At 38.6% G+C, this 144,179-nt stretch overlaps 2 protein-coding genes across 4 annotated transcripts; one reads left to right on the top strand and one right to left on the bottom strand.

Moving 5' to 3' along the window:
• Positions 1 to 21,291: 21,291 nt before the first annotated feature.
• On the bottom strand, positions 21,292 to 22,517 carry LOC128860292 (fibrinogen C domain-containing protein 1-like). Its single transcript, XM_054097723.1, has 3 exons — positions 22,219 to 22,517; positions 21,602 to 22,129; positions 21,292 to 21,523 (listed from the first exon to the last, which is right to left on the bottom strand). Exons 1-3 carry the CDS (start codon positions 22,440 to 22,442, stop codon positions 21,358 to 21,360), a joined length of 918 nt encoding a protein of 305 aa, XP_053953698.1. The 5' UTR covers positions 22,443 to 22,517; the 3' UTR covers positions 21,292 to 21,357.
• Positions 22,518 to 65,980: 43,463 nt separating this feature from the next.
• Positions 65,981 to 132,842, top strand: LOC128861494 (general transcriptional corepressor trfA-like). Of its 3 annotated transcripts, XM_054099665.1 has the most exons (4): positions 65,981 to 66,777; positions 67,132 to 67,198; positions 130,863 to 132,338; positions 132,549 to 132,842. In XM_054099665.1, exons 2-4 carry the CDS (start codon positions 67,142 to 67,144, stop codon positions 132,825 to 132,827), a joined length of 1,812 nt encoding a protein of 603 aa, XP_053955640.1. In that variant the 5' UTR covers positions 65,981 to 66,777; positions 67,132 to 67,141; the 3' UTR covers positions 132,828 to 132,842. The 3 variants fall into 3 exon arrangements, with proteins under 3 accessions (XP_053955640.1, XP_053955638.1, XP_053955639.1); XM_054099663.1 differs by having other exon boundaries at positions 65,981 to 67,198; XM_054099664.1 differs by lacking the exons at positions 65,981 to 66,777; positions 67,132 to 67,198 and adding an exon at positions 99,599 to 100,080.
• The last annotated feature ends 11,337 nt before the right edge of the window (positions 132,843 to 144,179 follow it).

The raw sequence follows: 144,179 nt of genomic DNA, 5'->3' as shown, positions 1-144,179 counted from the left end.
CGTTAAGATCAATAATATAAGCATCCCCCAAACTAACGCCACAAAATATCTTGGCGTGCATCTTGATAGCAAACTCATATGGCAAACTCATGTTTTCACCAAACGGAAGGCTCTAGGAATAGAACTCAGTGGCCTATATTGATTTTTTTTCCTTGTTCACTCCTGTCAGGAGTTTAGGACTTCGACAAAATTCAGTCTTGCGTTGGTTTCGTAAATCTATTTTGATTTCTTACAGGGTAGGCGATTAGCCTGCCGCTGCCCGTCTGCCCACTAGTCGTTGCTTAGGAACAACGCCTTTTTACTGCTTGGAGCGCCATCTGTGTTTCACATTTTTCTGGCAGAAAGATCGCAAATAATGCGCTGACTATTGTGCGGGAGTAAAGATGGAAAGGATAAGTTTTCGGGGTTGAGTAATGAATTGTTTTTTTCTTTTTTTAAAAACAGATATTGTATGTAAATTTAAAAAAGTGCGTCCTCTGGGATGGTAGGCTATTGCACTTATGCTAGACTACCGAGGCCGGAGCCTATATTGATTAGTACATCAAAATTTCCAAGTTTTTCTCGGAAATAAAGTCTCACTTTACTGAGCTATCTTGATATGGCATTCAACTTTGGGGCACTGCAGCTAACTCTCATATGGAAATACTACAAAGATTCCAGTCGAAAACCCTCAGAATGATCCCGAACGTCCCTTCTTATATCACAAATGCACAAATTCATTGTGATCCAACGTACCCACAATAATTGAAAAAAATAAGAAAACATGGCACATCACGCAACGCACGACTCCAGTCGCACTCAAACTCAATTGCCACAGAAATAATTGCAAATCCCATAACTTTCACCAGACTTAGGAGAAAGTTTACAAAAGACTTCATACGATAGTATTTTAGTCTAAGTTATTATTTGTCATAAAATGAGTAAACTGGGTGCAGTCCGTAAATGTTTGTTTCTTAAATGAATTAAATAGCTTTACGTAAAAATGTTGCTGAATGCTCAAAAAACAGATCGCAATAATGAAATAGACTTAAAAAAAGGAAAATGGGAAGGAACTGACGTTGCGGTGAGTCGCGAGCGCTATCGAGCCAGGCTAACTGAATTTATGTTTCCAAAAGCTAATCATCAAGTTCGACATTACGAGCTCTTAAAAATAACACCTGATACCTACATTCAGAATTATGCCAAAAAGTCATGGACATTGTGATTGTGCTAGAGTAGATGTGCTAGACGTTTAACGGATTTTGCATATCATGCAAACATAAATGGCTAAGACTAAAATCATGATAAAATAAAAAAATAATAAAAATCAATTTGTAATAGGACTATGAATAAGTTCGTGCGGTTTTGAAATTTGAAACTTTATTGACGTAAAATGGTTAAAATATTCAAAATATTGTCCATCGCTTACTACTACTTTTTCCCATCTTTCTGGCAATTCACGGATTCCCTTTGTGAAAAATTCGGTCGGTTTTGCCGCAATCCACGAATCGATCCATTTTTTGACTTCATCGTAATTACGGAAGTGCTGGTCAGCCAGGCCATGTTGCATCGATCGGAAGAGATAGTAATCGGATGGCGCAAGGTCTGGACTATACGGCGGGTGGGGTAGGACATCCCATTTGAGCGTTTCTAAGTATGTTTTGACCACTTGTGCAACATGTGGCCGAGCATTGTCATGTTGCAAAATAACTTTGTCGTGTCTATCGGCGTATTGCGGCCGTTTTTCTCGCAGTGCTCGGCTCAAACGCATCAATTGTCGTCGGTAGACATCCCCCGTAATCGTTTCATTCGGTTTCAGTAGCTCATAATACACAACACCCAGCTGGTCCCACCAGATACACAGCATAACCTTCAGGCCATGAATATTCTGCGCCGACGTCGATGTTGAAGCATGGCCAGGGTATCCATACGTTGCCCGACGTTTTGGATTGTCGTAATGGACCCACTTTTCATCGCCAGTCACAATTCGATGCAAAAAACCCTTTCTTTTGTGCCGTTGAAGCAGTTGTTCGCATGCCATAAAACGGCGTTCAACGTCTCTTGGCTTCAATTCATACGGCACCCAATGGCCTACCTTTCGGATCATTCCCATGGCTTTTAAACGTTTGGAAATGGTTGATTGATCAACTCCCAAAGTTTTTGCAACCTCTTCTTGCGTTTGAGCCGGATCTTGATCGAGCAATTCCTCCAATTCGGTATCCATGAACTTTGGCGGCGCACCCTCGCGTTCTTCGTCTTCCAAGCCAAAATCACCACTTTTAAAGCGTGCAAACCACTTCTGGCACGTTCGCTCAGATAGAGCATGCTCACCATAAACTTCCACCAAGATACGATGACTTTCGGCTGCTTTTTTCTTCATATTAAAATAATGAAGAAGAATTCCCCGCAAAAACACATTATTTGGCACGAAATTCGACATTTTCAAGTGTGGTAAAAATATTGTTGTTTACGCTTCAAATAAAAAACTTATACTGACGTTTGTGCCTTACGACAGTAGCTCTCCAATGAATGTTTGGAAATGTGGATCGATGGAATAATAATCAAGTTACGCCATCTGTTGTAAAACCTCCCCTGAATAGCCAAACTATTTCATATTTTTATAACGCGTTTTTCAATAGGTGCGCTTCAACTTTTTTCCGATAGGGAGGGCGAACGACGCAATATTTTTTATTTTTCGCTTGTCATTTGTAAACTTCATTAGTATACATTTCATCACGCTACACACTTGAGCAACGATTGCAAATCGTTCAAATTTTTTATGAAAATAATCGTTCTGTTGCTGCTACTTTAATCCAGATTTTTTCCAAAAAATCATCTTCAGTGATGAAGCTCACCTTTGGCTCAATGGCTTTGTCAACAAGCAAAATATGCGTTACTGGGCAGAAAGCAATCCACACGTGATTCATGAGGCACCGTTGCATCCCGAAAAAATCACTGTTTGGTGCGGTTTACATGCCGGCGGCGTAATTGGCCCATATTTTTTCATTGACGAGAACGATCGCCACGTTACTGTGAATGGAAATCGATACCGCGACATGATAAACGATTATTTTTGGCCGCAATTGAATGGTATGGACTTAGACGACATGTGGTTTCAACAGGACGGGGCCACAAGCCACACAGCACACGCTACAATTGATTTGTTGAAGAGTAAGTTCGATGAGCGCATTATTTCCAGAAATGGACCGGTCGAATGGCCGCCGCGCTCGTGTGATTTGACGCCTCTAGACTATTTTCTTTGGGGTTATGTGAAGTCATTGGTCTACAGTAACAAGCCGGCGACGATTTGTGAGCTCAGAGCCAATATTGCACGCGAAATTGCTGGAATTTCGGCCGATTTATGCAAAAGAGTGGTCGAAAATTGGGTTCAACGATTGGACTTCGTAAAACGTGCACGCGGTGGTCATGCAAAAGAAATCGAATTTCATACTTAAATGTAACGGGTGATCAATCATGAGGTGCTTTTTTCAATAGTTAAAAAAAAACAAAAATGTAAATTATGTTCAAAACCTTTATTTATCATTTGAAAGGACATTCTTTGACATTTACTTTTTGAATATGACTTCATTCAAATGTTGGCCGCAACTACGCTTAAGGTGGTCCATTCTGAAGGTCCAATTTTCAATCACTCGTTCGAGCATTTCGACTTGTATGTCGTGAATAACACGCGTAATGTTGGCTTCCAGAGCTTCAATCGTAGCTGGTTTATCAGCATAGACCTTGGACTTCACGAATCCCCAAAGAAAAAAGTCCAAAGGTGTGATATCACAAGATCTTGGTGGCTCACTCACAGGTCCTAAACGTGAAATCAGCTGCTCTCCGAAATGACTTCTCAATAAAGTCATTGTTTCACGAGCTGTATGGCAAGTGGCTCCGTCTTGTTGAAACCAAATGTCGTAGAGATCATTAGATTCAATTTCAGGTAGTAAAAAGTCCGATATCATGGTACGGTAGCGAGCACCATTCACAGTTACGTTGCGGCCATCATCATTTTTGAAAAAATATGGACCGATGATTCCACCAGCCCCTAAACCACACCAGACCGTTGTTTTCTCTGGGTGTAAAGGTAGCTCTTGAACCTGTTCTGGTTGCTCTTCATCCCAAATACGGCAATTTTGCTTATTGACGTAACCATTGAGCCAGAAATGCGCCTCATCGCTGAACAAAATTTTGCTCGAAAACAGCGGATCTTCTTCAATCTTTTCAAGAGCCCAATCAGCAAAACGGTGACGTGCAGGAAGGTCATTTGGCTTTAGTTCTTGTACGAGCTGTATTTTGTATGCTTTTAAATGAAGATCCTTCCGTAAAATTGACCAAGTTGTTCCATACGACAGTCCAAGTTGCTGAGAACGGTGCCGAATCGATTCATCGCGGTTTTCACGTACACTCTCTGCTACTACCGCTATATTCTCAATGCTTCTTGCTGGACGTGGTCTATTCGGTCGAGAATTATCCACCAATGAATATTCGGATTCAAATTTGTTGATGGTATGTCGAATAGTGTTTAAGGCAGGCCGATTATGTTGACCATAATGCGGTCTAAGCGAAACGAAAAACATTTGTCACAGAACGCTGATTTTCATAATACAGTTGAACAATTTGTAGACGTTGTTGCGGTGTGAGTCTTTCCATGATGAAATGCCAAACGCTGTTCAACAAATCCACGATGACAGTTTGTCACAACTCGCGCGCGATCTGTAAAAAAAACGCAAATGAAAAAACTCCTCTTAATTGATCACCCGTTATATGTTCAAACTCGATAATAAAAAAAAACTAGTTAAAAGAGTCAAACCGTTTGTGTTTTATTCAAAAAAAAAGTTGAAACGCTCTTACTGAAAAACGCTTTATATTGCCGTTTATATAAACTTTATTTTATAATACGTATGAGACAGAGTGTTGGCAGATTCTTCTCACTATAAAAAAAAATGTTTTGAATGAAATATTTTGAAGAAATCTAAAAGAAAGAAAATATTTATGGATAGTAACAATTTGTCTCTGAATTGCATGAAGTACAGCTACCTGGAAAGCCATCCCAGATACTTATGAATATTATTATCTACGTCCTTCCTTATTTTGGCTATATGATATGACCAAAATTTAACCATTATCGAGAAGTTTGATTTTGAAAAATTATCTGAAAAGTAATTTTTGTTTATCTTGTACGTCCCACTTTTTTAAATGATAGTTGAAAGGTCCGATTAGTCCAATCAGTTTTTAAGAAAATCAGATAATTAAAAAAATCATCAATTTTAATCAAGCCCTGATAGTTAAAAATGGCTGTTTGATACAAATTTCCAATTTACGATTTTTCATTAATTTACGATTTTCTAGTTCATATCATAAAAAAATTTGTTTATGAAATAGGACAGCCATTTGATACTCATAAACTAGATAGCGCCAGTGTACAAACCGTACAAATAAGTAATGGAGTGCATAACGGTCAAAATTAAGATTTCCAGCACTCAAAATCACCCAAAAATATATCTTCGTCCGAGTCGATGGCGATCCCAATCAGAGTCCGATATATATTTACTCTTGTATCCGTTGCCGTAGCGATATCCTCAACTATTTTCTGTTGGTTTGGTTTTTTTTACGTTTTTGTATCAATAGAATTTTCGGTCCCACGACACGGCAGGGGTTGATCACTCGTCCGCAGAGCCAGTTTATGGAGAGAGAAGGCACTTAGTACAACCGACCTTGGCAAGGCAACGGAGAGGACCGTATGCGATTAGTTTTTTAGGCACTACTATACAGCTCCTCTCGGCATGGGTTCCTCAACACCTTAGCTTAGAATGATTTACCAATGATAGTTTTGTACCTCAAAATTAGCTTGTTCGACACGGGTGACCCTGCAAGAATGAATGCTGTCCATTCCGTAGGCATAGCCCAACTCTTCATTGATGCGCGCAAGCCCTTACACCACGGCGACGTTTTGGGACCCAAAAGGGCAGTTTAATCTAATATTGGAAAAATACATTGACAGGATTCTGTGATCTTACTTAAATTTTCGAGTTTTAAAGGAAAAAATTCTTAAGTTATTGGCACCCCTGCTTTTATTGTTTTACTTATGAGAGAAAATATGAGGTCTTATTGAATCACCTTGTACCTACATGTATTAAAAACATCAAAAATAAATATTCCGAGAGTGAAACCGCTTGCTATTTTCAAATCAACATCGACCGTCTAGTAGGTCCCGAAGTACCATACACATCACTATTTGTTCCATCAACGAACAAATTAGTGTGTGAAAGCAAAAGACTTAAGACACAAACTCGCTTTTCCTATTCCAATACACAACCGCTGCGATCGTAATGAAGATGCAATTTGTAAGTGTTAATACAACTGCAGTAGCAGCAACATTGGTGGCGGTATCAACAGCCTTGAAATAATTTATTTTCGGTTGCAGCAATTACCTCGTAAAAGGTGTTGAAGTATTTCAAGTAGCAACAACAAATGGAGCATAGACTCTGCGACATGGCAATTATAAAACAGAGGATGTCAAAAATTTAAGCAGAAGAGATAAAGGAAAAAACCACAAGTAAAGTGGTAACAATGCAAACTAGGTACACACACACCCACACATGCACATGTACACGCTTACAAAATTGGAAACTGAAAGAGTACAAAAACAATACAGACTCACGATTAATTGTACAAGTAGTTGAGTAATATTTGTGCAGGGAAGTAATTGAATTGCATTTCTTACAATTGTCGTGCAACAACAATAACAACACATTCACATTGCACATTACGGGCTACAAGCTTCATGCTCCATGCATATTAAGTTTTGCACAATAAGTGAACAATTGAAAGGTGTTGACAATGCATTACCCGAAAATTTCAATTGTTTTTTACACTCAGTAATGTGAAAAGTAAATAATGGAATGTGCAACAACAAGTGGTCAGTAGCTGTGTGTGCGAAATATTCGATTGTTTTTAGGTGTTTTTGGAAGTGTTATTACTTGTTTTTGTGTAGGCGTTTAAGAGGCGGAGATTTTGGAGGTCGTAGGATTTTTAGGTCGAGGATTTAATTTACATACATAGATTTGAGTGGAGTATTTGAGTAAGCAATTAAAATGTATTCAATGTAAATGAAATTTCGATTGAACGGCTAGAAAATCGAACTTTACATGCTTTTCGCGGTGGGAGTATACATTTTTAATAAAACTGAGTATTTAATTATACCTCCCATTCGTTCCCTTCTGTGATAGCTGTGTGAAAATTACCGCCTTACCACTTTGATAAAAAAAATTTCCGGAATATATCAAGAAAATTTAAAATAATATACAAGTTCATTGCTCAAAAGTGATATTATCGTCTTCAAAGTACTCCCTAAATCTATTTTTGGTATAGCCATCAGAGCCGTCTTCGACTTTCCCCTTACTTCCTTTCGGCTGTTAAACGGGTTTTCGGTAACGGTAATTGTTTTTGGCGAATTGCTTCACATAACACCTAACACCCAGAAAATTTGTGAAGTAAAAGAGAAATGACGTGTTTGAAGTTTTACAAAAAAATCTGGAAAGTAGGGTATAATAAGAAGTTGAAAAGAAACTTATTGAATTCAAGAGACTGCCTTATTTCAAAAACAGTAGAGAAAAATACGGAATGATCTCAAAATGGTTCCTTATAGGCAACGCATTTATTTGCAAAGTAGAGTTATACCTCAGATCTGTTTTGTATTGCTTACGTATTTTTTCGAGAATTGTTCTCTTCCTTCCTTCTATCCTTATCCTTATCCTTATCCTTATCCTTATCCTTATCCTTATTCTTATCCTTATCCATATCCATATCCATATCCTTATCCTTATCCTTATCCTTATCCTTATCCTTATCCTTATCCTTATCCTTATCCTTATCCTTATCCTTATCCTTATCCTTATCCTTATCCTTATCCTTATCCTTATCCTTATCCTTATCCTTATCCTTATCCTTCTTCTTATCCTTATCCTTATCCTTATCCTTATCCTTATCCTTATCCTTATCCTTATCCTTATCCTTATCCTTATCCTTATCCTTATCCTTATCCTTATCCTTATCCTTATCCTTATCCTTATCCTTATCCTTATCCTTATCCTTATCCTTATCTTTATTTCTGTATATTTGCATTTCTCATGAGTTCTAATACAAATAATATAATACATACATATGTATATCGAACGTTTCATTTCACGCATACCCAATTGAAACCACATCAATACCTCAATACCAATGCAAAGATCTAAACAATAATGCCCTCAAGGGCGACTTTTCCGGTATCCCTGTATGCATTATAACATTTTTTTATACAAAATACATAGAAAGCTTTGCGTAATATTGGATACCCCCGAATAGTATTCAGTTGTAAGAGGTGGCAACACTATTCAAAAATATATTCCAAATAACGATATTTTATAAATCTTTCGTTTTACTCTTTTATATTAGTATTTCAATTAACTTATTCAGTAAATTGAATTTACCCTTTCAAACAGGTGGCAGTCATCTCCAAAAATGTTTCCTCAAATAAACATTTTTAAATTTCTTTCATTTGATGGCCATACTGTATTATTTGAATACACAATGCTTTAAGCAAGTGGCAACACTGTGCAAATATAGGGTTGTTCAATAGGTGCGCTTCAACTTTTTTCCGATAGGGAGGGCGAACGACGCAATATTTTTTATTTTTCGCTTGTCATTTGTAAACTTCATTAGTATACATTTCATCATGGAACGCTACACACTTGAGCAACGATTGCAAATCGTGCAAATTTTTTATGAAAATAATCGTTCTGTTGCTGCTACTTTAAGAGCATTACGGCCATTTTAAGGTCCATTTAACAAGCCGTCCCGTTTTGGGGTTATGTGAAGTCATTGGTCTACAGTAACAAGCCGGCGACGATTTGTGAGCTCAGAGCCAATATTGAACGCGAAATTGCTGGAATTTCGGCCGATTTATGCAAAAGAGTGGTCGAAAATTAGGTTCAACGATTGGACTTCGTAAAACGTGCACGCGATGGTCATGCAAAAGAAATCGAATTTCATACTTAAATGTATATGTTCAAACTCGATAATAAAAAAAAAATAGTTAAAAAGTCAAACCGATTGTGTTTTATTCAAAAAAGTTCAATAGTTGAAGCGCTCTTACTGAAAAACCCTATATATATTCGAAATTCAAATGTTTCAAGCCTCTTTCATTTCACATCCATATTATTAAATTATCTTCATATTATTATTTTTGCTTAAATTTGTAATTTCATAGAGGTAGCAACTCTCCGAAAAAATAGCCTAGTTTTGAGTCCAGGTCATAAAGTATCTGTGTGTTACTTTCACATTTACTTATAATATTGGTGGGATATAAATAATTATTACTTATTTCGAATTTGAGAAGGAAATTTATGTGGAAAACCTTGTATTTTTCTTGAATGTTAAACTCCAAACTATGTTCCCAAATTATTCTCCTACATTTCGCTACTCTCGCTACCTCTGGATTTTATGTTCAATTTCATCACTAAATTCACTTTTCCATTGTCTACTTAAACATGCAACTTTATTTTTTCCTTTTATCAATTGGCTGCATCCGTCAATTGTTAAGCAATGTGCCAACATCATCACAAATCCACTCAACATTTGACACCCGGTGTAGCTACCACTTACGCCACCAACGCAGACATTTTGCTGAAAACTTTTGACAACAACAGCAAACAACGCAGCAGCAGCACCACTCGGTGTAACCTTCCAAAATAACATGGGAGCTCGTTACTCGTGCTCGTACTAATCCATGTATAGGCAAATCGTATGTTAGGATTTTTATCATGATGACAGGCCGGCAATCAGGCAGGCGAACTGTCAGTCAGACAGATAGGCAGAAAGGAGTCGTCGTGATTTGTTGAAAGTCGTAATTTTTAGCATTTTCTTCTTTCAGCTTTGCCTTCGTGCAGAAAGCAAGAAATATTCGAAACTTAGCAAGGCCCAAGATAGCGGTGCATTCACCCACAGGCGCATATCCCACTTGCAACGTAGGCAAGTATTTAGTATACTCGTACGAGTATTTGTATGCAGACCCATAAGTGTATTTAGTAATCATCTGAAGTTTAGTGACTAAACGTTTCTTCTGACACCTCACCCGCGAAGTTCATTGGTCTATAATAACTGGTGTTCGTGTTTTTTTTGTTTTCTTCTTTCCCACTAAAAAATCATCAAACAGTAGCGATTAGCACACATCACATCGCAACATCACTTAAGTAATAGGACTTAAGGCATTCAAATTGCACTTGAACCACAGGAAAACCTTCGCCTATCCACCACAGCAGTGGCAGCGGCGTTTCTCGTCCAGCCAAGGAAAGTGAAAATGGTCTTCCATTGGTATTGCATTTTTCTTTGTGTCTATTTTTGTGTGTACTACATATATGTACAAGTACTCGTATTGTGGCAGAATAACCAGCGGCAAACAAAACTTCTTGTTCATATTGTAAGCTGTAAAAAGGTGGAAAAGCGCTGCTGCAATAATTTATAGTTTCACAATTTAATTTTAATTGCAGGAAGTAAACATTTTGTAGCAAAACATAAACTTTTGAGAAAAAATATTTAAATGCATATTTCGGAAAATAACAAAAAATAAAATAGCTTTTGCTTGCATACATGAAAAATAAGCGAAGTGGCTAAAAGCTAAAGCGAAAACAGCTCGTTTGGTAGTTTGAATTTTGAACGCCTACTTTGTTATTAAGTAAAACAAGTGGAAGATCAAGTGACAAAGGAATTCTTAAGTTTGAATATGTGTACGCAAACATGTATGTATATATGAGTATTCAGTGCAAAGAGCACCGGCTGCCGATAATTATATGTAATACGTCCACAGGCTGTCATGCGAGAAATAAAACTTCCAAGGTCTCGCTCCTACATTATCGCATTGAGTTCAGCAATCTCGACCCGATTGTTGTGTTTAAGCTCTAAAATCATTGCTGGCTTATTCACATAGACTTGACTTTTCAAAAAACCACACAAAAAATAGTCTAGTGTAGTTAGATCGGACGATTTAAGTGGTCAGTTTACGTCACCATTACGTGAAATTAATCGACCCGGGCACTTAGACCGCAACAATGCAATTTTGCCCCATATTTGGATTGGAGTGGCATCCTGCTGAAAATAAAGATTCAAGCTATGATCTATTCCATCTAGTTCAGGCCACAAAAAATCTTCAATCAGTTTTCTATAGCGATGTCCAATGAGGTCTTTCATTTACAACTTGGGAGAAAAACGGCCAGCCCATAAAACACACCAAGCAGTACATTTTAGTGGATGTAATGGTTTTTCCGAATGGATACAAATGTTGGTGGTAGCAGAGAAAGAGGAAGGCCTCTTCTGTGTCGGAAAGATCAGGTGGAGAAGGACTTGGCTTCACTTGGTGTGCCCAACTGGCTCAGGTTAGCACGAGAAAGAAACGACTGGCGTGCTTTGTTAAACTCGACCAAAATCGAGTAAGCAGTTATCACGCTAATCAAGAAGGAGAAGAGGAAGTCGATAGATTTTAATTCGTGACATTTATTTTCTATGAAAAAGAACTCCTTGGATCTCTAATAAAATATTTAGACTCTTGAAATTTAATTATATGAAATAATTAGTACCACAGTCATTTGCATTTATTACTTTCGATAAAATTGTAAATTGGCCATCCGCCATTTGGTATCAATTAGCCTAAAGAGGCCTTTCTCAGTTTTGAGAAACTGGTGGTAGTGGTCAACGTCATTTTAAAAGCCGCATTGGTTTCGGACGTGACGGCTTATAGCAAACTCCTTTTCAGCCTGCCAAAGGCGCCCTTAAAATTAAGATTTATTTTTTGACGAGTCGCTTCCAAGGCTTCAAGACTTAGTATATTGTGAATATCTAGTCGATAGTGGCTGTATCAGATCTAAAGCCACAACGGAAGGGTCCATTTATTTTGCTATAAGGGAGCGCTTTAGATGTTCACACAACACGTCCAATATACCCTTATATTATGTTATATAATCGAGTATTTCTTTATAATTAGATAGAACCTTATCTGGCCTTGACCCGCTTTTTGGGTATGAAAATTTAAGCATAAGTTATATGGAAGAAAACACCCAATAAAAAATAGAAAAAATCAACCGATTTTGAGCCACTTCAAACTTGCACTTTCTTATACTAAAATTGAATGATCTACAAAACTTCTAACTTGAAATTTTTTTAAAAATTCTGATTAAAAAGTTGGAAATGTCAATAAAATTTTTGAGATTTTTATAAGAGAATTAATGAAAACAGAAACTATGTTTTTACAAAAAAATTATTCAAATTAAATAAGAAATTCATAAATTGTTCAACAACTTGGCAATAAGTTCCTGTGCTATAGTTATGAAAGAGAGTTGAGGTGAGGCTGGTTTACGTGAGGCAAGCTAAGGTTAAGTGAATTGACGTGAGTTTAGGCATTGAGTAAGTAATATTATATAACAAGACTTTCCTATTAACTATAAATGCATGAAATATGCACTATAGACGTGAAGTTACAAACAAGACTGCTGCTTTATTTTTTTGCTCTAGTAAACATATAGATTTTTTCTTCTAACAACGATTGTGAATCTTGAGAATTTTTAGCTATTTTTCTGTGCACACGTCACGGAATTTATTTACTGATTTATTTTGTCTTTGAATGGATACGTTCTTACAGACTATGTTAAGCTAATGTACAATAGTTTAGTAATTAATATACTATGAAAAAAACGATTTAAGATGGTTGACTAAGATGACATACGGCCATGTAAAACCAGCACCAGAAGAATGGAAAAACATATTTAAATCTGCACATGCCCTAGGAATCGGAGCATTCATTCCGTAATTGGTTCTCGGTACTGTACTGTTTTCAGAGCGGTCATAAATCAAATATTCTGTTGTTCGAAATATAGACGTACTTGGTATTGTGGAAATGCTTCAGGAAAAAAAATTTAGTCCTCATTTTCGATGTTATTTTATAGAAAATATCAAAACTATTAAAAACCAAAAAAAAAAAAAAAATATTGTAATATTGTATAAGTCCGAATGTCAACGATTCAGACCACTAAGGAACACATTTTTGCAAAATTCATCCTTTTGTTCATTTTTTACATTAAGCCGCAGCACTCTGCGTCGTTTCCTCTTTGTGTATACGAGCAAAGCCAACATTGGCGCTTTTATAATTCGTCACGATGATTTGACTATCCTGTTCTTTGAGTAGAAATGGGGTGCCTGCAGTGGTTAGGTGAGGTTCGGTTGAATGGCTATCCTAGCTTGGGGCCCACTTGCACAAATATTAAAAATTCGTCCGTTGTGATGCCATACAGGGGAAGGAGAAAGGAGGAGGGAAGGAAGAAAGAGCATTGAGATTAGAGGAAGATGACCATGCATTTACGAAGACGTCAACGTTGGCTGATTTACGTTCGTAATTAGCCGCAGCAAGCTACTGATGAACTTCACCAGATGTATGATATTTAAACCCGCTATATCCGCAGGCGTAGCGAAAAAATGAGAGCCCAGATGTCGAAATCTTTGCCAGACGAAAGCAGGGCAGTTGAGAAAAGGTGTTGATATGATTCCACCCCGTTCTCAAGACCTTTCAGCAGAAGGGACATGAGGCAATCCCAAGTCTCATCTAACGGATAATGCCCGTCCATCAAATTCGAGAGCTACGGCTTTGTTAGCCTTAGGGGTTCCCTCAAGCGTCCCCGATCTACCCGTGGCCAGAAGGATTTCGCTACCTTGACGTTTTTGCACTATCGCATCGCTCGCTGAGTTGACTCGAAGCCAATCTTTCCAGAAGTAGACCACAGGTTCTTAAGGGAACCCTAGTTCTCTCATTTCCGTCTCCAAAGTTCCCTGTCTAGCCAGCTTATCAGCCCAGCAGTTTCACTCTATGCCGCAGTGACCGGGAACCCAAATGAGCATAATATTGAAGTATTCGGATGGAATCGAAAGTCAGACATTCCCTGACCAATCTCGAACGCACTAACAAGAGCCCAAGGCCTTAATTGCCGCTTGGCTATCGGAGTAGATATTATCCTTATATCCTTAACGATAATTACCGAAGTAAGCAACCAATCCACTGCTTCCTTAATTGCGACTACCTCCGCTTGGAAAACACTACAGTGGTCCGGAAGCCGGAATTTGAGCTTTATGGAGAGCTCCTTACAGAATACAGATTTTTCAATTTTAAGTCTGTGAGAATACATACCTGCTACAAAATCACTTTCTATTTTGGAGCCATCTGTATAGACTCTAGTGTCGAAGTTTTTAGTGAGAATCCCTTATTCCATTCCTCCTTAGATGGAAAGCGAGTGACAAAATTCCTATTGAATATTACCGTGGGAACGATGTAGTCAGTCCTCTTCGAGGTATACTGAGTTTGTCACAGTAATACATTGGCACGGCCATAAGCTTTCTCTTCCAGCGCCCCACTTCGTTTAACCTAAATGCACCAATGGCTGTCATCTTCTTGATATGTAAATCTACCGGACGTGTGTCAGTGCGTTTAGAGCCTCCCTAGGACATTATCTGAATGCACCAACTGTTATTGTACAGGCCGATCTTAGTATTCTGCCAAGTAATTTGATATTGTATTCTCTCCCTAGAGTTTTCTACCTAGCCACCGAGTGATACGATAAAATTGGTCGTATGACCACCTTATACAACTATAATGTATACTTGGGTTGAAAACCCCATCTTCCGTGGCGACAGGGAAGTACGAAAATTTAATTCCACAATACAAAAATTTCCTTATTAATTTTCAATTTTCTTCTAAATATAAAATATTTTCTTGAAAATTTTAAAATGTTTTATATTTGGAATAAATATTTTTTTTTTAAATATGTACGTACCACCTTCCCACTTTCACACCATAGAAGTTTTTAAACAAATTTGTGAATTGATCACTTCCGCATTTCCACACTTGCCGCAATGCAAAACAAGCGAAGCTATCAGCCTGAAAATGTTAAATGTTAACAGCTAATTACCGACAACGAAACAATGCAGCAAAGAAGCATATGCAACAATAACAACTAAACACATGCACAAATAATAAATGCAATAACCGATGTGCCTGCAAATACTCACAAACGATAGCTGGCGTCCTATTGAAGTTATCTGGCGATGAAATCACTGCCTTGTGTGTGTGTGTCGCTAATTGCGAACAGCAAAATGTTACGAAAACCAAGCAATGGTTAGTGCTGACAGTCAAGGCACACGGCCAATGCTAACATCGACAATGGCCGTACATACACACACACATTTTGTTGGCGATGTTTGTTGGCTGTTTCTCTGGCTGGTTGGTTGGCTGGTGTACTTGGGATATGTAAAATATTTTTCGACGGCGTCGCCTAACGTCTAAAGTAATTAAGTTGCTTCTACTAACAAGCCTTAGTTTTTGTTTTTGTTGGTAGTTGTTGTTATTGTAGTTCTTCTTCTTTTTATTTATTTTTTTTTCTCCTTGTCCTCATGCTACATACTTTGTTAAATTTGCTGATGCAGCTATTGAAAGTGAAAGAGCTATTGAAGTGCAATAAGGATAAGCACACGCACACACGAACATACGTACTTCGGTACTGCCAGATTACGTGTCATTTTGCCTATTTAGGTCATTATGTAATGCACTCTGTTGGTAACTTTGAATGTATGATGTGACGAATCCAAACAAAAAAGCAGAAAGAGCAGCAGCAGCAACACAACTTAACAGTGGCCTCAATAAAGAATTGAAACCATAAATAAATTTATGTAAGTATTGTAGTTTCCGGGACCTTTTTTATGTCAGTTTTTTAATTTGTCAAGTAGACAGGTGCACAGTTTTAGAGCAACCGTTAGAGCAACGCGTTAAAATTATTCAAATTTATTTTGAAAATGTTTATTCATGGATAAAGGACCTCACTAAACACAAGATGGCGTTCTATCGCCACTTTTCTGGTTACTCGCAGCCAATGAGCTATTAACGAAATTTGAAAGTAGTAACAGGCAAATACATTAACACCTTGAGAGAAATAAGGGGGCGTCCATAAATTACGTGAGATGTTTAAGGGGGGGAGGGGGGTCGAGTCAAATCTCATCTAATCTTACGTTGGAGAGAGGGGGGGTCTCGGCAAATATCACGCAATTTTTTTTCTGATTGAAACAAAAAAATTGTACATGCTTAAGATTTAATCTCAAGCGTAATCGTAGTATGATTAAGATCATTCACTAATTCGTTCGAAAGAAAATAATTTCATTCATACTTCGACGTTATACATTACTACTGTCAAACCACCATATTTGTTTTATACCAAATAGCTCAATTTAATCTGAATTTGCGGTACAGTGTAGCCCGTCGGTTGTTTTCGCGCCACTATGAGCCGAACGCCCTATCACTCAGGTTGACGTTTGACAATTCCGGACTTTAAAGAACATGACGGAAAATCATTTGCTCCATTTCTAATACGCGTACCGATTCAACCGCTGAATGCCTTCATCAGCACGCCTATTGATCTCTATTGCCCAAGTATACGTGATGATTTAGAGAAAATATGCTGCAGTACATGCGGTGTTTACTTCGCATCTATCACAAGAGCTGCAGAGCACAGGAGAGCAGCTCACATTGCACCAGCTAAGAAAGCGCGTATGTTCCGCAAATCGCGACCCTCACGGATTATCACAAGACGAGCTAATGAGTTACTGTGCGCAAGCGTCAACGGCTTAGAGTGGCTAGATTAGAACGAAGTTGAAGGAGCACATGATTTTACTGAAAATCATATGAACATGTTGGTCCCAATAGTCTCTCTTGAAACCGCCCATGATTATCCATGGACTGAATTAGAGTGGATATTCTTTTTTTAATCGCAGTAGTTACGATTTAAGTCTTCTATTGTTAAATTTTTATTACACTTATAACTCTTAGCAATATTGATTACTAGTCTTAACTAGTCGTAAATAAAAGCACGAAGCAAATTGTTTTTCTTTTTACAATAACAATCCAACGCGTTTACATAAGAAACCCACATTTTGAAAAATCTCACGTGAGATTGGGGGATGGGGGAGGGGGTTGAATAAAATCTCACGACATCTCACCAGGGGGGGAGGGAGGGTCAGAAAATTGAAAAAAACACCTCACGTAATTTATGGACGCCCCCTAATGAATAGTACACTCGCAACAGTGCATCAATGGGCAACTCAGACATGCTTGGGAATAAACGCCGATAAAACGGATATGATAGAGGTGGTGATAGATAGAAGGTACAAGGTCCCCAATTGGCACCCACCGAAGCTAAACGGCGTAGAATTGACTTTTAAAGACCACGCAAAGTACCTTGGAATAATTTTGTATAGTAAACTATGATGGCCAGTAACGCAATATATGCATGCAAAAGAATGCTGGGAATTACATGGGATCTATCTCCTTCAATAATGTATTGGTGCTACTCAGCCGTACTAAAATATTACTCTATGGTGCTCTAGTGTGGTGAACTGCATTGAGAAAAACAAAACACAAAATACTTATGGAAAGTATTTCACGTCTTGGTGCACTCTGCACTACAGGGGCAATTAAAACTAGACATATGGCAGCACTTGAAAAATAGTCAACCTACCACCGATGGGCAATGCGACAGAAGGTCTAGCAACTAGATCTGCCACAAGACTTTACGCAATGGGTGAATTTACCTGTAAAATATTCTGACATAGCTCAATAAGTATGAGTTATCGGACCAATATGAATTACATGACTGCTAAATACAATTGGTTGAAGAGATTCCGAACAAAAATAGAAGAAGAGGGGTGGAAAAGACGTATGAAACCTAGCCCCAATACGCTTAATATATTTACTGACGGCTCGAAAATGATGGACGGAGTAGGTGCAGCAATTTATTGCGCAGAGCTGAACATCAGGCAGCCAATTAAGCTTCCTGACCACTGCAGTATTTTTCTTTCCGGTAGGAAGGGCTGCAGAAATAGCGCTAGCAAAGCAACTCAACATATACGGTGACAGTCAAGCGGCAATAAAGGCAATAAACTCATATGAAATTTCATCTTAAAACGACGAGACTAGCCGCAGTCAGACGGTTACACATTTATTAAGTACCCGGACATAAGGGAATTGCAGAAAACGAAATTGTAGTTGAGATTGCCAAAAGCGCTGTTTCGAACAGGAAAGTGACGTACTGAAGCCTTTAAATACGATATACAATGGCATCGTTGGGGACATGAAAAGACGGACAGATAGGAAGTGTAATAATCTGGCCGCTTGCAAAACCGCAAAAATCATATGTACACAGACTGCAGATAAATATGTCAGATTCGTACTATTTCTGTCTAGAAAGGAAAGCAGAGCTATCATAGGTATACTGACAGGCCACAATTTGTTAGTGGCACACTATGAGTGAAAATGGAAATTGCAAACAATGATAGATGCAGATTTTTCAATAAACTAGAAAAGAGGGAAACTCTCGAACATCTTCTATGTTCTTGCCCTTCATTAGCTAGAACCCTAATGCTAGAACTTAGATTAAAAAAGGACGCAGGCTTATTATAAGAAGCCTACTACAAGGAAACGTAAGGGTCAAGCTCTCTCTATTACCACTAAGAACCAATAGGTATGATGGCTTTCAGCCTTTTAATGGACACGACGAACTCGATTCTCTTATACGGATGCGAAATATGGGCAGATTCGCTAAGCGTGCAATGCCGGCGGAAAACTCTGCAATCTTTGCAACGCACCTCCGTTCTCAGAGTGGCTCCGTCATACAGAACAGTATCTGAAGCAGCGGTTTTAGTTCTCAGGGGAACCATCCCTATAGATATACTAGCACAAGAGCGCAAACGGAGATGGGAGGCAAAAAACATAGGAATCCCAGTACCACGCTTCTCCGATATTAGAGTTCAAACGCTCACACTTTGACAGGTAACTCTCAACGGTAGGGTAGATGGACAGCGAGACTAATACCCGATCTATAAAAGAGGGTAGAAGGAAAGCACGGTGAGGTTAACTATTACCTCACACAGTTTTTGTTTTTGTCCGGACATGGGTCCTTTCGCAAGTATTTGTGGCAAATGGGAAAAGTGAGCCTACCCAACTGCATATATGGAGATACAGAGTATGATGATGCGCGAGGTCGAGAAAATGATGATAGACGAAGAAAAATGGAATGCCGTCGCAAATGTTGTGGAGGATATTATCCGAAAAAAGAAGCGCGAAATGCAAAGTTATGCTGAAGAGCATTGAGCATAGGTTTCTCAAAACAGACGACCCTGGACGCAGGAACTTGACCTTCATCGAGTGGTAGAAGACATTAGCCTTTCTTTAAACGAACTGTACACTGCCATGGACTTGAGCGTAATCGCAAAAACCAATAGAAGGTAGTCTCTGACTCCAAACTGCCGGACCTCCAAAGCGTTCTGGTCAACTGAATCTTAAAAATACAAAATGTCTGCTTGGATTCAAAAGATAAACTACCGACGTCCTCACAGGTGTTATAACAGGTCACTGCACTATTGGCACCCTAGCCAGTAGAATGGGCCTACCTTACAATGACTTCTGCAGTAGGTGCGGAGGTAAAGAAGAAACTGAGTTGGTACAACATCTCCTCTGTGAATAACCTGCGCTTCAAAGAAGCTGTGTCAAATATCTTGGCGATTATTTCTTTGAAAACTTGGGAGATTTGCAAAATGTCTCACTTAAGGTACTATTTAGTTACCTTGTTAAAAAGGTCTAAGTGGTTTAAATAACACAGTTAGGGACAATAATAAGCTACACGTACCGTAATCAAACTGAGGGGCTCGGGCTATAAGCTCAACCTCACTTACGGGCACTCAAGCAGCCTTAGAAACCTGTCAACAGATCAGTGTATACCCTCGCTTAGCCCAACCGGAACCTTCTCCACTCATATTCCACTCAAGCAGCCTTAGAAACCTGTCAACAGATCAGTGTATACCCTCGCTTAGCCCAACCGGAACCTTCTCCACTCATATTCCATCAAGGGAAGAGTGGACGGGGGGCTACACTTGGGGGCAGGGCCTGGTGAACTTGCTTACGGATGGATCGAAGTTGGAAGGAAAGATTGGCGGAGAAGTTTTTTGCGAGGAGCTCCCCATCAGCTGATTGATTGCTCACATGCGTACCAACAGTCAAGAAAGTAAATAATTACTTTGACAACCAAGCAGCAATAAGGACCCTCGGGTCAGTGACGGTGCATTCAAAACTGGTCAAGGAATGCTTGACTTCACTTTCGACTGCGCCCGAATTCTTTGACATAAGCCTCGTCTGAGTTCGACATTGCGAGAAACTGTGAGCCGGATTAGCTGGCCAGACAAGGGACATGTGAGGTGATTTCCCCGCGAAGGCAGAGAATTGGGATCCCCCTGACTACCTGCGGTCTGCTCCTGGAAAGATGGGCATGGCGCCAATTCAGCGAGCGTTGGGCAAGTACACAAACTTGTAAGGTCGCGAAATCCTTCTGACCACGTGTTTACCGAGGGCTGTCGAGCGAGCTTCTGAGGTTTTCTCACAAGTCACTATGCGCGAGGAATGCATACTGTGAGACTTGGAATCACCTCAAGTCCTGTTTACACTGGATTTATAGAGGATGAGGTGGAATCATTTTAGCACCCTCTTCTTAGCTGTCCTGCTCTGGCGGGGCTAAGATCCAGGCATCTTGGCTCTTACTTCTTTGCTATGCCTGCTGATATAGCTGGTGCTGACATTAGCAGCACAAAGCGCAAACGCGGCATAGCCATCGTTCGTAATCCACACACTCTAAACCCACTCTCCTAACCATCCCAGCACCACCTCTCCCCGCCCTCTCCCTGTATCCCATCGGTCTTTCTCTTTCACCTCACCTCCTTCATAATGGTATCATAAAGGAGGAACCCATTTTTCTTCGTCCAAGTGTGCCCATTCTTTAGGCAACCATACCAACCTAACCTAACCTAGGGGCAATAATAATGCTTGGAAATCAAATGCAGGTATCACAATGGGCTTTAGGGCCACCGATTGTCGCATTTTAGACAAGCAACTTGGCTAACCTGACCATCGGTGGTTCTCATAACTGCTCACTTTTTTAAGTAACTGTTAAAAACAAATTGTAGAGCAACAGTAACAGCAGATATGATTTTCTACTTAGGCGATTATTGCTGTAACTGAAGACTTATAAAAATAAAGAAATGAAAGATACAAAGCGGCGTAAAATTAATCATCCAATTATGTTTTGGAATAACTCTTTTTTACCATCTGCTTGTATACTACAGCTGTCTAGTTCTTAACTGTCATATATAACTGACTTCCAAAACCATTTTCTAAAATTACAAATCGTCAAATTAGGTGATTAATTTTTCGCCATATTTGCACTAATTTGTACAAATGTTTGTGTGCCGTAATCTCTATTTGATTTATTTTTTCCTCTGTACAAAAGAGTTTTTCATTGATAAGCGCAACATGCATTTTTCTGTTGGACGTATCATCATTTGCACGAACTTCAATGATTTACGTTCCTCTATTCCGTTCCAAGTTACACCTTTGGCGGTAAATTTTTCCGCATAGTCACCATTTAAATTGCTGGAAAAATATTAAAAACAATGTATGTAGAATATAAATTTACAAAAAGATACTATATTGGATTGTGTTTCTACTCACGTCCAGTAACATTTGTGGTACCACCAACCACCTGCAAATACTATGGCGCAATTTTCATCACTTTCATCATTATCACGATCGTATGTTGAGAATTTAGAGCCTTCATGGTATTGCAAATAATCACCGGAATTTCCACTGAATTTTCCAACTTTCCTTAAAACATACCCTTCATTTTCGCTACCAACTACAAACGCATCGTATTTCGCGTAATAATTTTTATCATCGAAGGTTTCCATTTTTATGTATAATTCCTGTTCACAGCTCGAGGTGAGCGCGTGCAATTTTTCCAAACCTATCCAATAGTTGGCAGACAAATTACCGAATCCTTTCTGATAGGTAAGCCAAGTCCGATAGAAGGACTCATCACTGTTCACGCGCCGTTGAATGACAATCCAACCACCAAAATCAGTCTCTTCGTCACACCAAACTGAAAATGGTGTTTCACTGAATCGCTCGAACTGAATCTCATAGATGCCGCTTTTGAATGTGTCAACGGCAGCTTCCATGCAATTGGTGGGTAGACGTTCACTACCGAACAAAGAAACATATTTTTGTAAATAAACTTTCAAAACCAAAGATGTAAAATGTAACAAGCACTAGACTTATAAAATACTTACTACGTTTTAAGTGAGGTCTTCGCTTGTAGAGACTCGTTTCCGGCAAATATTCCCTTCACCAGTTGTTCAACCGAGCCCAATTTATCCGCAAAGTGTTTGATTACATCTATGCTTACATCGCATTCGGGTACGCAAATATCGTCTAGTTCATTGTTTTCACTCAAGCACAATTTTGCGGCGAACACCAAAATAAACTGTAACACTGTGAGCTTTCCAAGGTACATATTTTATGCAAGTCTGTACTGCGAATTCTTTGTGTATTTGCGCCTTGCACGACGGAGAGGTCAAAACAATACTGAGTGGCTAAGGGATTTGCAATGAAGCAGTCATTCATTTGCTGATAACTAAACTCATACTTTTGTACATTTGTATAGTACATTTCAACTTACATACATGCGAAAGCGATAAGCATAAAAATATGCCATAGGGTGAGGAATAAAGAGCTGCCGTGGCTTGGAAGCTTCGATCGATTTGCAAGCGGGTTTGTATGCTAGCATTTCGCTAGAGCAGTATTTTGGGCACATTTTACGCTGGCCCTCTGAATATAAGTAGAAAAATTATGGGATGCTCAATATGAAACTTGCTGTGGCTACTAAGAAAAGTCTAATCATAAAAAAACAAAAATAATTAGCAAAGGTGGTGCTTTTCAGAAATGCAAAAAATTAAATTTTTGCTTATTGACGTAGCCAGTAAGCCAAAAATGAGCGTCGATTTTCGTAATACAATTCTACGGTTTGTCAACATTGTTCGGCCGTAAAACTTTTTATAATGAAATGTTAATGCATACTGAAAAAAATTGTGTATTTAGTTTGACAGTAGCCACGTGTGATCTGTGAAAAAAATCCTATTGGAAAAAGTGCATCCAATCTGATCACCCTTTACATATGCATACATACATATATACCTATGTAGGTATATGCATCTAATTTATTATCGTTATTATTAAAATTATTAATATCCATGAGCAATACCGGGAGGGGAAATTCCTAATGCATCATCAAAGCTGCCATCGCCGGGACTAAAAAACTCCTCCTCGTTTGGAACCGTCTCCCACTCTGGAATCGCTTTCGCATTACTTCAGAGTGACGTTCCATCTTCCTCATTACAAAGATATATACCTATGTGCCAGCGCCAAGGTCCCGCTTTTTTATAAGGAGAATTATTTCCGCGAAACCACTGATGATCTCCCACGTTTCCTCGCTACTTAACATAGTGACTGACTGCATTGCCCAGTGTTCAACTTTCTTGCGTACATTGAAAGAATGTGTGTTCAGCATCATCTTGGGCGGCATCCCCATGTATACAAGTGGGGTATCCCCTGCTCTCTATTTTGAACAGGTATTTCTGCAAATACCCGTGCCCCGAAAGCATCTGGGGTGTAGAAAAATTCCTGCTGTTTCATGTGGCAACGTCTTTTATAAGCCTAGCCATCCATCTACCGCGTGTTTCGTTAACCCAGCGGTCTTGCCATAGTCTTACCGCTTCATCCATTATTTCGCGCGCTGCAGGTTTACTAACTCTTTCTTCCTTTACCCCCAACTTTTTCCTCTCAAAAGCTAGTAAGTCGATCGATATTGAACCGCTTATTACTTGAACAGCTGGCCCTAATACTGTGCGGTAGGTGGACATAACTCTCAGAGCTGCCGATCGTTGTACTGATCTTAAGATCATCGATGTTTTACCTTTAGCGGAATATGCTTCTTGGTTTGAAGTATTAGCTCTGTTTTCTCTCCGGCTTATTTGAGGCCACATTAATCTAGTCACGTTTGTGTTCATATATTTACTTGGTTAAGTTTTCTACGAACTTCTTCAAGGTTTCGGGCTGTGATGACTGCTGCGACATCGTCTGCGTATCCGATTAGAAAGTGTCTATCCGCCATTTCTATATTGAATATCTCATCATAACTAATGTTCCATGAGTCGGGAGCGAGAATTGATCCTTGTGCCGCTCCAGATGTGACGTCTATACAACGAGAACCCTCTGGGATTTGATAGAAGAGTTTGCGGTCTCGTAAGTAATTCCTCATTATGAAAGCGTTCCTTACATCTAAGGTGGCAAGGAGTACTGTACTTCTGGTTGGTATATTGCCTTGGTGCACATCTTCAACGGTATTTATGACAGTTTGAATTGCTTCTACTGTAGGCTGTCCGAGTCTAAAGCCGTGCAGTCTTGCTGCTAGTTCTCCGGCGCTATCTGTGGCTGCGGCCAGTCGAGGTATATGGGGGGTTTGGTTGCCTTTCCCCTCGTTTATTAGTACGAGCTGCTGCTTTTACCAGATATCTGGGAAAATTCCCTGTCTTAGACAGGCGTTGTGCATGTCTCGTAAGATTTGTGGCCGCATTTTTGCGATTTCCTTAAGGACTTCTGTGGGTACTCCATCCGTTCCTGGTATCTTGTTGTTTTTAAGCTTGCTCGCAGCTGCTCACGTGTACTTGACAGTTAGCTGATTTATTTTGGAGAAAATCAGACCGCCTATTCAAGACTACCAAACAATTTGAACATTGGAACTACATACAAATTAGCAGGCAATAATTTTTTTAAATATCATATTTGCTATTACTTTACTTTTTCGCGCCTTTTAGTTGAGCAGAAAAAGCTCAGAAAGAAACCGAGATCCAAAACCCATCTTCATTTGAAATGCCCAGCTAAGCGCATATTGACTTCACTGATTTAGCCAAAGTAAAAGTAAAATTTTCATTTTCACTGCCAACATAGCAACGCAGGTTGTCCATGAAATTCGCGCACACGTAATATGTATGCAATATGCAACATCGAGGTTGCAACATCACGTCAGAAGTTTATCACTAATCGCCAATCACTGCGCGCAGCTTGCATTGCGCTACAATAACACTAGTTTACAGCCAAAAACATAACCTGACTATCCACTTCCTACTTGGTTCTGAAAATCTGTATAATTTGTAATCATCTCCCATGTAATTTTATAGTTAGCGCCAAATTACGGTTTTGGATTGGAGAAGAATTATAGGTCATGAAAATTTCTAATGTTTGGAGAACCCATTAAGGTAGTAGTCTGGTAACTTACACGTTTTTTGACGCCATGTTTGGGACATTTTTTGGAAGGGAAAATAAAATTCAATCGGTTTGATTTTCTGATATGTTATTAAAGGTATCAGAAGATTTACAAAAAAAAAATTTTTTTTTTTTTAATGTTTTGATACTATTTTTGTACACTGCAGCAAGCGGCAAAAAAAAAGAGGTACAGTGGCTGGCCGGAGTGATTTCGTCACTTGTGGTCATGAAACAGAAAAAACAAATTGCTTATTAATCAGTGTGCTTGTCGTTCTGGCGGGTAGTAAAATCAAATGATTTTGACAAAAAATAACAAAATGGCGGACTTCGTAAGAAAATTGCCTTTTTTTAAAGTGGAAATCGGACTAAAAAATGGAAAGTTAGGGACGAAATAAATTAAATCTACTACCCGCCAGAACTATTGATGTGTAGAAAAAATATCTAAATTTCAGCTCAATTCGTTAGATAGAAAATTTGTTTTCACGACGGCCATCCGGAAAAACGTTGTTTTCAGAAAAACGCGTTTAAAGTTTTAGCGGCTTAGCGCGCGCAAGTACGAGCCGCTTTCATGTATGTGCTATAATTTCGTCAATATTTCGAATTTCGGTCTAAAATTTGTACAGTATATTACCCATATATCGCACTTTCAAAATATGTAAAAAACCGAAATTCGAAATTTTCAAGATAAGTTACCAGACTACTACCTTAACCGATCAAAGGTAATAAAATTTGCTATCTTTGATTTTTCACTGTAACGAAACTTTTTGAAGATATTTTCAGAGTTAACAAAAGAAATTTTGTTGTTTTTCTTCAAAAATTTTGGATTTATATTGTAAGAAAAACAATTTGAATTCTTTTTTATTTATCACTGAGACCTTATACATGCAGTTATATAGAAAAAAGGTAAGATAAAGAGGAAAAAAATTCTTCAATACTGCTCGCCATAAACGATAGCACACTGACAATTTTGACTATTTTATTGTTATAATACACATTATTTATTGCTTACAAATTATAGCTCAAGCCCTAACAAAATCCGCATAAATTGAAGTTGCAAACTTAATACAAATATTAGAAAAATTCCTCAAAATATTGATCATAATTCTATGCGCTTAATTCGAGTTTCAAGATAGATTTTCGTTATGCAGTTTTATAGCTTATTAAATTTTAGTCTATAAGAGTGAAATTCTAAAGTTGCTAAGCAATTCCATTAATTTTTTATAATTCTTATTTTATTATGCCCTCCATTTTTTTATATGGGAAAATTGTGCAACACCGTCAAGCGAAATAATAATAATAAATATTAACGGTAGTTTTTAACATCTTTAAACTCGCACTTTTTTGTACTCTTGGGCTCGGCTAAGTGGTAGGAAAAATTAATGTTTTTAAGAATTTTTTTAGCAACACAGGTAGTGTTAGTAGAGCAGGTATAGAGACCAGGCTTGGAGCAATGAACGCTTTAAATATTTATAAAAGAATGAATAATTGTCGCGTTGTTGTCTGTTAAGCGTTTGGCCGAGCTCCTCCTCCTATTTGTGGTGTGCGTCTTAATGTTGTTCCACAAATAGAGGGACCTACAGTTTCAAGCCGACTCCGAACGGTAGATATTTTTCATGAGGAGCTTTTTCATGGAAGAAATACACTCGGAGCATTACCATGGTCTGCCAGAAATATCAAAAAATCGTATCAAAATCGTTCGAATGATCGAAAAGTGAAGTTGCGTGAGTTAACTGAGATCGTAAAAATATCAAATGAACGTGTTGGCTTTTTGCTACATGACATTTGGATCTGAGAAAGTTCTGATTGCCTACTATTTGCCTACTATTGACCAAAAACAAGGACGCATTGATGATTCTGAGCAGTGGGAAAACCACATGAATTGAGTTTCGAATTGCTCCCACATCCACCGTATTCGCCAAATTTGGCTCACAGCAACTACTGATTCACAGACCTAAAAAAAGCTCGCCTGTGAGAAATTTCGCTCGAATGCAGGAGATGTCGTTTGAAGCTGAGACCTATTTTGAGGCAAAACATAAATCGTTCTACAAAATTGATATCGAAATCTTAGAGCGGCGCTGGAATGATTGCGTTGTGCTTGATGGAAATTATGTTGATGGGTAAAGCTAATTTTGAGCAAAAAAATCGTTTTTTCTTTGTTAAGCCCAGGACTTTTCAGCCCAAGTGTGACGCAATTTTGCTCATATCAACTTGAAATATCCTTGGAAAAGTACATACGAAATCAAAAAAATGAAAAAAAGTTTAAATACTATATGAACCTGTTAAGTAAAATTTAACAAGTGGTCAACACGGAATCGTTCATTAGTAATAAATTAGAGCTCTAGAACTGCTTATTAATGACATATTTATACATTTTGTTTCTCAAATATAGCATATATGTATATATAATTGGCGCGTACACCCGTTTTGGGTGTTTGGCCGACCAATTTGTGGTGTGCGTCTTGATGTTGTTCCGCAAATGGAGGGACCTACAGTTTTAAGCCGACTCCGAACGACAGATATTTTTATGAGAAGCTTTTTCATGGCAGAAATACACTCGGACGTTTGCCATTGCCTGCCGAGGGGCGACCGCAATTAGAAAACATTTTTTTTTTCTAAATTTTGGTGTTTCACCGAAATTCGAACCTACGTTCGCTCTGAATCCCGAATGATAGTCACGCACCAACCCATTCGGCTACGGCGGCCGCATATAGCTTACAGTCATGAAATTTAAAAGGCGAGCTAACGAAACGATTATTATTGATTATTTATTTATTTTGATTCCTAAACGCATTCCCCAGATATTAAAGCTCTCTCCTTTCTTTAACCCTAAATTATTATGTGGCGATAACTCGAAAACGTTATGACAGAAAAAAAAGTATGCACACTTTCAAACTCAGCGACCGATTTTACATAGGAAACGTGTGGTTAGAATCTTTAGTGAAAAAATCTTTGATTACTTGTAAACCAGTGTAATCTGACTACAAAAAACTAAAAAATAGTATTCAGTTGCCTTATTATTCGTTACTCCCATTTATGATGTACCTGCTGTGCATGAAGGCGAACCACAGATTGGCTGGAGTAAGCTTGACTGTTCCTGGCGCCAAGAAAGTTGCTCACGTTTCTGTCTTTGCTGATTTTTTCCCTCTCCTTTTGGTATTCAATTTGCGCATCACTTTTATTGCTAGGGCATACATACTTTCGTTATGTAATCATACATTTATACAAGTGTATGATGGGATTATTTTATTGGAGTGAAATAATCAAATTCCGAAATCTGTATAGCTCTTCTAGAATTATTTCAACAATGTTATGCAAACTTACTTTTTGTAAACTGAATATTTTGATTGGAATTCTTCATAGGTTTTAACATGTAATATATAAATTTTGAATGCGATCGCTATTTTTAACACATAATATTAGTACGCCCCTTCAAACTTCAACTGCCATACTATTTGCAAGCCAAGGCGGATACTAGTGAATTTTTGTTTACTATAGAAATTTGCGTATTATTAAAAACTTCGAGGCAATCTCCTGTTGGACATAGTAGCACTTTTAGTCAGATTTCTACTGCTTTCTCTGTACTTCCTACAGATCTCTCCATCCGCAAACTGAGTTTTGAGTTTTACGCTGGGGCTATCCTTCCAAGCAGGCTGGATTGGAAGGAAGGGGGAGTCTGCACGGACATAGGTTCCTCTGTTTTCACCGACGGATCCAATATGGAATCTGAAGTTGCGGCTATGGTTTTCTTTAGATCAGCCAATGTTTCAGTCTCTTTTAAACAGCCGAAAACTAGTATAGTAGTGTTTTCTTAAGCAGAGGTCTTCGCGATTCTGCAGAGTTGCAAAATGCTTAGGGATCGCTTTTGAGAGGGACACATAAATATCTTTTCCGATAGTCAAGCTGTCGTCGCCATGTTGCAGCTCCCTTCTGGTAAACTCCTGCATGAAGGAGATCAAACGTCTCAATGTGCAGGAAACATTGCCGACGAGCTTGTCAGGAATACGTCGACAAAACCGGTCGATCAGTTGCCCGGTTTCAGGCAAGGGTGTGTATCCCCTTGAGCGTTGTTAAAGGGAAACTGCACAATTTCTTTCTCCAAAAAATTGAGTTCTATCTTATCTATCTTAAAAACACTTTGAACTCAGTACGACTAAAGCGGGGTGCTTAAAGTGCTAGGGATCCCCCGCCGTTCAATTTCCAAACTCATAGCAGTGGTCACTGGTCACTGAGTAATCGGAATTCAAACGACTTAGGACTAGGACTTAAGACTAGATTGAAATTTCGTACAACCCCTATTACAGATGCTGTGGGGACCCGGCAGAGAAAGAGTCTATTACTTTCCTTATAAATCTTGGTTTGTCCGGGTCTGGCGACTAGGCGCTTGGAGGGATAGCGCAAAGTAGTTCTCCGACATAGATCCCTTTGCTCTCCTCCACTACATCAACAGCACTAAATAGCTTTTCTTCTTTTAAGTTGTGAAATATCAAAATGGGGTAAACTGAAAACAATCACCAAATTCTCGATACCTGATAAAGGAAAGCTTCATTGTGTTGAAGTAATAAAGGCTCTTAGCGCACATTTAACATAAGCAGGCCAGATCGTGCCTTTAAAATCATTGAGATATTTTCAATCCGCATTCCTTTTTTTATGTAGGTCGAACCCTTCGTTTAGTCTAAGTATTTGTGTATGCGTGTAAGTACCTTTTCGCAGTGTTCTCTGGAGCGATTGGCCTTTAGTTCTGGTAGCAACTGTATGCAAAGGCTGTGCCACTGCGTGCTATTTATGCATTCGGCGAAAGTTAATCTGAATTCTGAGCACATTTCATTGAGATTTTTTCTACCAGAAATTGGTTTTTCGTATCACATACTGCGACAATTTATGCTGGAGTCTGTTGCTTTATATTCATTAGGGCGGGTCGATTTAAAAATCGCTCATTGCTCTGTGAAAATCATATTCTAGGGATCAAAATAAGAACCTATGCCGAAAGAACCATACCTCTAAAACAAATTCTGATGTCCCCCAATTTGGGTCGAACGAAAAATCCCACTTTGACATATTTAGAGTGCTCCAATCGAGTCCAAATGTATGGCCGACCCCCACTAACTTTGGACGGCCGATCCACCCATGCCAGTGGCACACCCCCTGGAACTCCCCTGGGGGTTCTCCATACAATCATTTCAAAATATCACCATTTTTGGCCTTTACATGAGAAAAGAAACTAAAAAGTTCGACCCAAATTGGGGGACATCAGAATTCGTTTTAGAGGTATGGTTGCTTCGGCAAAGTTTCTTATTTTGATCCCTAGAATATGATTTTCACAGAGCAATGTTCTATTTTTTTACCTCCCCACAAATCGACCCGGCCTAATATTCATATATAAAGTTTTAAAAATATATTTTATGTGAAGACCCAATGTACGAGCATAAAAGTGGCTTACTTCTCTACCTTTTGTGGGTATTAGTTGCAACTATGAATTGCGGTATACATTTTTTGTTTTAAACTAGTTCAGACTGCAAATAAATTAGCAAACAACCTGCACCTCAAGTTCATTTATCCTGCAAATATCACCATTTAATATTTCTCTTAACAATTCTCGCCATTAATCTTTTGCCTGCCTACAACTATTAACACTGGCATCAAAGTCTTCAGCATTTACCTGGGTATTTAAAATTAATTAACCTTTAATATTTCGTAGTCGGTTGTTTGTTATTGTTGTTGCTAAATTTGTTGCAACTGCAGTCGTGCTGCCACAACATTCGTCTGCCATCTTGCGTAGTTGATTGAGTGATGTGTGCGTGGCCAGTGACGTGTGAATCCTAAACAGTTGATTACGCTTTTCGCTACGAACTTTCCCTCCGCCTAGACACACCTCCCGCTGATTGTTTGGCAAATAGTCTGTCAAAATATAGGCAGAGCTTAGTAGCAATTTACCACGCTGGTGGCGCCAATTAGTGGGGAGTATCAGTACTGACAGATTTCCATTAAAGATTGGTAGCAAAAAATGAAATATGTATGATATTTTTGGCACACAGCTCTATCAATCGCATTTGCTTACAACCTGTATACATACATGGAGGTGTCTGGCTCTAGAAATATTTCAGGTGTATGGCCAAATGTTGTGTAACTGTGCTGGTGAACTCGATAGATGCGGCAAATTGTTTGCTATGCGTGACTGATAAGAATGAGAACATTGATCATACGAACGTCGCTTGAATTCCGTGAAAGGTCAAAAAGTGGCACTACTGGTGCGTATCGAGGTTATGTTTAGTTAGTAGCATCATCACACACCAAGTTTGAGCTATAACGGCTGTTGTTTTTGTTGTATCAGCATAAACATTTCCCGTACATGTGCGGGGCGATGCTGCTGTAGTGACAGTCCTTGGCCGGATATAAATCCAGGTCGTTCCGGTAACGTAGAACCGATTGTCGCGGGTCGGTCTATTTCTTTGTATTTGGTACTCGTTTGAATCAAAGAAGTCGGTGAAGGTGATAATAGGTTCATTCATCATATTTTTTTTTCTGTTTTACTACTTTAAAATATCTTATTCAATAATCGGTAAAAAATAGCTTCGTCGCTTACAAACAGTCAACTTAAAGCTATTTTCCCGCCAAAAACTCTTGTATTTTTCATATTCGCTGGAGGTAGGAGTACCTCAAGGCAGCATTCTTGGGACTCTGCTGTACCTTACGTTTACACATGACCTACCGTCTGATCCTAATTACGTGACAGCAACGTTTGCAGATGACACCGCCTTGATTGCAGTTGGTGAAACTGAAAACGAATCGACAGCCACATTACAAACCGCGATAAATAAGATCTGCCAGTGGACTAATGCATTGAAAATTAAACTTAACCAAACAAAATCTGTACACGTAGTTTTTACAAACACTAAAATACAACATATACCACTATAGATGATCAACAGGCCCCATATTCAAACTATGCGAAGTACCTACGTATGGCACCTGACTGCAAACTTCGATGGAAAAAGCATGTCAAGAAAAAGAGGCAAGAATTGGACATCAAACTCAAAAACATGCAATGGCTCATGGGTAGCAGATCAGCTCTCACGATAGAAAACAAGCTGTTAATTTACAAGCAGATACTAAGGCCAGTATGGAGTTATGGTGCGCAGCTATGGGGGTGCGTCAGTCAAAGTACGAAAAACCAAATCCAACACTTCCAAAATAAGGTCCTTAGGTGCATTGTCAAAGCACCATGGTACTGCACAAGCTCCGACATTGAGCGCGACCTTAAAATAAACTCCGTCAACACTGAAATCGCAAAGATTGCACCACAACAATTAGGAAGCACTTAATTTAATTGAAACCAACGGATTAATACGAAGGCTCAGACGCACGAAACCTAGCGATCTAATACCTCCTTAGAAATGCTTTACGTCATGTGGAGTGAAAGTTGTGTAATGTTATCATAATTAAGTGAATAACAAGCATCATTTGTAAATATTTATGAACTAGTTGCATTAAAAATTAAAAAAAAAAAAATTTTAAAAATATTCGCTGGAGGGTAGCTACCATAACCTTTTAAATAAAATCCCCCAAAAACATTTTGTAATGTCAGAGAGGTTGCAGGAATATGTAATAAAAAGGCTTTTCGACTGGCATTCAATGAAATTAATAGTAAAAAACTCATTCAAAAGATTTGCACTAAGACTGGAGATGACTGGACATTTCTCACAAAGACTTTTTGGTCACAGTAATATACAGGGCATAAAAGGAAGTGAACTTTGGCAAGAGGCCTGGTTTTGTAATATAACAGAATGGCTGGCAGAAGGGCTTAGAACCAACTCATGCAATCATTTAATTTCTTTACAGCGACGGAAAAAGGAGCAGCTGTCTTCTACCCGCAGTTTGATCACCAAAAGTCTTTGAGGCTTCCTAATTACTGTAGCATATTTCAAGCTGAGATTTATGCTGTAACCAAAACAGCTGAATTAGGATTGGAATATACTTCCTTCGTTACTCGCACAAACATCTTCATCCATAGACAAGCTGCTGTTAAAGCAATAATGGCTCTAATGACTAGCTCGAAATGCGAACTACACTGTAGATCTAAAATTGACGAGCTCTGCGAGAATAGATCAGTCACAATTTACTGAGTATAAAGGGAAATGAGAGAGTTGACGTTCTCGCTTAGAATGAGTACGACGAACATACTCAGTCCATATTTTATCCTTATATTTTCGGGTCAGACAGTCAATAAAGAATATTATTTATCCGTTTTGAAACGTTTGAGAGATGTTGTACGTCGCAAACGGCTGGAAATATGGGCAAAAAATTCTTGGATTTTGCATGATGACAACGCACCATGGCACTGAGTCCAAATTGTGCTGGATTATTTAATCAAACACCAAATAAATACCATCGTATTCACCTGATATCGTCCCGTGCGACTTCTTTTTGTTTCCCTAGTTGAAGTTACCACTTCATGGAAGGAGATTTCAGTCGATAGAGACGATCAAAGAGAATCCGACGAAGGAGCTGAAGGCCATCCCCGCTTCGACCTACCAGGGGTGCATAGAGGACTGGGTTAAACGTTGGCACATGTGAGTTGCTTCAGACGGGTCATATTTTGAAGGAGATGAAATGAATTTGCCTGAAATTTAACTCTGTTTTCTTTTATTTAAACATACCCGACACTTTCTGATCATAGGGTATATCCCTCACTCTCAGTTATGAATACAGAACTAGATGAGGAATTAACTCTAGAAGCACAGTATATATGGGGAGCGTCGAGGATTTCCAAAGTAAAGCTTGCCCCACGAAAACAACCAACATTATATTATTTTTGAATAAAACGCGTGATTTCGTGTGTAAGAACAATGCGGTATTTTATTTGTAACGGCACAAGCAAGACTGATATGCAAAGCCTACTTGCATGCATAAGAGTGAGAAAAGACTGAAGGACAGAAGGTCTAAAGAGAATGAAATAAAGTTGCCATGTAACTAAAATATACAAATTATTTCAACAATTATTTTATCGCGCCGTAGGAAGGAATGGAAAATATTGGTTGAAATATAGACTGGGAATTGTCTCACTTCATATCACACAGCTAAAACGTGATTGTTCCACAATGACGCGCCTAACTTATGCGAAGAAGAAAGGAGTATGTTAGAACACCTTCTTTGTCACTGCCCTGCTCTAGGCAGAACTCATTACAACTGCCTGTCATCGGTATAATTTTCAACGCTGAAGGATATTTTAAACTGCTTAAGGATTGAGGGATAGTTAAAACTGTTGATTAAAACTCGCCAAGACATGTATCACGAACTATGTTTAGCACGTCTCCAACATCATTGGTAACACTACGGACCCTTGTGCTCTACGAGTATTTGAGATCTATGCAGATCAACCAGACATGCCTAACCTTACCTTATTTTTTGGAATCTTTAAAAAGAAACGACTATATGTACCACCCTGTAAACGCACACACATACTTACAATATGAATCCCTTACAATAGCAAATGCATAAATGCACAAATGCCTTGTTTTCACGCATGTCTTGACAGCTACTTCCACTCAATTATGAACTGCCCACTCAAATTCGTAATTTGCGTATTGTTACAAAAAATATTTGCATTTTACTTTCGCTGGCCTGCTAAGAAACTTACGAAATTGCTAAATTGCAAGACTACAAAATAGCAAAATTCTGCCCACTTTCGATTTTGTTGAGCTTCGGAAAGTACATTGGCCCAAAGACTGAGAGAAGCGTTGACGCCAAGTTTTCAGCACCAAATTTGGTCAATGGTGAGCAGTACGGACACCGAGCTAGCAACAAACACACCTACACATACATACATACACATGTACATACCCACACGAAAATAGGCACCGTCGCGCCGCATGAACAGCGAGCATTTCTGTGTGTGCCTCATTTTTCCAATAAGCATGCACCGCAAATGTTTTTCTACAGCTTTTCTTGACATTTGCTGCATTTTCGTTGGCCACTCAGTCTACTGCGTAGTTAAGTGTTTGTATATGTGTGTGTGTGTGAATGTAGTCAACTAGCTGGCAGCGCATAAACATTTTCCTAAACTTACTAAATCGTTTGTTATGCTAGTTATCTTGATGCGCGTTCAATGCCGCTGTCGTTGTGGTCTGGTCACCTTGATTTGTTGAGAAAATTGCAAATTTTGGCATTTCAACGTAAACATTTTCACCGCCTGGCACAAAGAAGCTGCGGTACGTACGCGCAGGAGTTAAAGAGTTGCACTTAAAATCACCACAATGATGAGCTGCTTTCCTCGCCTCATTGCAGCGAACTGATCTGGGCAAAGCGATAAGGTGGGAGCACGTCCTCGATGTCGTCGCCGTCGTCACAGGCGTGCAGCCGACCAAGCCATGTGGCTGCCGAGTGGTAGCTTGTGCTGCATGCCGGCCGCGAATGAAAGTGAAATTTTCGTATTTAGAATTGGCGGATAATTTGAACAGCTGTTGCTGCCAAGTGCCAACCGTATTGCTCCTGTTGTTGATGCTACTGTTTGCTGTTTATTGTATCAGCAGCAGCAGCTACTGTTGCGTTCAAAAGGAATGAACTTGCCATCGCAATTATTTTCACTATGCTTGCTTTTCGTGTTTGTTGTTGTTGTTGTTGCTGCTGTATTTTATTTCTGCAATACCTTTCCACTTACTCGTACGAACTTTGGTGCTGCATGCGTAAATAAATCGATTAACGGACAGTGATAAGACGGCGCAGTACAGAAAGGCCTGCTGTTTTTGTTGTTGTGCTCTTATATTTTTATACTTTTCAATTTCATTGAAGTTGATTTTTTTCTTTGTTTATTACCATTTCGCTGTTTGCTCTTGTCTTGGAAACTAGTTTACGATCGCATTTGCCATTGTTTTCAGTGTTAAGTGGGGCCAATGTACTTGAAAATCGCTGCACCGCAACAGTCGCCTGCGCCGTCTTTGACTTTTAGCCGCATTGCGTTATGTAGCACTCGGGCACGCTGATCGTGGGTGACTGATTGATTTGGCTATGCAAATGAATTGTGCTCTGAATTTGTATTCAAATCGAAATTGAAAAACGAATGACATTTAACAACAGCAAAAACAACGGCAAAAGCTATAGTGGCAACGGTAATAAAGGCCACGAAGGTTTAAAAAAAGCGAGCAATGTTGATGGCTCGCGCGCACTTTTTAACAGCAATGACAATCGTATTCGCTCATATGCAATCTCTTATAGACATACATACATATGTGCACACATGCATATATAAATATACACATACACACGCATACATTTGCATGCTTCATAAATACTCAAATCCCTTGCTTGTCTATGTAAATCCATCAGCTCGTTTATGCAAATGCCATATTCGGGCAGTGAGAAAATTAACAACTCTGAAAGATCTGTCAAGGCGGATAATAGCAATCAATTATAAGATTTCATTCAACAAAATAATTCAAAATTATTGTGCTTTTGTCACAAAGACTATTGAAATACCAGAGATGTACGACGGACGATAAGGAATTGTTTTCTTAAATAGCGGCGACCGCCTTAGCCGAGTGGATGTTGTGTGTGTGACTATCACTCAGTAGAGCCCAGGCTTGTAAACCACAGAGGACATGCGGACACATGGAATGGTATATTAGAAAAGGTTTTTTTCTAATTACTAACGGTCACCCTTAAGCAGGCAATGACAAACTTCTTAGTATATTTCAGCCATGAAAAATCTTCCAACGTAAAACTGTTGATCACTCCATCAAGACACACAACACAAATTGGAGGAGGAGCTCGGCCAAGCAGACGATATATGCACCAATTACATGTGTATATATGTTTTTCTTTTATTTATAAAGAAGAAGCATCGAAAGCCTAACCCGAACTATACCCAAAATCGTCAAAGTATCGATCCCCTCCCCCCGGTATGACCGTCAAGTAAAGGGTGGTTAAATTTCAAGGCCCGATGTTGAATGTGAACTACACCTAAACGTTAAGCTTTTTCTGCATTTCATTTGAGATTTTTCAATTTCAGGCTAACTCAATTTGAATCATGGAAAGATACACAATCGAGCAACGCGTTAAAGTTATTCAGGCTTATTATGAAAACGTGCGTTCAAATCAAAATGCATATCGCGCACTTCATCTTCAATGATGAGATACATTTTCACCTCAGTGGGTTCGTCAATAAGCAGAATTGCCGCATTTGGGCGAATGATAATCTAAGAGTGATTGCCGAAAAACCAATGCACCCACAAAGAGTGACTGTTTGGTGTGGTTTATTGGCCGGCGGCATCATTGGGCCGTATTTTTCCAAAATAAGGCCGGTCGGACAGTTACTGTGAATAGTGTTCGCTTTTGAGATATGATAATGAACTTTTTATGGCCCAAATTGGAAGATATGGATGTGGACGATATGTGGTTTCAACAGGGCGGTGCCACTTGTCACACAGCTAACGAAACAATGGATCTTTTGCGCGAAAAATTTGATGACCGAATAATTTCTCGTCGCGGTGATGTCAATTGGCCGCCAAGATCATGTGATTTGACACCGTTGGACTTCTTTCTTTGGGGTTATTTGAAAGAAAAGGTGACCGTCGATAAGCCAGCAATAATTCAAGAGCTAAAGGATGAGATAATTCGGCACATTAACGGCATAGAACCTCAATTATGGCTCAGCGTCATCGAAAATTTGGACCATCGGATGGAGGTGTGCCGCCGAGGCCGCGGCGGCCATTTGGCCATTATTTTGTTCAATGCGTAATTGAGCTATACCAATATTATCGATATAAATAAAGAGAAATGACAATAATTTTCTAAAAAAATTGTATTTTATTCAAAATCAACACCGGCCCTTGAAACCTAACCACCCTTTATTTAATCGGGAGCCGGTTTGAGCACTACACTCAACGCCAGATACTGTCCTGATGAAATATGTCAGAAGTTGCATCTACTTGTTAATACCCACTGTAAAATAATTTCAGGAGAGAGCCGTCCCTCTCGGATCTGTTTGTAGAAAAGCTAGTTTCTAACTGTGATAAGGACAGTTTCATCTCTGAGTAGGTTTGCTGTTTTATGCACTTTCTTGGCGTTCGTATCTCCGTCTTGCCTGCTTGCTGTGCCAGAGTTGCTGCATCATTTCGGCAGCCATGCCGAAACTCAATCTCTCCCGCAGCAGCTTATTTTACTATTGTGAAAGTTTTGAAGGAGCAAAAACGGAGCCCAAGAATGATTGCAGTTTTAAGTATTACTAAAAAACATCCGCTCTCAACCGATACAAATGAATTGAAGGCCACCCTAAACGATCATGGGCACACCCTTAGAAATATTTGGAGCATGAAAAAGTCATACTAAAACCCCTCTCTCAATGTTCGTTATAGAGATTGATCCCAGGCAAAACAATAAAGAAATATACGAAAATCAGAATTTATTATATAGTCGTATTACCTTCGAGCCGCCACGACCCAAGCAAGAATTACCCCAATGCGCTAACTATCAGAAGTTTGGCCGCACTATAGCATATTGCATACGGGCCCCGGAACAGAGCAAGTGCATGCAACTTGCACTAAAAAAGGAAGGCGCCATAACGTCGAATGCATATTCTGGGCTGAGAACCACCCCGCTAATTATAAAGGATGCTCATTATACAAACAGCTTTAAAAAAAAACTATTACCCACCGCTAAGTTCAAACCCTGAACCCACTCCTCCAAATAAACCACAAAGTCCAGTCTTGATCACAAATCATCAATCAAATATCAGATGCCTTTCTCATTCGCTAATATTGTCAAAAATAACCGCAAAGCCGACTCAACACTCACTTGGACAACTTACCCCCTCACCAAAAGAAAATATTTGGGCTTGAAACTTATTTCACTCCACTGCACAGTGGTTCCGCCATAGGACATTGGATGAAAATAGTCATGTTAAAATTATGCAACAATATTTAGCTAAATGTTAGTTCATTAGTCATAGAGTATAAAATAAATTTCAACTGCACAAACAATTCACTTATAATTGTGCCTCCAGAAAATTTGAAAAGTGATAGTTAGCGTGGTCTCCGCTCCGTACTTACGCAGTTCCGGGAAGTGTTATTTTTCTAAGCATTACTCTGTTTATGACCTGTTGTACAATGGAAATTCAAGTTGAAGGTATGTACGACATGTTAAGCGTTTTGTTACAATATCTTTTTTAATTATTATTTAATAGGTTTTCAGACCGTACGAAATACGTACTTTAAAATTTGCCGTTTATTTTTTTTTAAAAGAGATTTGTAAAGTTTTAACTAAGTTCGCAGGAATTTGCACAAATGAAACATACATTAAAATATTCTTACGTATGCCCTCTTTAAGGAAAAATAATTTCCAGCTGCGATGACCTGCGACTGCGCTTGATATAGGGTATAATCTGTACCTATGTGTAGGATTTTGAAAAATGTGATTCTACCAAGATTGCAAAGATTTTACCAAATCCCAATTGTCCCTACATAACAAAATTCTCATACATAAAGCCATTCTCAAACCGATTCCGACACATGGTATTCAGCTATGGGGTACTGCAGCCAACTCGAATATGGAAATACTACAGAGATTTCAGTCTAAAGTATTCAGGATGTTGATAAATTGTCCGTGGCATGTCTAGGATCTCAAACTACCGACGGTTAAAGAGAAAATAAACAACCCAGCAATCCGCTATTATTTTTCACCCAAAAACTTTGACATTATTTTTAATGTGAGAAGACAGTTGTCATAAGAGGCTTAAAGAAGAAACCCCGCTCGAATTGCTCTATTGATGTTGTTACACAAATGGAGGGACGGACCTACAGTTTCAAGCCGACTCCGAACGGCAGATATTTTTATGAGGAGCTTTTTCATGGCAGAAATACACTCGGCGGTTTGCCATATATAGTAAGAGTGTACGCGCGAATTATATATATATATATATATATATATATATATTTGTGGCGTGCATCTTGATGTTTGCCCATAAATTGGAGATCTACAGTTTTAAGCCGACTCCGAGCGGTAAATGGTTTTGACAGAAATACTCTCGGAGATACTCACTCATTTATTGGCTTCTTGAATACGAGCCAGCTAAGTTAGACCACAAAAAGATTCTGATTAACTTCCTCTTGCCAGCTTGTCCAGGAAAAATTTAAGTGACATTGAACAGGTAAATGATACAGCAATAATGTGGCTTTCGTTGCCGAAAATTTTAGTACACCAAATCAACGCAGGAAAGTATTGCCTCATCAAATTTCTATCCGGTTTCTATTAGTTTGGGTACGTAGGTAGGTAGGTGGGGTAGCTGTCGCAATGACACACTTAGACCTTTCATAGGTCCATTCCATTGTGATACCACCGGAACTTATCCTTAGCCTATGGGTTCCTTTTCAAACCACCCGTTAGCTTTAATAAATGAGCAAAGCTTCGTTAGTTTTAGATGCGCTATGCCCGCTACAGCGCTTAAAAATGCCATGTCAAGAGTGCGGAGCCTGCATGTCGCTAAGCTTGTCACACTCACATAAAAGGTGTCTGACTGTTTGCTCTTCTTCTTTATTCAAACAGCTTCTACAGAAATCGATGTACGGGAGTTCTAACCTTCTTGCGTGGCTGCCTATTAGACAATGACCAGCTAATACCTCTATAATTTTTCTTATGGCTTCTCGGTTAAATCTTAGCAAGCCTTTTTATTGATCGACCGCTGTTCCATTTCGGCCATTTCTGTCTACTTATAGCAGTTCACATGTTGTGAGCTTTTGCCAACTTGTATTTACCTTATTGATGGTTTCCCTATCTATAAATAGTTTAAAAGTGGCTATAGGCATGGGTATAAGCGTCTTATCCACTTCGAGAACGAGCGTTGTACCGGTTCGAGCAAGTTCATCTGCTTTGCAGTTCTCTGCTACATTTCTGTGGCCTGGCACCCAAATAAGGTGTATTTTGGTACGTCATTTAGAAGTTTAAAATATTCTAAGACTGTTTTTGACGAGTGTATTTTAGATTCTAGCGCTTTTATTGCTGCATGACTGTCCGAGTATATGAAGGCTTCATTTGGATGGATCCTACTCTCGTTTTTATTACCGTAAGTCCCTCTTTTATGGCAGTGACTTCCGCCTGAAATACCCTACAATGATCAGCTAGGCGAAATGATGGGCTAACTTCGAGTTTATCGGAGTAAACCGCTCCCTTGGTTTGGCTAAGAAGATACGAAATTTTTTTAACGAGGTATTATTTATTAAAAACATTTCGGTTTCATAGGTAAAGTATATTGATTTTGTTTAAGAGTAAAATTAAACTAATAGGACTATGAATAAGTTCGTGCGGTTTTTTTTCGAAATTTGAAACTTTATTGACGTAAAATGGTTACAAATTTAATATTCAAAATATTGTCCATCGCTTACTACTACTTTTTCCCATCTTTCTGGCAATTCACGGATTCCCTTTGTGAAAAATTCGGTCGGTTTTGCCGCAATCCACGAATCGATCCATTTTTTGACTTCATCGTAATTACGGAAGTGCTGGTCAGCCAGGCCATGTTGCATCGATCGGAAGAGATAGTAATCGGATGGCGGAAGGTCTGGACTATACGGCGGGTGGGGTAGGACATCCCATTTGAGCGTTTCTAAGTATGTTTTGACCACTTGTGCAACATGTGGCCGAGCATTGTCATGTTGCAAAATAACTTTGTCGTGTCTATCGGCGTATTGCGGCCGTTTTTCTCGCAGTGCTCGGCTCAAACGCATCAATTGTCGTCGGTAGACATCCCCCGTAATCGTTTCATTCAGTTTCAGTAGCTCATAATACACAACACCCAGCTGGTCCCACCAGATACACAGCATAACCTTCAGGCCATGAATATTCTGCGCCGACGTCGATGTTGAAGCATGGCCAGGGTATCCATACGTTGCCCGACGTTTTGGATTGTCGTAATGGACCCACTTTTCATCGCCAGTCACAATTCGATGCAAAAAACCCTTTCTTTTGTGCCGTTGAAGCAGTTGTTCGCATGCCATAAAACGGCGTTCAACGTCTCTTGGCTTCAATTCATACGGCACCCAATGGCCTACCTTTCGGATCATTCCCATGGCTTTTAAACGTTTGGAAATGGTTGATTGATCAACTCCCAAAGTTTTTGCAACCTCTTCTTGCGTTTGAGCCGGATCTTGATCGAGCAATTCCTCCAATTCGGTATCCATGAACTTTGGCGGCGCACCCTCGCGTTCTTCGTCTTCCAAGCCAAAATCACCACTTTTAAAGCGTGCAAACCACTTCTGGCACGTTCGCTCAGATAGAGCATACTCACCATAAACTTCCACCAAGATACGATGACTTTCGGCTGCTTTTTTCTTCATATTAAAATAATGAAGAAGAATTCCCCGCAAAAACACATTATTTGGCACGAAATTCGACATTTTCAAGTGTGGTAAAAATATTGTTGTTTACGCTTCAAATAAAAAACTTATACTGACGTTTGTGCCTTACGACAGTAGCTCTCCAATGAATGTTTGGAAATGTGGATCGATGGAATAATAATCAAGTTACGCCATCTGTTGTAAAACCGCACGAACTTATTCATAGTCCTATAAAAAAAACTATTCAAACCCCATTTCCATTAATACAAATTTTCTAGATTATTCTATAATTCCAAAACACATATGTATGTAGGTAGCAATACCATTTTGCATCGATTCGCAATATTTAACTAAACATAATTTCGTGAGTGCCGTTCTATGTTTTCGCTAACTCATACACGCATATTGGCCCAATTCTCTTGATGTTTTTTTACTGCATTTTGCAGGCTTAGTAGCGTAGAAGACAAATACATATGGCGCGCATAAATAATAAATATTGACACATTTGCATGTTTACACCGGCTGTATGCTGTTGATGAAAAGCAAATTTGCTGAAAATAAGTCGCTAAACATTACAAAAAAAAAGCACAACAAATTGCTACAGCCGTTTTCGTTTTCGATTTCATTTATTTCGAGTTTGAGTTTGTTATCAAACACATACATATGTGTGTATATGTATGTATGTATTTCTGTGTGTATGTACGCCAGCAGCAAATGTTGGTTTTGCCAGCATCTAGCAGCTAGCAGCACCGCCAACAATTGATAAGTCGAACAAATTGACGTGACTGCCACAGTCACGATTCGGCAGCAATGCCGGTGCAACTTTAAGGCTTGTTGTTGTCGTTACACTTTTTGGCTTGCACCATTTTCATTTATAAAACAAACTATTTTAGAGTTTTTTTCTGTCTTTTTTTTTTTTTTTTTTGTTTTTGTTTTTTTTTGGTTTGGTTGAAATATGGACAATGTTTTTCCAGCTCAGCTGATTGCCATGCTATTTGTTTTTGTTATTATTGCTTTTAATTTACTTGCATTTATGCTTATTTACACAACTTAATAGAAATGTTTTTCCACTTCTGCTTTTTCTTACCATTTTCACCCATTTGCTGCACGCTTTTTTGACTACGCTGCACAAATGGCGTTCAATGATTTAATTCAATTACAAGTTTGTTGCTTAAGTCTTCTGTTTCGTTGGTTACAACTTGGCGGTATTCCATTGCTTGATAAATTAAATGAAATACATTCACTATTTTTCTTTGTAATTTCGACGCACACATCACACACACACAGCCATTCAGGCAAACGCGCCGCCATATGTGCGGTAGTTTTTTGTTGCTGTTACTGTATATGGATTACGCAACGTTCACTCGCTAGGTCGCCTTGCACGGTTTGCTTGGCTTTTGCTGCTCAAATCTGTCATTCGAAATTAATCTCGCGTCTTTTAAGTGTCTGACATATAAATTTGACACATATATTTTGTCTGCTGTCCACTCTAGCCGCTACTACTGGACGCGTCCACTGTCAACATCGGTCGTGTATTGAGCATCGCAAAACTTTCGTTTTCCTTGCTAGCTGTACTGGCACCCCCTTCATCTCTGAAGAATACATAAACAAACATATGTAGGCTACTTATGGACACACATACACATAATCACATGTACAGGGTGCACCAACAAGAGGTGTTTACATTTATTAGGTCACCCTTCTGATTGTATGCGCATTGGTAGCTGTGACTAGTTGACATTCGAATTTTGCGGTTGACGCAAAGAAAGCTTAAGTATGTAGCAAAAATAATGACTAGTATTTCCCCGGCTTTTATAGTTGCTTCATGCTACTAAAGCTCTTATTCCTAGGAAGACTCTTGGTTTTTTATCGCTTTTATATTATTCAACATTTCATGGATGCAACGAGATCTGCCAAACACTTCGCTTTATAATTTTCTAAGCTATATTTAATACAGAATTTAAGGGGTTAGGTGGGTTTCAGATTTGAAAAAAAAGAAGATTTTGACTATTTTTGTTTAGTATATAAAATCATATATTTTATTTAAACAATTCACTATATCTAAGACACATATATAAACAGTATTTTGTGAAATTTTTATTTAGAAATTTCGAAAACTCAGCCGTTGGTACCTCATCTACCTCTCTTAGAATTTTACTCGGATTGACTTAAAATTTTAGGAGAGTATTTTAAACATACTGTACTATTTAATGAGATAAAAAAAAATCGATTTAGCCTAGGTTACCATTTTAGTCAAAACATAAAAAGAATTACGAGAAAATTTCACTGAGCCAGCTCCCAAAAGCTGTACTGCAGGAAAATCCAGTTACTCTTCTCTGAGAATTGTTAGTTACAAAATTAGGTTATAGCTGTAGAGCACTTAATCTACTTAGTATATCTTGCCAAGCCCCAGATCCCGACTCCAACGCACCTTCTCCTTAAATGCAGCGCTATAGCGTGGAGAAGGTTGAAACATCACGGCCATTTGCAGCCTGAAAAACGGCACTTACGTTCTGCCCAACCTCTATAGTAGGTTCAAGCGGAGAGGGTCTGGATGAGGTACTATGACTAAAAGAGGGAACAAAAGACCATGAATTCAAAGTGCAAACCGCCAATAAATCTAATCTATGTATTGAGCTGGAAGCTTGGCCGCTAGCCCACATTAATCTTAACGAATTTGAAGACAAAGCAACACGCTTGAAACTGACTTTTTTCATTTAACTTTCAAATATGCATTACTCTCTGCCAACATTGGCCATATTTTTTTCCTTATTCACTCCGCTTCGGAGCATGGGGTCTCAACATCGTACCCAGCGGTAGGCTGCTGTTTCTGCGCCACCCCGTGTGATGTCGGCCAACAGCGACCTTTGCTCCCTTGCGGGCTCCAGTCCAGTGGCACTCTTATGATCCTATCTGGTGGTTTTCTATGTGCGTGGCCTATCTATGAACACTTTTTTGCAATGAAAGATTGTAACCTCCGTGTCACGGTGTTAGAGATCAGCCATATTTAACTTCTATACCACAATACTGACATCACACATGAGCTGAAAATTCTCTGTTTAGATTGACATGCATTCGCCCGAATGCCGCCCTTGTTTTGTTTAGTCTGCAGTTCACAACTTTATCTGCTCCGTCGTCTGTCGTGATAGTGCAGCCGAGATAGCAACAGCTATCGACAAATTCCACAAGACACCCATTTCTGCCATGAAAAAGCTTCTCATAAAAAATATCTGCCGTTCCGAGTCGGCTTAAAACTGTGGAGGAGGCATCATTTGTGGAACATCAGGAAGACACACACCTCAAATAGGGGAGGAACTCGGCCCACAACCGAACCTTTGAGTACTTATTTTAATTTTAATTTTTATGTATATGCAACACCCTGTATATGTACATATGCGTACGTGGCGCTGCTGAGAGGTGTGCTGCATGCACTTTTGGTGTTTTGAATTGAAAAGCATTTAAACAATTTTTTCGTGCAACTAAAATGGTGTCTGTTTGCCTTGCTGTGCTAGTGCTTTTGTGGCGTGTCGCCTTTACTCGCTGATGATCGTGGCGCTGGTGGCTTGGGCTGTGAATTTGTCATCTCGTTAAAAACGTGACATATGCACATGTTCACGTCGACATTTGCTCGTCAACGCAGCGATTTTTTCAATTATCAATTTTGACAATTTAATTTGGATTATCTGTGCAGCGTCAGCATGAATTTCGTGAGTGTCAGCCAACGGTTTGACTGCTTTAAAAATTTCAATTTAATTTTGTCTTTTCGATTTCATTGACACATATACACACGTACAATCATACACGCTTACATACCCTACACGACAGCTGACTATCATATAAATACACATATTATCATCATCACTATCCTCATCCAACTACACATGTTTGCTCTAGCCATGGAAAAGTTCTGATAGTTTCCCCTTGGCGGGGTGATATTCTCTCTCTCTTACCAATAGCAATTTCTTATATCGGAAAAATATATCTATTATGCTCTAAAGGCAAGGCAACCTCTCATTTTTGTTCTCAACAAGTAATCAACACTGATGGGCCAAACTACTCATTTTCGTCATCAAAACTTAATCAGCATAAACTCCTCAATAACTCCTCATTTTCGTTAAAAAGTAATCAGACTGAGGAGTTTCGTTAAAATGGTTTATTAAAAATTATAAACTTTATATTTTACGCAGATCTGAACTCACGAATTTTCAACTTTTAGCTAAGCATCTACTCATTCGGCTATGGCGTTTAAAGTAATATACAGTAGATATATTTTTCACTTATATGAAATTGCTAGTGGTAAAAGAGAGATAGAATTCACACCGAAGAGGGGAAAAGAATATCAAATGAAATGCTTGATTTCCCCATTAAAAACTGTTGTATATGCTATTCTCATAATGCGCATGTATTAGAGACTAATAAAATACTTGTAAATGGATTGGAATTTTTGTCGAAAGTGCTCAGCACTGTCTTGTAAGGTATACATACATATATGAAAGTAGTTGTAATATTTTCGCACAGTTTGGTGTTCATGAATTGCCTAAATAAATATTTAGCTTAATTTCTCCCATCTGCAAAAATTCATTAATTCCATTATGTGGCAACAGCCGCTACCAATTACATAATTCCCAAAGATTTTGCATTACTCACTGTCGTTCGTGTGCGCCGCGCATCGCGTATTCTTCATTGTTGCCGAAAAGCTTGCAATCATTTTTGGTTAAAAAGCAATACAAATTGCCACTGATTACCGCATAAATCTCGCACAATTTGTTTGAACATTGTGGGGACGAAAGCGAGCTGCGGTCTGTTGTTGCTAGTTTTTATTGTATTTTTTTCGTTTTTATTTTTCATGTTACTTCCCACAGCAGCGCATCCACTTCCCGTTCATGGGTTTGCGTGTGGTGCGATTACGCATGCGCACAGCCAGATTTACGTGCCTTAAACAATTTACAATTGAACAAAATCTATACTCCAGCCCCCTTTGCCCATGGTTATTACTTCGGATCAGCAGCCACTCTATTTGCCGTCTGCGTGGAAAGCACCTCTGCCCTTGAGTTGGCGCTCGTCGGCCGGCTGCAAGTTGTGTACGTCTTCTCCCAGCATTGTACTTGCACTTGCACAGCCGCATTTACATAATAATTTGCGGCTTCGATTACATTTAGTGTTTTTTTTGGCATCTCGTGTTTCGATTGACCGTTGCATTTTAGCCAATCTTATTACGCTACTCAACTTTAGCTACTTATAAGTAGGTATGCATGTGTGTATGTATGGCAAATACCCGCCTCAGTGTTTTGTAGCGATTTTCTTTTCTTCAACTAAATAAACAAATATTTGCTATTTAAACTGCCGTTACGTTTGGGTCATGCTACTAAGTGCAGTTATTGGGGTTCAACACATAATTTTTTTATGTAATTTGAAGAACTGAGATAACTGGCATGGATTAACAATAATTGGAAAATCGCGAAAAATGTTAGCTTTATTTTAAATTGGATTCTATTTGCAATGCTCTTCTTTATATTTCTTACCATAATCATAAACCTCTTTCGGGAGTGAACTATTCCGTACCAAATGATCCTGGTATTTTGGAAATTGTCGTAATATTTTCTGAAAATTGGTATATTAGTAGTTTTGAGTATAAAAGGAAGTAATATTGAAAAATTTTGAAAAAAATTTAATAATTTGAGATTTATTCATGTTAAGAATTATTTAAGTTGGCACTTTTGGTATAGGTAAAGTGAAATATCTCTGGTTCTGCCTAACATTAAAAAAAAGTTTTTTTTAAGTTCTTAAGACACACATATTCAATTTTGTTTTTTTTTTTTTAATTTGTACCTAAAAATCACATTTTTTCTTCTTTTCTTTCTTTTTTTAAGTTTTAACAAAAAATAAGTTTTTTATTCTAAAAAAAATTTATCGTACATGTAAAATTTTTTTTATAAACTAAAAAATCTTTGGGAAAATTGAAGAAAACTTTCCAAAACAAAAAAAAAAATTGTTTCGGAGAAATAAAAAAAAAATTTTTTGGAAAAATTATAATAAAAAAATATTTTGGAAAATTTGAAAAAAAATTTTTTTTTTTGAAAAATTATAATAAAAAAAATTGTTGGAAAAAGTGAAAAAAATTTTTTGTTTTGGAAAAATTATAATAAAAAAGAAAATTTAGGAAAAAGTTAAGAAAAAAAATTTTTTGGAAAAATTAAAAAAAAAAAACATTCGAAGTATAGCCAACTTCAGATCGTTCGCACAGCTGATTTAGTTAGTTGGGTAAATGACAGTCCAGAGCATTGTTTACAAGAACGTGGCATCATTTTGTCGAGAGTAAACGCGAAAAAAGAAAATCAGTAAGGGATTTCAAACGTAGATTTCAAATTGTGAGATTGCATTATATTCGGCTGGAAAGTCACAACCACCGTTTTTGTTCGTGAGCTCGAGCACCCTATAGTAAATAAAGTTTTTGTTTATTACATCATTACTCGTTACAATGATACTGATATCATCGCGAAATGTCATGGAGGTGGTTATCAAAAGACTGCAACGACACGTGAAATGGTTCAAAAAGTGAAGAAGGGACTTAAGCGAAATCCCCGATGAAGTGCTAATCAAATGGCCAAAGAACTGAAAATATACGACCATAGCATTCGCCGCACACTGCAAAATGATCTCAAAGCCAAGCCTTTCAAGATCCAAAAGACGCAAGATCCAACACCAAAGCAGCAACAAGTCAGACTTGAGAGAGCGAAGGAGATGCTTCGCTTGGCCGAAAACGATCAATTTCCGAACTTTGTCTTTTCTGACGACAAAATTTTTCAAATTGAGTAATTCATAAACTTCGATAACGATAGGGTTTGATTTGACCGACCATTCATCGAGAATTTGAGTCATCGATTGGCTAACAGGAGACAGCACCCGCCACAGGGAATAGTTTTCGCCGCTGTAACCACAGATGGGTGATCTCTAATCGTTTTGATAGCGACTTGCGTCAATGTATTGTACATGCGAAATAATATTTTGAACAGGACTCGGCACCATCTCACAAAGTTCATGTGAACCAAGAATGGCTAAAAAACCACGTTCCGAACTTCATAACGTCCACTCAATGACTGTCAAGTTTACAAGACCAGAATATGATAGATTATTCTCTTTGGACCATTTGGAGGGTAAGGTCCAAACTAAAAGATTCATCAGTCTCGAGGCGCTGAAAAAAGTCGTTGTCCGCGAATGGGCCAAAATACCTGCAAATCAATTCGGGCAATTCGCGAATCGTTTCTGGATCGTCTCAAGGCTATAGTCAAGGCAGAGGGTGGTCATATCGAGCAGAAGTAAATAGATTCTTAATTTTATACTTATTATTTTGTAAAACTTCCTCTCTAAACTTTTTTTCTTATTTATCGCACTAATAGCTATGACTATGGGTAGTAATATCTGAAAATTCCACAGAGACCCGGTCAGCAATCAATCTCTAGGGAAGAGCTGGCATACATACATAAGCATCGATTTTGAATGACGCGCGACCTGCTGAAGAACTTTGGTCGGTATCTCGTGAATAATATTAGTAATGTTGGCTTTCAATGCCTTAAGTGGAGCAGATTTATCCTCATTTAGACTTTACATACCACCACAAATAAAAGTTCAAAGGTGTGATATCACACTATCCTAGTGGCTAATCCATTGCTCCGAGACGAGAGTTAAATTGCTCACCGAAACGACGACATAGTAAATCCATTGTTTCATGGGCTGTATCTGTCTATCTGGCAGCGACGTTTTGTTGCAATCAAATGTTGTGGAGAACACGGACTTCAATTTTCGGCATCCGGCATCAAAAAGTCGTTTGTCATGGCGCGAGAGCATTCGTCATTCGCTGTTACGTTGGCGCCAGCCGCGTTTTTGATGAAATATGAGCCGATGGTACCTCCAGCTCACAGGCTGCACCAAAGGATTGTTTTCAATGGATGTAATGTCTGTTCTTGAATGTCTTCGAGTTACTCTGCAGCGCAAACTTTTGGAAAAACTACCTTCAACCTGATCAACCTTCACGTTCAAAGTAACAAATTGATCGAGGCGTCACTATGTGCATTAAATAAATTTTTTAACAAAGACACCTAGAAGTCTCTCAACTGAATCGTATTCGTTGAAACCGAAACTTGCGCCCCATAAAACATGATCGACCTTGAACATGCATAATGGATTTTTAGTTTATTTGAAATGCAGATTCGGGGATTATAAGGGAGTTTATATGTAAGCGGCATACCCAGATATTTATATATTACTTGTTACAATCCATCGTCGCCAAACTTCCAATTATGAGAAGAAGGAATTCTGATATACTCTCTAAACACAATGCATTTCGACTTGGTCAAATTTATGTTACTAAGGTATCTTAAAATAATTTACTAAAGTAACTTTGACCAAGTCGATTGTATTGATCATATCCTGTTTAGAGTTTATTACGAAGATTAGCCACTTTAACTCCATCAAGTAGGCAGTCGTTTAAATCATTTAAATACAGAGAGAACAAGGTTGGGCTTAGCAGACAACTTTGTCTTACCCTTTGATTTGCGTGAATGGTAGAAGAAAGTTCGACATGGAGTCAAATATTATTTGAAGTGTCTTCGTATAGCAGTTTTAAGATTTCCTCTCATATAGGTCGAGAGGCCTTATGATGCTAGTTTGTAAAAACGCATACTTCTTGGTATCGTTATATGTGTATATATGTATTTACATATATAGGTATATACATATGTATATTCTAGCCACGCTACTGTTTCTCAAAGCAGTTTATACGAAACAAAGAATTCGTTTCAGATCAAAATGTTCTAATTGAAGTGCAAAATTCTTTTCCTTGAAATACACACACAGTCCCCAATTTGTCCACACAAGATAATTTATGAACCAAATAAACATCTTTTAAGTACATTTTCTTATGTATGTATGTATACATATACACCTGCGTTCACAATAATAGCAGCGCTATATATTAACATACAAAATTTGGGTATTTATTTATTTTTATTTAACTTTGTAATTTTTTAGAACAATATTTTGGATGCATACGATATTTTAGGGCATGCAATACTTGTCGATACCATTTCCTTTCTTGTCACTCTTTTTCACATAAGTAGTCTTCCATCTAATAGCGATAACGCGGCTAAAGAACAACAAAGCCACGGGCGCCGACGGACTGCCCGCTGAGCTATTCAAACATGGCGGCGAGGAGCTGGTAAGGTGCATGCATCAGCTCCTATGCAAAATATGGTCGGACGAAAGCATGTCTACCTACTGGAATTTAAGTTTGCTCTGTCCAATCCATAAGAAGGGCGATCCTGCAATCTGTGCCAATTACCGCGAGATTAGTCTTCTAAATATCGCCTATAAGGTTCCGGCGAGCGTATTGTGTGAAAGGCTGAAGCCCACCGTCAACCTACTGATTGAACCTTATCAGTGTGGCTTTAGACCTGGAAAGTCTATCATCGACTAAATATTCCGCCAAATCTTGGAAAATACCCATGAAAGGAGAATCGACACACACCATCTTTTCGTCGATTTCAAAGCAGCATATTGATATCATCGGCCTTAACAACCGCGCTGTTAGTTCTCCCTTCTCCAAACTGGATAAAGAGGCAAAACGAATGGGTCTGGTGGTGAACGAGGACAACACGAAGTATCTCCTGTCATCAAACAAACAGTCGGCGCACTCGCGTATCGGCACCCACCTCACTGTTGACAGCTACGATTTCGAGGTTGTAAAGGACTTCGTATACTTAGGAACCAGCAATAACACCCATAACAATGTCAGCCTTGAAAACCAACGTAGAATCTCTCTTGCCAACAAGTGCTGCTCTGGACTAAGTAGGCAACTGACCTCTCCCGACGAATAAAACTAACACTCTACAAGACTCTCATCATGCCCGTCCTAACGTATAACGCATAAGCTTGGACGATGACAACATCTGATGAAGCTACGCTTGGAGTGTTTGAGAGAAAGATTTTGCGTAAGATTTTTGGACCTTTGCACGTTGGCAACGGCGAATATCGCAGGCGATGGAACGATGAGCTGTATGAGCTCAGCGAATAAAGATCCAGCGGCTACGTTGGCTGAGTCATGTCGTCCGGATGGATACAAACGCTCCGGCTCTGAAAGTATTCGATGCGGTACCAGCTGGTGGTAGCAGAAGAAGAGAAAGACCTCCTCTGCGTTGGAAAGATCAGGTGAAGAAGGACTTGGCTTCACTTGGTGTGTCCAACGACTGGCGCGCTTTGTTGAGCTCGGCCAAAATCGCGTAAGTGGTTATCGCGCCAATTAAGAAGAAGAATAAGTTTTCCATCTACAACTTAACTCAAGAAATGAAGAGACATGCAAATCACCCGATTTAGAGATTTCTAATTTTCTTAAGTGCGCCTGGTCATTGGTTCTTAAAGTTCTCATGAATTGGAAGCACCAGACTTGCCTTCTCGGGATTCTGTTGCATCTGCAATCTGAAGAATCTGTTGCGAAACGCAAAAAAAAACGAGAAATGTTGTGACACTGTCTGAGCTGCAGAAATTTATTCAACAAGTGCAAGCGGTCATTGGCGAGTACCGTTCAAAATCAATGAGGGCCCTTGCGAAGAATCTTAGTGTCTCTGAGGGTCTGGCCCTATCGATGGAGTTGTCCATGAAGATCCCCGGTATAAATTGTGCGTTATGCGCAGAAGACAATTTATATCGAAGAGAATACAAGAACAGCGAGTTATCCGATCAACGCGCAGTCTAAACAAAATTAGACACCCTGAAGCGCTTGAAATGTTATGATTTTTTATTGCCGCAAAAAAAATTGCCCAAGACCAAAAAACCAAGCGCCGAAATGACAGATGGCCATATTCCAATCCTACAGAGGTTCAGGTTGTTATGCGCACGAAGTTTCGTGAGTAACGCTTCTTTACGCGAGCACTGAATTCAGCTGCATATATCGAGGTTCGGGAGAGGGAAGTGAAATGGATTGATAGTATACGCAGTGACAGCCCATACATCCTTCAACAAGACTCTGGTCCTTCACACAAAGCAATGGCGACACAAGATTGGATAGTTGTAAATTTTCAAGGCCACTTAATCCTGAACTTATGGCCATCTAACTGCCTAAACCTTTATTCCCTCGATTACTATGTATAGGATGCAGTTGAGAGGGAAAACAATAAGCATCTTTATGACACTCTGAAGACTAAAATTATGACCGTTATGTTCAATATGAATTTAACATATTCTTAGGCATGCCCGAAACAATTGTTTCCGGACCCGAATTGAGGCCGTTATCGCAGCTAATGGAAATTTTATTGAATGATTTTATATTTAATAAACTAATGTTGTGTAAAAATTTCTTGAATTTGCATTTAATTTTGTTTAAAATAAACCCCTTATAATTTTACTCTCAAATTATTCTCAAATACCGTACCTGCAGGGTTCATACTACAACAAATTCACATAATTGAAATTTCAAAACTTGGTACAAAAATTAAAAAATTCAAAAATTAGTTATCAAAATCAGAGTTAATTTTATTAATCAGAATTACTAGAAATATTTCGAGTATGCAGCCTTATAATCCAGTGAATTTTGGTTTAATAAAGTGCCAGTTTTAATTTGCTCGAAATTCGCGTTGATTTTTAATAATTTTTTGTAGATGGTGCTATGCATGTAATGAATGCTGAAATTTTTTTCAATGTCTTGGGTATGGAACGATTCCAAGATAGAATCGGGAGTCGGAGCAGAGGTTTTCTCTAAATCAGCCAATTTATATATCTCCTTTAAACTGCCGAATACAGCTGGTGTTTTTCAATCAAAAGTCTTTGCGATCCTGCAGGCATGAAAAATGCTTAGGGAACATGAGGGCGAGGAAGATATTAACATTTTGATATTAACATCATGATGCGGAACCAAACTGGGAACCTCCTATAAGAAGGAGATCAAATCTCTTGGGCGTGCAGGTAACATTTCTCTAATCTGGGTTACAGGACGTAAGACTATAGAAGGAAATGAAATTGCTGATTAGCTTGCCAGTAATGGGACTGAATTGGCATCAGAGACCTCCTACCTGGTCATCGGCATTTGTTAAATGGGAACTGCACAAATTGTTTCTCAGGAAAGTACAGAAAAGATGGAGCTCCATTTCTTCATGTGCTATTTCGAAAACCCTTTGGCCCCAGAACAATATACGAAGGACTCATACAGTCCTTTGGACTCCACGCCATTCAATTTCCAAACTCGTAGCTGTGTTTACTGGTCTTTAGGCGATCGGCACATACGCGGAAAAGCTAGGTTGACCATTTAACCCCCATTGCAGATCTTTCAGAGAAGGAGACTGTTGAGCACTTTCTCTGTAAATGTCCGCGTTTGGGTGCTAGACGACTAAGGTCACTGGGTGGTCCTTTCTACGACAGCCTGCGCCAGTGCTCCAACCTAAATCCCATCAATCTTTTCCATTATATCATCAGATCTGTCTGGCTGTAGATATCTGCTTGTTGGAGGTCTCATAATGGTATCACGGCGCTTCAGTGCTACTTAAGGAGTGCCAGACTGCCATTTCACCTACCTCACCTACCTATTGGGTATGGAAATACATACGTATAAACTATCATAACATGAAAAAAATCAAATTTTTCAAAATTCTAGACCAGAAAGGTGCCTTAGCAATTAAATAATGCATGCTATTATGTGAAGTATATGCCATTGCACATTGATCGGAACAGATGATAATACGAAGGTGCAATGTCTGGGGAATACGGCGGGTGGGGCAAGATTTCCCACTTCAGTCCCTTTAAATATTTCTATGTTTGTGATGTCTACCGGTACCAGTCGGTAACGATCGCCAGTGATGATTTCAAATGGTTTAAGGAGCTCATAATAGATGTCACCCTTCTGATTCCACCAGATGCACAACATAACCTTTGAAGCATCAATATATTTTTCGCTGTCGATGAGCTTGGTTCACCTAACATGCTTCAACATTCTCAACGCTTCGGGTTATCATAATAGATCCATTTTCAACGCATTTTTCTGCCGTTCAAGAAGCATCTCACACGTCACCAAAAGGCTCTCGACATCCCTCTCCTTCAATTGATGTGACACCCATTTATCTGATTTCTAGATAATAGGAAATGCACAGAACCGCCGGCCAATGTAAATAATTTACACCATTTCGAGCCACTTGAAACTTGCATTTTATTTTACTAAAATTAAATGGACCATAAAGCAAAATACTCCAAATTTCCTTTCAAAAATCTGATAAAACAGTGTGAAGTTTTTATGAAATATTGTTGAATTTTTGGAAAATTTCCACAAAATTGCAAACTGTAAGTTATAAAAATAAAAGGAAAAAGCATTAAATAAATCGCCAAAACTTTTCAATATGTCGCGCTGCTAGTATTGTGAACACAGGTGTACATAAATTTGCAAAAGTGCAAAAACCTTAATTTGGTATGCGAGACACTCAAATTAACAACAACAACAAATTTGCATCTGCGCTTACTTATGTCACATATAACAAATGTTTTATTGTCAAAATCACCAGACCTCTAAATTTGTCGTTGGTGGCATATTTACTTCTCAGTTTAAAAGCACTTTTCATTTGTTTACTGTTGAGTTGTGCGCACAGCAAGAATAATTTGCTTGACGCTTGAAAGTACAAAAAGACGCAGTGTCAAATTTCCATAGTACCAGCCACATTGAATGGATACTCAAAAACGAGTGCGAATTGCGAAATGTATATAAATATTATGAAATACCAACACAATTGTTTTAGCATTTACTGAAGTGGAGATACACTGAGAAAATTTCTTCAATAATTAAAATGACAGTTGAATGTTAGTGAAGAAATTTAAGGCTAAAAAGGAAATCTGGTACCTACACCCTTCGTTAGATGTTTGGTCGGGCTCCTCCTTCAATTTGTGGCGTGCCTCTTGATGTATTTTCACATATGGAGGGACCCACTTCGGAGGATTGCTCTTGCTTGCTGAGGATCGAGCTCTATCAAAAAAAAAATGATTCTAGTATTGGTTTTTCATGTCAAGAGATTCGAACCTTCAGTTCAATGGAATACAACCTTGTATACTTGAAATTTTTTTAAAGATTCCGATTACTGTTTTCAAAATTATGATGACATTTTTTTAATTTTTTCTTGATTTTTTAATTTGCACAGAGTTTAAAACTTGGATTTGTATGATTTTGTAGAAACCGATAAATTGTCAGTAGGCCCCTGTGTCATAATTATTAAAGCGTATATGAAACTTGTATAGAAAAATTTAAAAGCAAAACTTACAAGGTCCGGCACTCGAAGTGTAACCAACTTAAAACCACTCGCACTGCTGATTGAGCTGCCTCAAGTACAGTCCCGGGAATTATGTACAAGCGCACGAAAGCATTTTGCCGAAAGTAAACGCGAAAAAAGAAACCCAGTAAGGGATGTCAAACTTAATAGTGAGATTGCATTATATTTGGCTTACCTTCTTAAAGAAAATAAAATTTTGGTTTATCGCACCATCACTCGTTACAATGATACTGGTAGCATCGCGGACCGTCATCAAAAGACTGCAACGTCACGTGAAATGGTTCAAAAGGTGAAGATGCGACTTGAGCGAAGTCCCCGATGAAGTGCCAATCAAATGACGAAAGAACTGAAAATATTTGACCGTAGCATCCGCCGCATACTGAAAAATGATCTCAAAGTCAAGCCTTACAAGATCCAAAAGGCGCATGATCTCACAATAAAGCAGCAGGAAGTCAGACTTGAGAGAGGAAAGGAGTTGCTTCGGTAGGCTGAAAACGGTCAATCTCCGAACATTGTGAGAAAATTTTTCAAATTGAGCAATTTGTAAACTCCCAAACGATAGGGTTTGATTTGACCATTCATCGGGAATTTGAGTCATCGATTGGCCACCAAAAGACAACACCTGTCCACCTGTGGGGTTTTGGCAGTTGTAACCGCAGATTGTCGCTCTTCAACCGTTTTCATCGAGTCTGGCGTCAAGATTAATGCGAAATATCGGGAAAGTATTCTGGAGGTTACTGTAAAACCGTGGGCAGACAAATATTTTTGATAGATGTTTCAACAGGACTCGGCACCGTCTTACAAAGCTCGATTGAACCAAGAATGGCTAAAAAACCACGTTCCGAACTTCATAACGACTACACAATCACTCTCAAATTCACCAGACGCGAATCCGATGAATTATTCTCTTTGGGCCATTTTGGAGCGCAAGGTCGAAACTAAGAGACTCACCAGTCTCGAGGCGCTGAAAAAAGCCATTGCCCGCGAGTGTGTGTTAAAATACCTGCAAGGTACGTTCGGGCAGTTTGTCATAGTCAAGGCAAAGGTGGTCATATAAATCGAAAGTAAATTGATTCTTAATTTTATATTATTTCCGCACATTTTTTACTTCGAATTGAATAGAAGTAATGTTCCAAACTAAATGTATGGCCTTTTTAATTGGTTATATTTCAAATGCCGGACCCTGTAAGGGTTTTACAGACTTGAAGATATATTTAGAATTTAATGGCATACTTTAAGCGCTTATTTTGAGATTAAAGGTAGCGAGTAAGATTATGGATGGAAATTTTTATATATGTGATACTTGATGAACAAAAACTTGGTTCTAGTAAAGACACTTCCGGGAAAAGCATCTCAGTTTCAGTGAGATTCATATTTTAGGAGAAGTATTAGACACCATTTTTAGTGCTGACTTTGTTCAATCTATACAAAAAGTTTGATGACTGATCCCATAGGTAGGGATGATGATGATGAATATCTCCTATTGGACAGTCTGTTAACCGATGTAGCCAGAATCAGTGAAATCAAAGCTCATCTGACCCTTTCCGTTTACAAATCGCACTACAAAAGACAATATTTTTAAGATTGCCATTAAAAAATCGATGCTTTTTCTTTAATATTTCAAGATCCTTTTTTAATTGTCGTTAAGTATGGGAAAATTCCGAAAGTAATAATTATGTAGGTCAGAAAATCCTACCACTGTTCTATGCTACAGTTATTGGCATATATGTATAATATATGCAGCCACTTTTCGGTAAGGCCCAAGAAACGTGCCTGAGAGTGAAAATTTTATGTATTGCAAACAATAATGTTGGCTATTGTATAATAACGTACGTACGAGTATATTAATAAATGTAAAATCTGCCTCTATCAGTCCATAATACTACCGGTTTTGTCGTACGGTTGCGAGTGCTAGAAGAAACTTAAGAGTTGCAAGGACAAAAAAAGTTTTAGAGTGTTCAAGCAAAAAGTGGTCCGAAAAGTATTTGACCTTACGCTATAACGTTGACTAGCTGAACTTATGCCGGTAAGAAAGTATTGTTAAACACATTAAATCCCCAAGACTCCGACGGTTAGGACACACTTTATGCAAAGCTACGAGTTACGAGATGGACGTCTTTCGCTATGAACCGAGCAAATTGGAAGAGGATTGTGGACGAAGCTAAAGCTCACCCTGAGCTTTAATCACCACTTGAAGATGATGATAACGCGTATACTAAAAAATATTAAGTTTGCTCCGAAGATGGATAGGGTAGGATGTCAGAGTTTAAAGAAACAAAATGTTGAGAAAAGCGGCTTTGAAATTGCCAATTTTTTCCACGTTTTTCAAAGGGAAGCATGGTAATCCCTTAATAAAGGAAAACACATATTTTCATATTATGAGATATCAACATCTCCGCATTAAAGCAGATCTTATGGTAATTTCTTCACACTTATCTAAAAATAATTGTTTCTCGGATTATGTCACTTTTGAAATAAATGAACGATATAATCATTTAATTGCCTTGGTAATGCTCTTGCAATTTTACTTCTTATTTTAACCATTTTGACATTTGACTACTTATTTTAACCATTTGCATATTTTCATTGCTCGACCTCTGTTTAATCTTGAAATCAGTCTTTGAGAAAAATTTGTATCAAATGGTTGACCCGATCCATTTCAAAATTGAAATAAAATATTAAAAAAAAAATTAATATAATTTTGTTATCTCTTGGCTATTGTAGAAAATTACAAATTTCATAATTTGTCACATCGCCGAAGCTCCAAAAAAATTTTTTTTTTTTAGAATAAAAGAAATTTTAAGAGTGGAAAATAACATCAGGGAAAAGACCACCACGAACACGCTTACAGGACAATATCCTTTTCATGAAATTTTCCATAGCTGAATTGCAAAATGGCTGCCGTATGTCCTCGATAGCCTCACGACTTCAATCTGAGGTCTTGAATCGAACCTCAGCTGTTGGCGTAGACCTTCTCTTTCACGTGGCCCCAAAGAAAAAAGTCACAAGGTGTTCAATCACAAGATCTCGTTGGCCAGTTGTGATCACCTCTTCGAGAGATAACACGGTCCGGAAACTTTTCCCGTTAAAGATTAATGGTTTCGTTGCTTGTGTGGCACGTAGCACCGTTTTGTTGTAAATAAACTTCGTCCATAACAATACCATCCATAAACAATCGCTAATCATCTCTCAATAGTCCAATTCATTCACCAAAAACATCAGTTATTGGAAAACCCCTTTATACCTTCTGCTCAAATATGAACGAGACGTTATCAATAAAACGGTCCGCGGATGACATATGGCAAAAATAAATTTTTTGTTTTTTGGTAGGACTGTTATAAGCTTACATGGCAAATTTCAGCGTGATATGTCACATAGTTTGTTTTCTGTGCTACTGTAAACAAGTCAAGCTCGAGTGTGTTCTTCGAATTCTCTTTTATGACTTCAATTGTCTCAAAATGTTTTCCACGGAGCGGCAACTTGTGCTTGGAAACAGGAAAAAGTCACATGGAGCCATATCAGGCGAATACGGTGCTTGCGGAACGATATTAATATTATTTTTGTTCAAATAATCGCGAACAAGACGTGATGTGTGAGCTGGTGCATTATCGTGATGCAAGAACCATGACTTGTTGTCCCACAATTCCTTCCTTTTAAGACGAATGTTCTCGCGCAAACGCTTTAAAACGTCTAAATAATATTCAGCGCTAACCGATCGGCCTTGCGGAAGGAACTCCGAGTGCACCACACCTTCGAGCGACTTTGGCGTGGTTTTTTGGGTTGATGTACGGCCCTCTTTGAACGATTTGTACCACTGGAAAACACATGCACGCGATAGAGCAGAGTCCTCATAGGTTGTCTGCAACATTTTTAAGGCGTCTGAAGCCGAAATTTTGTTGGAATAACAAAATTTCAAACAAATTCTTTATTCAACTTGAATTTCCATCGTTAAATTCGAACAACACACTCGAGCTTGACTTGTTTACAGTATCACAGAAAACAAAGTACATATATGACATATCACGCTGAAACTCGCCATGTAAGCTTATAACAGTCCTACCAAAAAACAAAAAATTTGCCATATGTCATCCGCGGACCGTTTTATTGATAACGTCTCGTTCATATTTGAGTAGAAGGTATATAAAGCATTTTGTTAGAATCGAATTGGTCAAATAGTTGCTAAGTTATGGCAGTCAGACTTATATAATATTAGACAGACTGTATTTGGAACATCCCTTTAAGCGTCTACCGTTATTACTAAAATAAAAGCGAGTTCACGCGATATCGCTGGCATTTCAGCTCCAAAGTGAATTTTTTTATCTTCTAGGATCTTCGGCTATTCCACATACACCTTATTCGCTAACCCTGGAAGGACTACTTTACTTTTTATACACTAATGGCAACTGTCGTCGTTTTAGTGATGTACTATTTCACATCCAATGGATTTATTTGAATATTTAGTTAATTTTTAATCAAAACTAAAATAAATATACATCATTTCATTGCTTTAATAATTTAAAGATAGACTTGCTTAGCCCTTCTTCAACATGATATAGCGAGAAAATTAGAATGCGCGTCTTTATTTTCATAAAAGATAACGATCCGTGTTTAAAGATCCACATAAGTCTGGCATGGATGGTGAAATCAAAAATTTTGGTAGCCAATTAATATCGAGCCTCGCCGAACCGAACTTGCTGCAAACATCCGTCCATAATTCTTGAAGTTAATCGACTGCGCCTCTCTGTTTCAAATATTATTTGATTACACGGCACATAACTATGCTCTATGTTAGTTATATATTCACATGCACAGGTTCGTGTGTAAATTCATACTCACTTTTACACATTCCACTTTTTCCAACGTGTACCTACCGGCACTAGTCATTCTCAAAGCGCGCACTATCCACAGCTCTGAAAATCACTATTACTGTGTCAACCACAAAATTTTCATTCTAAACAATGCAAGTGAGTGACAACCACCACTTAAAAAGAAACAACAACAGTTTTTCGTACACAACATAATGATAAACAATTGTAACGGCAGCAACAATCAAAATTGCAATAACAATAACAATAATAATAGCCGTACCAATGGCAACAGTAACAATAATAAGATTCGGAAGAAGTAACCATGAGTAAAGGCATAAACAAAATGTAGGGCTTCACGTACTTTACTAGCACTGGGCCCCCTCCCACATACCAACACCACTACACTCCTCTCACTGGTGTCTTGCATTCCTTAGCTCGTCAGTTCTCATTTTGCATGCGCTGCACGCCAATTCATACACACAGGCGCACGTTTTGTTCGGCCTCATCTGAGTAACCGCGCGCTACGTACTCCTACCCATCTACTCGAATTTCGGTCTCCTTTTGCATGCGCTGCAACGTCTCTTACATGCCCGAAGAGTAGTACAGTTGTAGTTGGTACTTATTATGGTTATTATTACTGTGCCTATTGGACACTGAAATATTCTACATACATACATATGCATTCATATAGGCAGTGGAATATGCACACATATTTACTTATTTGTATACTCGTACATATCTTTAATAGTAAATCCTACTTTGTAGTAATCTCATCAGACATTTGAACGCCAGCTCCGCCAAAGCCAGCGCCACGGCACCAATTTCTCTGTGCGCGCAGTTTTGCCTTCCACGCTCTATTCTACACGCTTTGTAACTCACGCTATGAAAATGAGAGCATTCGTAGCGCAGACGCCTTTGACGCGAGACGAAGCATTACTACACCGGCTAAGCAAGGGAAAGGTGTATAGGAGCACAGTGGGTGAAAAAAATTGCGATTTGGAAGTTTTAGCTTTACTTAACTTACTCGCATATCTCGGGCTCATACCTCCTGGGCCAGCCGATGTCAGCTTAAATCTGAAAAAAATTAAAATTAGAGTTAAGTAGTGTTAAGCCTTTTTATACCCGAAGGGCACAACGTCGTCTCAGCTGATTAACAAAGCACTGTAACTCGATAACTGGAGAATTAACGCCCCGTTGGCCACCTCTTTAAAACCTTCGGCTGGTCACCCAGGTCTGGCCTTTTCCTTGCCCTATTCGAGGATCTTTTTTGAAAGGTTGTATCCATAATTCGATAGAAAATTGAATTTTAGGAAGCTCAAGTCGTTAGCTATAATAAAAATTTGTTAAATTCACGTCCAATGTCGAAAAGCCAGTCTAGTCAAACCTGGGTGCCCAACGGAGTGTTAAATGGAAATAATTTAGAGCCGTTCCACTCCATATTGCCGATCTCGGTCCGTTCTTGGTACGCTAAAATATTATCAAGTAAAGACCGGCTCTGGGGTCTACGTGGAATCCAGCGGGACAAAACTACACTTCGCTCTTGGAATGCATGCATCTGTGCTTGAAGTGGAGGTGTATGCTGTTGAAGAAACAATGAACTTTGTTGTGGAAAACAGATAAAGAGGCAGATCTATATGTGCCTGCAGCAATAGCCAAGCTGCGCTCATGGCCTTAGACAGCCCCCCAACCACTTCAAAGATAGTCGAGTCCTGTAAATCCAGGCTGAACTATGTTGGTAGACATAATAACCTGATGCTAACATGGGTCCCGAGACACGTGGGTATCGCGGAAAACGAGATCTCTGACTCTGTAGCCAGACTGGACTCTGGGACGTTATGCCACTCCCTTCTGCAGTCATCAAAGCCACTGTTAGCAAACGGGTTACTATAACCCACAAGCGAGCTTGGCAGGCTAAGAGAGGCTGCAGATGGACAGAACTGATGTTACCTGTCATGTCCGATCGACTGTCGCAGTTCCTCTTGTCACTAAGCATAGGGGACTGTAGAAGGCTGGTTGGACTGAAGATGGACCACTTTCTATGGGCAAAGCACATGGAAAAGGTGGGCACTTTGCCCAGCATTCGGAGAGGAGCATGATATGGTGGACCTCTTTCTGCCCTTTCTGTGCGTCAGCCCCGCCTTCGCTCGAATCAGGCTTGAGGTCTTTGGCGTTAATGTGTTAAGAAGCGACCACCTTGGCTCCTTGACAGCCCAAGATCTACTCAGAGGGAGGGCGAGTAGATTTAAAGAAAATTAAAAAGAGAACCTGAGTGCAGTACAATGGATTTAATTGTGTGTGAGTGCTGCACTTGCTAGTCTGCCCCGCCAAAACAAAAAAAAAAAAAAAACAACAAGTAACACAATTATCGGTTCCACCCCATTTTGTTGTGACACCCTCGCTACCAACAAATTATACGATTATTTCTTGACGACTAGTCAAGTGCTGAGCGGTTTGAGAAACCTCATAAGGTTGCTTACGTCTATGCCGGCCAGCTCATCGAGATTTTCGAAAAGCAGTTTGCCAAGAGTTAACATCCTCGCTTTCCATAGGGCAGGAAATTAAAAGAGGTAGGGAAGATAGTTTCCTTTTTCTTCGGTTGATTACAACTATGGCATAATAAAATATATTGTAAGGGGTGCCCATTTTGGCTGCCTGCTCTCCTATGGACCAAAAGCCAGTTATCACTGCCTTGAGTAGATTGCATTCTTGATTGCACCCAGTGGTGTGAATACCGATTCAGCATGAATGTTACTCATGGCAGATCCTCCCTCCTCTTGCCAGTTCGCCCACTTTTTCGTTTCCTTCAATTTTGCGATGCCCCGGGAACCAGATTAAGGTAACCTTATGGTTTCTTATTTCTGCTTTGTTCTACCAGTTGAGAGGTTTTTGTAGTCGAATTCAGCCTGGTAGACACTGCTAGTATTAGGAATACACAGATTTATCAAATTTAAGTCTATGAGACTATATACCTGCTCCAACCAACCAATAAACCGCATAGAGACAAATTTTAAATTCTAAAAATTGTTGCTTATTTTATTTTAATAATTTTTTTCGGTTAATATAGTTCACTTTTCTACAAAAACGTTACAAGGTTCTATGTTCCAAGTTTCAAAATTTCAGCAAAAAAATTCAATAAAATTTCTTAAAAATTTCACACTTTTCACTCAGAATCAGAAAAATTATCGAGTATGCAGTGTAAATTTGAAGTGGCTTAAAATTCGCGTTGACTTTTGAGAATTTTGTTTTTTTGTTGGTGGTCGTTTGCATTTGATCGATATAACCATTGCCCGACACTTACTGTAGAATGACGGTAAATCGACATTTCGACGTCTTCTTCAAAACTTCGCTCTATGAACTTCGCGAACAGATTTTCAAAGAAAGTTTCCACAATTTGGAAGGGTTTTTCTAGCATTCAATAATTCATGACGACTTGCCAATCAGTAAGAACAGAAATGTCCACACAGTTGGAAGTTCTCAGCTGACAAACGATAGTTATCGATGTCGATAGTTCTCATGCAGCTTAAAAGCCACCCTATATATGCGAATCCCAGGAAGTAATACATAAATTACCATGGCGATTATAGGCACGCCTTCTATTCTCCACTTCTTTGCTCGTTATAGGTACATATATGGGTTCAGCTCACTTGAAGAAAAATTTGCGTTTGAAAGCAACAACAAAGTTATCGAGTATGGTTAGGCCTCGCTAGCGAGTATGGCTAGACCTCGTGAAACTGGTATAACTAATTATTTTCAAGCCTGCCAACTCTTGGTGAAGAGATTTTCATTTACAAGGAGACTTGAGTTGCTCCAGCTTTATGAATGCTCTTTTGATGTTTCCGCCGTGTGAACGCACTTTACAATTGTTAGTTTTTTTTCTACAGTCGATAACAACATTGAGAAGAAAGAGAATACGAGCGCACGAGCAGCACAAGTAACGAATTGAAGCAATAAATGTTTCCCTGTGTGAACGTGGCCTTACTAATACTCATTAAGAGCTTTCAAACAAAAGTAAATTTGGCAGCTCCTTTCCTGCGCTAGCAACATCTGTTTATTAATATCACTTCCTTCATCTATTCGCTAGTGGCTAATACTTGGCGAATCGAAGAGGCCTTATATCTCATTTCAAAACTTTCAAACAAAATGTATTTTTCTATTATAAAACACTTTTAATAATTTGCTCCACTGTACTTTAGCATAAAAATAATAGTCAAGTTCCATTTCACTTTGTCCGCGTCTCGCATGCTTTGTTGCTGCATGCGCACGCGCGAACCGAATTATTTGCTGTTTATTATTATTATTATGGCTTTTTTAATATTGTTGTTGGTGTGAGAGTTCTCCTTTTTGTTTCGATTATTTATTTTGTATGCTAACAAATTCCTTACAATAATAATAACAACAGCAATAAAAGTAGTATCATCAACTAAAGCAACAATAACAACAAAAGCGAGTGATTGCAATAAATCCGCTATCAGCTTACTTCGTTAAGGTTGACAATCGGCACCAAACCAAAAACGAGCACAGAAAGAGTGCGTGGGAGGGGGAGTAGGAGAAGAAGGTGTAGCGGCCGTTGTTGGTGGCAAAATTAGTGAGAGTACTGCAAGTGCTTTGTTTTGCATTGTCAAATAGGCTGGCAGTCTGTAATTTCGTCATTTCATCAGCGAGTCGAGTCAGTCATATCGTCGGTATGCAGCGAGTATGTCAGTGAGCCACCCAACGAGGTGGGCACGCAGCTAGCCAGTCAGACAGACAGCAAGACGACGCCAGTAAATCAACCAACCAGCTACAAAGTAGCGCGGCCAGTTGGCCCCACAGTCACTCAGTAACTTCAGTTAAGTTAGAGGGACCAGCCGCAATCGTGAAACGCAATCGAAGTAATCGAGTCAAGTTATTACAAAGCGGAGAATTCTGCAGTAGAAAAGAAAGGAATTAAATAAGTGCGAGTGAGGGCGTTCTAAGAGTTCTACAAACATACGCGTGTAGATAAGTGAAAGTTTGCGGTGTGCCGTGTAAAATTAATCAGGTGGAAGAAATTAGTTCAACCGTTTAATATTAATTTATAAACGCAAATTTGAAATTTAGCGCAACGTCCCCCTAAACGAGTTTGATAGGAAGTAAGTGCATCAGAAATTCAATTTGTTTATTGCAAATCAGTGTCGAACGACCTGTGCAAAGTGGAAGAAGGCTGCGCGCCAGTGTTGTCCTCGTAAGCGTGTCGTTCGCGCCTTTTCGTGTGTACTTGCGTGCCTTCTTGTGTCCTTCCTCAACGTGCGTCTACTGAACTCGTCCCATTTTCGCATGTAATGGGACTTTCGTGTCCATTCCACATCCAATCCATTATCTCTCCCGTCCATTTGTTTATCGTGTGTGGGTCTTGTGCTCGTTTCAATGTTTACCTGCCATCAAGACCGCTTTAATAGCGGCATAATTTTGCATCGACTTTTTGTGCTGATTTCAACATTTTGCAGTCGCATCATCATGGCTCTCCGGCGTATTGATTCACTTAAACGGTTTATAGATCGTATGCAAAATTGGGTAAGTAGAAGAGAGCTTACACACATACATATACCTGTGCATGTGTATGTGTGTATGTACATATTAGCCTCTATAATGTAAACAAAATATTAGAAACTTGTAAATGTAGAAATTTAATTCAATTTATAGGCATTATTAAGTGCTCAGTAAGGTGTCTGCTACACCTTCAATATTTATTGAGATCGTTTGGTGGATTTAAGTATACTTACAGGTAGATATTTTGTAATATGGATCAATAATTCATCCTACACGTTCAATGAATTTCAGAGTATTGCCTAGGACTTTCTAAGAACTAATTCTATTTATTGATTTACTTATTAGCTGTCATGGCTGAGAAATAATTATTTTATTTAAAATAAATACTTATATGTAAGACTTCTCTACCTTTCAATATATAGTATACTCGTGCGTATATGTACGTAAAGGGTGATCAGAGTGGAGGTACTTTTTCCAATAGAGATTTTTGGACAGAGCGCGCGTGACTACGGTCAAACTAAATACAGGGTCCGGCACTCGAAGTGTGTCAATTAAAATGGTCATACATTTAGTTTGGAAAATTACTTTTATTCAATTCAAATTAAAAAATGTGTGAAAATAATAAAAAATTACAACTCAATTTACCTTTGCTCGATATGACCACCTTTTGTCTTGACTATGGCCTTGAGACGGTCCAGAAACGAATCGGAAACTGCCCAAATGTGCATTGCAGGTATTTTAGCACACTCGCGGACAATGAATTTTTTCAGCGCCTCGAGATTGACGAATCTTTTAGTTTGGACCTTGCACTCCAAAATGGTCCAAATAGAATAATCCATCGGATTCCCTTCTGGAGAATTAAGAGCCATTGTGTGGATGCTATGAAGTTTAGAACGTTGTTTTTTAGCCATTCTTGGTTCACTTGAGCTTTTTAAGACGTTGCCGAGTCCTGTTGAAACGTCCATGGTCTACCACCTAAATGTTTGTCTGCCCACGGTTTCACAGCAACCTTCAGAATACTTTCCCGATAATACTTCGCATTTACCTTGACGCCAGGCTCGATGAAAACGATTGCAGAGCGCTCATCTGCGGTTACAGCGGCCCATACCGTTACTTGTGGTGGTTGCTGCCTCCTGGTGGCCAACTGGTGACTCAAATTCTCGTATGAACAGTCGGTCAAATAAGCCCTATAGTTTTGGGAATTTACGAATTGCTCAATTTGAAAAATTGTCTCGTCAGAAAACACAATGTTCGGAAATTGACCGCTTCCGGCCAAGCAAAGCAACTCCATCGCTCTCTCAAATCCAACTTTTTACTGTTTTGGTGTGAGATCATGCACCTTTTGGATCTTGTAAGGCTTGACTTTGAGATCATTTTTCAGTATGCGGCGGATGCTACGGTCAGATAATTTCAGTTATTTCGCCATTTGATGGGCCAATGGGCAAAATTAAAAACAGATTAATATTATTGGATAATACAGTCCGAAGTGCAGAGAATATAGTATAGCGGCTGTAGATAAGTGTTTTGTCGAAGACCCGGAAGAGTCGATTTGGTGCCGATCTCAATAACTTTACCGAACTTTTGGAACTACCTGGGTGATTTTACACAATGATCTTGGCTTGAAAGTGAATAAAGTACAGCTATTCCAAGACTTAAAGCCTGTCAATCTTCCAAAGCGTCATAATTTCCGTCGTTGAGCTCTTGAAAAACTCGCCGAAGATCGACACTATGAATAAGCAGAGTTGCCATCTTTCGGCTGAATAGCAAACCGAAGCTATTCAAGAATACCAAACAACCGTTTTGTGTGGCCTATGGGCTCGAGGAGTCATCGGATAAACCAGCTTCGATTGAGGTATTGTAAGTCGATATTACTAAAGTTATTCATGAGATACCGACCGACCGGTACCTCTAAATTTATAACCTTTTATAATCAATACCCTTACACTTCAAAAACCATGAGCACAAGTAAATTTAATTGTGAACCCTACAAATAATTCACAGTGGGGGAATAGGGGACCTAAAATCGCGTTTTAAAAGTACGGCGCTATAGGGGGATTACTGTATAATTAGGAATAATTACATTACATCACAAATGGCACCAGTAGCTTAGACTGTCAACCTTCTAGGAAAGTAATTTAATGAAAAATTTAAGATATCGCCCGCGACAAACGATAACAAATCAACATTTTGACCTGTTTCCACTGTTTGCTTTCTTTTTTTAGCTCATTCCTCAAGAGCAATCCAAGTTTCAAATTTATTCAAAACTTAAAAATTCCAGAAAATTTTCATACAAATACAATTTTAATTTAGAAATTGTAAAACAATTTGCTGTTTACAGTTGTATACTTACTAAATTTTAGATAATATAAGGAGGTGTAGGTTTCAAGTTATTGAAGAATCCCGCTGATATTTGTACAATCGTTTTCCCTGACGCTATGGAAAATACACGTTGTTCTTATATTGTGAGTGAAAGGATGACAAGTTAGTGAAAGTTCTTTAATATATATGAGTACAATCTGGAAATTGGATTCTCATGCGTTTTTTTGAAGAGCTTGAGAGCTCGTATCTTGCTAGTCAGACAGTTGCAGAGAGAGCGTTAGCTTTTCTATATTTTTCCTTGAAAACTTTAAGTCCCCTGGTCCTGATGGAATATATCCAGCAATGCTAAAGAAGGAAGGAAACAGGCCGATTGTGGCCCTGAAAAAGATCTTCACAGCCTGTCTTGCAATTGGTCACATACCATCTCAACGGCGGCGTGTGAGGGTAGTATTTATTCTGAAACCAGGAACAGATGACTATTCTCTAGCTAAACGTTTTAGACTAATCAGTTTGACATCGTTCTTGTTGAAACGTCTAGAACGAAGGGTAGAGGAACATATTCGATTGAGAGTATTGCCGAGAAGTCCACTCCTTAGAAATCAACCTGCCTTCCAGAGTAAAAAATCATGTGAACCAGTTTTACATGATCTTATCAGCAAGACTGAAGCTGAGCTGGAAGCTGACGAATACACAAAGTGCATGTTCGTGCACATTGAGACGGCTTTTGAAAATGCCACTTTTGACTCAATATATGCCGAACGACACGAAATTAATCAAATCATTCCAGAGTGGATACATTCATTGCTCTCTAAGAGGCAGCTAAACGCTGGTGAGAACAGCGATGAATTAATTGCCGTCAGGGCCTAGCAAGAATGGTGTTCTTTCCCCGTTGTTGTGATGATTCGTCGTATACTCTCTGCTAATGGAGATGTAGGAGCTAAGGTTTCATGGCCAAGCATATGCGGGCGATGCCTGTGCGCTAACATCGGATAAATCCGTAAGAAGACTATGTATGGAAATGCAGAGAATTCTGGATACAAATCGACGACTGGTGCACGAGAGGTCTTTCCGCCAATCCGTACAAAAACTATCTTAGTATTGCTCAAGAGAAAACGGAATTTGGATAGACTTAGTCTTCCAGCACTGAAAACAGCACTGTGACACTCAGTCTCTCTGAGAAAGTTAAACATCAGGGAGAAATCTTGGATAAAGAACTGACTTGGGAAACAGATGTTTTGCTGAAAGTGGATCCCGCATTCGGGATCTTTCAACAATGCCGTAGAGCCATTGGTAAAACCAGGGGTCTGAAATATCCTGTGGTCCAATGAATATACACATCACTTATGCCGCCGTGCGACCGACTATGGTTAAGTACACACTTCGACTTTCACATATACAGTACATATCAGTACAATTACCGGCGATGCCCTAAATGCCCTGATTGATGTGCTTGGATCTTAAGATATAAGAGGAAGCATTAAAAGTGTGTAGGCTCCATAAATATGTTTTCTGGTACGAAGACGGAACTTCGGGACACAGAAAAATCTTTAAGATGCTATTTGAGCGGTATCACTGTTTTTGGTACCTAAGGACTCTCTACTGCCCATAATTTCATTTGGAAGGAAATTTAAGGTCAAGCAAAGGAGTAATTCAGAGTGCATTCAAAGAGGTTTTCTTTACCGATGGGTCCAAGAATGAAATAGCTTCTGGAGAAGGATGGTATTTAAAGGAGAGTAGTAAGTATCATTACGCTATGAGAGGAATAACAACTGCTTTCCAAACGGAAATTTTTGCCATTCTGAAAGTAGCAGAATGGATAATTGAGAGGGGATGGAGCGGGAAACAGACTGAAGTATGTAGTGACAGTCTCGTTCCACTAAAGGCTCGAGAACGCATACCCAGCCTCAAAGATTGCTCAAGAATGTAAGAAGGAGCTAAATTCTGTTGCAAAACAGAATAAGCTCATATTTATATGGGTTCAAGGACGCTGCGGGATTCAAGGGAATTAAATTGCCAATGAAATGGACAACTGCGATTTTAATGCAGAGACCAGAGCCAATAATCGGAGTCAGTTCTGCAGGAACATGAATTGGATCAGCGATTATGTATGCAAAGAGCGATGATTCGGTCTGGAACGCTGCAGAACTGCAAAATATTTTGTGACAAGCCCGAAAAGAAAACTGTCGAACTTTCTTATAAAACTTGAAAGAAAAGACGTTCAGTTGATGGGACAAAATGTATGGGGTCAACAAATGACCAGCCTTGGAATCATTTAGGACCCAAATTACCATTTTCTCAGTGAGTTTCCTGCATTTGCTAGAGCAAGGTGTCGAATTTTGGGTTCCGATGTGATGAGATCGAGTAAAATTCGTTCTCTCAAACTGGAGGATATTTTCAGATTTACCAATGAATCTAGAGAATTCTCACAGGTCTAGCTACCTGAAATGAAAACACTAATTCAGTCAGCATGGCTCTATAGCGCTCGCCATTCACCGTAACGGCGGCTCCTTCCTCATTTAAAAAACAGCCAGGATCGATGATGCCGCTAATGCTCTATGTACTGCGCGAACAAATTTAGTTTTTTTTTTCTCCAAGTAAATTTTTACAATTTGGAAGCGTTGGTCTGGCGTTAGACGATTCATGATGACTTGCCAAACCTCACTGAACAGACACAGTTCGCAATCTGAGCTGCCAAAATGGAGTTATTGATATCGATAAATCTCAAGCAGTTAAGAAATCGACCGGTACTCCTATAAAATTGAAAATTGAGGACTCAAAAGGCGTTTTCCATAATCTATGTGAAAGCTTATTAAATTTTTCTACTTGGGTTATGTTTTGGTTGTCGCTGTTTTACTTGAAACCTGACATTTCGCAAATTGAATGCTTTCTTAAATAATGTTAAAATTGCATTGAAACCAGCCCTCCGGAGCTTGAAAGTTAATATAACTTTTAGTTAGGCAAAAATCAGGAAATTACTTACAATTTCTTATGACTTCGCAAACACATTTTCAGTATCGCCGTTTTTATATGTAAATAAAAGAAGTCTTTTAATACATTTGTATGAAGCTCTGGAACTCTCAATGCCCCAAAAAGTATGACCTTATGTGGCGTGGAAAGAAACAATTATCGCGAAATGCAAGTAACGTTTATTTAAGAATTATTTTTTGATGCACTTTGCTTCCGTCATCAGAGTAACTGGGCAGGCATACCCTACGTACTCCTGAATGGGTTAAAATATATCGATCGGAAAAATCAAAGCTCGACTACTACAGAATATATATGTTTTGAGGTCATTAATTTTATTCGCGTGGAGTACCTATTTTTGTTTTTTCATGTTCATTTTGTGCTTGCTGTTAGTTGGCTTGTGATTTTAATCACATTTCTCCACACGTCAATAACAACGCAAATGTAAATGGTGTAACTGCAATGTTAGGTTTTTGTATAATCCAACTTAGACACTGTTTTTATAAACTGGAGCGTTGGTAGGTATAAAATATAAGGGTATGCATTACTTAATATATATAAACACGTTGGTTAATGGTTAATGGTTGTAAAGGGTTAAGGAGTAGCCCTTTAGCACTGCGACCATATTGATCTATTGTGCACCCTATGCTGTCTATTGACTGTTAAGTATGCTTATGAATTGTACCAGCTCCTTCTGAGGGAGTGATTGAAGGTCTTCATCTGTAAGCATGAACTTGTTTAAAAACCTTTTCCTTCTGTACGTCAACCCCGGACATTCGATAATGAGATGCTCCATAGACTCCTCATCTTCGCAGCAGAATCTGCAGGTGCTGGTGTTAGATATGCCTAATTTATGTAAGTGTTTGTTGCAGGTGAAGTGACCCGTGAGGGCGCCTGTGAGAGTGCGAATGCTCTTTTTGTTTAACGTGAGGGCCATCTTGGCTCTTTTAGCGTTGAAACTTAAGAACTTTTTGGAGTGTCTAAGACCCTCTACATTGTTCCAATGCTGATTTAATAGAGGTTTGGCCCAGTATTTTATTTTTTGTTTTAGGTTGTTTTTGTTGAATCCGAACATAGGACTAGGTCCGATGAAGTTTTATTCTGCCCCTTTTTTGGCTTGAAAGTCTGCCTTTTCGTTGCCGTCATATCCCTCATGTCCCGGTACCCTAATTAATGATACATTGTTTTTGGATGCCAGATTATTGAGTGCCTTGTGGCATTCTAAGAGGGTTTTTGAGTTGTATGTATAGCTATCTAAAGCTTTTAGGACTGATTGGCTGTCCGAGAGTATTTTAATCCTTACTCTCTTGTGGTTTCTGCGTTGCATGATGTTTACTGCTTCCATTATTGCGTATAGTTCCGCTTGGAAGATAGTCGTGTCCCTGGTGAGAGTGTATGATTTGTGGATTCTGGGCCCCACTACACCTGCTCCTACACCGTAAGGTGTTTTTGATCCATCAGTGTACCATTTTTGTGAATCATCATTCATCCATTTCGGGTTTGTTTTCCACTCGATCCTCTCAGGAAAGGTAACTGTGTATCCCTTTGTGAAACAGAGGATTGGGTCGATGTGGTCTGAAACTTGAGCCATGCTTATGGTATTTTTGATTTTATTTAGGATATTTAGGTGACCGGTGAGGTTGCCGAATTTGAAATTTACTTTCATGTGTAGCATGAGTGCTTGCGTAGCTGCTTCCTCTTGGATTGCTATTTGAAGTGGTGGGAGATTAAGGAGTGCTTCCATGCCAGCTGTTGGGGTAGTTCTCATAGCCCCTGTGATGCATAGACAAGCAAGCCTTTGTACTTTTCCCAGTTTGGTTATCGCTGTTTGTTGGATAGATTTGCTCCACCATACTAGTGCCCCATACAGTATGATTGGTCTAACCATTTGGGTGTATATCCAGAGGGCCATACTAGGGCTGAGGCCCCAGGATCTCCCTAGTAGTTGTTTGGTTGTCCACGAGGATTTCGTGGCTTTTTTGTTATATTATTTATGTGTGATTCCCAAGTGAGCTTTTTATCTAAGGTTAAACCTAGATATTTGACCTCTTCCTTTAGTTCTATCACTGTTTCATTTAGTTTCAATGCAGGAAACTCTAACTTTCTTTTTCTTGTGAAGGGGATTATTGTGGTTTTGTTAGGGTTGATCGATAGCCCCTCCTTTTTACACCATTCCCATGTTGCGTTCAAGGCATTTTGCATTAAGTCTGTTAGTGTCCTTTCATGGTTGCCTTTTATTATAACAGATATGTCATCTGCATAACCAATGGTTATAAATCCCTTATTGTTTAGGTGCTGCACCAAGTCATCAACTAGAAGGGACCATAGCAGTGGAGAAAGAACTCCTCCTTGCGGACATCCCTTTACTGTTGTGACATTAAGTTCAGCTTGGCCTAACGAGGCTTTAATAATCCTCTGATTAAGCATTTGGCTTATCCAGTGAGTTAATATTGGGTTTGCACCTCTTTTTTCGAGTGCTGTTTCCATGGATTTGTAATTTGCGTTGTCGAAGGCTCCCTCTATGTCCATAAAGGAACATAGGGCTATTTCTTTTTGCTTTAGGGCCTTTTCTATATTGACAACGAGTGTGTGCAGTGCTGTGACTGTGGATTTCCCTTTTTGATAAGCAAATTGCAGCTTATGAAGGGGTTTTTTGAAAATTACTTCTTCTCTTAGATGGTATTCGAGTAGTTTTTCCATTGTCTTTAGCATGAACGATGATAGACTGATTGGTCTGTAAGATTTTGGAGAGTCAGGGGGTTTGTTACCTCCCTTAGGGATAAATATTACCTTCACTTTCCTCCATATCTTTGGAATGTATTCCAATATTAGGCTAGCTCTGAAGATTTTCACCATGACTCAGATCAGTTCCACAGTGCCTTTGGATAGAAGTGCTGGGAATATTCCATCCGGCCCTGGTGATTTTAAACACGTTAATACAAGGTGAAGTCCAAAATAAACGAGACTGCCGTCACAAAAATGTTTGTTTTTGATGGCGCCATCTTTTTAATGAGTTAGTGCGTTGGAAGTTATATCCCTAGCTGACTCCCAGTGAAAGCTTGGTGACATTCGATTCAGTAGAAGCGAAGTTATTGTGTCTAAAGTCTCAGTATGTTTGTGTCATCGGTACAAAAATGAGTTTCGAACAAAGAGCTAATATCAAATTTTGTTTTAAAATCGGTGAAACGTTTACCAAAACATTTGAATTGATGAAAAAAGTATATGGCGATGGTTCTCTCTCTCATGCTAGAGTTCATGAGTGGCTTACACGTGAGATGGTTGTGAAAACATAACTCATAATAAACATACGAGTCGCCCAAGCCAGCAATCACCGAAATTTCAATCGAAATTCTTCGTAAATTTATCAAAAATTAACCTAAACCATCTTTCAAATTCATGGAATCGGAGTTGAATAGCTCCAAAACATCGATTTGTCGCATTTCAACTGATCATTTGGGCTTTCAAAAGGTATGTGCACATTTCATTCCGCACAAGTTAACTGAGGAGCAAAAATTGCTCAGAATTCACCATTCGAAAGATCTCATTAAAGAGGCGAGAAAATACTTCCTTTGAAACATTGTAGCTGGTGATGAAACGTGGTATTTCCAACATGAACTTGAAACTAAGTGTCAAAGTGCCGCATAAAAGGCCCCAGACGAGCCACTACCCAAAAAATCGCGTTTAGAGAAATCAAAAATCAAGTCGATGCTCATTTGTTTTCACAATTGCAAAGGAATTGTCTACAAAGAGTTCGTGCCAATGGGCCAAACCGTCAATGCATTTTCCTATCTTGGCGCCTTGAAGCGTTTGTTGTATCGCAATCGTCGATTTCGCCCTGAATACCGCGAAGGAGGAAGCTGGCGCTTATTACATGATAATGCACCATCTCACCGATCCACTCTTATGACTGACTAGAAATCTCATTTTAACCATCAATCACTCACCGTATTCGCCTGATATGGCTATCTGTGACATATACCTATTCGGAAAATTGCATTTGTCCATGAAAGGAAAACCTTTTACGTCCATCGAGGTCATCCAAAAGGCTTGTACCGAAATCCTGAAGAACATTTCGGTCAATGTCCTAAAACATTCTTTCGAAAAGCTTTTATATCGCGCAAAACAGTGTATCGAAGCCAGAGGGGACTACTTTGAGAAATAAATTTAAAGTTATCAGAACGAAGCTCCTTTCGTTTCTATTTTACCACAGTCTTGTTTATTTTGGACTTCACGACATATGTATATCGTGTGTGTTTTTTTAGCTTCAAAGAACTATCGACATCGATAACTATGGTTGTCAGCTGAAAATGGCAAACTGTTTTGATATTTATGCTCAGTAAAGTTTGGCAAGTCATCATTTAACGGTTGAAAAGTGCTACAAAATTCTGGAAATTTACTTAGAAAAGAAAATAGATCTGTTTGTGAGATTCATAGAGCCTTGGCGGCACCATTATCGGTCCTCACATCTTTGGAAATGAGGAAGAAGCTGTCGCTGGCTAATGCCAGCTGAATTTTTACTTCCAAAAACTCATCAACTAAACATCGGCGATATTCAGTTCCAACAAGGTGACGTAACTTGCCACACAGCGCGCTTAACAGTCGACTGATTGCAATATTCAAGCCACCATTGATGCCATACGGCCAGATTTATAGGAAAACGTGGATAAATATTGGATTAATCGAATGGATCATGCAGCTCATAGCTGCGGCAGACACAAGTCGTGTATCTATCCTATCTTCTATAAACACCAATTCACTCATTCCCTTGCTGGATACATCCTCACACTATAACAGAAAGTTAGTGAAATTTCACTGTCGGTATAATATTCCGCCTTTCAAGTGCTTTTAATGGCAGTATCCAACCGGCCGCCGTAGCCGAATGGGTTGGTGCGTGATTACCATTCGGAATTCACAGAGAGGTCGTTGGTTCGAATCTCGGTGAAAGCAAAATTAATAAAAACATTTTTCTAATAGCGGTCGCCCCTCGGCAGGCAATGGCAAACCTCCGAGTGTATTTCTGCCATGAAAAAGCTCTTCATAAAAAATATCTGCCGTTCGGAATCGGCTTGAAACTGTAGGTCCCTCCATTTGTGGAACAACATCAAGACGCACACCACAAATAGGAGGAGGAGCTCGGCCAAACACCTAACAGAAGTGTACGCGCCAATTATTTATTTTTTTATTTTATCCAACCTTTATTCCGCCCATAATTGTAATACAGCACGATTTTAATATCAGCACAGAATATTACAACAACAATCTGGTTGAGCTAGGTACGTTCTATGGAAAAATAATAAGAGCTTTTCAATATGTTGTGCAGGGAAAAAAGTCTTATTTCAGGCAACTCGTGAAGTCTATCTCGATAATTACTCTATAAAACTCACCAAAACTGGGGTAGCAATCACGCCCCCTTTTTATGTGTTAAGACTAAGTTTCCGCCCTTCTGATGCTTCTATAAGTCTAATTGTCTATGTATTTATTTGATTCCAAAAACTTATGGTTTGCCGCAATTATTTTTTTAGTAAAAATGCGCGGGAATAAAACGCACTATATACGAGGGGTGCCTTTTATATGTCGGGATTAGAGAACAATCTCAAATTTTAATTATCGAAAATCACTTTATTGTTTTTCAAAATATTCTCCATGAAGATCTATCTATACACTTTTACATGCGTTTGAACCAATTGTCGAAGCACTTTTGCCACTCTGAATGAGGTACCTCCAAAACATGCATTCTGAATGCCGTAACCGCTTCTTCAGGTGTCGAAAAACGTTGACCTCTCACTTTGTTTTTTACGTACGGGAATAAAAAGAAGTCATTCGGTGCCAAGTCAGGACTATACGGCGGATGACCCATTAATTCGATGTTTTGGGTGCTCAAAAATGCAGTTGTTTGAGCCGATGTGTGAGAGCTCGCATTGTCCTGGTGAAGAGTGATCCGTCTTTGGCGATTGGTTTTCCTAATTTCTTGGAAGACAACTGGCAAACAAATGGTTGTGTACCACTCAGAATTTACTGTTCTGCGTTGTTCTAGTGGTACGGTTGCGACATGTCCAGTTTTACCGAAAAAACAGGCGACCATTTGCTTGGAAGTGTTCGTGCGCGAACAACTTTTGTTGGATTTGGCTCATCTTGAAACACCCATACAGTCGACTGCTGTTTACTTTCGGGCTCATACGCGTAAATCCATGATTCATCACCTGTCACGATGTCATAGACGCGATAGTATTTTTTGAGCATTTCCTTCGACCAATCGACACGAGCCTATTTTTGAGCGATTGACAAATTGTGTGGGATCCAAAGCGAACAAATTTTTTTGACAGTCAAATGTTTATGCAATATTGAATGTATGCTGGTCCCACTAATGCCTAAGATTGTCTCAATCTCACGATAGGTCACATGACGATCTTGCAATATCAGTTCGCGCACAGCATCAATGGTTTTCGGAACAACAACTGATTTTGGACGACCTTCACGAAATTCGCCATGGAGTAAACTACGACCACGATTGAATTCACCATACCATCGATAAACACTGGTCCTTGATGGAGCTTCATCGCCAAAAAATGAATTAAGTTCATCCATGCAATGTTGCTGAGTTAATCCACGTCGAAAGTTGTAAAAAATAATCGCACGAAAATGTTCACGATTTAATTCCATTTTTGGATCGAGATGAATCTTTTAAGTTACTGTAAAAAACACAAATAGAGCTGGTATTTCAAAACGTTCTGAGTACGTAAAAGCCAAAAATGTCAAACTTTGCGATACAGCTGTCAGTTGCCAGATTGCAACACCAGGGTTGCCAAATCCCGACATATAAATGGCACCCCTCGTACCCAGACCGAATTTAGTACAAATGTCCTTAGTTGTTGAGTTTCGGAATTAGCAAGCAAGTAATATATATTATATTTTGAATACTTCTTATTTCTTTTTTTTTTTGATAGCAGAAAATCGCCGAACACGTCAAACTCTTGTCTTATTTATGCCCCTCACAAACAAACTAAACCTGCTTTATTGCTAAAACCGTGAACATATCTTCGAGTCGAGTGCACCAAAATAAAAAAAATAAAAGCTGAAAGTCGAATATACGAAGCCAGCGAAATTTGAAAATTCACCTTATTTTTTGAACACTCCTCATATGTTGCACTGTGCTCCACTTTGGCAATTTCCTTTAACTGATTATCAATTCGAATTAAATTAAAAACTTTTGCAAGCCGATGTTTTTGTTTTCGCTTTTGGGCTCAATCAACCAGAACGGCATACCCTTTCCTATTTGTTGGCACTTTATTTTGCAATAAGCCGGTCGAGCGTTCCTACTCGAGGAAGTCCTTGGCAACGGACATCAAAAATTAAAGTTTAACATTTAACAATTAACTTAATTGATTTTCTCACTGCGGGTAAAATGATACTTTCCACTGGTCTCTTACATGCACACACACACACATTCAGAGGTTGTGCATGCCTGCAAAGCGCATTAAAAGTTAAAATGCAAAGTTTTTTGCACTGATATCAAACATTGCATGCATTCAACTATGGCGCGTATGGTAAACTAGCGTGACTAACGGCAATACTTTCGTGGATTTGGTGCACTCGCATTCTTCCCCTTTTTTGAAAGGTGGGGTTAGTGTTATCCTGGCTGAGCGCTATGAATTTAACTATCCTTTTGGCGGGACGCACATATGCACATACATATAAAGGGTGGTTAAATTTCAAGGGCCGATGTTGAATGTAAACCCCAAAGAGAAATGACAATAATTTCTTAAAAACATTGTATTAAATACAAAATCAACACCGGCCCTTAAAACTTAACCACCCTTTATAAGTACTTACATAAGTTACGGTACTGCGATTCCAAGCGACTCAAAATAATTTTTTCCAAAACAGGGTCAGTCGCTGACCGTCGCTGATAAAAACTTTAAATATTTAGTTTTAAATTTATGGACAACGCCGACGGATAATGAATACCATTGTTTTTGCATAATTTTTTATTTTAGTTTTCTGATCCATATATGTAAAGGGTAACCATTTTAGTTTTTCCCTTTGTTATGTTTATCAATAGCATCCTGCTAACAGCGGTTTTAGTAAGACCTTCTTTTTTATCATGAATTTTTTCTCGCTTGTATCATAAAAAATTGGATTGAGCTTGAAATCCCCATAATCAAAATAAACAAGCATGAAATCCTCATGTTTTGAGTGAAAGGCGATTCGAATAGGTAGGAAAAGTAATGAGCCTTCCCGCACGGAGTGTCTACCAAGCGATCAACTGAATCGGCTGTTGGGGGAAAATGATCGGTGGACCTTCCCCTTCCACTAGAAACCGGTCCCAGTTCGCTGGCAACAGCGGTGCAGCCAGCAGTGAAAGCTGTTTTAAAAGTGTGTTAGGATTTTGCAGTGGCGAAAATGCAGCGATCGTTGGAGCAACGTTAATCGATCAAATTTTGCGTAAAGCTAAACAAAACGAGTACCGAAACCATTGGGCTACTCAAGGAGGCTTGCGGGGACCAATCTCTGTCCAGTGCCCAGGTAAAACGGTGGCGCAAGTCGTTCAAGGAAGGCCGGGAGGACGTCGAAGACGAACAGCGTTCTGGAAGGCCTTCGACGACGCAAACAGACGAAGATGTGAACCGGGTTCGTGAATTTTTGAACATTGGCCGTCGTGCTAGTCTATGTGAGAACAGTGAAGAGTCAAATTTAACTTTTAACGCGCATGAAAAGAAAGCTGAAGGGGAGGCGTTTCGACTCCATCGAGGCGATCCAAAAAACTGTGACAGCCGAATTGAACGCGATTCCGGCAGATGAGTTTCCTGCAGTGGAAGGACCGCTACCAGCGGTGTATTGACGCTCAAGGGTCCTATTTTGAAGAATATTTATTGTATAAGCCAAAAGGTTTAATAAAACTCCTTAAAAAAAATAAGACTCATTACTTTTAAATCAAACCCTGTTTATGCATAGAACAAAAGTTCAAATAAGAGATTTTACTAACATACATACATAATTTTATTAAACAAAAAAATGTGCAACAAATAAACAGTTGTTTTCAATGGATGTAAAGACTGTTCTTGAATGGTTGTACTTAAAATTTTTTCAAGAAAATGAATATTTAGAATAATTTTCAAGTCTGTCCAGCCCACGAATAACCCTATATTATATATATATATATATAATTGGCGCGTACACCTTTGTTTTTTTTTGGTATTTGGCCGAGCTCCTCCTCCTTTTTGTGGTGTGCGTCTTGATGTTGTTCCATAAATGGAGAGTCCTACAGTTTTAAGCCCACTCCGAATGGCAAATGGTTTTTATGAGGTGATTTTTCGTGGCAGAAATACACTCGGAGGTTTGCCATTGCCTGCCGAGGGGCGACCGCTATTAGAAAAATGTTTTTCTTAATTTTGGTGTTTCACCGAGATTCGAACCGACGTTCTCTCTGTGAATTGCGAATGGTAGTCACGCACCAACCTATTCGGCAACGGCGGCCGCCCTGTATTAAGTTAAAATATTTTAGTGAAAGTCATAATGTTGCGGTTAGAATAGCATCAGCTACATTTTCTTCTTTAAAACGGGGAAGGAATTATAGCCAGTGTCTATGCGCGCAGACTGTCGGCCATCCATTTCCGTTCTGCGGTGTTTGTCATTCAAGGTGTGGCTGATAAGTCCTGCAAACCTTACTCGCAAACGGCTGCCTTTGCAAACGGAAAATACATATGGTATACAAAAATGGGGTTACTTTTATGACTCTTCAGCCGAATGACTGGAATTATACGCCATTTAAAGCTTGGCGCATTCCCCGAATACTTTAATAAATCGCGAAATATTTTTCGCCCACACTTTGCGCCACCGTTACAAATGCACTTTAATTTCCCTTAGGCATATAAACACACACAAATACATGCATACACACTGGTATGTAAATATGCGCCTGGTGAGTGGCTTTCAGTTATGAGAATATTAAACTGAAATTAGTGAAATTTGATATTAGTTTAGAGTTTGCAAAACTTGAAAATATTTGGCATTTATTAAACTTTTTTTTACAATTTTTTTTTATATCCATTATGCAGACTGAATATTAATTTTCGTTGCTGGACTCGGTTGGTATGCCAATTTGTGTTAATTCGATGCGCCGGCTCATGTGCAGCTATTGCAAATTCCTGGCAATGCGATGCGCGCAAAAAGAAAAACGAAAAAAAAAACAGAAAAATTTAAAGTAAAAGAACAAAAATAGTAAGGAAAGCAACAATATCATCACAACAAAAAGAAAAAACGCCATAGCAACGAGTGAAAACAATGTGGGTGCCGCTTCGGTTGCACGTTTGATGCATGCAAATTCTCGAATTTTTAAACGGCCATTAATAATGCCAAGGTACATGAAGACTCATACGTGGGCAAAACGACAACGAAAAAAAAAAACCCAAAATCAACTGGCAATGAGCTAAACTTTGACTAACCAACTTGATTTAACGGCCTAGGTGGTGTTTTGAAAATGTGAATAGTAATAATTGAAAGTGAAACAGAAGGGCAGGCAGACTAACTGTTTTGCATGGTAAATGGGCAATAAATTTTGAATGGTAATGAGTTTTGTAGTAGAAAGAGAAGATTAGCTGGTTTACTATGAAAGTGTATTTATACAAGATTGAATTTATTTCTTTGGGGTATTTGGTCGCGCTCCTCCTCCTATTTGATGTTGTTCCACAGTTTAAAGCCCACTGTGTTTTTTATGAGCGGATTTTTCATGTCACAAATAAACTCAGAGATTCCCCTTTGCCTGCCGAGGGACGACCACTATTCGGAAATACTTTTTCTTCCGTTTGCTGCTCATGCACGGAGATTCCAATCTGTGCATTACCGAATGGTAGTCACGCACCAACCCTTTCGGCTATGATGGGCACCGTGCAGTATAATTAATTTTTTCTTGATTCTCCAAATGGACAGGAAATTTGTTTATGTCTACAGTAACTACCTTCAGTATTTGTAATTCTTGTAATTGTTTTAAACTACTCGTTATTTATCTATATATATAAAAGAAAGTCATGTTAGTTACACTATTTATAACTCGAGAACGGCTGAACCGATTTGGCTGAACATTGATGGAGAGGTAGCTTAGAACCAGGAAACGGACATAGGATATTTTTTATCCCATTCGAACGCGTTTCCGTGAAGTCACTATAAAATGATGTATAACAAAAACGCAAATGACAGCTAAACGTAATTTTGTCTATGGTTAAGTAGAAAATTTTGGTAATACTATATTATTACACTTGGAATGCTTCATCGAAGAATTTTCAACGACGGAAGCAAGGTGATACGGTTACTGGTTATCCGGATGTGCGTTCTAATGATGCTCTTGGTCGTATGTATACAGTTCATCCAAAGAATGATGAATGCTTCTATTTGCGGTTGTTGCTGGTAAATGTGCGTGGTCCAACGTCATTCGAGTCACTACGGACTGTTAATGGTACAATATTCCCAACATATCGTTCTGCATGTGAAGAACCCTATTTACTAGAAAACGATACCCATTGGGATACGACAATCGTTGAAGCCATTATCTCTGCATCTCCAAGTCAGATACACACATTATTTGCTATCATCATTTCTACATGCTTTCCATCGAACCCATCTAACCTATGGCATAAATACAAGGATAATATGTCAGAAGTTATTTTACATCAAATTCGTGTCAGTTCCAGAAATCCGGATCTTGAGATGAATGAGGAGATACATAATCGGACTTTACTCTTGATCGAAGACATGTGTTACCTTATGTGCGGTAGTTTATTAGACAGGTTAGGAATGCCAGCGCCAAATAGTGAAATGAATGACGCATTTAATTGAGAGTTGGAACGGGAACGTGAATATGATCACCAGGAATTAGATTTAGTAGTTCAAACGAATGTACCTCTGTTCAATCGCTAACACAAAGAAGTTTATGATACATTAATGAAAGCAATTGATGATGGAAATGGTGGTTTATATTTCCTTGATGCCCCTGGCGTAACTGGTAAGACATTCCTCATGCCAGTAATTTTAGCCACTGTTCGTGCCAGATCCAACATTGCGCTTGCAGTTGCTTCTTCTGGAATAGCAGCTACATTGTTAGAAGGATGCCATACGGCTCATTCAGCATTAAAATTGCCGTTAAATCTTCAAAAAATTAAAGAACCAAAATGTAATATTTCAAAAACTCAGCAATGGCCAAAGTTTTATCAGCATCGAAAATCATCATCTGTGACGAATGCACAATGGCTCATAAGAGTGCATTAGAAGCACTTAACCAAACATTGAAAAATATAAGCCATGACTCGAGATGTTTTGGAGGCGCAATGATTTTACTGTCTGCCGACTTCCGCCAAGCATTGCCAGTAATTCCAAGATCAACGGCTGCTGACGAAATAAACGCTTGCCTCAAATCATTGAATCTATGGCGCTATGTGAAGAAAACTTCAGCTGACAACAAACATGAGACTTGCATTACTTAATGATACAAGGTGCTTAAATGAAGAGTTCAATCTATTAAAGCTTCATTGACATACTTGATTATTAAAAAAATTAACTTAATAAAATCAAAAATCTGCTTTTTAATTGCCTCTAGGGCGGAACAAAGTTAGCCGGGTCAGCTAGTTATTCATATATGTATGGCCTCGTGATGATGTGATGCACTTCAACGACTGAAATCTACATTAAAAATGTCAAAATGTGATCTTATTGTCTAAAATATTAGAAATCATGTCTTTGGCGATATCAACGCGGTTCGTTTTTTGCATGAAATTTAGATAGTTTGGAACGAACTTTGGATCAGCGCGTTTAAAACCTAAAGCATTAACTACAATGTCCCGAACGGATCCCAAAGCAATGTTCTGTCTGTCCTCTGCCAGACCTCTATCAGCTTTCTGATGATTAACTTCCGGTTCCCGATCAACTTTTCTATCACTTTATTGAGGTTTTCACCTGCCACTAAGTTCGGCATCCTTGATGATGCCTCTGTCATAGGACGGAATAAGCGCGACATTATTGAGAGAAAAAAAAAACAGTACGAGGCGTGTTTTTAAAGTAAGTACCGTTTCGACATAAAAAAAAACAACAAGTAAATTTTTTTCAAAAATAATTTATTCACTTGAAAGGCCATAATTTACTATTCTTTTCTACATAATTTCTATTACTATTGAGGCATTTATCGTATTTTGGGCGCAGCTTTTGTATGCCACCGTCAAAGAAGTTTGCCGCCTGATTAGACAGCCCCTGCTTCACAGTCGTTCTTACTTTGTCATCATCGGAATGTCGCTGCTCCGCCAGATGCTTTTTCAAGTGCATAAACAAATGGTAGTCGCTCGGCGCTAGATCGGGACTGTATGGAGGGTGGTCCAATTGTTCCGAGCCAAAAGAAGTGTAATGGTCTTGTGTTCGATTTGCTCTATGTGGACGGACATTATCGTGGAGTAGAACGACACCTCGCTAAGCATGCCACGCCTGAATTGAATTTGAATTGCGCGGCGCAGTTTTTATAAAGTACGCACAGTACGCTGCTGCATTGATCGTGTCGCCTCGAGTCAAAAAATCTACCAGCAACACATCATTTCTGCCCCAGTGCACATGATTTTCTAAGCAGAAATTGTTTGTTTGAATTTCACTTTCATAGGGGATGATGAATGCCGCCATTCCATTGATTACTGCTTCGATTCCGGTGTAACGTAGGCCATCCATGCATGTTTCATCGCCTGTGACAAAATGGCTTAGAATATCATCTCGCTCGTTACTGTATCGTTCGAGAAAACTCAATGCACTGCCCAATCTTTTGGTTTTGTGCTCATCAGTCAACATTTTTGGCACCCAGGGTGAACACAATTTCCGATATTTTTAAACGTTCGGACACAATTTCGTAAGGAACACTTCTGCAGACAGCAGGTAACTTTTCAGCTAAGGACGAAATCGTGAATCGTCTGTTCTCTTTCACTTTACAGTCCACTTTTTAAATCAGTTCATCGGTAATGACTGAAGGTCCGCCACTTCGTTCCTCATCATGAATGTTTGGGCGGCCGCCATCTTTAAAGGCCCTAACCCATTTCCGCACCATTCCATTACTCATAACGTTTTCACTATACACTTCACTGATGTGGTGATGAATGTCAACTGATTTGTTGCCTTGAGCACAGAGAAAGCGTATTACAGTACGCACTTCACAGTCGGCGGGCTTTTCAATAGGAGGTATTTTAAAAAATCTGTTTGCAGATGTAGACTTGATCGGATGGTTCCGTAATGGCGTCTGTGGCTTCCCAATCGCCGCGCATGCGATAAACGGCGACCGCAGCGCTGCGCCGGCGTAATTTAAAAACTGTACTTACTTTGAGAACACACCTCATATAAGAAATGCCGTGAGGTAGCAGATTCCGTATTTTTACTACGAAAAATAGTTATTATAAAACCGGAATAAAGTTAACAACCGAGTTACTAGACACATTTGTCGAAACACTCGTAGTCTTAGCGGTGAATTATTTCTCCGTATCCCGCTTCAGGACTTAATCAGCCCTCGATTAATGTGAAATAGAGCGTTTTTCAGTAAGAGCGCTTCAACTTTTTTTTTGAATAAAACACAAACGGTTTGACTTTTTTAACTAATTTTTTTTTTATTATCGAGTTTGAACATATACATGTAAGTATGAAATTCGATTTCTTTTGCATGACCACCGCGTGCACGTTTTACGAAGTCCAATCGTTGAACCCAATTTTCGACCACTCTTTTGCATAAATCGGCCGAAATTCCAGCAATTTCGCGTTCAATATTGGCTCTGAGCTCACAAATCGTCGCCGGCTTGTTACTGTAGACCAATGACTTCACATAACCCCAAAGAAAATAGTCTAGAGGCGTCAAATCACACGAGCGCGGCGGCCATTCGACTGGTCCATTTCTGGAAATAATGCGCTCATCGAACTTACTCTTCAACAAATCAATTGCAGTGTGTGCTGTGTGGCTTGTGGCCCCGTCCTGTTGAAACCACATGTCGTCTAAGTCCATACCATTCAATTGCGGCCAAAAATAATCGTTTATCATGTCGCGGTATCGATTTCCATTCACAGTAACGTGGCGATCGTTCTCGTCAACGAAAAAATATGGGCCAATTACGCCGCCGGCATGTAAACCGCACCAAACAGTGATTTTTTCGGGATGCAACGGTGCCTCAGGAATCACGTGTGGATTGCTTTCTGCCCAGTAGCGCATATTTTGCTTGTTGACAAAGCCATTGAGCCAAAAGTGAGCTTCATCACTGAAGATGATTTTTCGACTTTAAACTTTCTTAACAGAAAACGCATTTTTATAATAAAATTCAATGATTTGCAATCCTTGCTCAAGTGTGTAGCGTTCCATGATGAAATGTATACTAATGAAGTTTACAAATGACAAGCGAAAAATAAAAAATATTGCGTCGTTCGCCCTCCCTATCGGAAAAAAGTTGAAGCGCACCTATTGAAAAACGCTATATAATGAAATCTTCTGCTTTTTTTTAATAATAGTAACAATAATAATTAGCGCACATACCTCTGCTAACTACTTCACCGAGCTCCTCTTCCAATTTGTGATATGCGTCTTGATGTTTTCCCCAAATGGGGGGATTCGGCATTTTTATGCCGCCTCCGAACGGCAGATATATTTTATGAGAAGCTTTTTTATGGCATAAATACACTCGGTGGGTTTTCATTGCCTGCCCAGTGCTGCTCGGTACTAGAAAATAATTTTTGCAACTTTTGGCGTTCCATCTCCGGTCACTACCGCATAAAAGTCACGCACGAACCCATTCGGCTATAGCGGCCTTTTTACGGGTAAACATTTCTGGTTTATATTACAATTTAAGCATTTTGATGTGGCGTGGCCATTGACTGTTTTCTTCAAATTAAAAAGAAACCCCATCTATTATATTGCGATGTGTTTGCAGCTATGTTTATATGTATCGTTTAATGCATTCTACCTTATTGTCACAACAAGCAACAGTTGCTATCTACCAATCAGTTAAGTTGTCAGTTAAACCGCAACTGGCCGTTGACAAGCAAATTCACACAAATGTCGTTTGGTGGCAAAAACACGAATAAAGATATGACAATTTTTTGTTCAACTTTTCCAAATTAAAATTATCCACCCTTACATTTAGGAAGCCACAATATCTTCATGTAAAAACGCTGCAACGTAACATGAAATTGTTATTAAACGAATTAATCGAGGGCTTCAGGCACACACCAAAAAGAAAATAAAATAAAAATAAAGAAAAAACAGATCACTAACATTTGCTAGCAATTTAGTAATAGCTTTACGCGGCTCTGCTACTAAAAGTATATAATAAATAAATATTTCTTCCCGTGCATGTAAGATTTTGTGATAGTAGCGTGGCGCTAGGTGTGAGTAGGTTTTGAGTGACAATCCTTAGGGCATAGTTTAAGTCAATGTCTGCGAACAACATATTAAGGAGTGACGAGAAGAACTGGCATAATGTCAAAGCGGTTCTTTCAATGAAGGGAATGTATTATGTATATATGTGTGTATGTGTTACCCAGTAAATCAAACAACCGAGTTTTTCAACCATTGGATTCGCTTTGTTCGGTATTCGCAACGAACTGAAATTGAAATTTGAAAAGGTCGTGCCAAGGAGTACCAAGAGATTTGGTGACTCCTGAAACACTCAGGCTAAAAAGCCCATTGTATTTAAAGCTCTGCATAGGGGATGGATAGTCAAGGAGGGAAGGAGAAAAGTATCAGAGACAGAGATAGAGATAGTTATTCCTGTGAGAATTTTCCAGATTCTTTGGCAAATCTGTAAATATCCTCCAGTTTTAGAGAACGAATATTACTCATTCTCACGACATCGGAACCCAAAACTCGTAGCCGTGCTCTAGCAAAGGCAGGACACTCACAGAGAAAGTGTTCAGTGCTATCCGCCTCCTCCAAGCATGACAGGCACATTGGGGCCTCAATGATTCCAATGGTGGTCATATGCTGACCCTATGGGTTGTGCCCTGTAATGATACCGACCATCAACCGAAATTCTTTCCTTCCAAGTTTTAATAGAAAGTTGGAGAGTTTTCTGTTCGGACTTGTCACAAAACGCTTTGCAGTTCTGCAGCGTTCTAGACCGGACCATCGTTCTTTATGTAGATTACCTACATAATCGCTGATCCAATTCTTGATTTCTGTGGAACTGATTCCGATTACTGACTCGGGCCCTTGTGGCGAAACCACTGATCCACAGTTGGCCAATTCATCCGCAATTTCGTTTCCTTGAACACCGGAGTGTCGTGGAACCCATATAGGTACAGCCTGACTGTCACTGAAAACTCCAATCTGTGCAATGAACTGAAAACTCGCATCTAGTTTTTCGAGCTTAACTCCCAAACTCTAATTAAATAACGAGACTGCCCTTAGAAAATTGTTCTCCCAAAATTTTAGATTTCAAAATTATTTTATTTAATAATTATTTTTATAAATACCTATACAAATAGCTATACAACCCTGTGTGTTTCTGTGTTATCGACAATTGTTTTTACAAATATAAGGAGAAACGTAAATGTAGAAACTAAATAAAATAGTTGCCGTACGAGGGGGGTAGAATAAATTCCCCTGTTAAAAATGAAGATACCATTTTTTTCAAAAAAAATTTTTTTTTTTTTCAACATAGTCCTCTTGTAGAAAGATACACTTTCCCAACGCTCCGGCCATTTTTTTAACCCACCCAAAAGATTGTATATGTCGAACTCAAAATACGCCTCTTTCTCGGTGATGACTTCAAACGAGAACTAAATTTTTTTCCCGCGAGCCATTTCTTCATGTTAGAGCACAAGAAAAAGTCGCATTGAGCCAGATGGGTGAATACGGGAGGTGCGGCAGCAATTCAAAAAACAATTCACGCAGTTTGCAGGCGACAACTCTGGATGAATGTGCTTGTGCGTTATCGTGTCGAAACAGCGCCTTCTTTTTCGCCAAATGTGGCCGTGTCTCCTTCAATTTTTTGTGAAAGCAGTCCAATAAGTCACTGCAGTATTGTGCAGTGATCGTTCTTCCTTTTTTTTTAAACCCATGAGGATGACGCCGTTCGCAACCCAAAAAATCATCGCTATGACCTTTCCGGCCAATCGGACTGTCTTCGCCTTTTTCGGAGCAGATTCACAGAAATAAATCAATTGTTTTGATTGTTGCTTAGTTTTTGGTGTGTAATGATGAATCCAGGTTTCATCAACGGTGACAACTCGACGCAAAAATTCCTTCGAAACTCGCTTATATTACTCCATGCACTGCTTCGAAGTTAATAGCCGCATCTCCTTGTGGCCCACCGTGAGCAATCGCGGCATCCATTGGACAGACAATTTTTTCATCGCCAACTTATCATGTTAAATATTAATTGACGTTCCACATCTATAGCCTCTGCCACTTCGCGCACTTTCGTTCGTCGAGCAGCGAGAAATATTGTCGTGGACTTCCTCGGTTACCACGTCTCCCGGGCGCCGAGTTGTCGCTCCTCATCAAAAACAGATGTTCGTCCACGTTTAAATTCGTTAAACCAATATCTAACTGTGGTCATTGATGGCAAACCACCCCCATAGACAGCATCCATCTTTGCTTTTATCTACTCGTATTTGTCCCCATCCAAAAATAAAAAGCGAATTACCGAACGATACTGCTCCTCTTCCATCTTAGCGAAAATCACGAAACACGTCTTACTCGAACAGCTGTCAAATCCAAACTAACCTATCAATCAGTCTGAGACTTGTTTTGCCGTCGTTTGATAGATGACATCATACAATAGGTCAGGTTAGCCTGGTTGGCAATAAGCCACGCATAGACCTTTTGGTCCCTAGCGATACCGCATACAGCATACAATGCTAACACCAATTTCTCTCAGAAATGTTCCTGGCCATCAAACGCGAGTACTTATTGAACCACCCTCGTAAATAAAATGGGTGCCAGCAAAGAAAAGAGATTTGTAAATGTAGTTCTAAGAACATTTTTTTAAGATATTATTAATTAAACATTCATATTATAGAAAAAGCGTGTGTGCCTAGACGTTTTGGCCTGTTAGTCATCCTAAATTCCTAGAGTTGCAGTGTGGAACGTGGTCTGTTTTGCGCCAATCTCTTAACTTCATGCCAGCTAAGCTGCATGGCAAGAGTTTCTGACTCCAGCAGTCATTTCCAGGCATTCACTGATCATCCACGTCTGCGGCTTCCGTGGACATACTAGTCAATGGCGGTCACCATTTTCGCTGCATAGATCATTGCCAATCCAGTCCCATTTTCTCTTTCGGGTCTCTAAAAGTATTGGCTTCTGGCCTATGAGTTAGCATTCAAGATAATATTTGGCCAGTATATTTTAAGAATTTTTCAAAAGTATCTTTCTATAAAAACAGATCATTAATCTTGACGTCGCAGTCCACCTTTCACAACCATAAAGTAAAGTCGGCTTTACATTGGAGTTAAAAATTCACAGTTTTGTAGGCCGTGAAATGTGTGATGCATTCCAAATTGCTTACAGAAAGCCAAATGCCGGCGCAGCTTTCTTTATTCGGCTTTTGATATCATCGCTTGCACCCGCAAAGACCGATATAACGCTGCCTAAATGCAAAAACATCGCTCGTCAACGAGATCGATGCCATCAATTGAAAAATTTTGCGTATTTCCTGTGTTTATACGCATGGCTTTGACTTTACGGATATTGATCTTGAGGCTGGTTTTCTCAGCTACTTCTCGCACTGCATGAATATTCGCTGCCATGTCAAGATAGTTGTGGGATAGAAGACATAGTATGTTATCTGCATACCTAAGATACGCTAGGCGCTCTTGCAGCTCCCAGGCAATACCGCCTTCAGATGACTAGGCGTTTTTCATGACAACGTCCAAAGCGAAGTTAAAGAGAAGTGACAAGAGAACGATTTTGCTCAAACCGATTATCCTCAAACTTCTGGCACAAGGTAGTAAAATTCCCAGTGCTTCTAAAACTGTCAAAATTTTGAAAATTGGTGGTAAATCAGCAAAACTATGAAGTCGCGAAACACTCAATACTTTCGATTTTCCCTGGATGGCCGTGTCTTCCATCGATAAAAGTGCAATTACTCGCTCAATTTTGCTCCAAAAATCGTTCTACAAAAGTGGTATTGAAATGTTAAAGCGTCGGTGGAATGACTGCGTTGTTCTTGATGAAAATTACGTTGAAGAATAAAGCTAAAGCTTTCATAATTTGCGGTTTAAGATGACTGGCGTGGCAAAGCCATTTGATAGCTTTCATGCGATCTAATTTTTAGTAACTTTTGATTCACCCTCGTATATGTGGTATTTTTTTACAAATTGCTTTTAAGGGTAGTCAAATTAAAAGAAATTTCCCACTTTCTGGCCCATTAGGGAGTGCTGTGTTGTTTTACACTTCCTCCCTTACAGCCTTGTTGCCTTTGGTGTATTTAAACCAATTTAATATGTATTCAGTGCAACGCAATGCATGTTTGGCTATGATAACTACGGCGGCAACGCCTTCTTAACAATTCATTAAACTTTGGCTCACACGATTGTTTGGTGGATTTGCGATGTTGTTGTTATTGGTATTAGCGTACCTGTAGCCATTGTTGTGGTTTATTTCTTGGCGTATGGCTCCCCGCCTATGTGCGACTCTCGCGGCTGTACTTTGGCCGTTTGTCATTCTCGCCTGCTCGGTGTGCCTTTTTTACCTCGCCGCATTTACTATTTATTCATTCATACAAACATCTGTAGATACAGTTTTGCTCATGCGCCAAATTCATTCATGCATTCACAGCTTTTCGTGTGCTAAGGCACTTTACACACCGCACAAGCGCACATACATACGGCTGCATGCAGCGTGTGCCGCACTTATTGCTCACCTCTCCCCATATCACCTTCCGTCTGTCTTTATGTAAGTTTTATTATTTGTGCTCGATGCCGCCTTTCCTCAACCCCTCCAATTCATTATTTTGTTTTTCCATTTTCGTATTTCCTTTGAATTTCATCAACATTTTATTATACGCACATACATATGTACATACATATGAGTAGTTAGCCACTCGGTGCTTAGCCACAGAGCCACATTTTATATTTGCTTGGCTTTTAGTCAGTTGTCGGGAAACTCGCGAAACGCTCAGTCTAGCCTATGAGTAGTGTCTAGCACTAGCAGATGGATAGATACCTCGTAGGATCAATACGAGTGGATACAAGTAAAGTCGAACGGCCGATCCAACGACCGACCGACACGTACGTCCCTCAGTGCCATCAGCAATGGTTATGCGCGGTCTCTCCGGTCAGTCGGTGCGGGCGTTTAAATAATAATCATACGTTGCCGCATTCCGCGGACGGTCAGTCAGTGAGTGCCATATAGCCGCCACAGCTGATGTGAGCTTCCAACTGGCATATCTGTGCAATACTCGTACAAACAAATTCACATTCCAAGGCTATAAAGCAATAGAAAAGTTGCTTTCGATTTTAATTCGTTTACATATATGAGGATATATAAATAAATATTATAAAACTTTTTTCTGTAATTTTTTCTTGTACCCATGCGCGGTTATAAAAGTGCGTTCGTTTTCAGTTAAGTGCTTAAGCAAGTGAATGAATGTTGAGAGAAGAGTATTGCAGTGAGGTGCAGTGAGTTGTACTAAGCGAGGGGGTGCAGGGTGCACTGCGGTAAGGTTGTGCAAAAATACAAATTCATAAGTGAACACCATCTCCTGTGCAATCGCCGCCGCCACAGCCAGCGCCTGGAGCAATAGCTACATGGCAGCCGTGGAAACATTATGGGGCATTGAGGCCGACTGTGCGAAGAATGCCAGGTTGAATTGGCCATTGGCCGTGCAACCAGTGCATGGGCGCAATTGCGATTTTTTTCTTTTTTCAACTCAGATTTTTTACTTTTATTTTTATTATTGATAGATTGCATGTTGGCGATTTCCGACGTGACCTGCGTTATGCAAAATGTTCAACGAAAAGTAAACAAATGTTGCGCAAAAATCAAAAAAATTATGAAAGTAATGTGGAAAAATAGAAATTAGGAATAGTGAAAATAAAGAGTATTCAAAAGCTCTAAAACAATAAGTAATAATGAAAGTGTAGAGACAAATACTACAAAAACTAAAAATCAAACAATTAAGGAAGTGCTGAACTCGGTTGGGACCGAACATTATATACGAGGTGTGTTCAAAAAGTATCGCGAATTTTGTGTTTTTTCAAAAATTATTTCTTTATTCATTAATATCCATTTTGTCCACTTCAAAGTAATCCCCATGAGATCTTATGCACTTGTGCCAACTTTTTTTTCAATCTTCGAAGCACTTCAAAAAATCATTTTTTTTTTTTTATCTTGTTTTTATCTCCTTCGATGCCGTCCGTATCTCGTCAATCGTAGCGTAGCGTCGTCCTTTCATGGGCCTCTTCAGTTTTGGGAACAAGAAAAAGTCACAGGCCAGATCTGGGAACACGGTGGCTGTGGCATAATTAGTGTGTTGTTTTAGTTCGTACAAGCGCAGATTTTCGTAAAACTTAGCATTAGCTGGCTGTTCATTTTTGGAATCAAAACATTTATGAGCAACGAGAGTTGGACCTCGTAACCTCAAGCGAACGGATGGTTGTTTATTTTTAACATAGCAGAAGTGGGCGTGGCTTTTAAGCGATCTCAGCAATAACTAAATTGAATCTAAATCTTAAAAAAAAAAGTACGCTGCTAGGCGTAAAGTAATTCATAAATTAATGATTTTAAATAATTGAAATTTCATTAAATTTTAAGAAATAAAGTTTCATTAAATTTTTAGATATCATTAAAATTTCATTCCATAAAATTTTTTTTTTTTTATAATTCCTACATTAATCATACATCTGTCATACTGACATCTAGTACGTTTTTTAACAATTAGTTAGGAAAATTATTAAATTTATAATTACAATAAAATTTAATTTAATTTTAATAAATAAAATTGTATTAAATTTCAGTTTCACCCCAACAAAATATTTAATATTATAAAAATAAAAACTGACACAAAACTAAAAAAATTTAAATAATTTTTTATATAAAGATTTAAAAGGACTTTTAACAAAATTTCAGCTTTTTAACTTAAATACTTTTATAAAATTCTAAAATAACAGCCGCTGTAGCCGAATAGGTTGATGCGTAACTACCATTCGGGAGTGTGTGGATTTGAATTTTTCCAATAACGTTTGCCCCTCGGCAGACAATGGCAAACCTCTGAATGTATTTCTGCCAAGAAAAAGCTGCGCATAAAAATATGTCATTCGGAGTCGGCTTAAAACTGTAGGTGTCTCCCTTTGTGGAACAACATCAAGGCGCACACCACAAATAGGAGGAGGAGCTCGGCCAAACACCTAACAGAGTCGGAGAACCAGAAACACATCCCTTCTGAGCCGCTTGGTGTGATTTAGAATCATGGTTTTAGACCTCATTTATAGTTTAAGTCTCATTCATAGTGATGAATCGACATACAAAATCCATTTTATCCTTTAGAAAACGCTCTAAATGTTGCTGAGAGAGTCGCATTCGAATGTGTTTTTGTTCCATTGCAAGTGAATGCGGCACCGATTGTGCACAGAGCTTTCTGAAACCCAATACTTTAGCCAAAATATTACGCACACTGCCCAATAAAATGCCCAAGGCTTCTACTAAATCTTTTTCACCCCTCGACAATTTTTCAATACGATTTCCTGTATTTCTTCTACGATTTTTGTTTTTATTGCTGTTTTTGACCCGTCTTTGGCGTGATGACGTGGATCGTCTTCACATTTAAATTCAGCAACCCATGTTTCAATTGTACTAATTCATGGTGAAAAGTCCTTATAAAGGGTTTTTCAATTGGCGCGGGTCGATTTTGGCACCCTGTGGCACCCATTTTGTTTTGGTGACATCTGTCAAATCTTTTGTTTATTACTCAGTTCTTTATGCCAAATCATCATGACAAGTTACACGATTGAACAGCACGTTCAAATGATAAAACTTTATTATCAAAATGAGTGTTCATTAACGCAAACGTTGCGCGCATTGCGCCCATTTTTCGGTAGACGTGGTGGCCCTTCCAATTTCTTATGGCACATATTGAACCATATGGACCTAGACGACATGTGGTTCCAGCAGGACGGCGCTACGTGCCACACAGCAAACGCCATCTTATTCCATTTCAACATCTACCCGCCCTTATTGAAAAACCTTTTATATTAGGTGCGCAACTAAATTCCCGCTGTTTGTCAATAGATGCCGCCAGCAGTGTGTGCTAGCCGACTCCAGCATAACCTAAACGTCAAAAACCAAGCTTAGACATTTGGTAAACAAACTGATTCGACACATTAGTGATTTTGTTTTGGTATCATATATTATACTTTTGGTTTTGTGAAAGTGTCGGATTTTGTGCCGGGGAGTGTTGATTTTCCTCTTTCATTCGAAAAAAACGGTGGCTGAAGCACATCGAGAGCTACAAAAAGTTTATGGAGATGCTGCTTTAAGTGAAACAACGTGCCGAGATTGGTTCCGTCGCTTCAAAGACGGTGATTTTAATGTTGACGACCGTTCGCGTGAAGGAAGGTCCAAAACCTTCGAAGACGCTGAATTGGAGGCATTGCTCAATGAGGATCAGTGTCAAACGCACGAAGAGCTTGCTTCAGTATAAGGAGTTACCCGCCAATGCATTTCGAAGTGATTGCATGCTTTGGGAATGATTCAGGAACAGGGGACTTGGGTTCCTTATGAGTTAAAACCAAGTCGCTTTTTCGCCTGTGAACAACTGCTCCAGCGGCAAAACAGGAAGGGTTTTCTTCGTCGCATCGCGGCGGGTGATGAAAAATTAATTCATTACAGCAATCTTAAATCAAAGATCAATCATCAATCAAAATCAATCCAAAGAAAAGAAAGTCAAGGGGACTGCCCGGTCATGCTTCTACGTCGTCGCCTCGGCCGAATATTCACGCTGCGAGGGTTATGCTATGTATTTGGTGGGACCAAGTTGGTGCTATTTATTATCAACTGTTAAAACTAAGCGAAACCATTACTGGGGATCGGTATGGGCTTCAATTGATGCCATTGAGCCGAGCACTGCGCGAGAAGTGGCCGCAATACGCGGAGAGGCATGAAAAAGTGGTTCCACAGCATGACAACGCTCGGCCTCACGTTGCCAAACCCGTTAAAACTTACCTGAAAACACTGAAATGGGATATCCTACCGCTCCCGCCATATTCTCCAGATATTGCGCCGTCCGATTACCACCTGTTCCGATCGATGGAACATGGTCCAGCAGTTCCATTCATATGACGACATAAAAAAATGGCTTGATCTATGTATAGCCTCAAAAGATGAACAGTTTTACCGCGACGGTATACGAGATCTATCAGAAAAATGGGAAAAAGTAGTAGTCAGCGATGGAAAATACTTTGAATGATTCGCTTGTAACCATTTTTTCAGAATTAAGTTGTATTTTCATTAAAAAAACAGCCAGTACTTAGTTGCGCACCTAATACTTTCCACATTCGGTCATAAATTTCCTTTGCTTTTAAGCCTCCCAAAAATAAAAATTCAATCAATGAACGGCACTTGATTTTTTCCATAAGCAGAAAATACTGTGACACGATACTAAACTTGAACAGATTGAAATGAAACTTCATATACGTTCATATGAAGTGGGTTGGTTGTTTGGTTGGTTTAAGTGGTGATTCGTCCAGAATCCAACTGTAATTCATGGCTGCACGCGTGCTACTTTGTTATAAAGCGGCGGGTCCGATTTCTTTTAAAACATTTCGTGTCTTGCCTATGCTCTTGCCGCTAACCACTCCAAAGCATCTTCACCGAACTTTAACTAAAGTCTACGTGCCTAGGTTTCTGCGAATGAACCAAGGGTAGGTGAAATGGTTGAAGTGCCGGTCTGGCATTCCTCAAGTAGCACCAAAGCGCCGGTTTGATACCATTATGAGACCTCCGACAGGCGGATATCTTCAGCCAGCCAGAGCTGCTGATATAATGGAGGTGATTGATTGGATTTAGGTTGGCGCACGGCGCAGGCTGTCGAAGAAAGGAGCGCCCAGTGGCCTTAGTCGCCTAGCTGCCAAACCCGGATATTTACAGAGAAAGTGCTCAGCAGTCTCCTTCTCTGAAAGATCATTACAGCTTCTGCAATGGGAGTTAAATGGTAAACCTAGCTTTTCCGCGTGTGTGCCGATCGTCCAGTGACAGGTCAACACAGCTACGATTTTGGAAATTGAATGGAGTCCAAAGGACTTTATGAGTCCTTCGTATATCGTATTGGAACCAAAGGGTTTTCGAAATAGCACATGAAGAAATGCTGAGAAATAATCTGTGCAGTTCCCCTTTAACAACTGTCAGGGGGATGCCGATGACCGGATAGAAGGTTTCTGAGGCCAATTCACTCGCCTTTCTGGCAAGCTCATCAGCAATTTCATTTCCCTCTATGACCCGATGTCCTGCAACCCAGATCAGAGAAATTTTAGCTGCACACCCAAGAGATTTGATCTTCCCCTTACAAGAGCTTACTAATTTCGTTCTGCACCATGGCGTCCTCAGAACCTTAATCGCGGCTTGACTATCGGAGAAAATGTTAATATCTCCCTCGCTCCCGCGTGTTATTATAACCCTTCCCATCAAACCAGGCATCCGCGTTGTACATTCACAGCACTACCTGTGGCTTGAGTCCCTATTTTTTACCGAACATAGATTTGCAGGAGTAGAAGGCTATGCTGGCCTTCTTTACCCGATTTTCAACGTGTAAACCAAGAATTTATAAAAATATAAAATTTGCAGCGACCTTAATTTTAAATAAATTTAGCTTACACACATTGCAACGAAGCCACAGATTGGTCTGATTGGCTTGCCACATTGTAAATCCTTTGTAACCACAAGCAAATCCAATTAACAAACGCGCCAGCCATTATTGTTTGATCGCAGATTGACGCAAATTGCTTAACTTCATATCTAAAATGTATAAAAGTAGTATAAAGTGTATAAAAATTAGCATGAAAAATGGCACGTAATGAAAATCGTTAAGCGTCTGCGTAGTCAAAAATCATCGCCAATCATATGGACGGCGGCGCAGCAACACAACAGACAAGTGAAGCCAACACATAAACGCATATAAGTGAAATTTGCACACCATCAAAGAGGCATCTGTTGCTAGCTGCCCATTTATAAGAGAGTGTGCGTGTTTCTCATTCGCATTATATGCGATTTAAATCAATTTTTCAAATCGCACGGGCATCATCCAATCACAACAGCTACGCATTTTTTATTCAGCGGTTTGATCGCATGTTGCACTCACGTCATTTGCATTTGCAACAGTAGCAACAACAGCAACAACAACGACAAACTATAGCCATACATTCATACATACGTACGTGCATATGTGGCGTCAACCTGCCTGTTGAACGGCATTTGATCAGGAATTGCATCTCCACTTCGCCGCGTTCTCCACCTCCTCAAACACAAAAAAAAAAAAAAAAAAAACGAGCATCACTCAACGATGGCTTATGTAATCTGGAAAATATTTATGAAGCAATATTCGCGATTTCGTTTCGATTTGGCAACTACATCACCCAGCTCAGCCGGCTTGCTTATAAGACACCCGCTAACTGCCACTTACAATCAGCCAGCCATTTTGGTGAGTAGCGCATGCGTACACTTTGTATTTATGCACAAACACACAATCCGAGGGGCAAACATATTTACACTTCTAAAAGTTTGGTTGGTGAATTTTACGCAATATTAATGAAATCAATCGCCTGTCTGCTTTCGTTACACCGCTCACAATTTTATTGTGTTTACTGTGGGTTTTTCTTTTGGTGGCTTGAGAAATTACACATACAGGGTGGCTCAGAACAATTGAACTGTTTAGGTAACGTTGAACCTGTAGGCAAGAATTGCGCTGACATTAATACCGAGTAAGTATAGAAACAACTTAGACAGTTGCTTCCGGGCACTACACTCCTGAGGCCACAAAAAAAAAAAAAAAACAGAAAATTAAATTTTTTTTTATTTAATTGCGAAAACAAAACTTCCAATGCCACGAAGAAATTGGTGCTTGTGTTACACTGAAAAGTGTTTTAAGATGCCCCAATATAAACCAAAAATAATTTTTGAAAATGAGTGTTAATTTTTTTGATTTGCTCAATTTTAAAATTTTACTTTGACTTTTTAACTTCATCCCTCAACCTTTACGAGAACTGAGAGGCTCAGATAGGGACTTTGTAGCATTTTGTGGATCTTCTCGCGTTTGAGAATTGTATCTTAGTACATCAAAGTATATTAGGTTTATTAGACTGACTGCTCTTGAAAAGAGTTTACGCATTAAGTCCCACAAATTCTTGAAGGCACAGGAAAGATTTTTCAGCCCTATCGCAAAAAAGTCCTCAAAACATCCTGATCTCTTAGCAAACTCAACCAGCTCTCAAAAAAGTAGTGCACCATAAATCTTAAGAATATTTTTCAAACTGTAGAATATTTGCAATTGAAGCGGTGAATAAGCTCTACCCCGCATTCAAACATCCTTCGACAAAGTAGTTTACCATAGCTAATAAAGAACTCGCTTTTCGGGATCCGTGAGGAGTTACACGATCTCCCATCGAGCGCATCCCAGGTGGTCGATAAGGAAGCCTTGGTATCACACGAGTGGGCTTCCATAGTAAACTCCTTTGGAAGTCACTCGTTGTGACAAAGACATCCAAAGTACTGATAGCCTTCTGGCAGCGCAAAGGCGTTTTTGGGAAAATGTGGGGTCTTTCTCCTAGCAAGATCCTATGGATCTACCCGGCTATGATACGACCTATTATTACCTATGCATCAGTGATCTGGATGAGTAGACTCTCTCTCGTGGGAGTTAGGAGGACCTTATTGAGACTAAAACCCACTGTGGTCATCTGTTGCACCGGAGCTTTTCCGACTACTTCAGGCCCGACATTAGATCCTCTGGTTTTCATCCAAGGAGAAGCCTTGAGGGCCATCTGCAGACTGAAACACAATGGGAATTGGTACGGCCCCTGTCTGGTATTAGGCAACAGAGTAGGTATGGACTTCGATCCATCGATCATCGCGTAGCCCCTTGACTCCATACCATCAAGAGCCGTACTTGACAAGAGACACAGTGTGAAGCTGCCAGAGGCTCAAACACTGGGCTCGCATTTTCACGGATGGCTCCAGGACCGAGCACGGTTCCGGCTCTTGTCTACGTGTAATCAAGCGGGACAAAATTACACTTCGCACTTGGAATGCACGCATCTGTGTTTCAAGCGGAAGTATATGCTGTTCATGAAGCGATAAACTTTGTTGTGGAAAACAGATGCCGGCATGCATAATATTCTGATGCTAACATGGGACCCGGGACGCGTGGGTATAGTGAGTAACGAGATCTCTGACTCTTTAGCTAGAATTTAACCTAAGGCCAATTTCCTTGGTCCGCAGCCCATTTTGTCACTTCTTTCTGCAGGCATCAAAGCCACAGCTAACACACAGGTTACTTCAACCCACAAGCGACCTTGGTAGGCTGAGAGAGGCTGCAGATGGACAAAACTGATGTTACCTGTCATGTCCGACCGACTGTCCCAGCTCCTCCTGTCGCTAAGCAGAGGGGACTGTTGGCAGCTAGTTGGACTGATGACGGGCCACTTTCTATTAGCGAACACATGGAAAATCTCAGACAGTGCATTCTGCCCAGCATGTGGAGAGGAGGATGAGACGGCAGACCACTTTCTGACCTTTCTGTGCGTCTGGCCCACCTTCGCTAGAATCAGTCTTGAGGTCTTGGTCAGTCATGTGTTAAGAAGTGACCACCTTGGCTCCTTGGTAACACAAAATCTACTCAGATTTTTTCGGAGGTCGGATAGATTTAAAACTAAAGAGGGAACTCGAGTGCTGTACAGAGTTAATTGTGTCTGAGTGCTGTACTGACAAATTGTCCCGATAAAAAAAATGTGGATAATGCGCGGCTTAAATCATTATGTTGCTTAATATTATTTATGTTTGTAGAGAATTAGCTAAAAAATATATATTCTTTGCAAATTTTCCTGCCTCTCCCGGGAACTAGAATAGGCTTATAGCCTTTTACCGATCTCAAACCCTGTAACTGTTATTCTGCTATCAACTTATGTCGTCGTCACGCCGCCAAAGCCTGAGCACTCAAAGGTAATAGTAGCGAAGTTACCTTCATTTAAGATCATTAGACCTTTTTTGAAAGCATACCCTGCCAACAAGCAGTTCTGCCGGCGGTTTTACGAGAAACCTAGATTCTTCGCTTTCAATGGATTGAAAAATATTAAGAAAATTTTTGTCACACAATTTTTATATAAGTTTAGAAATATTCTAGTTAGACTTTGAGTCGTTTGATATGCACAAGCATCACGTAATCTTTTCGCCTATATTACTGTAACCGCATGTCTTAAATCAATATCTTTGAGCCTGGTAGAATCGTTAACACTGATGAGGCTGCAGGCAGAAAATAAAGTATGGGTACCAGTGACGTACGTTAGCTTCGGTAGGAAGTATAATGTTCTGATCCAAGGTGGATCATCAATGATTAAGTCCAGAGACCCTATTAACGACATCTCAGCACACTTTCTACACCGATGGATCCAAAACCAGTGTTGATAGAGGATCTGGATGGTACTTAGACGAAGACACTAAGTACTCCTGTGCCACGGGGCAGAGGGCCACGATATTCCTTACGGAAATCTATACCATCTTGAATGCGACATACTGGCTAATTGAGAAAAAGTGGCGGGATAGTATTATTGGAATTTATAGTGACAGTCAAGTTGCACTGAAAGCCCTTGCTAACTCACGCTGCTCTTTGAAGTTAGTCGGTGAATGTAAGACAAAACTGAACAGTGTTGCAAAACACAACAAAGTTAGTCTTATTTGGGTGTCTGGACATTGCGGTATTACAGAGAACGAGTTAGCTGATAAACTAGCTAATGAAGGCTCTGCAAGTATGCCACTAGGCTGTGAACTCTTTCTAGGTGCCAATTCTGCATCAATTCCACTCTGGATTGACGACGTCATAAGGTCTACCCGTAGAGGACGTTGGTCTGGGTTGAGCTCCTGCAGAGTAGCTAAGTGCTTTGTGAAAGAACCAAACAGAAATCAGGTACCTTTCTTCTAAATCTTAGTAGAAAGGGGCTGAGAGTACTGATAGATGTAATCATAGAGCACAACGCCTGAGGTCAGCATATGCCTACCATGGAAATTATTGGCTACCCAATATGCCTTTCCTGTCATCAGAATGAGGGTGCTGCAGAGCATTTTCTCTGTAGCTGTCCGGCGTTTTCTAAAATCAGACTTAGGCTGTTGGGTAGCAATATACGGAGTATGGATATGGTTCATACTCTTCCTTTTCCGGAGCTTTTAAGAGGAGCTCTCTTCCAAAACATACAAGGAAATGTTTCGTCAAACCAATCTTTCCGTCTTACCATCCGCCCTGTATCTATCCCGTCTCTCTATTCCTTCCAGATTAAACTATCCGGGTGTAGTACAATGGTCTTCCTGACTAAGTGCTTGTCCACAAATCTAATCTAATCTAAAATGGGTATCAGTGACCCGGCTGTCAACAATTGTTGTTCCAGATGGTCACTTTAAATAGTGAATTCGTCTAATTGAGCGTTCATGAGCAAGTAAATTGATGATAAATAGTTTCAGTATATTTGGCTACCTTGAGCCACCCTGTACGAGCATGAATCAAGTATTGCAAAAATATACAAATATTTTCTATGCGAAAATGTATGCGTTTATGGCATTGTGGTGCCATTCACGTTATAAAGTCGTCGTGGATTTTGATTTTCTTCTATTTAAACGGTCCATCCACATGAACTTTCATGCGATGTATACTGATTTGCTGAGATATTTCGTGAGACCCATCATCACAGTCACATCGCTTAAGTGAATGTTCATTTTCATACTTTTACTACTAATCACTTCTATTCAATTAGTTACAGTGACTCACAAATGCAATCCAGTCACGAAAAAGAAAAATAACTGAGTGTTTCCATTTCCTGCGAATATTGATTACTAGAATAGAGAAATTACTCAACTGACATACTTCTGGGGTATAAAAGTTGACTTTAAAAATCGTCCTTTCAGTCGAAGAAACTAAGTTTTTTAATAATCTTTCGGAAACTTTAACTAACTGTATTCTTGCTTGAAAAAGCACTCAGACTAGAGAGATCAGCTGGGTTATGAGCAAGGAAACTCCTTAAGGCTACTATAGCTCTAAGGAAAAGTATACAGAATACTAGGTTGGAATGGTTGCCCAAGGAATGAGCACACTTGGACGAAGATAATCGGATTCGTCCTTTGTGATACCATTTGAAAGAGGTGAGGTGATGGGATGAAAGCAGAGAGCGTGGAGAGGTGGTGGTGGGGTGGTTAGGAGAGTGGCCTTAGAGTGTGTGGATTATGAACGATGACTGTGGTGCGTATGCGTCAACCGCTGCTGATGAAATTCATCAAATTTTTAATGTCAAGGCTTACTATATCAGCAGGCGTAGCAAAGAAGTAAGAGCCAAGATGCCCCGCCAGAGCAGGGCAGCTACAGAATACCAAAAGTGGCACTAAAAAAAGAACAGATGAACAAAAGGAGGAGAAATTACTTGTTTGCAAATACTCAGCGAATGTCTTGATAATATTGCGAGTTTAGGATTTGTGATTTTTAAATCAAGGTTAAGTTAGGTGAGGTTTTTGTGGCAGTCAGTTTAGAATAGCCACTTAGGCCAAGTACGCCCGTTGTAATACCTCTGTATAGCACAGGAACCTCAGTGTGTTTTCATCATTGAACGCTCTTATAAAACCTAGGATAGGATTTATCGTAACACCGAATAGCTCCGTAAGAGAGTCAAAAGAGTGTCTTCCTAACAACCCTGCTCTACTCCTAGCTAAAGCTAGACAATTACAAAAGAAGGGTTCCAGTATTTCTTCCTCGTCTTTTCAACTTCTGCAGTATTCATGCGAAATACTCCTAATCTAGAAGAGTTCTCACCTAACAGCCAATGACCAGTAACACAAGAGAAAACCTTCGAGATGTTCTTTCTTGAGAGGTAAAACAGTTCTCTTGACCTTCTCTTATCTATTTGACTCCAAATTAGCCTGGTTGTAACACAAGTATTTTCTTCTCTCCATTTGGTCTCCTGGAGAGTATTATTTTTTAGCCTTAATTTTCAAGTTGCCATAGCATTTCCAATATTGTCTTTGTTTTCAAGCCCTTTCTGACTAGCTCATCAGCCTTGCAATTTCCTTCAATATCTCTGAGCCTCGGAACCCCTAACCTTGAAGGTGGTACTAATATCATTTAGAGCTGCCAGGCATTTCTGAGCAACCTTTGATCTTAACTGCCTCCATTCATTTGATTGTCGTCTGGGTGTACGATAAGACATTTATCGTAGTTTTTGTTATGGCGTTAAGGTACGTTCTCTTATTTCCTTTATGGCTAATACTTCTTCTTGATAGACTTAACAGTACTCTGGAAGACGGATTTATAACTCTAGCCCTAATTCTTGTGGAAAAACAACACAGCCTATTTTATTTTCTAGCTTGGATTTATCCGTGTAATGATTTCCCTCTTCTCCATGGTCATTGAGTTTGCCATTCTCTTCTTGATGGGATGTAACTATTAAAAAGCTTGGCGAAGGTGGGTTTAGGGAAAGGTTGTCGATTCTTGATTATAACTACTCATAGAAGAGTGGTCGAAGGCAGGTTTTTTTGCGATTTTTTGCCGATGGCGCCATGGCAAGAAAGTGTATGTGTGTGTGTAATTTCGACTGTTTTACAGTTTCTAGTGCTTTCGCTTACTCTTCTTCTTCATAAATAAGTAATTTCTCTACCTCTTGCTTGTTTGTATATTCGCAGCGTTGACGTCACATCGCACTCGGAAGGCCCAATCTTGTATTCTGTCCTTCTTGACTTGACTAACTTGACTAAGAAGAGTGTGAGTGCATTGCATTGGTTTTTTGGCCAATAAAGAGGTGCTGAGGGAATAGCCAAAAAATATATATAATTGGCGCGTACACCCTTTTTGGGTGTTTTGTCGAGCTCCTCCTCTTATTTGTGGTGTGCGTCTTGATGTTGTCCCTCAACGGCAGATACTTTTATGAGGAGCTTTTTCATGGCAGAAATACACTCGGAGGTTTGCCCATTGCCTGTCGAGGGGCGACCGCTGTCAGAAAAATGTTTTTCTTAATTTTGTTGTTTCACCGAGATTCGAACCTACGTTCCCTCTGTGAATTCCGAATGGTAATCAGGCACCAACCTCTAATTATATTCAATATTTTATTTCAAATTTGTTTTACTTCCATCGTTCTTCGCTGTTATATTTGCTTGGGCTTGCGAATTCTACGAATAAGCATCTAATAGTGTCATACAATGCCGTATCAACCCGCATTCAACCATTTGGGGCAACACCTCATACGTAGGCTGTATGGTAACTAGCGCAATTTTTTCAGTCTAGAACAAAAATATCTAAAAATCATGATTAGATTTGCTACTCACTGTTCATGTTTGTGTTTTGTGACAATTTTAACTGCTTTATAGTTGTAAAAATAACTAGTTGCCGACTTGGATGTGCATTTCTCGGTTTTCAATTGTTTTAACTATCGCCAGTATTAATTTAAATGCCATTATTCCAGCAACAAGTAGTGAGTGTTTTTAAAAAGTACTCATCAAACCAATTAATAACTTCCATTGTAGTGTTTAGTTATCCACTTTTATATATGTATGTACATATGTATATATTTACATATATTTATACACATGAAAAAAATGCAATAAAAAGTTTCAGCTTACTTGGCAGTTAGCGCTAATCATGTGACCCTCTGCTGATGTCATCGCAGAGAAGCATTTGACTCAAATACTGTTTTCTGTACTCAGGCGTAGTACCTAAAGTGCACATGGATATTATAATTTTGTTCACATAACGGTTGTAGGCAACAGCACAAAGGAATGGAGATAGATATAGACATACTTATATATCCCAAAGTGATTAGAATAATGAGAGAAGCCCATTTAGCCATACCAGTCTGTCCTTTCCGGCGCGCAATTATTCGAGCAAAAGCTAATTCTTTTCTATAAATCTCGGTACACATACAGTAGGCCGGGTCGATTTGTGGGGAGGCAAAAAAATCGCCCTTTGCTCTGTGAAAATCATATTCTAGGGATCAAAATAAGAAACTTTGCCGAAGGAACCTCTAAAACGAATTCTGATGTCCCCCAATTTGGATCGAACTTTTCAGTTTCTTTTCTCATGTAAAGGCCAAAAATGGTAATATTTTGAAATGATTGTATGGGGAACCCCCCAGGGGAGTTCCAGGGGGTGTGCCACTGGCATGGGTGGATCGGCCGTCCAAAGTTAGTGGGGGTCGGTCATACATTTGGACTCGATTGGAGCACTCTAAATGGGTCAAAGTGAGATTTTTCGTTCGAATTTCATTAGAATTTAGAATTTTTTGCTGCTGTTGTTTTTATAACAGCATAAATAATTCTCATACATTTTTGGCTTATGCTGCTATAGGACTCGAAAAAGCTGTCTAGGATTATCCTTGAAGGATATTGCTGACAAAAGGCTGAACGGCTTGTAAAATTCGCGAAAACGTGCATTAAAAAATTACCCAAAATAATATCCTCGACTGCAAGTACATTGGTAACACAATGAACCCTAGATGTCTATGTTGGATATTTTTACAGATCAACATTTAACCTCAATTCACTTTGCGATGCGATGGAAATGGCGTAAAAGACGATGGAAAGTAAATGCAAAACGACATTCAGGGCAGCATTGGGACAAGTTTTACATACTCCGGTGATGTCAATACATGCACTCATTCGCACCCTCACCAGTTTAGTGATGGTATAGCCTTTCCGAAGAGCTTCCCACCAAACCCCGCATCCATACGTTAAAATTGGCAAAACCATTGCGTTGTATATCCACAGCACGACCTGTGGCTTAAGTCCCCATTTTTTGCCGAAAATAGATTTGCAGGAATATAAATCTATACTGACCTTCTTTATCCGATTTTCAATGTGTAGCTTCCAATGGAGTTTGGAGTCAAGTATCGCTCCAAGATACCTACCTTCCGATGAAACCGGGAGAACGTGGTTGTTTAATTTGGGAAGTCGAAAGGGTGAAGGTTTATATTTTCTGGTAAATAGCACCAGCTCCGTTTTGTCAGAGTGGACTCGGAGGCCACAAGAGGCAGCCCAGCGACTGAGTATAGCCAGTGACCTTTCCAAAATCTCAATCATGACTGGGGGAAACGGTCCCGATATCATTAATACCAGGTCATCGGCGTATGCTTTTGCCTTAATCCCACCCTCATTTAATATTATATATTCAGAACTTCATCAATAGCAACTAGCCAAAGTAGGGGCGAGTTGGCTGCAACTAAACGGAGCGCTCCAACGACATTATATTTTTTTTAAGAATGTATGCTTGCGTACAGCCCTCGGATGCATTTTTACATACTTCATAAAAGTCATACGTGGCGAAATTTCCAACCAGGTTTCTGAATATGAAGCAGTGGCCTTGTTGCTGCAGAAACATTAAACGCACGTAATTAAACTTGCCTCATTCCAAGTGGCGCAGTCAACAGACCGAGGGGTTCCGCATGTATGCCAGAAAATCCTGCAATTAGCTGGACAAAAGCTCACACATACATCGGCTCATATATATGTATGTGTCTTCCCTCATATATGCATGTATGTATGTGCATAGGCGCACGCCTCATTTGCCTTGCTTTATTATCCACAACAAATGAGCCACTGATAAATAAGATTAATAAATTAAGTATCAGTTGCAATGGCTGTATGTGCATGCAACAGAGCAAAGATAACTCAGTCCATAAATGCCGGGCGTCCATAAATGCTGCGCTTTGTATTCGTTTTCGTTCCCACCGCCTAACGCCATATTGCAACATGCAGCGCCGTCGAGTGCATCTAATGCTGCAACATTTAACGTATGAGTGCCGGCAATCGCTACTGCTGCTGCTGCGGCCGCTGAGTATATTGCTACTGTGACCGCCACCGTTGCGCTCTGGATCGCCTCTTTCGATCGCTAACCACCAAGCGCCTTCAGCCTGCGCCAGCCGGCAGCCGCCAGGTACCGCAGCATGCAATTAATTTCGACAATTTAACACTTGCCCATGAAATATAGCATCTTTTACTTTTCGTGATTGTTATTATCGCAGCGGCAATATTGTAATATGAATACTTGCAACATATGTGCAAACACATGTAGCCAAGTGGCATGCGATGGTGGTGCTACATCTGCATATACGGATACTTGCACATACATAAAATATAACCGTAGTGCAGCCGGTTGCTGGCGTGTCGATTATTTGCCACATTAATATTTATTGCCACATATGTTTGTATGTGTGTATGTATGTGTATGCATGCACATAATTGCCCATTTGCCATTTGCCACAAGTGATAGTGAGAGTGTTTAGTGGTGAAATGTTTTGTGAGCTGCAATCGCAATTAAGATCAGTCGATTTGACAATTAATAATAGTGACTTTGTTGTTCGCAGCAACAACAAATTCAATGAATGGAGAGAAAAATAAAATTCCATTATTTACGAGTGGTAAATTTTTCTAATTTACATAATAACTTTTTATGGCCAAATAAAATTAGTATCTTCAATTGTGTTGCGAATGGTTACTCTTGAAGATGTAAATGACTAACAAATGGATTCAAATCCAAGAAAAAGCTGGTAAGCAATTCGCTAACCGGTGAAGTGCACTTGCGCACTTACTTGCATAAAATGTATGGAACGCTCCTTATGAGACGAGCAAACTGGCTTTCGCTTACACCGAAGCTTTATTGAGCAAGCCAACACTCTTTGCATCATAGTAGAACAATCAGTTGAGCGGCACTCGCTGTTCGTTGACTTTAAGGGGGGAGATACATGTAAATGCTTAAATTTTCCTTGATGTTTGTGATTTATTTTTTTTATTAAAGAGTCATTATATGTTTTTAAAAATTGGCATGTATTTTGTTTAAATATTAAAATAATACAAAAAAAATGTTTTGATTATAATAATTTAAAATGGCGGGTATACGTGAAATTCTTCCTGTGAAGGTCGGAGCGAGGCTTTTTAATCGGCGGGCATTCTAGCATCGTTTCCAGTGATCTGAAAACCAAAAAACAAACATTTCTGTGTTTATTAATGTCATAATTTGTCGGTGAACCTAAAAAAATTAAAAAAAATTAAAAATTCACGAAATACAATGCTTAAAAAAAATAAAATGAATTTTGGCCCTAATTTTTCATGTTGTTTTGCTCTAAAAAAATTATTTTCTCAAAAAATTTTTGGAAACTTGTAGGTTCACATAGAAAGTAATATCATTAGAAAGATGTGTGCAAAATTGCAGGAAGATCGGTCAATAACTTTTTGAGTTATCGTGTACGCCGATTTAAAAAATGTAGTTTTGAGAAAAAGGCATTAAAGTTTAAGTGCCGCTGAAGTATAACCCTCCCAGCGCTCGAAGGCAAAGAATAGAGTTGTCACGGTTTACGCTCTATAATATGAGAAATACTGAAAATTATGTTCTAAAAATTTGGTAACATATTCTGAAAGGTCTATACTAACATATTATGGGAAAAAAAAAATTTTTTTTTTTCAACATTTTACATGTATCTCCTCCCTTAAGAAGGTAATCGACACAATCGAAAGAGTCGCAATATGGCTGGCTTTAAGAAGAAATGGAGTTCCCGCTAAGATAATTCGCTGCATCATAGCTCTTTATGAGAACTCCGAACTGACAGTGCTTCACAATTTCAAAATCAGCGACTCAAGGTTGTCCTCTGTTGCCCCTTCTCTTCGTCTTCATCGTAGACGACGTCATGAGCCAATTACTCCTGCATAAAAGAGGCTTCGGCTGGACTTCGCCGATGGTATCCGCCTCCTCTCTCACAAACTCACTGACGCACACTGTCCGACTGAAAGTCAACATCGGCATAACCAAAGCTATGAGAGTCAACCACAATAAAGCAAGACAGATATTGGTTGACGGGTGCCCGTTGGAATTTGTCTGAAGCTTATGCTACCTCGGCTGCACTATCGCTGCAGACGGCGGAGCTGATGAAGATGTCAAACTGCAGCGGCGTTTGGGCGAATGCATACAGTGTAGGCCCAGGGCTCTAAACTGCGAATATTCATCTTGTGTTGTTGTACGAAAGTGAAACATAACTCGTTCGTCGACAAATGTCTCCGCATAATTTGTAGATTATTCTGACCGAACACCATCAGCAGGTAATCATACGGAGATTAACATATAGGGAACCCATCGTATGGCAAATAAAACGTAGAAAGAGGCGATGTATAGGTCACAAGCTTAGAAAACCACCAGATAGCATCACGAGAATAGTACTGGACTGGAACCCACAAGAGAAAGAAACAACAGTCCAGAGCCTTGTACAATGGAAAACTATTGTCGAGGCCCTATACTCCTGAGCGGAGTGAACAAGGGAAAGAAAAAAAAAAGACTGCATTAAAGCGAATTCTCTCAAAACAGCATCTCAGAGACTCTTGGTCTCCGAAAAATACTTGTCGAAAAATACTGGAAAGCAGTAACCGCTTAGTCGACTTGAGAAAGAATTCAGTTGCACATACGAACCGCTGAGAGAACTCAAGGACATACCAAAAAGTGTATATCAGAACTGATTCGAGCATTGGAAAAAGTGCTGGGACAAGTGTATTATATCTGAGGGGGACTACTTTGTAGGAGATAAAATAGAAATTGATGAATAAATAAATATTTTTTGAGAAAAATTAAAATTCACCTTATTTGAATTGACCACACCTCGTATTTATGATATGATATGCTATGTTACAATACATAAGCAAACAAAAGCAGCTGCATAGCATATATAAACACGTTACATTTCATGTAAATTTAAATGAAATATTTTCATAATTTCCCATTTCAACGCCGTTCTTGTATTATTACTCATTTATATATTTACAGGAAACTATTTATTTTAAATTACATATTTATTTGAAAACCATTCAAAATATGTGCCCAAGTGAAGGCGTAACGAAAAACGGCAATACAAATTTTTTTTTTTAATTAGTTAAACCAACTTTTCTGGTAGAGCCAATTTCTCCAAAAGTCGTAAAAAAAATTGCATAATTTTGTACAAGTAAGCACGATATTCATACATAACCAATTGTTGAATTTTCTCATACATATTAAGGTGCAGGCCGACATAAAAAATCCAGGTATGGAATTTCGAATAAAAAATATTGTTCAATTTTCCAGATATACAATAGGCTTGTCCAAACTTAACACAAGGAAATTAGATGGATGGCAAATTTTTATTTTATTTGAAAGTTTGATCTGTGATGGCTTATGATTTCTTTCATGCTTTTAAAACCTCACTCCATGGGTGAACCAAATTTTCGGTCACTAAATCTTTCGCTGAGCTTCTGGGGCCAAAACAAAGTACATGGTGTCAACACACACGGTTAATTTGAGCTCAGTAGGCAATTGAGGAGTAGAGGTCTCTCTCGAAAAACCGAACTGACACTGCTATAATAGCATACAGCAGAAATGGACGTTGGCGCAGAAACATGGACGTTGTCAACAGCAGTGGAGACATTTTTGCGAGCCTTCGAGAGAAAAACTCTCTGAACCCTAAAAATGAAGACGAAGAAGAGGAAAACCACATCTCCATTGGAAGGATCAAGTGCTGTAGGGCCTGTCAGCACGCAAGATTACTAACTGGCACCAGCTAGCGCAAGACAGAGACTGACGTGAGTCGGTTCGTTCGGTAAGTTATCGAAACGACCCGGATTTATATCCTACCAAGGAATGTCACTCCAACAGCATTATCGATACATGTACGGTGACTCTCTTATGACCTGGGGTCCTTTTAACTAACTTTGCAAGATCGCAGTTTGTTTTATTTTGCATAAGATGAACGCGGAAAATTACGTAGAAGTCTTGAATAAAATGTTATGGAATTTTGCCGAAGAATTTCATGGCGAATCTGGGACGTAACAATGCTCCAATACACAGCGCTAAGCGTACCAAGAAGACTTTCGAGTCTAAAAATATTCTTGTGCTGAAGTGGCACGCAGTTAGTCCAAACAGTAGACTGTTGTACCGCCATATAAGAAAGTAAGTAACTCTGCCACTTGTGAGTTTATTAAGCCAACGAATTTGAATAACATTAAATGCGGGGTTTTCTCTAACTTTTAAAATTCTTAAGACATGATCTTTTGCCATTATTCAATCAGAGTAAATCTTACTTAGTTTTCTATGTGAAGTGCTGGTTGAAGTGCTAGTTGAAGTGCATTTTGCAACTGTACTCTATTAAGGAAGTACTGCAGAGACTGGAATAAAAGCTAGTTTGCGTGTGCCAAGTTCACCAAACTTGTCTGCCAAGCACTCGCAGTCTCTGCCCCGTCATCAACCATCTACTCATATAGTCTGATGCTGTTATAATAGAATACATTTTTGTTTATGAATTTTTTCCAGGTGAAGTAAACCATTTTCAGCTACTTTTTATATCGACGTAGAAATAAATACGGTTATAATAATCCTAGTGAAAATTATTCCAAACAGTCTGCCCACCTACCGATCCGACTCACTGATTTCCATAATTGGTCAATAATTTCGACAAATGACCTATAGAACGAAGTCTTTGCTAGCTTTGCTATTACATTGGGCCCATAAACAAGACAAATTCTTGTAACAATCTGCTTTGACTTCGTCGTAAGGGGAAATGTCCAGTATACTTAAGGGGGAAGTCTACTGTGAATTTTTGAAAAAATCAATTTTTTTTTTATTAGCTTAAAAAATACTTTGAACCCTCTTAAATAAGGTACAATATGTGTTACAGCTGGCTAAATTTTTCTTCGTTGAAATTTCGACCTTTTCCCGAAGCGCTCCAAAGCTTTAAACGCTGAAAACTGAAACTTTAAACGCATTTTTCTCGAAACTAAGTTTTTGTATACGGTGGACACGATATCTCGAGTTCTGATAAATGAATCAGCTTAAAAATTTAATTATATATTCTCTGTAATAGTGTCTCTCGTCTGACATAGGATTTTTTTGATATCGTTATTTGTTAAATTGTTATAAACAATAGTAACATCAATTTTAGGCAAAAAAAAAGAAAAAAATTTCAAGAATTTTTTTTTTCAACGCCAAAATTTTTTATCGACATAATCCTACGTCAGACGAGAGTCAATACTATGTATAAGATAAAAATATTTTGTTTTTTTTTGTTTTAGATCACCGAAACGTAAGATTTCATGTACACCGTTTAGGCACCTAAGAAAAGCGGACCTGCGGTTGCAGAAGTGCCACAGCGGCCATTTTGAATATTTTGACTTAAAATTTTTTTTTCAAAAACTTAAATATATAATAAAGATAAGAGTTTAAATAGATTTTATGTACGAGCAATATTTTGTTAGAAATAAAATCCGGAAAATAAGCCTGTTTTTTCCCTTGTCACAGTAGACTTCCCCCTTAAGCAAGAAAAGCTTACCTCCCTGTGGGAGCAAGACGCTGACCGACTTGAAAGAGAAAAAAATTAGGAACATTTTTAAATTTCCAAAATGAAAACTTTCAAGCTTACAGGGTTATTTTGAGATAATATAAAAAAGCCATTAGAGATGTGAAGCGCAACTCCTCGAACGAGTACCGCGAATCCATTGATTCTGCGAAAGAATATGCAAGACTTAGCAAGATATCTCCAAGGATCATTCATGCCAAATTGTTGTTAAAAGAGGGAATGAAGAGTGGGCTCGATTCCTCGAAGAGTGTTTGAAAATTCTTTTTGATGCTCATATTCCGAAAAATTCCTTTGTTCCAGCTTTTAATGATGACACGAGTTGGCAGGAGGGGTTAGATGAGATTGCCCTGACATTTATCCTGAAGGTGTTCGAGAGAATGATCGACTATCACATTCGAGAGTACTCTAAAATCAAATTATCTCCAGCTCAGCATACTTATCTGAAAGCGGAATTTTCAAACTCAGTGGTCACCGGTCATGCAAAGAAGCATGGACTTCCGTACAACCCCCATTTCAAAAACTGTGCGGATCCGGTAGAGAAAGGGACCGTTGAACACTTCCTTTGCAGATGCTCGGGTCTGGCGGCTGGACGCTTAAGACTCCTTTGTGTGCCTTTCGAGGACAGCCTGAGACAGTTTTCCAGCGTAGATCCCGTTTGTCCCTTTTACTACATTAACTGGATGGCTGTAGACAGTTTTTCTTCCTTTAAATTTTGTAATCTTTTGCAGGTTGTTGTCCACATAACCTACCTACCTATCTAAGAGGAACTGGAAAACGTACCGAATCACCTACTTTTTAAACCTAACTTTATAAAAGCATAATTTTTTTAAGCGTAATGCTACCTCGAAGTCGCCTAAAGTCACTTAAAACTTTTTACTTCATCATAGTGATTATTTTTACAGTAAATATCGAAAGGTTACAGCTGGAAATTTTCAACAGATAATTTTATTTTTTATTTATAAATCTTAAAACGATTCTCAAACACTATCTTTCAATGGAATTTACTGAAAACTTGGGAGCCTGGGTGACTCACGAGCTCAACAGAAAAACAAAGAAATTATTTCTCAGCATTCCGCCCGCCATCGAGCAACACGCGGTCATAAACAGCACTTTTTGTACCGAATCGTCGTGGGAGATGAGAAGTAGTGCCCATACATCAATATGAAGTAAACAAAGGAGTAGATGACTCCAGGAAATACGCAAAAGCCGAGAGTCAAGACGGATCTTCATCCAAAGAAGAGCATGATATGCGTTTGGTGGGATTGGGAGGCCATGGTGCATTGGGAGATGCTCGAAAAGAATGTCACGGTCAACATTGCCCGGAGCTCTTCATTGCCCTGATACACCGTGTGAATGAGGCTATTTGACTGAAAAGACCTGAGCGAATGAGCAAACCATACTTCTTCACGACAACGCCAGGCCGCGTGTTGCACAAGTCGTCAAAGCCGCACTCCAAGAGCTCGAATGGGTGGTCCTTCAGTGTCCGCCGTTTTTTCCGGATCTTGCATCGACCTATTACCATTTTTTCCTTCTCCTTGTCAAACCATATGAAGGGCGTTACCTTCGATAGCAAAGAGGTTAAATAAAAATCTTCGGTAAAAACGTTACGAACTTATTCCCCAACGTAATTTTTAATTTTAGTTCTTATGATTTTGTAAGTCTTGTCAGGCCATTGACTTAAATAAAGAAATAAAAAAATATTGTACAGTGTTCTTTTGTAGCATTTTTAAAAAGGAACGTTTTAGGCAACTTAACATTAAGGGCCAGCTTTTCAACACAAGTTTAACACTGCTTTCCACCTAAGCTAGGGTTAAATGTTCAATTTGGTGGGGCTAACTCAGTTTAATTATTAAAAATTCACCACAGTGACTGTAGCAATAAAGAAATAGGCTTAAGTTGCTCCACTACACCGCTGCGATATTCACGTCTTACTCCAACTCTCTCAAAACAGCTTTTTTTTTACAAGAGAACCAGTGAGATAAACAAACTAGGGTATGTCAGACTCACGCACGGTAGAAGTGAAACTTCTAAGTTGGTTGTTCCATGCATGGGAGCCCCGGTTTAGATCTCTCCCCCCTCTCTCGTGTTAAATTCAGGTTTTCATTTTTTTTTTTCTATATCACTCCACATAAATTTGTACTATTTATTTTTGTCCTTATTAGCTTCAAATTTGACACTTGGGTGCAGTGTTGCACTTGACGCTGACATTTCTTTGCACTTCCAATGGTATTTTTTGCCTACTTTTGGCGCGTTAATAAATTTGCTTTGATCACCGAAACGGTTGAAATGTCATTTTACAACCTTCTACTTCAACTATCGTCACTCGTTTGGCAAACGCTCTCATTGTATCGCTTCGTCTCCTCCATACCTACCATCTATTTACTTCACAGCAGTTTCTTATTGCTTTCCCGCTTACACACATTCAATCGGCGCTTTATCTGATACTCACACACAGCACTCATTTGCACGGGCTATGGCTATCTATAATACCCGTTGTCGGTTGTCGATTGTCGGTTGCCTGCATGTCGCCAGTCTACTTCAATGCTTACTTATGTGCTATATACATTTCAGTTCGGCATGTCTCGGTGGCTCCCTCACATCGTTCAGCGCTTGCGATGCGAGAGAGCGACAGAGAGAGCGAATAGGCGAGAGGGGGAAGGAGCAGCTGCTCCTTGGCCCCGCCCATTTGACGGATTTCGGTAACGCTCCGAACTTACCGTTTCACTCGCCTATTTTCAATCTGCCTTGGGGCCCCCGACGCGCCTAAAGAAGTTTCACTTCAAAAAGCACTGGCTGGTTCTTAAATCTCTGCATAAACAGTTTGGTGGGTAGTTTGGCTTGAAACCAATAGGGTTATATTCTTTGTAATGGTGTTGGTAGTTTCTCCACTCTGTATTATGTTTAGCAGTGAAGTATTTTGCTACATACTTACGAATATCTTTCGTTGTAATATACGTAAACAGTTCCAGTGGTTCTCTGGCTGCTTCTTTAGCCCGCTCGTCTGCTAGGTGATTGCCTCGGATATCAGCGAGACCCGAAACCCACATAATTTTTACTGTGCTTTTGCAGCGATATAGGATATCCCGAATATTGTCTATGAGGACTGAATTATTCCTCAGGTTTAGAAGAGCCTCTCTTGCCGATTTAGTGTCTGTGCAAATTATACATTTTTTATCTGATCGCGAGACGAAGGAAACCGCTTCATGCAGTGCCGCTGCCTCTGCTGTGTATACAGAGCAGTAATGTAGCAAAGCGCCTACTTTTATGGTGGTATTCTGGTCACTTGTGACTACAAACGTGGTGTGGGTATCTGATTTGGAGCCGTCGGTATATATAAAAAAGCTTTAATATAACTTTATTTTTTGTTTTCTTTTTAGTCCAGGACGAAAAATGTTTTTCATAATCTTTAATTCCTTTCAAAAAACAAAAAACCTACAACCTTTTATATTGTAATAATTATAGCTTTCCGACTCACGTCATTGGCCAAAGTGCCAGTAATTTAGGAAATATGCAAATCCTCCAAAAATAAAAAATCCAACGCTCGATTGTCATAAAAAAGCATAAATTTGAGTGCGCAGTAAATAAAGTTACAAAATTGACCGTACACTCCAACTCCCGCAGGCATTCGTAAATTCGAGTACTCGGATAATAAGCACCGTCTGAAAATAAGGTGTGCACAACGGGTGGTCAAAGGCGGCATGCCAAAAAATATACACAAGTATTTAACTGCGTTTAAATACTAAAAGTGGAAAATATGAAGCGCTTGAAGGTATTAAAAAAGAATAAAAATATTAATATAATAAATGTGACACGCAACTTTACGTAAAAAACCTACGTGAGCTCGCAAACGGACTGCCGGCCTGCATTGAGTGCACCTATGAATTATCACCAGCTAGCAAATTGCTTTTGCATGTATTAGTGCTGCGTGAAAACACTTGTATGTGCATGAACTTTTAGTAACTTTAGCGCCAAATTTCATGTTCTACACGAACATGTCGCTTGAAAATCCCAATTGCTTTGCCCTTTAGATAAGACGTATGAACGAATTGAAGTGATGATTGTGAGGAGGATTAAAATGGGAGCAAGTCTCGTCTCTCTTTATTTCGTTTCGTTTTTCGATTTCCGTTTCAGTTATTAAATGCAATATTTTTGTTTTTGTTTGCGTCAGCCTTTTCATTTGGGCTTGCCTGTCACATGCCATGTGATATGTTCATAAAGCTTGCGTGTCCTGATAAAGCAAAAAAAAAAAAGTTCAAAATGAAGCAAAAAATTGGTCAACTAAACTGGAATGGACAGTCAAATAGGCGGAAGACATCAAAGTTGGTAGCACTACTTTAGGCTTTTATGATTACTAATAGCCGAGACATAAGACGAGCGTAGCCAAATACTTTGGCGTTCCGTTAATCACATGTTTATGTCTCATAACTTGTAAATTAATGACACGAACTGATCCACCTCCTCTGTGCGTGTGCGTATATATATGTGTAAATTTTATTATACAACTTTAGATGCACGAATATGTTAATCTTAATATATGAATCCCAACAGAAAATCCCAAGTCGGAGGACAATTTTCTTAATAAATTCAATTACGCTTCCTTGTTTGGTTGAATATATATACAGATCGTATGTGATGGTGCATGGCTAGCCGAGGCAGCCAAATGAATGAAGTTGTATTCCATCATTAACCGAAAGAATTGTATTTCAAAATAAAAAAAAAAACAGTTCGGAAAAATATTGAGTAGTTTCTTTTTTATAGCATTTTTAATTCCGTAAAGTTATATGGCGGACCCTTTAGAAGTAAATAACCCGGAAAAGACCATTTGGGTAACCAATAAGGAGCTGCTTGTCTCTAAAAATTGAGCTGCCAATTCTCGAAAGTGCAACGATCTAAGTTAGGTATTCACGGCCTCATTGACTTATCTTCTGACAGTCGCCATAGTCGAAATGTGTTGTGCCTGGCTACCAATTGGAAGAGCATGGGCTTGAAATCTGCTGGTGGGATGAAATATTAAACGATAGAAAAATTTCAGTTGGCACCTGGCAGAAAAACCTCTGAGTAAATATAATATAGTGGTTTTTAAAGCATTTTTGAAAAGTAGATACGTTTTTACTCACCCTTTTGGCAAGCAAACATTTTAGGGCAATTTTTCAAAGCACCTTCAGCATAGCTTTAAGCGTAAATTAAGTTTAAATGTTCAATTTTACAGCGATGAACTCAGTTTGAAAATTCACCACAGTTACTCTAGCGTTAAAACACTAGGCCTAGTTCACTACACCGGTGCGAAACCTGAGTCTGAGCTATGAGAAACTTAAGCTGGTGTACCTCAAGGCAATAATATGGACTCCAAATTTTACTTGCTATACACATACGATTAACCAGCTTCTAAATAAACAATAGTCGAAACGTTCGCCGATGACACTGCCGCTCTTACGATTGACTTCCATCACCATGTGACCTCCCAAAAATTGCTGAAAGACTTGATAGAATAACTCATTGGTTGGGAAAGTAGCGCATTAAGCCAAACAAGACAAAACCTTCCCAAGTCACTTTCACACTAAATCTACACATTTGACCACCAGTCAAGCTCAATAATATAATCATCCACCAAACTAAAGTCACATGAAAAACCCATATTTTCACCTAACAGAAGGCTCTACGAATAAAACCTTAATTGGCTACTACCTGGAAATCCTTATATTTCTCTCCAAAGTAAACTGATATGCACATATGGCATTTGGGGCACTGCAGCTAACACCAACTCTTCAAAGGTTCCAGTCGAAAACCCTCAGAATGATCCCGAACGTCCCTTATTTTGTCACAAATGCACAAATTCATCGTGATCGAGAAAGTACCCATAATAATTGAAGAAATACGAAAATAGGCCACATCATCCAACACACGACTCCATTCGCACTCAAACCCACTTGACACAGAAGTGCAATTGCAAATCCCATAACCTTCACCAGACTCAAAAGAAAGTCTACAAAAGACGTTCTACGATAGTAAATTAGTATAAGTTATTATTTATCATAAAATTAGTAAATAGCTCCACCATTGGGTGCATTCCATAAATGTTTTTTTCTCTTAAATGAATTAAATACCTTTAGGTCAAAATAATGCTGAATGCGTAAAAAACAGATCGAACATAGGTTTTGCACATAACCAGTTGGGAGTGACCCAAAAAACCATTTCCAAAATTGAAATTGAAAAAAAGTCTCATTTCACCTGGTGCCCTTTGTCAAACAGCAAACAAAATATAAAAACGCCACGAACCTATTCCCCAAGCCAATAAATGTTGCCTGCACCCAAAGCAAGTTGCCAGCAAGTTGGCAAGAAAATGGTTCGTTTAAGATGGCATTGAGGTCATGAATTGGGCGACATTGCAAATTGACCGCTAACCCATTGAAAATTTCAAATTTGAAATTTGTTATATAGGTAATGAATTAATTCTTCCAAGTTTGGTTTCTTAAATAAATCGCTGGGATGATTATTTTTCGTTGATAAATGAGTTTCCTATAAACTGAATCATGAACAAATAAAGCAAAATAAAAATCATAATTAAAATCTCGTTCTGAAATATTTTTCGTCGGTCAACTATTTACCACTGCTATTATTTCGAACCGAAATGTTCATACGAGAATATTTGAATACAACAAACAAGTAATTTTTTAGCGCTGAAAATCGAAGAAGCATTCCAAAGGATAATTCCAATCGGTCGTCTAAAGGCTGTGATTTGATAAATGTTACGTTGACGTATCTCCTTTACTATGGCTTTTCTATTTTCTGCAGTGTTCTGATCTTCTAATCAGTGTACGATGCCCTTAGTGATGTACCCGGCTCCAGGTGCTGTAGTGAACTCATGCGCTAGTGGGCCCGATTCTTAGTTCAATTATCCACTATTCGACATAGCTGAAAAAAGCATTATACTGGAAACTCTTAATGTGAGTAAACTTTGAGTAAAGCAACTGGGATCACGTAGATTTCTGTAGAGCTTCGATCTCCAGTTTTATAGCGTGTAAAGCGAAGCCTTTTTTGAATCGTAAGAAAACCACTTCAACTACTACTTAGACATCTTTACCACAATTCTTCTCGTCTTTAAGCATATGGAAAGCCACAGCGTCGAAAAAGCTGAATTTATAAGCCTATTCAAATTTAATTGTCCAAACTTTTTAAGATAAGAAGATAATTGTGTAGTGTAAACAGCCCATGTACCATATGTTAAAAAAGTACCGGGAATGTTTAATTGACTGTTTTCTTCGATTGCCAAGGCCTGAGTACCTTCCATCGGGCCATAAAATCAATAAAGAATATTATTTATCCGTTTTGAAGCGTTGCAGAGATGCTGTACGTCGCAAAACGGCTGGAAATGTGGGCAAACCATTTTTGGATTTTACATGATTATTTTACTGGATTATTTGACCAAACACCAAGGAAATACCATCGTATTCACCTGATATGGTCCCGTGCGACTTCTTCTTGTTTCCCAAGTTGAAGTTACCACTTCGTGGAAGGAGATTTCAGTATATAGGGAAGATTAAATAGAATGCGACGAAGCAGCTGAAGGACATCCCTTCGTCGACCTACCAGGGGTGCATTGAGGACTGGGTTAAACGTTGGCACATGTGTGTTGCTTCAGATGGGTCATATTTTGATGGAAATAAAATAAATTTGCCTGAAATTTAACTCTGTTTTGTTTTATTTAAACATTCCCGGCACTTTCTGATCATAGGGTAAGTTCTCAGTTGAAAATCAATCAGGTGTCTTCCACTCTCATCTGCTTGCGATTTTTGTGTGAAAAAGATTTGCTCAAGCATTCCTACCGGGCTTGCTTTTGGACATGGATTTCTAAGTAGCTTTGAATACTCATACTATTATTTATATACGGCAGCCAATAACTTCCAAAAAGTCCAAATGCAAACAGAGCTAACGTCACACTAAAAGATAAACAAAAACTTTTTGTAGTCCTCGAGTTACTTACATATTTATACAGTTATAAATATTCGTTTTAATTGCATGAAAGCTTCGAAAGAGTAGCTCCAAGAGCTTTCAACAATGCGCCTGCTCTAATGAGAGCGCCATTTGCGGTGAGTGTGCCTTATCGCTTTTGTTGTAAATAAAGTTCGGTTGGGAAGCAAGAATTATAGAGTTCCAGATTGTGTGCCCGGCGCTCCGTAATCGTTTGTTGATTCGAGTTGTTTTCAACGTGACGTCTATGAAGCTACCAAGCACACACAACCATATTGAAATTTACATAGTGCGCGTTGAATGACGGCGAGATTTTAATAATTTGAGAGAAAATAAAAGTGGAAGGTTAAAGGACTCGCGGTTAATTCTTGGAAGCAAACCAGCTCATAAACCATGGCTGTTATAGTTTGTAACATTAGAGGGACGGACGGAAATTTAGTCTTAATATCTAAATATGTGGACGTGGGGTTTATACGATCGCAATAATAAGTCAAATCAAAATGAGATGGGCAACAAAAGGAGGAATAATTTAAAAAGTCGTTTTTGAGATGCATTACATTTACCCCAAAGTAGGCATTGGAACGGCTATATTTCAAAAATTTTTTTGGGTTCATTATTCGTACCAAATTTTTATTATTTGCATTATTTATTACAGCTATTTCACGTTTTTTCTTTTTCTTGTTTGAAAATCACCATTGTATGGGAGTTGGGTGTAGATATTGATCAGTTTCAACCGAGAATATCGATGCTTTAAACTATGAAAGATAAAGCAAAATTCGTCTTTATCTGCGTTCGCAATTGCATCTCTTTGAGTGGATTAAAGTTTTTATTCTATTAAAATTAAAGGTAAATTTCAACTAGTAATTACTCTCAAGTTTTGTCTTAAACCAATTTGAAATAGGCCAACAATGCGATATCATATTCACCGATTTTTTGAAAGCGTTCGATAGAGTCAACCATAGTATCCTACTTAAAATGCTGGGTTCAATTGGTCTTCATCCTAGCTTACTTAAGTAGATTGCATCTTATCTAACAGATAGAACTCAATTCGTTCGTATAAATTACATAAAATCTGATGTCATCAAAGTTACCTCAGGCGTATTTCAAGGTGGTCATCTTGGACCACTATCGTTCTTAATGTTTGTTATGACATTCCAGACGAGACATCACGATGTCTGATGTAAGCAGATGACCTGAAAATTTACAGTCGGATAGAGGACGTAACTGACTGCATACGGCTTCAAAAAGACTTAACAACATTGGAAGCTTGGTGTAATGATAACTCTTTACCTTTTAATGCTGGTAAATGCCAGCACATGCCATTCAGTAGACCCAAAGTTATGATTGATTTCGATTACAAGTTGGGCATTACCATCCTCAAAAAAATTTATGAAAAGAAAGACTTGGGAGTCATATTTACATCGAAAATGTCGTTTTCTAAACAAATAGGCTTAATGATTGCCAAGTCTAGATCTATGCTTGGCTTTGTAATAAGGTATTCAAGGGAGTTCGAGTATACTTCTACGCTGAGGAATTTGTATTTTTCTCTTGTGAGATTAAACCTCGAATATTGCAGCATTATTTGGGATCCATTCAAATGACTTCATCTTTAAGAATTGAGAAGGTTCAGAAACGTTTCACTAGATTTGGTATTCACTCACTTCGTTGGCCTTGCAGTTTGCCTGCATATAAAAGTAGATGTCTTTTAGCATTGCCAACTTTAGAAATGCGGAGAAAATTTTCATCGCTAATGTTTATAAGGGACATAGTTACGAACCACTTCTTGCTGGAGCTAATACTTTATTATTGTCCTACTCGTAACCTTAGACTCAGCAATATGTTCCATTTACCCTATCACAAGACCAATTGTAGTCGAAATGAACCGCTTGCACGTTGTATAAGGCAGTCTAACCAATTGTGCAAAAATTTAGATATATTCCCTAACTTACGAGACACTTTCAAATCAAAACTTAATCTGGAGATACACTTTTTGAATTGTGTCTAATGTGTCTCACAGTATTATTTACCATATATTATATTCAAGCTTTAGTCATAGTAATTCTTTTGGGTTATACTTTAATTGATGAAAGAATAAATAAATACAATTTTCAAGTTTATATCCTCGACCTAAAATCAAAAGTAAAGTAGGAATTAAATTTCTCTTATTTATTTCATAAATTTATTCTTCCAAACGTTAAAACTAAACATAATAATAAAATTAATGCAATAATTAAAAAACAAAAACTTTATAATTATTATATTTATTAATGGATTCACTAATTGTAGTTTTAAGAGTACAAATTCCAAAACTTAACAAAAACAATCCATAGGCAATAACACAACATCCTAAAAAATAAAACAATATTTACATATATCTTTGTTCCATAATTAATTATAAGAAAAATAGAACTTACTAAAAATAATAAACCTTGAACCGTTCAAAATGAATTTGTAATAAAACAAAACGATATAATAAAAATTATTATAAAAACTAGCTTTAATATCTTAATACATTAAATGACTGAAAACAATAATTTCCACGAGTTTAAATGGAAACTAAACTCAAAGTCCTAAATCACCTTCGCAAACAATAAAAGTTAAAAATATTATACTAAAATAACTTCTAAAATCTATTAAATTGATATAAATAATTGGGAAAAAGTAAACTTAGAACAATATGAATGTGTTACTCCCGCGCAAAAAGTCAGCGCATTACTTGCATTGTGGCTGCTAAGACAAGCAAAAAACAAAGAAAAAAACATAGTTACACATGCATCAGTGGCGTCAGCCAGAGAAAGCGGGCAATCGCGGCTATAGCGCAGACACACCAATTTTAGCGAAGTCCTCAACCATCTGTGTGATTCTTCTGGTAGAAAAATGTGAAACAGAGATGGCGCTCTAAACAGTTAGATCGCGTTGTTCCTAAGCAAAGACAGGTGGGCATTCCCACTATTTAGGACTGGTAGCGGCAGGCTAATTACCTACCCTGCCAGAAAGCAAAATAGATTAACGAAACCAACGCAAAACTAAGTCTTGTCGAGACCCTGTGCTCCCGAGTGGAGTGAACAAGGAAAAAAATTAATAAAAATAAAAAAACAAAGTACTCCTCAATATAACAATATTAACATTAGTTTGAATAGTTTAATAAAAGCATTCGTCCTGTAAAAGAAAAATAAGAATTATTCTTTTAAAACTTCATGAGAAACATGTAGAACTTGCCCCAGTGTTGCCGTCAGTGTAGTTTTGCATTTATTTCCCATCGACTTTTACGTTATTTCCATCGCTGCTCAAAGACATGATGGGATAATGTCCAGCCATTCTGTCGGTCTTGATACAAATGACGAATTTCGGCCGTTATAAACGGCTTCTTTATTAGTTTTTTCGTTCCAAAATCTTATATTATTATATATTTTTTTTTTCGAAGATTATGATGAAATTTGATCCGGGATACGGTTAGTTTTAAATTCACTTTTTTCATTTTATCGAAAACTATATATACGAGTATCTCTACTTCATAAGGTAGTATTTTAGGAATAGTTTTTTGTTTGGAAGTATTTTTTGTTTTTTAGATTAATGCAAAAACAAATTTTCGTGTAAAAAAATGCATTTCGAAATCGTATAAAAGAAGTGTTATATGCATATGAATTTTAGTCCTCAGAGCAGTGATCGGCAGGCTTTTGCTCACCTAACGCTCTCTGAGAACCTATGGGTCTCACACGTACAAGCGAGCGGAATAACAGCACAAAAGAAAAAAATTGAGAGAATAAATTGTTTGCATGTTTGAGAAAGCCACCCGCTACAGAATGGGGAATTTAATTACAGTGAAGTATGCATACAAACATACAAACATACATACACTCGTATATTAAAGCTTTTCATGCTAAACTGAAAGCCACTACACGCAAACAAATTAGACTGACAGCAGTGTTGCCAAGGAAATCTAGTCAAACGGTAGCAATTTGCATACACACAAACACGGCTATATGATTACAAACATACATCCATGCCACTCAACGGCTGGCTACCGCTGGTCACAACTCCTTTATAGCGCCACTTCGCTATTGACATGCCGTCTACTCGTAACTTCGTGGGTTTGGCTTTACACACATACAGGGATGAGTTATTCCCCGTAGTGTCACTCCCAAAAAATTTTGCACGAAAACTCCTGTGCGACTAAGACGAAAGTAACCTTGCACGAAAGCGAATCGCGACAGTAAACAAAATGCGACCAACGCGAAGCTACTCGATTTTATGCCAAGGCAAAGACGCGGAACAAATGAAAGTGAAAAACAATGAAAATAGTTATGAAAAATAAAACTAAAATAATATTTTTAAATATGAAAAATTATAAAAATAAATGTGAAGTTGTTGAAAGTGTAAATTAGTTGTAAAGAAGTTTAGTGTTAAAAATTTGCCCATTAACAGTGAAATTACGAGCGAAAAAAGTGTGCTTAGAATGCATTTTCTGCGAAAAAAGGTGAGACGCCCAGACAGCAACCTAACAGTCTGGCCGAAACAGCTAAAAGCAATTGAAGTTATTTACACCCTCACACATATGCATGCGTACATACATGCATACATGTACATACTAACCTAAACATTATTTACGCTATTACTTGCTTTTAATCTACTTGATTTGTACGAGAATATTTTTTGGCTTTTCGCCAAGTGAACTGAGTAAGAAAAGTGCGCTCGCTTGTAATGAACTGGCTGTGTAAAATGCGCTAAATGCCTGATATTGTATTTCTATACTCAAAGTTTTACTTGTTTTGGCTTAATTGTTTTGTGCCGCAGACGCCCAAATCGGCGCATTCTTCTCTACATGCACCACGTCATACTTTTGCCTACACCGCACCGTCTCAAAGCTATCGCACTAAAATGTCAAGCAAAAGAAATCATTGTTATTAATTCAGCGGAAAATGATTATACTCTTGACTTATGCCAATCGGTTTCCTAGCTGCACGCCATAACATTCTGTTCCGATTGGACTGATAGTGGCACAAACACACTTACCGTTCGATAATTCGAAATGAGTTGCATTATTTAAATAACCTGTGTACTGTTTGCGCACGCAATGCATAGTTTTTCCCCCCAAACTTTTTCATTTATTTTGTACTTTCCTACCATGCGAGTCTACTTAGCGCTTTACTCGTGCTCTTGTTCTGATTTTCTTTCGCTTTCCTCTAGTCACATGCCAGTCTATGTTATGTATTGTCTGTAGTGCTAATACGTACCATAATGCACAGCGTTTCCCCGCAACTTGGCTAACCGATCGATGTTTGTCCTCATTTAATCGACGCCATAATTACCCAGCAAACACCAGAAAATATTATACAAAGTTTGATAAACTCGAGTTCGTTTGATTATTTATTTGTCTTTGAATGGATACATATTTACCAACTATGTTAACCCCCGCTCGGCCCCCTGGTCTAACCAGACTTTGGACGTGAATTTTTTTTTGACTTTCGACGTGATTTCAAAATAAAAAAAAATTTTTTTTTTTTTAGTGTTTTGATACTACGAGGGGTGCCTTTTATATGTCGGGATTAGAGAACAAAAACAAATTTTAATCATCGAAAATCATTTTATTGTTTTTCAAAATATTCTCCATGAAGATCTATCTATACACTTTTGCATGCGTTTGAACCAATTGTCGAAGCACTTTTGCCACTCTGAATGAGGTACCTCCAAAACATGCATTCTGAATGCCGTAACCGCTTCTTCAGGTGTCGAAAAACGTTGACCTCTCAGTTTGTTTTTTACGTACGGGAATAAAAAGAAGTCATTCGGTGCCAAGTCAGGACTATACGGCGGATGACCCATTAATTCGATGTTTTGGGTGCTCAAAAATGCAGTTGTTTGAGCCGATGTGTGAGAGCTCGCATTGTCCTGGTGAAGAGTGATCCGTCTTTGGCGATTGGTTTTCCTAATTTCTTGGAAGACAACTGGCGGCCGCCGTAGCCGAATGGGTTGGTGCGTGATTACCATTCGGAATTCACCGAGAGGTCGTTAGTTCGAATCTCGGTGAAGGCAAAATTAATAAAAACATTTTTCTAATAGCGGTCGCCCCTCGGCAGGCAATGGCAAACCTCCGAGTGTATTTCTGCCATGAAAAAGCTCCTCATAAAAATATCTGCCGTTCGGAGTCGGCTTGAAACTGTAGGTCCCTCCATTTGTGGAACAACATCAAGACGCACACCACAAATAGGAGGAGGAGCTCGGCCAAACACCTAACAGAAGTGTACGCGCCAATTATTTATTTTATTATTTAACTGGCAAACAAATGGTTGTGTACCACTCAGAATTTACTGTTCTGCGTTGTTCTAGTGGTACGGTTGCGACATGTCCAGTTTTTCCGAAAAAATAGGCGATCATTTGCTTGGAAGTGTTCGTGCGCGAACAACTTTTGTTGGATTTGGCTCATCTTGAAACACCCATACCGTCGACTGCTGTTTACTTTCGGGCTCATGCGCGTAAATCCATGATTCATCACCTGTCGCGATGTCATAGACGTGTTTCGAAGCCCCGCGATCGTATTTTTTGAGCATTTCCTTCGACCAATCGACACGAGCGTTTTTTTGTGCGATTGACAATTTGTGTGGGATCCAACGCGAACAAATTTGTTTGACAGTCAAATGTGTATGCAATATTGAATGTATGCTGGTCCCACTAATGCCTAAGATTGTCTCAATCTCACGATAGGTTACATGACGATCTTGCAATATCAGTTCGCGGAACAACAACTGATTTTGGACGACCTTCACGGAATTCGTCTTGGAGTGAACTACGACCACGATTGAATTCACCATACCATCGATAAACACTGGTCCTTGATGGAGCTTCATCGCCAAAAAATTAATTAATTATCTAAATTTCAGCTCAATCCGAAGCGCGCTATTAGATCTGCCTTCTCCAAACTGGATAATGAGGCAAAGCGAATGGGTCTGGTGGTGAACGAGGACGAACGAAGTATCTCCTGTCTTCAAACAAACAGTCGGCGCACTCGCGTGTCGGCACCCATGTCACTGTTGACAGTAATAATTTCGAGGTTGTAAGGGACTTCGTCTATTTAGGAACCAGCGTTTACAACGATAACAATGTCAGCCTTGAAATCCAACGTAGAATCTCTCTTGCCAACAAGTGCTACTTTGGACTAAGTAGGCAAATGAGTAGTAAACTCCTCTCTTGACGAGCAAAACTAACACTCTACAAGGCTCTCATTATGCCCGTTCGAATGTATGGCGCAGAAGCTTGGTCGATGGCAACATCTGATGAAGCGACGCTTGGAGTGTTTGGGAGAAAGATTCTGCGCAAGATTTTTGGACCTTTGCACGTTGGCAACGGCGAATACCGCAGACGATGGAACGATGAGCATCATGAGCTTTACGACGACATAGACATAGCGCAGCGAATAAAGATCCAGCGGCTACGTGGCTGGGTTATGTCGTCCAAATGGATACAAACGCTCCGGCTCTGAAAGTATTCGATGCGGTACTAGTTGGTGGTAGCAGAACAAGAAAGTGATTTAATTATGGAAGCTGAAGTGTATGTTTGTATATACGTAAGAAATGAAATGTTCCATTCAAAGGAAGTGCATAATCAGAATCATATTTTTTGCCGAAAATTGCTGTCGTATTTTTTGTTTTTCTATTAGAAACATAGAATAAAAGATTATGGCACGAGAATACTTTCTGTGCATTTTTTACGCAGAAAGAAATTTATATCAGCTCATTAGTAGCAACATTACGATAAAAGTTGCACTACATTTGTGTTCAAAAAATCGATGAAAATACAGGAAATTGTATATTTATAATTATGTATTTTTAAATACACCTTCCAAATCATACATTTATTTTATTTTTTTAATTTTATCTTTCCTACCAATTCTTCTAATTCTTTTATTTCCTTGCTCTTCCAGGCGAATCCACAGCCCAGCCCCAGCAATGACAACAACAATAGCAGCAACAACAATAATAGCGTGAGTAGCGGTCAAAATAGCAATATCAGTGGTAACAGCACAACCAGACCGCCTGAGGGTGAAGAGCAAGAAGTTGCAGCAGTAACAGTTACACCAGCAACAGTACAGTTATATCATAACGACAGCAATACACATAGTTGCAGTAATAATAGCAGCAACATAGCAAGCAATGAAGAGCACTTGGTCGAGGTGCTGGTGGTGCCGGCGAATGACACAAAAACTATTGCAACAAAAACAGCCTTAAAAGAAAGCACAGTAGTGGAGGTGGCAACAAAAAACAGCACCAATGCAGCTGACGTTGAAGCAGCCTTCGAAAGTCTGAATGGTGATAGAAACGTGGCAAATGAGACTGCCACAATGGCGGGGAGAGGAAATGCCATAGCACCCATTGCGCGCGAAGAAGAAGACACTGTGGAGGTGTGGTCGTCGGAGGGTGAGGATGGTACTGATGTGGAAATGGCTGAAAGCCAACCAGATTACTGCTGCTGTTTAGTGAATAACACCGAAGAGAGTAGCCAAGTCGATGCGAATTCCAAAGTTAATCCAGTTGCAACAATCACAGGCACTTCAACGCTAGCAGTGACGGTCACGCTCGCATCGACGACGACGACGGCGACGTCACTGATGACAGAAAAATCAGTACAGCGTAGCAAATCGCGTGTGCGTACATATTTGAAAAAGTGCAGGGATCGGTTGACGGGTCAACATCAACAGGTAATCTCAAGCGAAAATGCCACTACAACAGCAGGCTGCTCAACGTATTTAGAAGATGAAAAATCTAAAGTATTGACTGTCACTGAGGTGTTGAAAGTTGCACCCAACCGAAATGCCAGTGAACTTAGCGGCGAGGAGGAGGCGTGCACTTGTATATTAATTGCAACAACAGAGCAGCAGCAGAACGAAGCGGTAGAGGGCACGCTATTAACCCTCACTGAAGAAGCAGAGGAGGAGGAGGAGGCAAGTGAAGAAGAGGGAACAGCAGCAGAAGCAGCAGCAGAAGTGAATTCAGCAAGCGAACTAACTGAGCTGGTTTACGAGGATATTGACTTTAGCCTGTCGTCGGTGTTGATGGACAGCAGCAGTTCGAATGTCAGTGATGACCAACACCAATCGACACCGTTGACCTCTGCGCATAACCGAGACGCCCTAACGTTAGCTGCTGACGTTGATGACTCTGGTGATTTACCTGTCGAATGTAAAACAAGCGAACAGCAACAGCAACAACAAAAGCCACAAACTGCAGGCTTACGGCAAACACAAAGCCAGAAAAGCAAGAAAAACTTAGTTGCTAGAGATGAAGAAGAAGGAGAACGGCAGCAGCAACAAAATCAACAACAAAAACAACCGCTCATGTGCAGCTACAACAGCTGTCCGCCACTTGTCAAGGAGGAACAATTGGCGCATGCCGTACGAATGGTAAGCAACTCACACCGCCATTTAAAGCAACCGCCCACTCCACTGCACTTAGAAACCTTTTGTGCTTTACTAACTTTTACAATGCACATACATACATACATACATACATATGTACATACATTTATGTTGACTCATCACTATTAAAGTTTACCTAATTTCTCCTTTCTTGTTTGTTTTATTTTACTTTTTTTTTGTGATTGACTCGAGCAGGACTCGAGCACCGCTGCACTGATTGATAAACACCTCGCCGCCATTTATCCTGTCTATGCGGCATGCACACGTGAAATTTTAATTCGTCAGGCACGTGATTTACTCGTGAGTTCCTACTCTGCTTGCCTGGAGTCGTTCGAAATAAAATTCTTATGCAAATTTGCTGAAATTGCTGCAGAGCTGCGCCAACGGCATGCCATCGGTGTGGTAAGTAATGCAATATTGGTCTGTGTTGTTGTATGTACTTATAATGTAAAAGTTCTTATGGGCAATACTTAGGTTAAATAATTTAATAATTTACGTAACAGCTGCTGTGATGAGGTAATTTCTCAAAACTGCCAGTAATTGTGTGCATTTATTTAAAACTAAAAAAAAAAAAAAAACACAAATATTGAGTAAGGAGATATAGGAAAGGTTAATTTTGGATACCTATAAGCGAGTACGTACAGTATCGGACGAAACATTTGCAACTAAAATGTGGGCAATGAAAACTTTCGATTGCTCAGCCCTTATTTGTTTGGAACCTGTTAATTTCACTTTATTTGTAATAAAAGATGTTGATTTACGTAAATAAAACAAATTTATTCAAATTCAACAGTTCATATCTTAAATTTAAAAATCAAATGTGTCCAACACCTGTATCTAATAAGACAAAACAATTACAACTAAAGGAAATGAGTAAACTATTTTTATTAAACTTAGTATTTCGTGGCAAAACCATTGCTCTGAATAACGGCTCTGCATCGTCTCGGAATTGAGGCTATCAAATTGTTAACTATCGTTTGTGGTATATTTCTCCATGCCTCCAGGACTCTTTGGAAAAATTGGTCAGTATTTGCCACATTAGTCCGATCAATTTTCTTTTTTACTATTTCCCATAGGTTTTCTATGGGGTTAAGATCTGGGGATTGTGGGGGCCACTCCATTATGTCCACTTTATTCCTCTGGAACCATGCTTTCAGGACCTTCGCAGTATGCTTCGGGTCATTATCCTGGTGGAAGACCCACTTCAAGGGCATTTCCCACTCAGCATGTGGCAGCATTACCGATTTCATAATGTCCCTGTAAACGTACTGATCCATTATGCCCATAATACGATGGAGTGGTCCCAAACCAGCAGCAGAAAAGCATCCCCAGACCATAATGTAAGCACTATGCTTAACAGTCTTTACACAGTATGATTTTTGAAGACGCTTGTTACGTGGGCGTCGAACGTAGGATACGCCATCACTTCCGACCAAATTAAATTTGGATTCGTCGCTGAAAAGAACAGCTTTCCACTTGCTTAATGGCCAATCTATGTGATCCCTTGTGAACTGCAATCGTTTTTGTTGGTTACGCTTACTAATAGTGGGGTTCTTTGCTGGTCGGTACGTCCGTAAATCAGCTTCAGCCAGGCGACGACTGGCAGTTTTTGAGCTGATTGGTAACCCAAGCTCCTTTACCAATTGGGGGCACTTCTAAATGGATATTTTTTTACCTCTCTCGCTATCAGTTTGTCAGTTCTTTCATCCGTTTTTCTTGGTCGGCCTCCTCGATGCACCACCGCGATAGTTTTGTTTTTTATAAAGCTCGCAATAATTCGAGAAATTGATGACTTATGAATATTATATTTTATGGATATATCTTTCTGGGTCATTCCTTTGTTATATTCATCTACAACACGCGCGCGTAATACTTCACCGAACTTATTTCGAGCCATTACTTCATTTAACTCAACTTTACAAAAAAAATTGTGTTATCGCCATAAATTCTGCACAAAACTGATGTTCACAAATTGACACGATTAAACTAAACTCAGAACAGTTAGAAAACAAAACCAAGCTCAAGCATTTTTACCGTTATATAGCTAAGCTCACAAGGTTGCAATTGTTTTGTCGCTCATAGTTGCAAGATAATTTAATTTTTTTTTAAATACAGCTACAAAAAGGAAAGGATCTTGAAAAGATTTTTTGGAAAATATTACTCAGATGCTCTAGTATCCATAGCGTGAAATTGAATTGCAATTGAGTGAAGAATGACATTATGACAAAAAATAAATTGAAGGCTGCATTGCAGTTGTAAATGTTTTGTCCGATACTGTAGATAATTATTTAAAGTATACACTCCGTTCTCCCTCCTCTTCGCAGTACTTCGTCTAAGCCTGATTCTCTTCCTAACATAATTTTTTTGTGGTAACTAATGTTGGCCTTCGACAAGAAAATTAACATACTTAATATCACTGGAAAGCATTCAGCAACTCGCTACTCTGTGCATAAGAAGAGCGATGAAAACCACTCCAACGGCGGCGCTGGAAATGATACTCAGCATTCCATCTATTGACCTCATGACGGTAAATTTGACAGCGAAATCCGCGAGAAGATTAGTGGCTGCTGGAGTATTCACCTGTAGAACCTTCGGACACAGCTCAATAGGAAAGTGGAGCTCAGGTTGCACAGACTACGCGACTCCGTACTTTAATTGGGGCCGAAAGTTTCATATTACAATTGAAGAGGAGGGATGGCACAAACGCATGAATCCTGGCCATAGGACTTTTTACATCTACACAGAGGACTCTAAAACTTAAGACGGACTGAGAGCGGGCATTTACTGCTCAAAACTAGGCATAAGGCAGCCTATCAAGCTGCCAAACCACAGCAGTAATTTCCAAGCGGAAGTTTTAGCTGTGGGGAAAGCCGCGAAGCTAGCCTACTCAAGAACAAGGCAACAATTGTTTATAATCTTTAACTAATAATTAAAAATTGTCTAATATAGTCTGTAAAAATTATTTGTATAATAAAATAAACGAAATAAAAAAAAGAAAGAACTCAATAATTAATATACACGTGGACAGTCAAGCAGCAATAAAAGCAATAAGCTCATATTGTATTAAGTTCAAAAATGTTCAATGGAGCAGGAAGGTCATAGAAAGGCTAGCCGAAAGCAGTAGGCTGCATATCTATAGGGTACCTGATCTCAAAGGCATTATGGGAAACAAAATAGTAGATGAGACAGCAAAAAGTGCTGTTAGACTACTATTTGAAGAAGAGAACGACATACCAAAACCGCTAAATACTGTACTTAACGAAACGGATGACTACATGAAAACACCAGTGGAAGCTAGGTGGACTAATTTGAGAACATGCAAAGCAACAAAAGTTATGTGCAGAACTAACGACAAAAAACTGACTCAATTCGTACTTACGCTCTCGCGAAAGGACTGCAGAAGCTTTATAGGTATGCTAACAGGCCTTTAGGGAGATTCCCGTTTCAAACGCCAAAAAATACGGTTTTTTTACGAATTTTTATTGGGAAAACTATCAGTTGAATTTTTCGGGAAATTTACAGCCATATTTATTATGCATTATATAAAATCAACTTCAATTTTTGGCCGATTTTCTCGAAAATTGTGGCTTTGATAACGCTCGAGGTGAAATTTCTATGAAAATTCCTGGTCGCTGGCCGCCACGATAACTCAGCTCCAGATTGTCTGAAAGCAAAAATTCAAATGGCATTTTACTCCTTATGAATATAGTTTCAGTTTGAGTTTTTCAAAAAACTTTTTTTCGAAAATTAATATAACTGCGATGGTTGAAAGACAAAATTTGTTTTTTGGAACATATTTTCCTCGGATTTTTATTGTATTTTATGTATCTTATTTTACGTAGTTTATGGTAGGGACAGATATTATTTCGAGATTCGTGTCAAATTTGACAGCAATCGACCGAATAGTTCTCGAGATATCATGGCGGCCGTATAGAAAAGTGCTGTTTTGAGAAAAACTCATTGAAATATTTATGTGAAAAAAGGTATATATTTAAGACTCACAGCATTTTCTTGTTAATCAGCTATTTCAGAACCATATAGTACTCCCTCTTCCTCTTCAAAAAATTGATTTTGTACCATTTGCTGACCCCGACGTAAAATTCGACAAGGACAGAAGTAATTCTCGAAATAAAAACCGCCGCTCGGCTATTTCTCGCGCGCTTTCTCAGCTTAATGGAGCGCGCCGAGTTCATTGATCACGCATAACTTCGCCAATTTAAAGAATTTTGTCAAGAAATTTTGCACAGAGTTCTTTGAAAGTATAATAAACAAGAATCGGTAAAAAAAATGGGGAATGGGAATCCCCCCTTAATCTATTGGCTGCACATGCGTACAAGATTGGGATTGCTAAGACGGGCAAATGCAGGAAATGCAGAGAGGAGGTTAAGGAAACTTTAGAACACCTTTTGCGCGCTTGAGCTTCTGGAGCACGTCTCAAGAGCGGATCTCCCTGCTCTGCTTAGATTCGCCAAAAGCGTTGACATCCTACATGATGTCTACTTTCAGAATTCATAGAGGTCGGCCTCCATCTGGTTTCGCTAGGCACCAAAAAGTCTATGCGTGGCTTAATGCCAACCAGGCTAACCTAACCTAATGTTGGCATGTAGCTATGCACAGAACAATTGTTTTGGTTTTCACGAGGAGGAAGCATCGAAAGCCTTTATCATGTTAGTGAAGCGCTTAAACCCAAACTAAACTTCCTACCTTCAATGTATTCATCCCCACATCGTTTTTTTTCTTTGTTATTGTAAAGGAGGTTGAAATTAAAATATCAGAAACATGTCAGAGGTGCCGTCACACCAATGGTATGTGGTGCTCGCTCCCACTAATACTATAACAATCCTCCACCTCGTCTAACTCTACCCTGGGACCACAAAAGTATAACTTCTGTCGTTTTTTCGCCTGCAAACAACTGCTCCCGCGGCAAAAAAGGAAGGGGCTTTCTTCAAATGGATTCAGTACAGCAATCCAAAGAAAAGAAAGTCATGAGGACTGCCCGGTCATGCTTCTACGTCATCGCCTTGGCCGAATATTCACGCTGCGAAGGTTATGCTATGTATTTGGTGGGGCCAAGTTGGTGTTATTTATTATGAACTATTAAAATCAAGCGAAACCATCACTGGGGATCGGTATCGACTTCAATTGATGCGATTGAACCGAACACTTCGCGAGAAGCGGCCGCAATACGCGGAGAGGCATAAAAAAGTGCTTCTACAGCATGACAACCCTCGACCTCACGTTGCCAAACCCGTTAAAACCTACCGGGAAACAGTAAAATGGGAAATCCTAACCCACCCGCCATATTCTTCAGATATTGCGCCGTCCGATTATCACCTGTTCCGATCGAGGGCACATGCTCTAGCTGACCAGCAGTTCCATTCATATGAAAACATCAAAAAATGGCTTGATCCGTGGATAGCCTCGAAAGATGAACAGTTTTACCGCGACGGTATACGAGATCTACCAGAAAGATAGGAAAAAGTAGTAGCCAGCGATGGGCAATACTTTCAGGGATTTACTTGTAACCATTTTTTCAGAATAAAGTTGTAATTTCATCAAAAAAAAAAACAGCGAGAACTTAGTTGCGCAGCTAATAATTGGAAAGTTATTGGCCTTATAATCCGTAAAAAAAAAATTTTATTTATTTGTTCAGAAGTCGGTTTTTTTTGTTTTTGTAAACAGCGTAAATTTTCTCTTTACTCTTTCTCATTATGGGACTACACCATGCAAAAGTTAACGCAAAACTGTCATTGCGTCTGCAAATGAATTAGAAGGTACTTCCCCTAAATTCATTCTACGGATGCAATTCAAAAAATGAAATTTTACTTACTACTAATTCCTAATAAGTAAATAAATGTGTAAATAATGTGCAACAGTTTTTAAAGAAAATTTGAGGAGTGTTTTTCGCTAGAGTATATCCAATGGTTTGAAATTTTTTTTTTTTTTTTTGTTTTGACTTAAAAAATATTATTTTCCTTTTTATAAGGTTTTTATATCTAGCTCTTTGTCTATTTAAATTTTAAGTACAAAGCAAAAACAAGCTGTTTGATTTTTAAATTCTAACAATTTTTTATTAATTAAAAATATAAAATATTATTCCACCAAATTGCGAGATAAGTTCCAAGCTATTCATAACATTGCTAAATTTTCTCTAAATATCAAACTACTCACATCAACTACTCCCAGCTTTGTGCATTCATTCATTAATTCTCTCAATCATGCAGTTACCAATTTGCACACTTTAATGTTAAATGATATGATTAACAGTCATTAACAACTACACAACTTCATACATCCCTACACTTAAGTACTACTCGTCTAAACTCGCTATGCCCATAATTATTTTACCGCGCCATTCATTAATTCTGTCTACACACAACACAAACACGCATACATAACAAATATCAGTTGTATTGCTGTTAAGCGACTAGTCGAAAGAGTGGCAGTGCAGCGCAGGCGTTGTGATGACTGGAAAGCCATTTGCTAGTTGCTGGAAGTCAACTGGTCGAAAAAATGAAAACAAATGTTATTTAGACAGCGCATTAACAGCGGCTTAACAGTGCAGTAGTGCTGGTTTTTTGTATGCTTGAAAGAGCAGTTTGGAATGTAAATAAACAAAAATGAAGTAGGGGTTGCCGCTGTTCAAACAATTGTGCAACAATATATTTTTTAATTTTTTTTTTGAGAATATGCTAAATAACAATAAACTATTGCTGACATATTCTTATTTCGAAAACAAACAAAAAATCGCAGAAAAATAACAAAAAATCAAAATAAGTGCGCTACCTATAAAGGGGATAATTTCTCGACGGCAGCAACACTCCTCCGCTGCTGTTCGCTCACATAGTAAACACTCCCATATGCGCGGCACATGTATTGCCATGTGCACTTTGGTTAGTAGCTGCGTTTGTGGCATGAGATGCCGGCGTTGGCCTCTTGTCGGCGCTGTGGCGGTTGTATTGACTGTTGACTTTGTCTGTTTGCCAGCCGGCTCGCTCTGTTGCTTGTTTTTCTCGGCGACTGGGGTGATTACGGTGGCTGCTGTTTTTCAGTTAGTTGGTTACTGCAGTTTGTGTCACTCAATGTTGAGGCAATCGAATGCCAACTAGCGACGGTCGTGGACGCGTTTAACGGACGAATAATAATTTTCTCGTCTCGTCGAGTAGTGCGAGTGACTTGAGAAGCTGCAGCAGCAAATCAAAGCAAAACAAATACAGTACCTAAAATATTACTTTGTTTAATACATACAACAGTGAAATACAGTGCCTTTATATATGTGTATGTATGTGCGTATGTAACTGAGTGTTTTGTTGATATCTCAGTGCATAAAACAAAAAAAAAAGCAATTTAATTTCTAAACGTGAATTTTTCTCGATTAAACAATTTGATTGAAAAAAAAAACTATTTTTCTATAAATATTATGCAATTTGCAAAGGCAAAATTGATTTAAATAACATTTAATGAATTTTAATATTAAGAAATACAAACGTTTTTTGATGTGCCTATGCAACTATATATTTGATGAAGAAAGTTTTAAAGCTTAAATATTTTTAAACTGAAAAAATTACAGTACATATCTCTTTATCGGTGCAAAAAGGCCTACGATTCCTAAGGGCTTAACTAAAAAAATTGGAGAAAATTAGTGCGGAAAATTTAATTTATAAACATAGTAAACTAAAGTGCCTTACAAAGAAAAACTTATGTGAAAAAAAGGAAAATCGGTAACAATACGTGCAAACGCAAAATTATGTGCTGAAAATATGTATTAAAAGATTGAATCAATTGAAAAATCAAAAAACAGAAAATATTACAAATTTAAAAAGGATGCGCTTCAATCTAAAAATTCGAGTTGTCAGTCTTTATATGAAAGCTAAAAACGAATCAGGTACTCAAAGTTTAAAAAATATATAAATAATTGAGTCATTTGCGTATTTGGCTGCTTTAGCTATAAAATTTAAATGCCCCTTTGTTGTGAGAAAAAAATAAATAAATTTCTTCAAAGTTTTAAATACAAGAGTACAGTGATTGCTAAAATTATCAACTATTGTGCGCTCAAGTGTTGAAAACAGTGAAATTTCCACTTTTTGTCTTGCATACTTGCCGCAGAGAACGACAGCAAACCTTCGTAAACATCAATAACTGCTAATAAGGTAACATACAGTTTTTACAACAATAAGTTAATTGCAAAGACAAGTGTTAGTAAATGCCGGAGGAGAAAAGTAGAAAATTTCAAGCGCTGGTACCCAATGACCTCTTTAAAGAAACTTAATTACTGGAACTGAAATGGAATGAAATATAAAATAGTAAAGTAAATAAAATAAAATAAAATAAAATAAAATAAAATAAAATAAAATAAAATAAAATAAAATAAAGTAAAATAAAATAAAATAAAATAAAATAAAATAAGATTAAATTAAATAAATACAAAAAAACAAAATTAAATTAAGTAAAATAAAAAAAAATTAATTTAGTTGAGTAAAATAGAGTAAGATCATAAATTATACAATACTAACACAAAATGACATAAAGCAAAATATAGTAAAATAAAATAAATTTAATTTAAATTAAATTAAGTAAAATAAAATAGAATAAAAGTAAAGTGAAATAAAACAAAATATATATTAATAAAATTAAATAAAAAATAAAGTAAAGTAAAATATATTAAATTAAATGAGGTAAAATAAAATAAATTAATTAACTTAAATAGAATAAAAATAAAATAGAAATATAGGGAAATTAAATAAATAGAGTAAATAAAGCAAATAAAAAAAAGTATTTATTAAAATAATTAAATGAAAAATTAATAAAATTAAATGAATAAAAAAAGTTAAGTTATGGTTAGGTTAGGTTAGCCTGGTTGGCAATAAGCCAGGCATAGACCTTTTGGTCCCTAGCGATACCAGATGGAGACCGACCTCTATGAATACCTGAAGTAGACATCATGTAGGATGTCAGCGCTTTTGGCGAATCGAAGTAGAGCTGGGAGCTCCGCTTTTGAGACGTCTTCCAGACCCTCAAACAGTGGGGCTCCCAGGCATCTTAGTCGCGTTTGTAATAAAGTAAAGTTAAATAAATACAATAAAAGTAAGCTGAAATGAAATGCACTGAAATTAGATACATAAAATAAAGTAAAGCAAATAAAAAAAAAAAAATTAAATTAATTAAATGAAGTGTAACAGAACAAAATAAAGTTAAATGAAATAAAATAAACTTAAATTAAATAAAATAAATAAAAGAAATTGAATGAAATGAAATAATATAAAATATAGTTTTTATAATTAAATAAATAAAGTTATTAAACCAAATAAAAAATTAAATTAAATTACTTAAATGAAATATATTGGAATATAATAAAGTTAAGTGAAATAAAATGTACTAAAATTAATTAAATAAAATAAATTAAATGAATTAAATGAATTAAAAAAAAAACAATCATTGAATTAATAAATAAGTTAAAATAAAGCAATAAAAAATTAAATTAAATGTAATATAATGGAATAAAATAAAGTTAAATGAAATGAAATGTACTAAAATTAATTAAATAAAATAAAGTAAAATAAAATAAATAAATTAAATTAAATATAATAAAACTAAAATAAAATAAAATATAGTAGAATTAAATAAATAAAGTAAGGAAAAGCAAATAAAAAAATTAATTAATATAATTAAATGAAATATATTGTACAATAATGGAATAAGAATAAAGTTGAGTGAAATAAAATATACTAAAATTAAATTTATTAAAATGAAATAATAAAAAAAATTAATTTAAATTAATTAATTAAAATATAATAGAATAAAATAAGCTAAATGCAGTAAAATAAAATAAGTAAAATAATTTCAAACAAATAAAATAAAATAAGACAATAGTATTGTAATAATAAAATAATCGCTATAAAAAGAGACATGACCAAGTTGGAAAAATTATTTACATCGAAATACTAAAACACCTGAAAATAAGAGACACCTTTCTACTTTACCTTAACTACCCTTATTTATATTCGGCCAAGGACTTTCACTCCCGCAGCATTCCCTGTCCATGTATGGGAACGTTTATGCTGCTACAACAACAACAAGACACCGTAGAACACTATTACAACCTTAACCCTGAGCATTTCCTGGCAAGCACTGCCTCTAAAATATACTGCGATACATCCATTTTATTGGGATTGAAAGAACACTGAAAGCCTTTCACTCTCTAATTCTTGTGACGTTATGTTACTAGATTTACCCAGACTGTTCTACAATTAAATAATTATAAAATATAAAATCCAAAATGTTTAAAGGCGTTGAGTTAATTATTTATTAGCAATTGAGACAAATATAGATTTTGGGGAAGAGAAATCCATTATTTTCTTGGTAGATGGCTGCACTGATCAATATATCGTAAAGTATCCATCAAGCAATTTTAAGTTTATGCTGGTCGTCAAGGTGACATTTCACACTAAAAAATCTTTTGCTGATTTTTGTTTGCTTCATTTAGTTGTGAGTTACAGGGTGTTAACAATGGGAGTCAATAAAGAGTAAATTTAGTACATTTTACAGTTTTTCCTTGATAAAGGTGAAAATGCAAGCCGGGCCGTTGAAATTGTGAATGGTGTTTATGGTGCAGATACTGTAACAGCTAATTATTTACGTGATATTTACGATGATTTATGATATTGAAAAAAAATGTTGATAATGTCGGAAATGTCGGTAAAATCACAGAAAAAATCGAAGTTGACCGGCGTGTTAGTAGTCGTAGCATTGCCCAAGAGCTAAAGATGGACCTTAAAACAGTTTTAAGCCAATTGTGCAAAATAAAAATAAAAATAATGGATTTCTTTCTCCCATAAATGCCCAAAATATAATATGTATATTATATAAGCTAATCTAATAACTATACACAGAATGCTCCGATTTTCAAAGGGTGTTCTTGTGTAATTTTGAGGCTGGTATTTTATGGAAGGTTTTCTTTTGAATAAATCAAATAAAATTACAAAAGAGGTTTGTCTATTACCAAAATGTGTTAGAAAATCGAAGAAATTATTTTCGAACTTTAACAAATCTAAAATTACTCACCCGATTAGAATACTTGTTTTTTATGTAAAACCCTAAAATATTTGCTTTCACTTTGCATAAATCAAATTTACCAATTCTTTCCATTTACTCTACAAATTAAAAAAAAAATATAAAATATCTTTTCAAAAAATAGCTTTTTGTGTGGCGGGGAAACGCTATTTCCGTAGGCAGGCATAATTTTGTCGAGGTGAAAAAAAATAAAATATTCTTCAGGCCAAACCCTGGTTTAGCAACTCCTGCACCATTCCCAAAAGTAAATGCATCTGTTTCAATTCATTACTTTGTTTGCCCAATGGTTGGAAAATGGAAGAAATAAATTACTTGAATCTTCGCTATAAAATAAAATGCAATCTAAGTTTCTTTTTTACTAACTTTTCTTCCCCATCACCGAACTTCTCCGCAAATAATAGCAATAAAAATCAAAGAACAAGCGCAAGAATAAGTGCAGCCAAAATTAATTACGAATGCGCCGTTGAAACTCGGTAATTCGCGAATTACTTAGCGAATAACTAAGAGAGGGAATCACGTGCCGTGCGGGCATAGCATTAGAATTGTAGAAATCATTATCCTGGCGCTTTCTCGCCAATACTAAGCGACTCGCCCTATTCTACAATAAATGCCCATAATTTATGTAAGTTAGCTTATCGCAATTATTTCTACTTCACATTTGCCAATTTCTAAAATTTCTTTCGAAAACTATTTTTTAATGTTCTGTAATATATTCAAAGCACAAATACATACATAAATGTGTGTACGTATGTTTAT

The sequence above is a fragment of the Anastrepha ludens genome, chromosome 4 (genome assembly GCF_028408465.1).
Source record: "Anastrepha ludens isolate Willacy chromosome 4, idAnaLude1.1, whole genome shotgun sequence".
In the NCBI taxonomy this organism is placed as follows: domain Eukaryota; kingdom Metazoa; phylum Arthropoda; class Insecta; order Diptera; family Tephritidae; genus Anastrepha; species Anastrepha ludens.
The sequence above is the reverse complement of the archived record's forward strand: the minus strand, read 5'-3'. Positions and strand labels throughout refer to the sequence as shown.

What these genes read in the sequence shown, in the direction of transcription:
- LOC128861494 (XM_054099663.1), top strand. Translation starts at nt 67,052, where the DNA reads ATGTTTACCTGCCATCAAGACCGCTTTAATAGCGGCATAATTTTGCAT. An exon ending in TAGATCGTATGCAAAATTGG is followed by an intron (nt 67,199 to 130,862) that starts GTAAGTAGAAGA and finishes TTGCTCTTCCAG; the next exon opens with GCGAATCCACAGCCCAGCCC. An exon ending in TGGCGCATGCCGTACGAATG is followed by an intron (nt 132,339 to 132,548) that starts GTAAGCAACTCA and finishes TGACTCGAGCAG; the next exon opens with GACTCGAGCACCGCTGCACT.
- LOC128860292 (XM_054097723.1), bottom strand. Translation starts at nt 22,442, where the DNA reads ATGTACCTTGGAAAGCTCACAGTGTTACAGTTTATTTTGGTGTTCGCC. An exon ending in AAGACCTCACTTAAAACGTA is followed by an intron (nt 22,130 to 22,218) that starts GTAAGTATTTTA and finishes TTTGTTCGGTAG; the next exon opens with TGAACGTCTACCCACCAATT. An exon ending in TACCACAAATGTTACTGGAC is followed by an intron (nt 21,524 to 21,601) that starts GTGAGTAGAAAC and finishes ATATTTTTCCAG; the next exon opens with CAATTTAAATGGTGACTATG.